Here is a 131,409-nt window from a genome sequence, read left to right as displayed (position 1 = left end):
AAAAATGGTGGTAGGATGAATGAGCTGCCTTTGAGTGGGTTGTGTTGTATGTGTGTGTGTCTGGCTTTGTTTTAATTGTTTCTGAGATTGCAGGCTTAAAGAGGAGACTGTATGGTACAGGAGGGAAATGAATACTTAAGATGGAGGTTGGTGCAGGCTGAAAATGGGAAAATGTACCTCTGAGCTTCAGGAGTAGAGTTGGGGAGGTAGCCCGATGATGCCTGCTAAGTAATGTCTGGAGAGAGGATTGCACAGGCGCCTGTTTCTGCAGCATGAGGAGAAATCCACACTATAATGGGAAGGGGGTCCCTCCATCGTCATTCAAAGTCTTATCTGCGGATTTGTGAAAATTGGGAGGTACCAAACTACAAATTATTAAACGTGGCATTCCTTGAGAAGGGGGTGGTTTGCTTTTTTGAAGACTGCAAATATGAATTCCTCAGCAGTGCTCCTAGGATAATCCAGGACTGCCAAGAGCTTCCCAACAGGCCTGGAGCAACCTTTGTGATCCACAACCCAGATTTTACGAATTGCTCCCTGCATAGCTTTGTTCAGGGATATTGTTCCTGTTCCATAGTTTTAATTTTTAATTGCTTAAAAACTGCTGTTAAAAAGATAAATGGTTTTGACCTGCCACTAAGGAACGCCTGATCACAAGGCCTTGCATTGGTCTCTGTAATAGTAATAAGTATTGTATGCCCTTGTGTGTAGTACAACCAGGATAGCCTATGATTGTCTGGCAGCCAGAAGCTCTAGCTCTTTTAGCATTTGGGCTCAGTACTTATGGAGAGCTCATTCTGTTAATGCTCAAAAGGGACCTTTTAAATGGTGGCATTTAAATTCCAGAATCTGCCTCTCAGATTTGACTGGCTATGTTGTATTATTTTTGGACAGTTTGTAACTCAATTTCTTTTGGGAGGCTGGGATGATAATTTCTTTCCCTCCCTTCTTTATTATTTACTCTAGGCCTGGCATTTGTGTGCATCTTTCTGTAGTTAGACTTGCCATCTAGGTTATGGGAGAAAGACAGTTATTACAGTCTAACTGGTCTTGATTAAATTCATGTAGCAGACCATCTGCCTTTGAGGAGAAAATGACCTTTAGCCTGTGTTTAAATGCATGCAGCCGTGCTTTGGCTTTGACAGAGCCCTGGCCCAATTCTAATCTCAAAGCTATGACAGCTACACGTTTTGGGGTTAGAGATGTGAAGGCCCGGAAAAATTTGGAAAAAAACTGGGTTTTATTCCTGAAGCTTTTTTTGTTTTTGTTTTTTTTCCGAAAAATTGGAAACATTGAAAAGAAAAGAAAAAATTGATTATGGAATATTTTTTTTAACATGATGAATAAAATATTTTGAGACAAGGTGTTCAAATATTTTCCAAATCATTTCTAAAAAATATGTATGGTATCAGATTATTCTAATTTCTGTGCACTGAGGACAAGCAAGTCCTAGGTCATGGCCATTCATCGAAACTTAGTCCTACAGTCCCTTCTATACATTCCCCCCCCCTTCAGTAATTTTTATGAGAATTATTTTTTTTTTATTTAATACTGTGGAAAGGAAATATGAATAATTGTTACTTCTGGATTTTTAACAATTGTTTTGTGGAGGGTTTTTTGTCTGTTCCATATAAACTAGTAAACAGTTCAGGAGATTGTTGCTCCATTTGTTACAATTGCAAATAATATTATTTAAAAAGTAAATTCTGTTTGTAATAATTGTTTGGATACACTATATTTTTAATATGCTAGTTGTGATAATTTCATGCCAAGTAAAATTGTTCATAGTCATATTTTATGTTCCTAAAGTAACAGAATGACTTCCAATCTGGAAAAGAAAAAAGAAGTGCTAATGTAGCATCTTTTTCAATTTTTCTGAAAATTTTTTCTGAAAATTTCAGTTTTTTTCCGGAAACTTTACATCTCTACTTGGGGTTCCTGGTTTCTAACTCAGTTTCTGCCAATGGATACATTTTGGCATTAATCTGTGCTTAAATCCCTCCTTCTGTAGGTGGCAAGATGCTTAGTTGGTTTGAGAAAGTGGTGCCACAGCCTCCTGTAATCCCTCCCGCACCAGTGGTTGAGAAAGATGCCAAACCTGAACCGAAACCAAAAGAATACAAATCTGGACGCAGCCGGAAAGTGAGTGAATGACTCAAAGCACCAGAATACTACTTCACAAGACTCCAGGTCAAGCACCTGGCCATAAATTGGAGTTGCTGCTGCTAATTGAGCAACTTACTTAGAACAAGTCTTTTCCCAGAGAGTTTGTAATTAAAATGTTTTAATGTAACTTAAAAATCAAAATCAAAGCAATAAAAAGCATAAATACAATACAATAAAATAACAATGCAATAAAAGAATTTATTCCAGATACAGTTTATTGTATTGTTCTTGTTGGTGGGTTTTATTTTTTTTTACTGTAGTTACAGTTTTTATTGCATTGTTTTTAATAATTGTAATCCAGCTTGAGTTCTCTGCAAGGAAAGGTGGCTATGTATGAAGTAAATATCATGTTTGTATGCATCCCTTTACCCCCTGATAGAATCTATGGAATTATCCTTTTATATCCTTGTGTAAGATTCTTGGCGGATGTTTCTCTCTGGGGGAGCAAAAATTTGTAGGGCTTTGCAGGATGAAGTAATCCCTAGTACCCATAACTGCCAGTGGCTGTGCAGGCCCAGAAGGTGATGTCAGGAACCTTTCCATGCCCCTGATAGGTGGGAGCAAGCCAAGTCCCTGAATCACAACTGGTGCAACCAGTCATTTTGGTGGCTTGGTCAGAGACCCAGCCTTGCAGGCTTCCTCTCACTGCTTGGGGCTACTTTGGCCAGGGAGGGTAGCATTGCTGGCTAAAGGGTTCTAAATCCTAGACTCTTCCACTCAGCTCTCTCGTGCAGTGAATTAAGCAAGAGATAACACTTGACAGAGAGTCACACAATCAGATGCAATGGTGAGGAAGTCTTCGCAATCATGCCTGCTTGATAGAGAAGCAGCCTCAGGCTATCATGGTGCATGACTGCAGAATAACATTTTAAGTTTATTCTTAATAAAACCATCCCTTCCCATTATATGGGTAGGGGAAACAGCTGTTGAAGAAGCTCCAGAGATGGTGCATGTGGAGAACAAATGTCGCTGTTACAGTGACGTGTTCTTGAATTCGGCTGAAGTTTCGGGAACTGAATTGCTGGGCATAGGCAGCAACGTAGGGAGGTGGTTGCAGGAAGTCCTTTGAAGACTATGGTCTTCTTGTTCTAGGTTGATGCCATTCCACTCAATGATTTTTCCTGTCATGTGTTTTGTTTTTCTCCCTTGTGAACTCTAGAAGCTAACGGAAAGAAAGTCTAGCCGCCGTTCGGCAGGAGGTAAGGTTTCAAAAGAAAGGATCTGAACAAGACACACACCGATGAATGCAAAGCACCTGTGTTAGGGTGCTTGGAAGTCAGGAGAGGCTCTGTCAGCTTCTCCTCATGCTGCCGTTTTCAACCAGAAGCTCCCCAAATGCCATTTGTAACTTGAGGGTTTTGCTGGGCCACTTGTGTTCCAATAGCCTTGCAGTGTTAAGAGTGCATAATCTTGGAGTTGCTGCAGATTGTTAGGTCCTCCCCTGCCACTGTCCCTTTATCTCCCCTCTGTGTGCTTGCTCCTCAGAACTGGCGGTTGGCAGCCATCAACTTGCACGTGCATGTGTGTTTATAAAAATGGAAATGTCAGTAGCAAGCAGTGATACAGCAGTGAGGAGCAGCAACACATGGGTGCTGAGATGGGGGTGGTGGTTAGTGCACAGTTTCATACTTCTTTGAGAAGCTGCAAGGAAACACAAGCAATTCCCAGAGGTGGTGGGATTTATTCCTCCTCTAGATCCTTCACATCTTCGCTTGGAGTTTCCTATCTCTGTGATGTTGAAGTATGATGGAGCCTCCCCCATCTGTCCTTCTCCAGAATGGTGGAAAACCTAATTACACATTACACTTTCCTCAGGTATGTCCCTAGGTTGAGTCAACAGATGCAGCCTGGGAGTGCTGTCCTTTCCAGACATTCACAAGCCTGGAATTGTGGTATGCAGGAAGAAGGGTCTGACCCCACTGTTTTGCTGACCTGACATGGCCCCAGGGAGCTGCTATTTGCCTCACTGGTGAAACTTAATGTGTAGTGATAGGTTGCATGTGATCTACAGGTGAATTTCCCCAGTGGAGCCAGTTCTCAGGGGTTGTTTTGGGTCAGGAAAATGGCATGAGTGAGCTAAGTCCACTCTCCCCGCACACTATGGTCCCATTCCAACCACAGTCTGGCATTTGCCTGAGAAGCACATAACTCCCTGATTGCATCTGCCAATCCATTCTGGAGATGTTTCTAGGAAAAATATAACTTACTGTTAGGTCTTTCACTCTCTTATTTAAGAAACTTGGGGATGAGGAAGCATTTTTCTCTTTGTTCTGGGAGTCCTGTTACATGGGATCCTCTTCTTACCTATTTCTACAAAATTTCTTTGAGCTGCTTAGCAGCTTGGTGCTCTGTTATCAGGGACACCCTGTTTGGCATGGGTGGAGACTCCTGTGCAGTTAGGACACCCTGTTTGGCATGGGTGGAGACTCCTGTGCAGTTAGGAACACTGGCTGCAGGGCTGATGCCCAGAGAAAGAGCCCCAGCTGTCCAATAAACTGAGCCACTTGGGAAGTAGAATCCTAAAATAAGAGGACGAAGATTTAATAGAAGATGATTATACTGGATTTATACCCTGCCCTTCACTTGGAGTCTCAGAGTGGCTTACAATCTCCTTTCCCTTCCTTTCCCCACAACAGATACCCTCTGAGGTAGGTGGGGCTGAAAGACCTCTTTCAATAATTGCCCTTGAGAGAACAGCTTTGAGAGAACTTTGGCTGACCCAAGGTCACCCAGCAGCTTCAATAATAGCAGAAGGCATCAACTCATGGGGAAGAGTTAAAACCTCTAGTATCTATAATATGTTTGTCAAGGGACAGAGCTTTTCAGTGACTGCTCATATTTATCAATAGTGACTGGTAATAAATTCTGTCCCATCGATGGCATTGCAGAGGGTGAAAATGGATCATCATGTGGAACATGTGGCCAATATTCTTTATGTATACTGTTTGTGTAACATGAAAAATGGTGTAAATGTTTTCGCTGATGGTATGTATTCTGCTCCTCATCAAACATGTACCCTTTCAGAGATATAAGGAATTTGAAAAATCAGATTCCCTGACTGAAATGGTAAAAATCTTAAAGAGAACTGCAAATATTTAAACTTTTATACTAGAGATGAGTGGTATTGCTTCAGGTGATGTAAAGGCCAGAAAGACCAGTTGTTCTTCAAAGAGGCTTCAAGGCATGAGACTTCATAGTGGACAGTGATACCTTCTCCCCACTCAGCATTCCTTGCTAAGGATTTAGGAATTCAGACAGCCATCCAACCATGTGGGGAAGCATTGGAAAGTGCCATCAAGTCACAGTTTGATGGGGTTTTCAAGGCAAGAGACATTCAGAGGTAGTTTGCCATTGCCTGTCCCTGCGTCACATCCCTGGTATTCCTTGCAGGTTTCCCATCCCAATACTAGCCAGGGCCAACCCTTTTTAACTTCCAAGATCTAATGAGATCAGGCTAGCCTGGGTGGGGAAGCAAAAAAAAACCCAACAACCTCAAAAAGAGTTCCACTACATATATTGTAGATCTGTTTGGTAAAGTGGCTGTCTGTATTGGCTCAGGGGAACAGGCAAGTGCTTTGTAGAACAGATATCATGTAAGACAAGCATTGCCTCTATTTGACCTCTGGAGGAACTGGTGGTAGGATCCAAAGAAGAGAGATGCTACAATCAGATATTACCACCTGTGTATGACTGTAGCCAAATGATTTGTTTTATCTCTGTTCAGGTACAGGAAAAAAGGAAAAAAAGGAAGCTACTGGAACTCCTGATCCAGCCCCAAAAACTCCTGATCCAGCCCCAACGACAGAAAGGTGTTGTCCCTTTATGTATATGTATTCTTTCTTTTTTTTTTTTTTTTTTTTTAATGTATATGTATTCTTTCCATCCAAGGTCCTTCTTTTCTTTTCCTCCATTACAAACACACTTTTTACTGCAGATTTAGTAAAATGCAGAGCAGTACTTGACTTCAGATTCTGTGCCTGCCTTACACACCATTCTTTTTCCTCCAGTGTACTTATTCTGCAGCTACAGTTAAACCCGCCCCCCGACACACACTGTTTTCTGAATCAGGGTAGAATAGCATTTGTGATGTGTGTGTCCAAAGTTTTCTTTAAAAATTACACACAGCTGCCCTATCGCAGCTCCATGGTAGCAATCAGCAAGCACCTTACATTTAAGTCCTCAAGTTTGGTGCATGCATTTTAGTGTCAGTTTGTTGAATGGAAAGGATCAGAAAGTGATGCAGGCAAAGGTGAAAAACTTGAAGTTGAAATTGACAAGTTTTCTTTTTCTTGCAACTGACAAGCAGCTGTGAAGTCCCGTTTTCTGTATTGTGGAGCACTAGGGGATTCTCTGCTGTCTTATCAGCCACTGTGAAAAATGGGAAAGAGTTACACGAACACATAATATGGGGAAATATGTTGAGTGTACAGAGTACATTGTAGAACCCACTGATACTGTCAATGAAAGCTCTGATTGTTGGCAACGTGTGTCTGAATATGTGGCATGTGTGCTTGTGTAAAGTTGGCTGCAACTCCACCATGCTTTTGCACAGGGCTGCAATTTGTATAAGGGAGGAGTCCTCTGGCAGAAATTTTGGAGAGCTCTTTCAGTCTTGTCCCACTAAATTGAAGCAGATAAAAAGAATGGGGTATTTTTGCAGATATCCTAGCACAACTGCATAGTAACAGTAATATCCTGCCCTTCCTTGCAAATTTAGGTGGTTTTCTCTTTGTGATACTCTAATTTGATCCTGCACACTGTTCCTGATCTTGGCTGTTTTTAAAAGCCTGTCCTTTGTGGGTTGCACTCTGTACTCCAAATTGATTGATCCCAAGTAATTCTTAAGTTTGGTAATTTGCAGAAGATCCATGTGGCTCAGCAGCCATTTTAACGTTAGGTTTCAAGAGATTGTCAAAATGAATCCCCCCTCCCCCCCAAAATTTTGTTCATTGAAGCATTAAAGGGAAAAATATTTTCAAAGCTTTAGGCTTCCCATCCCAGTGTCTCTCTCACTTTTCATTTCATGTCCATTTCATTCCATGCTGACAATCCCTCCCCTTTATTTTGTTTGTATGCAGCACTGAAATCCTTTTTTTTTTTTTGCACTGGGGACATTACCGTTTTCCTCTTCTCTGATCCTCCTTTCAAGTCAATACCACCAGGGAACTAAACCTCGTGCAGCTCCTTTTAAACTTTCTCCCCATTGTTTACTTTTTAAAAAATTTAGTAACCCAAGACTAGCAATAGTCTCATATCACTAGACCCATGCTGCTTGTAAAAAAAAAAAATTAAACGGGAAAATGTAGCTTGTATTTATTTATTTATTTATTTTATGATTTATATCCCGCCCTTCCCAGCAAGTGGCTCAGGGCAGCTGGAAGGGGAAGGGGAAGGGTGGTGGAAGATACAGAGTGAGTAGAATGACCTTGATATGGGTTGGGGACTGACCTTTAAGGGACAGCAAAAGAGCAGGGGAGAAATCTGTTTATTGTTTGAATTACCTTCAGCTTGGAAGCAAAACAAGGGGGAAATTGGCATAAAAGCACTCTCAGAAAATCTGGGGAAACAGCAACAAAAAAGCAAACTGAGCACTGAAGGGAGGAAAATCAATGCAGAATGACAATGAAAACCCAATGGACTTGTGCAGTGAAAGCAAGGGAAAACATCCATGCTTAATAGGCCTAAGGTTTTTGTCACTAATTTATCCATAGCTTGGTGTCCCAGCGGAAGCTGGTTCAGGTAGTTGGCTCCAGGTTGACTCAGCCTTTCATTCTTCCAAGGTCGGTAAAATGAGTACCCAGCTTGCTGGGGGGAAAGTAGATGACTGGGGAAGGCAATGGCAAACCACCCCATAAAAAGTCTGCCGTGAAAACGTCATGATGCGACGTCACCCCAGAGTTGAAAATGACTGGTGCTTGCACAGGGGACTACCTTTACTTTTTTTGATGTCATATATTACATGCAGCAATGTGGGTTTTCTAGGAAAATTTGAACACAAACATTTTCTGATTTAAATAAATAACTCAAATGTTTCAAAGATGGTAGCAAATTTGAATTATGTTAGCACAAGAAGACAAACATACCTTGTACAAGTCTGACCCACTGGGAATTTTCCATGCTTCATATCCTGCATTTAGCCCTTGTAAGCTGATTGACTTGCAGTACCGCAGCCCTGACAACTATAGATGAACAAACTATATTTATATATGTGGGGTAGGAAATTATCTGCCCCACATCACTGGTTTACATGTCAAGGCCAAGTGCTGCCCTCTGGGCATCTGCTATAGATTCTGGATTCAGTGCCTGAACCAAATTACCGCAGGAGCGAACAGGGAATGGAATAATGCATGCTTGTCAGTTAGATGCAAAAGAAGGGAGTAGGGGCTATTTTTAACCACTGGGAAGGCTACTTCAGGAATTGTGGGACCCATGTGAATGCGTTACATGGGACAAGGACCATAACTAGGTGGCGAACTGAGCAAAATCCAGCAAAACAACTGGTAGGATGCAACCTTCTGTGTGCCTTAATATCAAGTGGTTCAGAACTGCCACTGGCCATGTTACAGAATTTGAAACCGCTGTAGTGTGTTGCTCTGAAAAAGAAGAAAGTTCATGTGTGGCTGAAAGCTCTGTGGTATATTTCAGGATTTTCAGTTTTCCCATGTTTGCAGGGAGATCATTGTCACCTGTTGGTGATATACTTCTGAGTGTACAGAAAAGTAGGATCCTGTTCATGAAACTCGTCAGGAGAAGGGATTGTCCTAAACAAGCAACCTTATCTCCATGGATGTTAGAGCTGCAGGTTATATCTTCCAGCAGCTCAGATACAACTTGCTCCCCCAGGAAGCTGTAGTGGGGGAAATGTCTCTGCCACCAAGGCTCAGGGATTTTTCCCCTCTGTCTAGTTTCTCTCATTGGCAGAGTTTTATTTCTAGATTTACTGCTTCATACCCTTCCTCCTCCAACCGAGACTATCCAAAGGTTGCATTTTCTGTCATATAAGGCCAAACCAGGCAATATGTTGTTTTTTTTAATATGCCATTTTTTAATATGCCATTCTTCTGACCCAACTTGCTTTACCTGCAGTCAGACAGCCCCTGCAAGAAACTAATTTTTTAAAGTGCTCCATGGGTCCGATTTGGAACCAGAGTATGGTGGTGAGAGAGTAGCGACAGCTTTGGCTGCCTGCAGGGTGGGGGAAGGACTTCTTTTTCCCCCTCGGGGTAGAGGTCTGGGAGAAAGTCTGTTAGCCATCTGTGCTTCCTCTGACCCTTCTGCTTCTTTGCAGTTCTGGGCGAGGGGTTCTCACCTGGCTGTCTGAGGGCCTGGAGAAAGTTGTGCCACAGCCCTTACAGCAAGGCAACTTAGTCCATCAGGACTCGAAGAGCTCTGAAGCTGCTAACCAGGTGAAGGGGGTGGATTTTCAACTTGTTTTCACTGTTTAATTGTAGTAATTTAATGTTTTCTGGCCTTTTTCAAAAAGCAGTCAGTTAACAGCTGTATTAAAAAGCCAGTCTCATTCACTGTAATACCACCACTGAAAGAAATGATAGTATTTGGAAATGTTTGGTTAACAGAATTCTTTTAAGTGTCCGTAGCAATATGTGTGTATGTATTTTTTAAAAACAGCCGCTCTTTTGGTAATATATGCCAAAAGAGCATACAAAAGAGCACAGCTCTTCTGCCGAGCAGCTTTGTACTTGAGCCACAAGTGGAGTAATTGTTTCAGGCATAAATCCTTTTCTCCCGGTCCGTTTTCAGACAGAAGCCCAGAACAAGGAGAATGAAGGCAAACAGGGTAAAACATTTGTGCCTGTATGCTTCTTGTAGCATGTGCTCGTGTGTGTGTGTGTCTTGACGCTGTGCATCAACAGCAGAATAGCTAGAAATGGCCACAGTTGTAATCCCATTTTTCAAGATGTCCCAGAACATGTAATAAAGCCAGTCACTTAACCAACAGACCATGCAAGAAAAGGGATGGAAGAGGCAGTTCAGCAGAAGAAGGAACAGTCAGGGCTGCTTCTTCCTGGCAAGGGTTCTCTATGTTGCTTTCTCTAGTTGTTCATGTGAATTAGAGTTTTTGCTCCACTGTAGGACTTTTAGAAAGCTTTTTAAAAAATGGCAGTTGTATTGCCCTAACAACAGTTGCAAATAAAACAGCAAATATTGTAATGCCCTTGTATAAAGCTGTGGTATGGCCTCATTTGGAATATTGCATGAATTTCTGGTCTCTGTATCTCAAAAAAAGACATTGCAGAACTGGAAAAAGTACCAAGGAAGGCAGCCAAAGTGTTTACAGGGGCTGGACTGCCTTTCCTATGAGGAAAGGTTATAGAGCCTGGGACTTTTCAGTCCAGAAAAAAAGATGGCTAAGGCGAATAACAGAGGTTTATAACATGCTTGAAGTACAGAAAGTGCATAGAAGGAACATTTCACCCTTTCTGATAATACTGGGCAGAGCTTTTTTTGGTAGAAGAGGCTCAGCAGGAACTCATTTGCATATTAGGCCACACCCCCTGATGCCAAGCCAGCCAAAACTGTGTTCCTGTGCATTCCTGCTAAAAAAAAAGCCCTGATACTGGGACTTGGGAACATGAAACAAATATGTTTGAAGATAAGTTCAGGACAGAGAAAAAGAAATTAAGGTGTGGAATTCACTGCAAGTGGAAGTAGCAATGCCCATGAGCATAGGCAGTTTTAAAAGGGGATTAGATAGATTCATGGAGGACAGGTCCATTGATAACCCTAGTGAGTGAAAGGAGCCTCCATCTGCAGAGGCAGAAAACCTTTGAACAAGTGCTGTGAGGTGGCAGTAGCCAGGAATGGTCTTAGCCTCTATGCTCTGTTAGTTTGGCCTTTGACAACTTGTTAGCTGCAGTGTGAAACAGGATGGTGGATTAGATAGGCCATTGCTCTGATCCAGTAGGGCTGTTCTTATAGGAAGTTGTAGAGGAAGTGTTTTTAACCTCTGCCAGGCACTTTCTTGGTTTCAATACTCTGACTTGAGCCTGGTTGTAGCTATTCTGCCTTAAGGTCTGGCTTCTTGGGCACCATCCCCAAGGGAACCAGCACGGGCTTTTTGCCTGCCAAGGCAAATCCTTACCTTCCTCTGCTGGCAGGGTTGCCAGGACCTACCTCACTGCCAGCGGGGGTGGGGTGGGGATCCTGACCCCAGTCCTGGAGCCTTCAGAAGTGATGTCATTATGTCACTGACATCACACACAATGTTCTAGATTTTGTTTCCCCCCTAAAAACCATAGAGTAGTTTGCTCAAAACTGTTAGAAGCAAACATTGGTCCAAAAAACAATCCAGAACAGGAATCCATGTAACACCTTATATTAGGGCCAATCAAAATGACACAAAATGATGTTCAAGCTGATGCTCATAAGAACTCTGCATCTGGCTGAATGTTACAAAAATACATTTTAAAAGGCATTTTTAGCCTGCCTTGCTTAATTTCTTAAAACTTAATTTTTCTTTATTCCTGCACTTGTGACATGGGCGGGAGGTTAGAAATAAATACCTTCCTGCTCACAAATCATGCATATCTGCTTGGACTACAGTCTTTTTTTTAAAACCCAAAACTTAACAAAGCAGGATTGGACAAGAATAATGGCAACAGAGCCAGGACTATTTGCAACAAATCTCAGGGTGCTTAAAGTATCTTAGTGGCTAAAGGTTTAGTTTAGTTTATTCAGTTTATATCCTGCTCTCCCCATCGAAGTGGGCTCAGAGCAGCTTACAGATCATCTAAGATAACAAAAACAGTAAGACCAACAAAATAATTACTACAGTAACATTAAAAGTGCTAAGTACGTGATGACAAAGTACAGACAGCTTCTTCAGTTTGCCCTGAGATGTGGAAGAACCGGGTTAAGATCTCCAGTCTGCCATGGAAGCTGGGTCAGTCTCTCTCTGCCTTCCCTTCCTGAAGCTAAAATGGAAGAGAGAGGAGTGATGCTGGAAGTCACTTTTGGATCCCTCTTGGGGAGAAAATGGAGTGTAAATATGATAAAAATTGCCACCCAATCCCTTTGTCAGCCACATAGCTTCCCCCAAATACTCTAAAAAATAAATACCATAGTGAAAAGTCACTAAATGTAATTTTTACTTTCTAGTTAGGATTCCATCACACTTTTAGTAGAAGATTTATTCTTGAGATTCCAAAGATGCTATCTGTGGGACTGATAATAGAGCCTGATAATATCCCTGAGCACACACTATCTCCTTACCATTTAACTGAAATCAGTTTGCTACAATATTTGAAACTGCAGGCAGATAAATTTGGCCCTACGCTGTCCCTGTTTCCGATCATCCTCTATTCTCTGATATCCTTCAGCACCAGCAATGTAAGGATTGGGAATCATGTGATCTAAATAGGCTAATAGGATTTTTTTTTCATTGATGGTCAATTTACTGCCCTTAGGTGAGCAACTCTGCATGAGGATACGAAGTGTAAAAAGAAACAGGTTCTGGATATATTGGATTAGAGGCTTTATCTCCCGCGATGCTTGGCAAGAGGCTTGGTCTCCTATGGATTTTGAAAAACTAGTTCTTTCAAGCTCTTCTAAATTGAAATGTTTAATCCAGGTTATTTATTATGGGCTGGCTCCAACCAGCTTTTCTGCTGATGAAAAAGGCTATATTCAGACTATGCTAAGGGGGGGGGGGTAGTCATGGGACCATGTGGTCCAGGGGTTGTATTATGGAGAGGAATTTAGGCAAGATGGAATGAAAAAGCTGGCTGGATCTTGCCTTGTCCTGGTGTCTTGGTATCTTGTTCTTGTGACAACGCTGACAGTTTACCCTCTTTTTGGGGAACAGAGCATGCTTGCAGTATTCCATCTAACGCCCTGGCATGATTGTGTCGTAGTGTTTCAAAGCCATTTCTAGCAAAGAGAGCATGTGCCATAGAACTTCTACCCATGTGGCACGGCACCTGGCTTCACTCAAACCACATCACCCCTTAGAAGCCATTCTGCCCTGTGGCTGGGATGGTGGTGGTGGTAGGGGGAGGTTCATTCCTTTATACATGGAGGGACTTTGGGAAGGTGGCCAGATGCTGGGCTCACATTATCAAGGAATTAACTGTATTACAAACCAAAATCTGTTCTGTTCCCAAGAGCTAATGACAAGGACCTCACTTGGCTGCTTTTTCTGTTCCAGATGCAACTAAATCCAGTGAAGTGGAGGGAGGGCAGCCCAGCTCAGATATTACTGCTCTACAAGCAGTGTAAGTTGGACATTCAGTATTTTTGAAGATTGCTTTCACCTGGATCCTAAAAGCATGATAGAGAAAGGAATTTTGTTGATTTCCACCTAGGCCCAAACTATATAGTATGTGCAGCACTGTGAGGAGGAGGAGAGGATTCAGGCTTCCTCCTGTGCTGTTTTTACCTGTGGAAAGAGCTGGGGAGAGCTGTTTGCCTGTGGAGCCCAAGGAAGGTACAAACAGACCCCCCATGTGGCTGTTTGCACTGGTGAAAATTGTACAGGAGTGAAGCTCTCCTTTCCCTTTCAGTGCTCCATAGTCAAACAGAATAACAGAATGCTTTGAATGAGAGTTCCTTCCATCCTACAAGTTGGACTGGGCATCCGTGTCCTGATTTGTGGTGCACATATTGTACATTTTGGCCCATAGTGGGAGAGGCTACCAATGAACTACCAGCCCTGTGCCTGCATTTTGGGACACAATTTCTGCACAGTACTCTTTGCCTCCTGCACTGAATTACTCCCCTACCCTGACTGCAAAGCAGCCTTTAGGCAGAAGAAGAGAGATGCTAGTTATCTTCTCTTAGGATTTCTTTTTATATTTAAACATGGAGAAAATACAAAATAAAAGAAAAGTGTCATATCATGCTCCTACATTCCATGCTGCTCTTGAAGGAGTTGTTGTTGCTGCTGCTGCTGATGATGATAGTGCAGGGTGGCCAAACTGCGTCTCAGGAGTCACATGCAGCTCTTTCACACATATTGTGCAGCTCCCAGAGGTTGAGGAAGAACTTAATGCAGGCTTACTCCCAAGTAAGCATGCATAGCTTCAGGACTTCAGTCAGCCTCTGAGTGTGGACCCATAGGTAGGTGACTATTTCTGCTGTTCATAAAGTGGGGAAGGAGGAAATAGGCAGGCTTGCAAGCTCTTCTCCTCCACCACAAATGTTGCCCAGAGACCTAGAGTAGAGAAAGAGAACACAAGAGCTGAGAGAGCCACTGGAAGGAGGGATGGAATTAAAGAGGGCAGTGCAAGTTCCCCCTTAGTTTCATAGCTCTTGTAGGAGCTGTATTTACTAACCTCAAGGCAAACAGAGATGCATAATGATGCAAGCTGTGGTCAGTGATTTATATGGTACATGTGTGTTTCCTTCTCCCACTGATGCCAAAAAATAATACCCTAATCTTTCCTTGTGCTGGTTTTATGGGGACTGTTATTCCCAGCTTTTGTTTTTTAATAAGTCTCCTTCTAGTATGGTCGTGTTTTAAAGTGCATAATATGTATTTTATCTTTCTGTGCAAAGAGAGTATTAAGACTTTCAATAAAGACGTTTGTTCAAATCTTGCAGCTCTCAAACATCTGACATTAATTCTATGTGGCTCTTACATTGAGCAAGTTTGGCTACCTCTGTAATAGCGTTTCCCTATCTCTCTTTCTTTCAAGTGGTGCAAAATCAGTGTTCAGTCGGTTGCTGGCAGAGTTTGAAAGAATGATTCCTCAGCCAGAGACTGTGAAAAAATCTGAGGTAAGAGCAGAAAATCAACAAGTGTGTTTAGTTTCTGAGAACAAGAAAGTCAAAAACAGGAAAGGGATCCATTTATAGGGAAAGTAAAATCAGGACCAGCCAAGGTTCACAATATAGCCTTTTAGATTTGGTAAAATATTTCCTATGGTTGCTTTTTGTTTTAAATTATCCTCTACTGTATCTTAAGAACTAGAAACTAGAGGTGTGCAAGATGGAACTCCTGAGCCAAAAATACACATCAAAATAGCTGTTCATCAGTTTGGGTTCCAGAACAGTATAAGGAATCAAGGTTTTCTTAGGCTGATTCCGCACTCACCTTGGTCCGGGGCAGGCTTCCATTTCTGCATGGAGCAAGCTGGCGATTTCACACCAGTTGCTCCGCGCTGCCATTTTGCGTAGGGCAAACCTGTGATTTGCCACACCGCAGTGTAAAACCTGAAAAAACAGCTTCTGGATGCACAGCCTTGCCTCCTATGCCACTAGAGCTTTCTCCCATTCCATTGCTCAGACAGCACCGGGACTCTCTTGTTTCTTGTTAGTGGACCTTCTCCTCCAAGTTTATAGACACTTTTCTAACAGCCCAAGTGAAGTTCATTGCATATCTCCTGAATTCCCCCAGGCAGGTAGTTCAGTGCTTTGTACTTGATTCCCATTGATCTTTCTGCCACCTCTTTCTGAATCTGATAATTCCCACACTCAGATCTGATTCAGGGGTGTGCAGATACACCTAGTTTTGTTGTACTAACTTAATTTTGTGCTTTCCCAGAACTCAGCATAGTTCACATGACACTGTCTTATACTGAATCAGACCATTGGTCCTCATCAAGATCAGCAGTGTCTATTCAGACTAGCAGCAACTCTCCAGGGCCTCAGGTAGAGGTCTTTCACATCGCTGTATCCCTTTAACTGGAAATGTTGGTGATTGAATGTGGTACCTTCTGTTTGTCAAGCAGATGCTCTTCCACTGAGCCATGGCACTTCCCTGGGGGAGCAAGTTGGTTAAAAACAAAAGTGATGGCAGCTCATAGGACCCCATAACTTCCTTGTTAGAAAAAGCATTTAGAAACAGATGTGCACCAATACTGGGTTTGGGACTAGAGCCGCTGTTTGGTAGGTGAGGCTGAGAGGGTGGGGCTGCCTCAAGCGAGCTTCACCCAAGCGAGCTTCCATGAATGGGGATTTGAACCCGGGTCTCCCAGGCCTTGATACTCTAACCATTGCACTGCACTGCTCACAAGCTGTTAGGGAATGCGATTCCATGACTCCTAGGCAGCTGTGGTTTTGCTGCTGTGAGTCTCTTACACACACCCACCCACCCTCTGAATGCTAGGCTTTTTCTGTTCCTGGCCAAAGTACAGGAGAGTTAGGGATAATACTTAATATCCAGGATCTGATTTTGTTGTTGCTGTTCTCTCTGCATTTCTGCAACAAGGAAGGGACTCCAGGAAAGAGCACAGGGGATCAAGGTGAGTGACCAGGCTTGTGTGACTGAAGCAACTGGGGGCTGGCTTTTCCAGGATGGATGATAATGTCCAGCCATTCCAGACTCAGCTTAACATATGGGGCTTCCCAGGCATCACTGAACTGCCAGGTGCTGCTGCCTTTCAGAAAAGCACTCCTGTGGGTGGTGCGGGGACACAACTGTATTTTCTGACAGTAACACTGGATATAAGAGATCATATAGCAAACAGAATTGCAATATATTATTATACTCTACTTTTCCTGCAAGTAAAAAAAAGTGGAGATTCAAGAAGTTGCTGGTAAAAGCTGGAGGCCTTTCTGGATGTCCTCATGGCTACAGAGCAGGCCTCGTGGCTCTCCACATTAGATACCAGATCAAACTGACAGTGTACATGGCTGCAAAAATGCTGCATCACCCATCTTTGCTAGAGATAGAAAGCTCTTATGTGATTCATATACTGGGGAGGTTCTGATCACACTGGAAGGAGCACCTCCTCATCCACTCCACCCCCATTTTTCTAAACTCGTTAGCTGAAGCCATGCATCAGATTCCCTCGCCAGGCTGCAGTAGAGTCTTTGGACTGCTGGATGGCCCAACAGAGCCACTTATTTTTCACAGCCAGGTAGGGTTGCTTGGTCCCCCCAGCTGCTTCAGGGGATGGGGTATAGAGTTGTCACATCCAGCTTGGGGAACTCCTGGAGATTTGGGGGTGGAGGCTGGGGAGATCAGGAACCTTGGGGGGGGGGGGAAGAGTACAGTGCCTTAGAGCCCACCCTCCAAAGCCTCCATTTTCTCCGGGGGAACTGATCTCTGTAGTCTGTAGGTCAAATGTTATTCTAGGGGATCCCTAGGTCCCACCTGGAGGCTGGCACCAGAGTTTCTTGATTTTGTTGTTTGTTTTTCTTCTGATTTAGGGACCTGAATTGATAACTTTTGCATCATCTTCTGCTGCCTGTTACATGTTTTATATATAACTGCTTTATATTTGTAATGTTTCATATGTGCACCAAAACTGTTGGAGCGTACAGGGGTTATCCCAATCTGTTTTTGCTCTCCTTTCTGTGTCTCTGGTCTATTGGGTTTAGAAGCTCCGAAAGCTACTCCAGTTGGTGCAGAATGCAGCTGCATGGATGTTGACTGACTCCATTCCACCTGTCTCTGAAGATCCAAAAAAGGCCTATGAAAAAGGCGTCTTTAGTCAAAGGGGGGGGGGAGCTTGTGGGGGGGAATCACCTATAATCAAAAAGCAGGCAAATTCACACCGGTGATTTAAGCACCCTTCAGAGTTGGACTAATACAGCGCCATCTTAAGCAGAGTTGCACCCTTCTAAGCCCATTGACTTAAAAGCATGTAACTCTGTTTCGGATGGCACAGTTAGTGGAATAAGGTTCGCTATTGAGGAACCTGAGACATGTTCATGCACAAGAGGAAAGTCCTGAGAAGCAGTTAGAAGACACTTAAAATGGAGCCTTGCTTTTCTAACAGGCTGAAAGAAGGGTGGCTTGAAGCTCCTAAAATTAAGTGGCACACACTGATTAACAAAAGAAATCAATCACGCTTTAATACAAGCCAAAGGGCAGCTGGGCCGGTTGACCTTGAAAATATGGGATCAACCAGATTAGCAGACCAAATTTTAGAAATCCTGCCAAGATAGACTGTTCAGAACAATGATTTTTTGTGTGTGGTTGTAAGGCAATTCTAAAAATACCAAGTAAATACCTGTTTATAAACTAAATCCTGCCCCCTCCTTCCCTTTCCAGGTCCTAAAACGGAGACCCCGAAGGCAAGTTCCCCGGCCAAGCCTCCGGACGAGCACCGCGATTCTGTTGACAGCCGTTCTGGACTGAGTCTCTCCCTGTTTCCTCAAACACTTGGTGGTGATGGAGGCAGGTAACTCCATAGGCTTCTCAGTTGTGTTTTAACTTTTGTTTGCTGCTTAGGGGCACAAGCATAGGTTTCTGTTCAGAAAACTTGACAGTGAGAATACAGCCCTGAGCATTATGTGGAAAAATGTGATCCATGAATCTGAGCAAGAACAAAAAGCTGCTGGTGGTTCCTGCCACTTAAGAGGCAGACGAACATCGTGCACCAGGATTGGGCCCTCAGCTCCAGGGCTCACAGCTAAAATTATTGACAGCAGTAAATACAATACATGGGTGGCTGGATGGTTACAACAGAGCTGGCTGAAACAGAATCCATTGGAGACAGAGGTCCTCTGGCTGGGCCATGGGGGACTGGGACTGGGGCTTAGGTGCCCATTTTTTGACGGGACTCTGCTGGTGCCAACAGAAAAGGTTAAGAGCTTGGAGGTATTCCTGGATGCCTCTCTGACTAGGGAGGCCCAGGTCACCACTGTTGCCAGATCTGCTTTTTTCCATCTTAGGAGGCTCAGGCAGTCAGTCCCGTATGTCACCCGTTATCACCTGAACCTGGCCACAGTGACTCATGCGACAGTCACTTCCAGGCTAGATTACTGTAACTCTCTCTACATGGGGCTGCACAGATGTTGACTTAGTTGCCTGTACAGGCGCAGATCTGTCCTGTGCTCTTCAAACTGCACTTGCCGCCTATTGAGTACTGGATTCGTTTCAAGGTGCTGGTGCTTATCTTCAAAGCCCTATACGGCCAAGGGCCAGCATACATTTGGGATCGCCTCTCCCCATATGAGCCCCGTCATTCTCTACGAACTGCAACTCAACATCTTTTGGTGTTCCCTGGCCACAGAGACATCTGACTTGCCTCAACTAGGGCCAGGGTGGACTGAGCTCTCCTTGGAGATCAGGGCCCTGCATGATCTATTACAGTTCCACCGGGCCTGCAGAACAGAGCTCTTTCACCAGGCCTTTAGTCGAGGAGGCGATGGCTGTCTTCATTTGGCCTCCCCCCCTCCTGCTTCCTCTGTCTGGGGATTGGATTAACTACTGTGGCAGAGCCTTAAACTGGGAGCATGTTGTTAATGCCGTGTACTGAAATGGTCTTAGGTGTATTTTAAATTTGTTTTAACTGTTTTAAATTGGTGCAACCTGCCCTGAGCCATGTGGGAGGGTGGGATAGAAATCAAAATAAATAAATCCATCTTAAAATGGCAGCATCATCTTCAGGGCTGTCACAAGGGCCGTTTTCGCACTCACGTTTTACTGGCGCCACGACCATCCTGACGCCGGCGAATCTGCATGGATTTCGTACCAGAAGCTCCGGCGCTCCCAGAAGCGCCGGCTACTTCCGTCGCTAAGCCAGTGCAAACGGAAATCGCAAAGATGCAGGAAAACGTTTGCGCTGGCTTAGCGACGGAAAGCGCCGGCGCTTCTGGGAGCGCCGGCGCTTCTGTTGCGAAATCCATGCAGATTCGCCGGCGTCAGGAGGGTCGTGGCGCCAGTAAAACGTGAGTGCGAAAACACCCAAGGACTCTTATCTCATCCTTCTTTCAGCTTGACCTCCCCCAGCCAGGAAGAAACACTGCTGCCTGCAGATGCTGGTTTGGGAGTTCAAGGGCCTGGTCTTCCCCTCGGCCCCAAGGACAGTTCTGCCACCACCTGCAGCTGCCAGTCAGAGTGGGGACACTGCTTCTGCATCACCCCAGTAGCTTTAGATATGCATTTCCTTATTGTTCAGCATTTGGACATTGCTTACCTGCCATTTCCAGTGTCAAAATGTTGGGCAGTTCCTTCTTTGCCAGTGATTTAGTTTCCCCACTGACTCTAGCCCAGGCTAACCTGATCCTGTCAGATCTCAGAAGCTCAGCAGGGTCAGCCTGGGCTAGTGCTTGGAAGGGGGACCTCCAAGGAATACCAGGGTGCTGACGCAGGGGCAGGCAATGGCAAACCACCTCTGAAACATCTCTTCCCTTAAAAACAAGTCTAGCTCGCCACCTAGTGGTGCATAACGCTCAATGAGCTGGAACAGCGGGCTTCCGGACAATCTTAGGATCTCCTGGCTATTCTACACACAATGCAATACATTATTCATTATTGTTATTCTCTGTCTGAAGGCCAGTTGATACCTTGGAGCTCCATGCTGCTCCCATGGGGACTAAATTGTTGTTTTTTTGGCACTGGCAGAAAGAATCACCAGTCAGTGGGCTTTAAAAAAAATTGAAACATCACCAAAGGAACCAGAAGCCATCAAACGCAACTTCTTCACAGAAGGGACAGCAGTTCAAGGCTCAGATTTTGAGATTCTGCAATTGTCTCTGTCTTTTGTGGGTAGACTGTCAGTCAGGGGACACTCCTTGGCGGCACTTATCGCAAAGGATTGCTCAGGTTCTTGTCACACCTGCTGAAATGAAAGAGAAAACAGTTCTAATATGATTTTTCTTACCAGCGGCATGTTCAGGCGGTTGATGCAAGGACTGGAGAGAGCATTCCCTCAGCCAGCAAGCAAAGCTACACCAGAACAGGTAAGCAGTGCAGATCTGCGTGCAGCACTGATTATGACTCTAATATGTAACTACCCAGTGCTATGGGGCCAGCAGCTTCATGCTGATCTCTGCTTGAAGCCCCATTTGACCATCCCTTCCATCAGCGCCGCTACTGGCTTCTGCAAGGGCAGACCAGTCTGTCATGGCTAGAGCAGGGAAGCTGTTGTTTTCAAGGATCAGCTATAGGCTCTCGAGGCTGTTAGAGAAATCCTAGCAGGGAGCAAACAGGTATGTGTTTCCTTTCTCTCCCTCCTAGCCCTATTTTATGCTGTATTAGTCAGCCTCGGGTACCAGTCTGGCTTCACTTTGCTGCATAAGTTTTTTAGGTTTCAGAATGCCTCCTCTTGTTCTCCGATGTAGGGTAATCTTAGATTAAGAATCAGAAGGAAATCTTTCCATTGATAGGAGTGGTTGGAGGAAGCAAGGGGAGGGAGTGCCTTGTGAGAACCTTAAAGGCTCACAGATTTACTGTGTCGGAAGTTTTTTGTCAGCAAGTTGTAGTCCACCAAAGCTTCTGCCTCAGTATTTCAGTCAACCAGGCAATTCCCAATGTGGTGCCTGTAGGCAGCATGGCACCAGCTGCCACCCTTCTTGGTGCGCACCAAATGTTTTTAGAAACTGGGCATGGCCAGTTGGTGCTTTTGCCCAGCAGGGCTTCTGCTTGAGAACATACGTAGAGCCATGCTGGATGAAACCAAAGGTCCAGCATTCTGTTCACAGAGCGGCCAACCAGCTACCTCTATGAAGCTCACAAAGAGGACTGTTTGGCCTCCTGGAGAACTGATTGGCTTTGCAGATTAAAAGACATCTTGTTAAACAGAGCCTCTGCCTGAAATGTTGAAGGGTTACTATTACAGTTACGTATGTATAAACATGCACCCTGACATTTTGTGGCTGGCTCTACCTCCTGTGGCAGCCATTGTGTTGTTGTGCTCACCACCCTGCATCAGAATTCCAAAGGTGCCCATAGGCTCAAAAATATCAGGGAGCCCTGCTCTAGACTGCATATCAGGAAATAAAGGAGAAGGCTGTTATAGTAGACAAGAGGGTAGAGGAAAGGCAGTGTATATGCCTTGGGGACAGGTTAGGAAGGGCGCTAGGAGCATTCTCCAATGTAGTGGGGCTCAGTGGTAGAACACATTTGCTTTGCATGCAGAAGGTCCTGAGTTCAAAATCTGGCATTGCCAGTTTTTTTTTAAAAAGGATCATGTGGTAGGGGATTTAAAAAACCTCTGCCTGGTGGGCTGCTGATAGTCCGAGTAGACAAGACTGACCTCAGCAGACCAAGGCTCTGATTTCGTATAAGGCAGTTTTATGCCCATGAAGGAGTTTTGCATTCAGTTGACAGGGTGGCTGCAAAGTCACTGCAGAGGATGCAGTGGTACTGAATTGCCTGCCGTCTGGCAGAAGAAGCCCTTGATGCCTACAAGGTTCGACAGATTCTTTGGGAGCCCTTAGATGAAAAGAGAGAGGCAAAGTGTTGGTTTTAGTATCACCTGATTTTTTAATTTAATTTCCCCTACTTTTCAATAGACTGTGGAAGCTGGTGGCCCAAATCCGGGGCAAGAAAGTGCTGTGAAGGATACTGATTCTGGTAGGTCCAGATCTTTCTTTAGTGAGCAGAGCACGCACAGCTTTAATGCAGCGGCTGCTTGTATTGAATCTGAACTGACCATGTGGTTGCAAAGTTATACAGAGCCACTGTTTCAAGTTAAAACTAAACAATGTCTACTTTATTACAGAAATAAATGTCTGATAGTGTAGGGTAAGAGACAGAGAAAGATCCTATGCTATATACCTGGCAGAAGGGGATGGATGAAGAGAGAAGCATCCTGCAGCCCCATCTTGTGTGGGTGGGAAGAGGAAGAGACAGTGAGAGCAGGAAGTTGCTTTTTCCTAGGAGTGCTCATCTGCATCTCAAAGGGAGACTGTGACAATAGAGAGTAAACAGGAAGGGGTTTAGTGGGTGCCTGACTGCCCTGCCTACTCTGCGGTCACTTGCTTCTGGAGGTCTGAGGCACAGGGACATCACACCAGGTACTTCCAACAGAAAGTAAGTTGTGAGTTATTACTCATGATGCCCTTTCTTTAGCATACTTCCTTGGCATTTTCTTCATGGGAATGTGAGAAAATGGTCAGAACCTTTAGAGAGAGACTAGAAGGGGTCCTTTAAGTCTATCTTGAGTGTGAGCAGGCTAAAATAGTCAACATGTGGAGATACAGTTTGCATTTCCAGAGTGTCAAGTGGGAGAGAACCTGACAGAGGAGGAAGAGGAAGAAGATGAAGAGGAAGAGGAGGAAGAGGAAGAAGAAGAAGAGAAAGAAGAAGAAGAGAAAGAAGAAGAGGAAGAGGAAGAAGAGGGGAAAAAAGAAGATGATAAAGATGATGAAGAGGAGGAAGAAGAGGAAGAAGATGATGATATTGAGGATGATGATGAGGGTGGTGATGATGAGGATGACGATGAGGATGACAATGAGGATGATGAGAAGGAGGAGGATGAGGATGACGATGAGGATGAGAAGGAGGAGGAGGAGGAGGATGACGATGAGGAGGAGGAGGATGACGATGAGAAGGAGGAGGAGGAGGAGGAGGAGGATGATGATGAGAAGGAGGAGGAGGAGGAGGATGACGATGAGGAGGAGGAGGAGGGTGGTGGTGGTGGATTTATATCCCGCCCTTAACTCTGAATCTCAGAGCGGTTGCAATCTCCTTTATCTTCCTCCCCCACAACAAACACCCTGTGAGGTAGGTGGGGCTGAGAGAGCTCTCACAGAAGCTGACCTTTCAAGGACAACTCCTTTGAGAGCTATGGCTGACCCAAAGCCATTCCAGCAGCCGCAAGTGGAGGAGTAGGGACTATATGGCCGATAATAAACAGGTCGTTTGGGGCACATGGGAGGCGTCCTAAATTGGGCCAGCTCAGAAAGAAGCGTCCTAAACCGTCCGCCTGCTCGCCTGCAAGCCTTTCCCATACCATCCACAGGGCGACTTGGCATGATCGGATGACTGTTGGGCACCATCCCCTGTAGCTTAGTTTGGGCTTCTTTTTTCCCCATTCATTTTTTGGTTATGCGCATGTGCGCTCATGCACCTATGCGCATGAAATCCATATCTTTTTTTAAACAAAAAAAGGAGGAAGTGGCTTGAGGTGGCTTGGCAGGTTTACACCACCAAGGCGCCTTACTTGTGTGCTTTCACGTCCAGACGCTAGTGAGCCGACTGGCATGTGACTCAGAAATTTGCTACCACTTTGAAAATGGTAGCTTTTTGAGCCAGTCTGAGGATACTGGAGGATGGGTTGAGCATGGGATGGGGGCAGGTGGCAGATGTGCTCGTTTGGACGTTTTTTTCTAGTCGGTTTCTGAAGTGTGTCTGGGTTGCCTCAGACTGCCCATCTGTAAGGGAAAGCAGTCTAGAACTTGTGGGAAAACAGTCTAGAACAGTGTGAGACTGAAATTATCTGAGGGCCCAGTTTCCAAGGAAAATTGGGTAAAAAACTGTACTTTTTGAAGGAAGCTCATGTTTACATTCCTGAAGTTGAGGGAAGGCCAACATTCACCTCAAGAATACAAGCTTGGCTCTTAACTGTTCTTTGTACCAAAGGTTAAAATCTGAAATGTTATAACTTAATGTGCTGAGCAAAAGCTGTATGTTTGTCTGTAAAGCCTTGTTCCTTAACCATCTTATTTCTGCTACCCCTAGTAGTGAATAAAAGTTACTATTCCTTTAATCCTATTTCCTGATGTCCTGTATATAAGAACTGTGCTTAGGAGGCCATTTGGGTTCAGTTTGTCAGTAGAAGGCTGGGGTGGAGACCACTCTAATAGAATTGCACAGCACGCTACCTGTCTTCTTAAAAAGCACACACAACCACACCTCTCCAGGGGATCCCGTTCCATAAAATGTGACATGGTTCTTTTTTGATGCCAGGTGGGGTCACTTAGGTGCGGGTTACTCATACTGAGGGAGCACCCAGAAGGTAGCAAGCTGAACACTGTAGCTGGCACTGAAGGAGGCCTACAGTGAAAAGTAGTCCTGTTTTGCTTTGTTGTGATACTTTGTGTGTCCATCGTTTTGCTGATTTGGAATGCCCTTCCTTCTTCCTGCCCTAACAGTTTCCTCTCATTAACTTCCCTTCTCTGTTTGGTTTCAGGGAGCAAAGGGGCCTAAGTGCCTCTGAAACAAATGAAGACTCCAGAGATTCTTCTTGTACAAACCAAATGAAACCTACCTGAGCTGAGGGACACATGTTGGAATAGAAAGAAAAGAGTTGGTGCACTTCCCCCCCCCCCCCTTTTGCTCCTAATTTAAATAAATGCTGGCTTAATGTGCAATGCACACCCAAGGTGGAGGCAGTTTTATTGGTTAGCTGCATAACAAATGTGTGATTTCTGTGGCAAACAGGAGGGAGATGAGTGTGGCTTTAGTGTGCCCCCACTGCACCCCTGAGTGTTTTTTTTTTATTTATTTTGTGTTAAAAACACTTTTTCCTTGTGGTTCAAATATTCAGAGCCACTAACTAAATATAAATACAAAATAAAACCACATTGCAAGAAAAGAAAAGAAAGCAGGAGCGACAGGCCATTGCCTCTAAACTGTATTTTTGACAAATGTGACCCTGCCATAATTCAGTCCAGTGGTACTGCCAATTCCTGGGCCATGTGGACACTACAGAATGTTCATGTGTCAAAGCTTTAAGAAACCCTGGGAACTGAAAAGGAGAATTGCTGTTTTGCAGGAGTCACTCTCAGGAACCCTAGCTTCTTTGGGCAAAGTTATGACTAATGTGGTGGATCCAACCATCCTCCAGCTTAAATGTCTCCTTCACTATTGAAACAGCCCCTTCAACTGGAGGAAGTTTCTTTAGAATGGAGGAAGGCTTTGAACTTCAGCCAAAAGGGGAAGTGGCAGAAAAATATTTTAATAAGCTTTTCTCTGTGGAGTAGTAGGATAGCGGTAGAATCCACTCCACTATTCAATGGATACAAATTAGAGGCCAAATGTTAAAATCAATAAATATACAATGTAGATATTACAGATGATCAAAATACATGTATTTATTACAAATTAGATTAAAACCAACTATAGGGCCCAATATAGCCTGAATAAGAATAACACATCATGCAATATGCACAATTAGGACCTTATGCAACCCTAATTGTGTATATTGTGCAATTTGTTGTTCTTATTGAGGCTATATTTGGACCTGTAATTCTAAAACTAATTTGTAATAAATACATGTATTTTAATCATTTGTAATATTTATTGATTTAAATATTGGGCACCCTAATTTGTATCCATGTAACCTTTCAGGTTCTTAATTCGTTTATTTGGGTTAAGTTTTTGTTCCCCTTTTTCTTTCCCTCCGCTCCAATATTAACCATAAATAGATCATATATTTTATTGCTGGAACTTCTTGCTAACTAGGTGCTGTAGGAAAAGTATGTTAAATAGATGGTCCCTGCTATATAACTGACTAATTTGTTTATTTCCTTTTATTTATAGTCCACCTTTCTTGCTGAGACTCAAGACAGATTACCAAATTTTAAAATCAATGCGGTAGAAAGAGTATGATTTTCAATAAATAGTGTAATAAGACTAGATGACAAACTTAGAGAACAGTGGAATTAAAACAGTTTAAGACTTGGCCTTCTACAATCTATGTGGGCATATTCAGGAGGGAAACAGTATGTAAGGCAGCGGTCCCCAACCACCGGACCCCGGAACGATACCAGTCTGTGGCCCATCAGCAACCGGGCCGCCAGCTGAGCTGCACCCCCCCCCACAGTGCCCCACAGCCTCCCCCCCCCTCCCATGCTGCCTCCTCCTCCCTCTGTGTTTGTTATGTTAAGCCGGGAAAAGTGCCTTCCTGGCTCTTTAAATGCTCACCTCCCTCCCCTGTGGCAGCAGCTGATCTGTGGGAGAAACTGGCAGCAGCTGCGAGTGACCACTGAACAAGCTGTGCTGCCCTTGCCTCCAGAGGCAAAGGCAGCGCCGCTTGTTTAGCAGATCGGTCACTGCTGCTGCCGTGTGGGGGGGAGGGAGGCGAGCTTTGAAAGAGCCAGGAAAATGCTTCCCCTGACATAGCATAATAAACATGGAGGGAGGAGGAGGCAGGGTGGCTGCGTGGTGGTGGGGGGGGGCAAATTCAGTTCCCCCACCCTGCCGGTCCCTAGTGCCAAAAAGGTTGGGGACCACTGATATAAGGAACATGAGAGGGAGTCAAAAGGTTTTGGGTTTTGTTTTAAATTAAATGGATGGGGGAGATAAGGGGCAATAAATTGAAATTCTTTCTAGATCTGAAGTGCTGTTGGCTGTTAATGTGGCTACTCAGGGACTGAAGAGTCTGTTTTGGATAAAGTTGTTCTTCCCCTTAAAAGAACGGGCTTCCAGTTTGGGAGTAGTATTCAACCTGTAGGTAGAAGTTCAGGGTCTCCAATGTATAACCTTTCTCTAGCTACAGCTGCTTTCTAGCTGCAGTCCTTCCTTGAGAGACAGAATTTGGCCTTAGCCATCCACACTTTGCTCACACGCAGACTAGATTACAGTAATGCACTCCATATTGGGACAACCTTTGAAGATGGTTCTGGACAGGAAAAAGCCCAGCAGGAACTCATTTGCATATTAGGCCACACCCTCTGACATCACTGTTGATTCATGCAGGGAGTTTTTGTAGAAATGCTCAGCAGGGATTCATTTGCATATTAAGCCACACCCTCTGGCACCAAGCCAGATGGAACTGCGTTCCTGTGTATTCCTGCTCAAAAAAAGCCCTGGTTCTGAAGCTTTGAAGTATAGGGATAATAACATTGCTGGCTGACATTAAAATTATAGAGAACAGATCTCACCATCTTTAAGAGTGATACAAATCAAGGTGCTAGCTTTTACTTTTAAAGCCTTACACTGATTGGGACCAGTCTATCTTAAGACCAACCTGTTCCCATATGAGCCTGCTTGTTGTCAGAGAGCACTTTTGAAAGCTCTACATATGCCCCCCTCCCCCCCCAAAACCAGGGAGACTACAGGAGAAAGGATCATTTCTATTGTGTCATCTTGATTATGCAACACCGCACAACTAACTTCAGTTCTGGCCAAAATAAATCAGAACAAACCATATCCTCCAGGAGCATACTGAGCTGGATGACTACCACGGGCTCCATTATGTTTCCTAAAATAAGGAAGATGTCTGTTCAGTATTGTTTGGGTTCAAAGAGGGTTTCTTTCCTGGTCTTGCAGTTCAGCAGAATGGGGTCTGTTCCATAGCTGAAAGGGTTACAAAAACTGGATTGATCAAGTTGTTTTCAGTGAATGTACAAAGTGTTTTCTTCAAGAATAGCACGCCTGCTTCGGAATGCTCCCCCACCCCAATTTCCTTCTCCCAGACTTCCTCCTTAAATTCCTTTTGATGGCAAGAAGAGACTTCTTTCTGTGATAAGCATTTGTTAATATTTATTGATCAGCTGCTGATATTTTATGATCAGTTTGTTTTACTGATTGAGGGGCGGGCTTGGGAATTTGAACCTTCTGGGTGGTTATTCTGTGATTTCAGCATACAAAAATAGTATGCAAAATTAGAGTCCTATACAAACATGTAGGAATAAATATTTCTAGTCTTAAATAATATAGCCACAAGTCTTTTTTAGTATAATGGCTGCCACTAACACAGCTACCTCTGTGGAATCTGGTGAATAATAACCAACCCTTATTGTCTTACACATTCTAATAGTTCCGTATATTGCCACTAAGAAAACATAGTTCAATAAACTCTACCATCTCATAATGTTCAGTAACATTCTTTCTTCCTTCTTTGGTACTGGAGTTGGCTTATTTTCCTAATAATGTTCTGGCTGTGATCAATGTATTTCTCATGTTTCCCTGACTTTCCTGAAAACAGTCTTTGAAGCACCCCCAAGCCATAATTACTAAGGGAGTCAGCTAGTTATTTTTTGTAAAGTTAACTGTTTCAGCTTTTGACATTCCAGAGCTGATACTGTCCTCTTTTTTTTAATCTTAGGTAAATTCTGTTGCTATATCAGTGTTCCTTTTAAGCTGTGGAGTCTACTTCATGAGGTACTAGCATTAAAGTTGTGAGTGAACTTTGACTATCGTGTAAATTATTTTTTAAATAAAAGACCTGTAGGTTGGCCAACACAGTGGTCCCTTCCCGTATGAACAGTACCCACCTTTCCCTCCATTTGGGCTGAGCCACTGAGTGGCCTTGGAGTGTGGACAGCCGAGCTGTTTGTTTTGGATTAATTTTTTTTTTTGCTTTATCTGACATGACGGAATTTGACAGCTTTATGAATGGGGCTGATAGCTTCCTCTATGACTTGCTCTGTTCCCTCTCACTCTTCCTTTTCTGAGCAACCTTCATTCATTTCTCCATTCTGTAAGCCAAAATGCCCTCAAAACGAGGTTGGGGAATTGACAGGTGGGCACCTGACTTAAAAAGGATCTTTTAATCTATGTATACAGGATACACGTCCAGAAATTATTGCTTAAAATTACCAGGGACACTAATTAAGAAAAAACAATTAAAATTTATTATAGAAAAATATATACACACATACAAGGTAATAAACTCATAAAATATACATACAGTCCTAAGAAAAATAGAGAGAGATGCAGAGACAACACAAGAATGGACAAACGGTGATAATTACCGACCGCAGTCTTCAAGGAAGGCTCCAATGGTGACGAACGAGGACTAGGGGAGGGGACCCTCAACTGATCAGGAATCGGGGATGTATCTAGACAGCGGAACTGGGGTACTGCTAGATGCACACCTGTGAGGAGCTGGGTCACAGGTTATAAGGACTACCTTGAGCCCTTAGGGGATGGGAGGTACAGGGGCAGATGACAGTGGTCAGCTGGTACATGACCTCAGGAAAAGGGGAGGTCCTGCAATGACCATAAGGGCTGGACTTATGCAGTAGCAATAGCCAGTTAATTGGCGGTCCCTGATTGGATGCTCATAGCTAGCCAATGAGCAGACTTGGCCTTAGTTACCTGATTGGACTTCCAAGTAACAATGGGCAAAGGGGGAGGCTCCAGGATGACCATTAAGGGAAAGAATGGGAAAAATTGTTAAGGTGGGGAGTACTTACGGTAAGTCTATCAAACTTATCTAAAAAGGTGACAATAGATGGCCAAATTACTACCCAGGTAACACCCGGTCTACACAAAGAAACTTGGCTCTGGCTGAAGATGTTATTCCTCCTCTTCAATCTTCTATTGGCACTAGTCTTTATCTTGAGTTCTGTTGGACAAAGGCTTAGATGGACTGACAGGATCCACGCCTAAGATAAGCTTGATGGCTTTATGCATAGGTGACATCTGTTGAGTACGTGAGCCTCCTGCTTCGCTGTGATGGAGTCTGGCACTGCAGGAAGATAGCTGCTGGTGGTGTTAGCCTCCCAAGATGGATTCTATGGTTGAGGCTGGAAACCGCTTGCCTGGACAGTTCCTGGCAGCGCACCTTCCTTCCACTGCAAAGGCCAAGATGGGGATCGCACAGAGCAACTGGAAACTATCTGTTCTCCTGGTTAGCCTTCCTCCAGAGGCATGGAGTGCTGCTGCAATGTTGTGGCTGTTAGTACTCGTAAGTCTCTTCCAGTTTGGTAGACAAAACCCATGTTCTCCTGGCAGATGTGTGTGAGTTGATTCTCCAGGCACCCTGGCAACCAAGCGGTGACTACGATGTTCTGGAAATAGGGGTATTTTTCTCACAATTCAGATTCTGTGGGTCTTCAGACCCTTTTCTGGGCCATTTGCTTTACAAATTTAAGCCTCTTTGCTCATAAATCCCTTTGATTTCCGCTAGATATTTTCAAGTAAGTATGCATGGGATTTCAGCCTTTGAGTTCTTTGGAAAAATGAGTTTCACCACCTTTGACAACAACAACCTTTATTGGAATAACAGCACAATCAGCAAGGGAGAAAGCATATATCACCCAACATTTGAAACATTCCTCTCCTCTTAGAAGCACAGCACAGATATTTTGCCACAGTCTCAATAATCTCAGGGTTATGAGAGGACAATGGAAAAAGAGTATTACCACCATCAGATTGTCCCTCATAATTTTGAAGAAGAGGATCTAAGTAAATGGTATGAATATCACAGTAAAATGTACAATGCAGGAGAACATGCTCAGTACTTTCTATATCCTTTGAACCACAACCACAAAACCTGTTGGAATATGGAATTTTCTTAAACCTCCCATACAGCACAGCAGAAGGAAGGACACCAAAGCAAGCTAACACGAAGGCTCAACACCTTTGACATATTTCTCCCCCTGCTGAGAATGATGAGTTAGAAGATGCTTGTAGATAATGTGAAAACACCACACAGCAGCACTTTACTGCAAAACCTCAGCATGTTCCTTTTAAAGGCACAGCAAACACAGTTCAGTCAAGACTCGAAAGTGACCAATTTCCTTCAGGGCAAAAAAAGTATGGGGAAAACTAGGAACGAACGGGCGGGGGGGGGGGGGACAAGAAAAACTGGGTCAGCTTGGGGATGTTAATAAAGTCTGAACACAAGAAAAAAAGGTGACATGGGAAATGAAAATGGAACATGAGGGAAATCTGGAAAATGCCAATGTCACATCCACACTGAAGTAATACATTGGGAAGGCTGTGGGCAGTGCTTGGCTTCACCGTAACTGCTGGGAGTAGAGCGCCACTAGGAGCACGCCTCAAGGTGGGACAGCTGCCAGAGCACAGGGCTTCTGGCAGGGACCACTGCCAATGACCACGTACCTTCCCTGCAGCCCACCTGCCCTTTCCCCCCTTGCTTGCTTCCAAGTACTCTGCCATCCATCCTCCCACCGATACGTGCTGCCTAGCATTGTGAGGGAATGGGCATGTGAGTGGTGCAGGCATCTGTGAGTGCAGGTGGTAAGAAAGTTCAATGATGGGGTGGGGAAAGGATGCTCAAGCAAGTGGGTCTGTGGGTGGGAAGGGAGGCATGAGAAGGGGGCCTGGTGGTAGGCAGAGGAGAGGAGAGCACCCTGGCAACTCTCGGTCCAAGGCCCCTGTCATGACTTGGTCATTTTTTGGGGGGAGGGCAGACCAATCACTATCTTGCTCTTCCATTTATTATCACTGCCACCATCTTGGGTAAAATTCAGCCTCTCTTTCTCTTGTGGGTTACCCGAGATTACACCATGGACATTTTGCTGTAGCCTGCCCAGTAGCCAAAGTAGGTGGCTAACAACATTTATATCTACAAGGCATGAACTCAGGGTACTACAGGAACAAATCTGGATGCACTAAGCAAAATAAGCAAAAGGGAAGTTACTGATTAGGAACTTGCAACCCATGGTATTTGGTCTTTGTTGGTTGCATGATGCCCCCCATCCTGATGCCTTCTGCAGCCATCTTTAGCATCATTCCCATCTGTCATACTTCATGGCAAAACGTACAGGAGAGATGGCTCCCCTAATGAATGTCTAATGCACATACACACACAAACAAACATGCACCCAAACAAAGGAACAGCTCCCTGTTTCAGACTGTGCCCCACGTACTTCAGGGCCTTAGCCAATTTAGGGGCCAGGTCCCAAGGCCCATGAGAACATAGCAGCTCCACATCAAAGTCTAGCATGTTTCTCCCTGTCAGTTGGAAAAGATGCTCTCTACCTGAAGGAGAGCATCGTTCCCCTATCCTCCCAGTCACAGAGACACCACCATCCCCTGCTATCATCGTTAACTGTCACAGCATCTCCTGTCCCCTACCTCTCGTCCATTACACCCCCCAAAATCTGTAACTGGCCCTGCCAGAAAGTGATGGAGTGAAATGCCTGGGGCACCAAAATTCTCCAAAGCGGCCCTAATCCCTTCTCTCCTTGCTCTGTGCTACCAAAGACCTCACAACAAGACAAATGAGAATTAGATCAAACCTGACATAGGCATCCTACAGAAGAGCCTCACTCCCTGAAACAGTCTGCCTGTGAAACTTTCAAGAAATATGCATGCGGTGAGCAAAAATTGCAAGTGGTATTGTACCAAAATGTCCTAATCTACTAGTATATGCCATTTTTTAACAATTTTATGGTGGTGGTTAGCAACTTCTCCAGAAGAGAAAAGCAAAGAAAAATGGCCTGAAGTGGCATACAAGAGTACAAAGAAACAAAGCAAATTAAAGCTGGTAAAACAAACACAGCATCCAATACAATCAGTCAATCCGTAGCATTTGCCTGCGGGGCTGGCAGCATCAGCTGAACTGAAGCAATAAAGCTGCTGGGCTCCAGAAACTTTCAGGATTTTCTGCAGCAAAATAAATTGACTATTTTTAGCGGCTCTTCCCCCCCCCCCCCCAACATAGCAGATTCACGGGCTTGCCAATTAAGTGTGGTGCCTGGAAACCAGTAAGAGTCGCCTAGTGACCTTCTTAGCAACTGTGCAGCTTCCCCTAGCAACAGTAGCCCTTTGGTCCCTAAGCATTTCGCCATTCCTGGGGCACCCTCGCAATGGGAGCTCTCTGTGTAGGAAACACAATCCGATTAACAGGACCTAGGATTTGCAGCCATTTGAAAGGCACAGAAAAAGAACAAATTGACAGGCCTGGTCTCAAAGCGATTCCACATCATTTGAAAAGACACACGCACATCAAGAGAACATTTTGAAGATTCCCAGGAGCTGGTGGACAGCATGTAGCATGATCTGCTGTTCTTGTCCCCGAAGGAAATGTGCAGCACAGAGGTGAGTTGCGTTTGTTGAAGAGTGTTCTTTTTTTGATGTGGAATGTTTCTGGGGAGTTCTGGAGCCAAAATGGGGAGGAGGGGGGAGAAGTCTATTTACATATATGTCTAAAAATGCCAGAGTCTAGTTCATCCCATAATATTGTTTGATTTCACTTGTGAAAAACCTTGTGGGTGCAATAGAAGTTGGGCACTGATTTCGGTGCTGCATAGTCAAGTGAAAGGATGGGGGAAAGAATGGGTAAGGGAGAGCTTTATATGGAAAGGATCCCTGGGGGGTGGGGATGGTGTAGTGCATCTCTGCCTGCTTTGATCACAGAGACAGACCACCCCACTGCTGGACGCAAATCGGGGCAAGCTGGTAGTGCTCGAGCAGCAGAATCACCAGGTGCAATGCAATATTTTCTCCCATAGGAATGAATGGCAGCCATTCAATGACATGGGAGAAAGCAAAGGGCATGCCACTGAGACAGGCCAAGCTTCTCCCTGCTCCTGCTGAATCCAGGTATTGAAAGACTGTAGCCTGCACAATCACATTCTAAGTTCCATTGCTCGCGTTTAATTGCGGTAAGACATTTAGAAACTGGCTTTTAAAGAAGGGCAAGTAGTGATGTGTCCTGGTTAGTACCAAAGTAAAAAAACAAATCTTGATTTTTCTGTGGACTTACTGACTCCATTGCAGAACACTTCTTTTTACAGAAAGCTAATATGATGTACAAGACTGTCCCCCCCACAAGTTTTTAAATCCAGAGGCATGTTAGTCTGTGCTGTAAAATAGTGAATAGTCCAGTAGCAACTTTAAGGCTAACAACTTGTATTATAGCAAAAGCTTTCGAGAAACATAGCTCTCTTTGTCAGATGCATCTGACGAAGACGGCTGTGTTCTTTGAAAGCTTATCTCTCTCTCTCTCTCTCTCTCGGCTTGGCTTCGCGAACGAAGATTTAAGAAGGGTGCAATAGTCCACGTTTGCTGCAGGCTCGCTGGTGGCTGACAAGACCAATGCGGGACAGGCAGGTCCGGCCACAGCGGCTGCAGGGAAAAGTCTGATTTAGGGTTGGTCCTGTAGCAGTGCGATTCTTCCTCAATCTCCTTTTGTCCTCAAGACCAGCTATGCGTGCGTTCTCAAAAGAAGAAACAGCCTGGTGGATGGTGTGCCTCCACGCTTTGCGATCTGAGGCTATGTCAGACCACTGGTGATGGTTGATGTGACAGGTGCTAAGGGATTTCTTCAAGGAGTCCTTGTACCTCTTCCTTGGTGCCCCTCTATTTCGATGGCCGGTGGAGAGTTCGCCATACAGGGCAATCTTGGGAAGGCGGTGGTTTTCCATCCTAGAAATATGCCCTGCCCAGCGCAGCTGCGTCTTCAACAGCAGTGCCTCGATGCTGGTAACCTCTGCCCGCTTGAGGACTTCAGTGTTGGTCACAAAGTCACTCCAGTGGATGTTGAGGATGGTGCGAAGGCAGCGCTGATGAAAGCGCTCAAGGAGTCGCAGGTGATGACGGTATAAAACCCACGATTCGGAGCCATAGATGAGGGTTGTCATCACAACCGCTTTGTAAACATTGATCTTTGTGCCTTTTTTCAGATGCTTGTTGCTCCACACTCTTTTGTGCAGTCGGCCAAATGCACGGTTTGCCTTTGCCAGCCTGTTGTCAATCTCCTTGTCGATCTTGGCATCTGAGGAGATGATGCACCCCAGGTAGCTGAACTGCTGGACTGTCTTCAGAACTGATTCACCCACAGTGATGCAGGGAGGGTGATAATCTTCCTGGGGTGCAGGCTGGTGGAGAACTTCTGTCTTCTTCAGACTAACTTCTAGGCCGAATAGCTTGGCAGCCTCTGCAAAGCAGGACGTCATATGCTGCAGAGCTGATACCGAGTGGGAGACGAGTGCAGCATCATCAGCAAACAGTAGCTCTCGGATGAGTTTTTCCATTGTCTTGGAGTGTGCCTTTAGTCGCCTCAGGTTGAACAGGCTGCCATCGGTGCGATAGCGGATGTAGACACCATCGTCCTCATCTAGATCTACTGCGGCTCTTTGAAGCATCATGCTAAAGAAGATCGTAAAGAGAGTTGGCGCGAGAACGCAGCCTTGCTTTACACCTGTGCCTATTGGGAAGGGCTCCGAGAGGTCGTTGCAGTGTCTGACTTGGCCTCGCTGGTCTTCGTGTAGCTGGATGATCATGCTGAGGAACCTTGGGGGACATCCTAAACGTTCCAAGATTTGCCACAGGCCTTTCCTGCTAACGGTATCGAAAGCTTTGGTAAGGTCGACAAAAGTCACATACAGAGCCTTGTTCTGTTCCCTGCATTTCTCTTGGAGCTGCCTGAGAACAAATACCATGTCGGTGGTGCTCCTGTTAGCTCTGAAGCCGCACTGGCTCTCTGGGAGGAGTTCTTCTGCAATGGTGGGCACCAGTCTGTTCAGGAGTATTCTGGCAAGGATTTTGCCTGCGATGGAGAGCAGGGTTATCCCCCGGTAGTTGGAGCAGTCTGACTTTTCCCCTTTGTTCTTGTATAGGGTGATGATGATTGCATCGCGAAAGTCCTGTGGTAATTTGCCTTGTTCCCAGCAGGTGACAAGTACTTTGTGAAGTGAGCTATGTAGTACTGTGCCCCCATGCTTCCAGATCTCTGGTGGAATTCCATCAACTCCTGCTGCCTTGCCACTTTTCAGTTGCTTGATGGCTTTAACAGTCTCTTCTAGGGTGGGGATCTCATCCAACTCTGTTTTCACCGGTTGAAGTGGGGTGAGGTGGATTGCTGAATCTTGAACTACGCGGTTGGCACTGAAGAGAACCTGAAAATACTCCGACCACCGGTTCAGTATGGATGCCTTGTCTGTGAGGAGCACTTGGCCGTCTGCACTATGCAAGGGACTCTGAGCCTGATATGATGGACCATATACTGCCTTCAGGGCTTCGTAGAACCCTCTTAAATCACCAGTGTCTGCACACAGCTGGGTTCTCTCTGCAAGCTTGGTCCACCACTCGTTCTGAATGTCTCGAAGCTTGCGCTGGAGGTTGCTACATGCAGCGCGAAAGGTTGCTTTTTTCCCAGGACAGGAGGGCTGAGCAAGATGTGCTTGGTAGGCAGATCTCTTTTTTGCCAGTAATTCTTGGATCTCTTGATTGTTCTCATCAAACCAGTCCTTGTTCTTCCTTGTGGAGAACCCGAGGACTTCTTCAGAGATCTGCAGGACGGTAGTTTTTAGGTGTTCCCAGAGTGCTTCTGGAGAAGGGTCTGTGGGGCAACTGAGGTCCTCAATTCTTGACTGGAGTTTTGCCTGGAAGGCAGCTTTAACTTCGGCTGACTGAAGGCTGCCAACCTGAAACTTCCTCCGAGGGATACCTCCTCTCCTGGGTGTGGGTTTAAAGTGAAGACGGAGATTGCAGCGTACAAGACGATGATCCGTATGACATTCTGCGCTGGGCATTACTCGGGTGTGTAAGACATCTCGAAGGTCTCTCTGGCGCACCAGAATGTAGTCGATAAGGTGCCAATGCTTGGACCGTGGGTGCATCCAGGTTGTCTTCAGACTGTTCTTCTGCTGGAAGATAGTGTTGGTGATGGTGAGCTGGTGCTCCATGCAGAATTCTAGCAGGAGGCGCCCGTTGTCATTGCAGTTGCCAATGCCGTGTTTGCCAAGTACTCCTTTCCAGGCTTCCGAGTCTTTACCTACTCTGGCATTGAAGTCGCCAAGGATGATCACCTTGTCCTCTGTAGGGGTCTTCCGTACGAGGTTGCGTAGATCAGCATAGAACTTGTTCTTTTCTGCAGGATCTGCTTGAAGGGTTGGGGCATACACACTGAAGAGTGTTGCATGCTGCTTGTTTTGAAGTGGGAGGCGCATGGACATGATGCGATCTGAGTGACCTGTTGGAAGGTTTTCGAGTTTGGAGGCAATGGAGTTCCTGACCATGAAGCCAACGCCAGAAAGGCGGCTCTCAGCCTTTGACTTACCCGACCAGTAGAGGGTATAGCCAGCACCGTGTTCTTGAAGACTACCTTCCTCAGGGAAACGGACCTCACTGAGAGCTGCTATGTCGATATTCAACCTGAGAAGTTCGTGGGCAACTAGAGCAGAGCGTCGTTCAGGGCGACCACTGCCTACTGTGTCAAGCATGGTTCTGATGTTCCAACACGCAAGCTGTAGTCTTTGCACACTTTGTGAGGCAGGTGCATGCCTTTTCTTTGTTGTTATTTTTCGACCGCAAGTAAGGATGCCCGTTGACCGCGGCTAGCCAACTGGGGTGGGGGAGACGAGCTTTGTTTAGGCCACCTTTTCTAGGCCCCTCTCCGTGTGGAGCAAGCAGTGCTGTCCCTAGATAAGGCTGCTTGGTCGTTCAGGGTGCTGCCGAAAGATGCTTTCGTCTCCGGGTTAGCATCAGGCGACCAATATCCTGAACCGCCTACATGCAGGATCGGGACTGCGGCTTCCAGTGGCACCTTCCACCTGCCGTTTCGCCCCTTGCCTATCGCTGCAGGACTTGATGCGTTGTGGGTTGTGTGTGTGGATATGCCCTTCAGGCCTGCGCAGAGGAATTTTTTAGGTGAAGCGCAGTGTGCGCGGTACTGGCTCCACCCTTTCACCTGGGGGTCATCTGCCATGGCCCAGTAAGCCGGGACGCAGGCAGTGAAAGCTTATGCTACAATACAATTTGTTAGTCTTAAAGGTGCCATTGGACACTTTACTATTTTCCAGTTTTTAAAAATACATTTTATGCGGTGATGTTATACTGAACAATAATTTGATGCCACTTAGGCATCCAAGAGCCCCATGGCGCAGAGTGTTAAAGCTGCAGTACCGCAGTCCTAAGCTCTGCTCATGACTTGAGTTCGATCCCCAGCAGAAGCTGAGTTTTCAGATAGCCGGCTTGAGGTTGACTCAGCCTTCCATCCTTCCGAGGTCGGTAAAATGAGTACCCAGCTTGCTGGGGGGAAAGTGTAGATGACTGGGGAAGGCAATGGCAAACCACCCCCTAAAAAGTCTGCTATGAAAATGTTGTGAAAGCAACGTCACCCCAGAGTCAGAAACGACTGGTGCTTGCACAGGGGACCTTTCCTTTCCAGGCATCCAAGAGCAATTGAAAATGAATCATGATGAATGCCAAATTAGCTGACCTATAGGGGAAAAAAAGAGAGAAAAATCCCACCAGAAAATCTACAACTGGTTACAGAGATCAAGACAAAAATCTGTAAGGATGGTGTTGGTCCATCAACTGGGAGTTGCCCAGGTGCCAAAGGCTGGGGAATACCATGTGTGGTGAGTTGACTGGAATTGTCTTCAGCTTGATTATGCATTGTCAACACAGATCTGGAAAATTCCTGAGGGTAGAATTTGGGAAGGTGGAGCAGAAGGGATGTGATGTCACGCTAGGACTTCTGTTTTGCCTACAGATTGTGGTATGCCATACAAACCCAGAGAAATAGAAGTCACAGAACAACATTGCATCTGCCATTTCCTCATGGGGAAACATTTCTGCTGTTTGGACATCAGTGGTAATTTCAGAAGAATGCTGGCCCCACCTTGAGGTTGGTAATCCAATGTGTGTGCTGCTTTCCCAAAAGGCATTTGTAGTGGTGTATTTTCCCACAGAGAAACGACATTTCTGGAACTGAACCACTGCCCTCGCTCACAAGCAGTTTTGTTTGCTTTTGCAGCTTCTTCAGAGCACAGAGCATCTAGCAGCATGTCCAAGCAAAACCGAGATGTAGAGTTAGTTTGCCTGATGCAGGACAAAGCACTTGATCTTCAAAACTCCACCCTTCCCTATCAAGGCATAGCCGATCAGTTGCCCAATGTCCCCATGGCTCCATCCCGCATACCTGTCCTCATCTCCAGAAAACAGAAAGCTGGTGTGGTGAACCCCAGTTTTGTGAAGGAAGAAGCATCCCTTTCTCGCAATTCAGGTAATGTAGCAGCTGGCTTTTGTAGGGCTTTGTATTGTGTGCTGTTCTTTGCTTTTTTGACTTTTGTATCTTTTGGATGAGCCTCCAAAACACTCAGTATTCATAAAGAAATGGTTTCTCTGTGAAAACATCCAAATTGTAGCTTTCCATCTTTCTCAAAAAAGAAACCTCTCATTTCTGCTTCAGAAATTGTAAAAGAAGATAAATCCTGAAAGAATTCTGTTGTGCAGCTTCATGAGTGTGCACACATCTTGCAGGAGAAGGGCTGAAGGCTGGGAGGTGGGGGGGAGCCTTCCTTCATAAATGGCCCTCTTGAGACAGTCAAGATTTGGCTTTCCAGGTCTTCTTCATTTAACTATTCAGGGGTCAATTTACACTTCATATACTTGAAATTACCTTTCTGGACAAGTTACATTGTAAAACCATGTGTTACGAAAATAAAAACTGCACTGCAAAGGACATTTATTTGGAGAAAGCCACAGAAATGAATCAAATAAAGCTTTAAAAAGTCAAATCTAAAACTATAAGGAATGGAGGGTTTTGATTAAGAGGTGGCTAGATGATAGTAATTAATATTATTAATCAAAATAGTAAGAATGTCTTGACCTGGATAGTCCAGGCAAGCTGGATTTCACCAGATCTTGGAAGCCTAGGCAGGGTCGATTGCAGTTAGTACTTGGATGGGAGACATCTTTGAAATCCTGCCCTGAGACTGCTTTGGCGGGGAGGGCAAGATATAAATTAAATATTATTATTATTATTATTATTGAAATACCCAGCTAGTATTTCACTTCTCTGAATATCTTCCAGATCCTCACTAGGGGTCAGTCACCAGTGTTTGAAATAACTTCCAGATACACACAATATACCAAATACAAAAAATAAAAATAGTAAGAACCTTTACAATAAGTTATTCCTTTTAGTTCATTAAAATTTTAATTGTACAATATTTCCATTTTTTTCAGCACTTCATGATTGGAATGTGCACCAAATTATCTTATGTGCTTTATAAAAAAAAAAAAGGTAAAGGTAGTCAGTCCCCTGTGCATATACTAAAACAGAAAGAATGAGAAAAACATTTGCTCATTTGAAATATCTCATAATGGGTTTTGTTTAACTTTTGCAGCGACAAATAATTTTTACATTTGTACTTTTGATTAGAGCTGTGCCCAATAGCCTTAGTTTTTTTGATACGTTTCATAAAATACTGATTTAGGCACAAAAGGGTATCATGCATCGGCGATGAAAAGTTACAATTATGAAAGAAGATGTGTATAAATGTAAGACTAACATTTTAATGAAAAAATAACATAAATAGTATTATGTTTTATACATGGGCAGCCCAATCCAGAGAACCGCTCTGTAGCTGCGCTCGAGTGCAGAACTAGTGTAGGCGGACGCAGTCGGCTCTCAAAGGGGAAACATTATGCCACGCACCGAGGGGGAGATACTGTCAAAGCAACCGTGCAGTGAAAAACCCGTCACCAACGTGCCTGCCTGTCCCTCGCTCTAAGTCCGTATGGCAGGGAGCTCCCTGGCAGAACTTCCCGCCATGCGAAGCTGTCCCTAACAACTGAGTTGTGCAAGGCCAGAGCAGAAGTATTTCTAGGAGGGGGGGACCACGATTGGGTGCTGGGAAGGGGGCTCATCAGCCCGAGGTGCGAGGGGATTGGTGAGGCAATCACACCACTCCCTAAGGGGTTTGCGAGCTTCCACAGCGGCAGAGGTGACCTTTGTTTTTTGTTTCAATGAGTGCCTATGGGACATACTGCTGTTTTTGCAGACGTAACGTTGCGCCTCTCGGGGGGGCGTGTTATAGCCCAAACTACTCAGGGAGCCACCTAAGCTTGGCCGCGCCCCCAACTCCACCCCCTCCTGTGCCTGAGCACGCGCTCCACCTCACTTCTGCCCAAGCTCGGGCGCAGCCCTCAGGCACTGATGCTATCAGGCGGAGCGACACTCTGGCGGCCCCATCCGCACATAACTCCCCTCCACTGTGGTGGCGCCGGCTGTACGCGGGCGCAAATGCTTCTTGCTCCCACATAGCAGATCGCCTGCTCCCAAAAGACTTTCCGCCCCCCTCCTTAGGATTGTGCTCTAAAGTGTACTATAAAAGTTTTATGAAGGCAATGAGTGCACAAAAACAAAAGTACTTAGACTCTGATTTAATGCTTTAAATATAATGCCATTTTGGCCCCAGTATATTTGTGTGTGTGTGTGTTGGCATCCTTAAACTGCATACACCATAGGAGTACTCTTGGCTTGGAACCTCACAATACTTTGTGATCGACTCCAGTCTCATAGCAGCCATTTCGTAACTGGCCAGTTTGTACTCTCTTTAAAAATCACCAGTGTTTACTGGCTCAACAAATCAGAGGAACCTCTGACAGAGAGCCCATTGGTAGAAGGTGTTAGGTACCTTTTGTTTGTGGCCAAAGCCAATGCATTTGTTTGGATTTAACTTGTTTCTACTTTATAATTCCTTTCAGGGCTTTTTTTGTAGCAGGAACTCCTTTGCATATTAGGTCACACCCTCCTGATGTAGCCAATCTTCCTGGAGCTTACAGTAGGCCCTGTACTAAGAGCCCTGGAAGCTCTTGGAGGATAGAAATAGCAGCTCTCCAGCAGCCCTGGCCCCACTCAATGCACAGCAGCCAAGAAGGTCTGAGCGCCTGCTCCGGCTGCAACGCCACTGAGGATGTTCTCCGCAGCTGAGAACGAAACGTCTGGAAGGAAAACTTTCTCCAGTAGAACACGGCACTTGATCCCGAAAGACTCTACAAACCCTAATCTTGGAGGATTGTCTACATCAGGGGTGTGTGGCCTAATATGCAAATGAGTTCCTACTACAAAATAGCCCTGATTCCTTTAAATATTCTTTCTTCCCCAGGACTACAGGCAAGCAAGCATTCCACAGTGATTGGCAAGACCGTAAAGTTTAAAAATGGCTCTTCAGGGCTGCCCAGACTTATCCGAAGCACTCACCCCATCACCCAAAACAAATCCCCAAACAAATCCCAAACTCTCATGGTGCCAGCTACACCCACAGCCCTCAAGAGGTATGAGCTGTCTTTTTCATTCTTCTAAAAGTGAGGATGGGACCAGGATTAAGCAAGAACTGCTCACTTTTTTGGACTGGTGTTTTCAGCAGTGTTCAAAAAATCTCCAACCAACACCAGCCTGTTGCTAGAAATGTTTGCAAATTCATTTAAATTACTCTTATTTTGTACTTCCAAATGCTGTTTTTGGTTCTGAATGTGTCTGTTGGTGTTAGAAGCGGTTGTAATAGCATCTGTAAGATCAAGTACATGCAGGGTTTTTTTTTTTTTAGCAGAAACTAACAGGAACGCAGTTCCAGCTGGCTTGGTGTCAGGGAGTATGGCCTAATAGGCAAAGAAGTTCCTGCTGGGCTTTTGCTACAAAGAAGCCATGGGTACATGGGTCAGCAGATACAGTTCTTGGGCACTTGCTTAGAAGATTTTTTTTCTATACAATTGTTTAAAATATATTTGACATGTCACATGTTATTAGTTCTCCAAGTCTTTGCTTCCCCAACTGATATCTGCAACCAAACTACCTGGTTGCCTCTGGAGTCAAAGCACCTTTAAGACCAACAAAGTTTTATTCAAGGTATGAGCTTTTTGCCTTGCTACACAGAGAGAGAGAGAGAGAGTGGTTTTTGTTGGCTCATTATGCCAGGGCTTTTCTAAGTGCGACAGGGTTTGCTGAGTTAGTGTGAGCTAGCTCATAGATTTTTAGCTTCCGGCTCAACTATTTTTGTCTTAGCTCAGGAAAAATGGTCCCAGAGCAAACTAATTTATGCAGTAGCTCACAATTTTAATGCCAGCAGCTCACAAAGAAGAATTTTTGCTCATAAGACTCCACAGTTTAGAGGGAGTATTGGTTCTGACATGCATAATTGAACTCCAAAGGGAGTTCTGGCCATCACATTTAAAGGGACCGCACACCTTTTAAATGCCTTCCCTCCATTGGAAATAATGAAAGATGGGGGCACCTTCTTTGGGGGCTCATAGAATTGGAGCCCCTGGTCCAGTCTTTTTAAAACTTGTAATTATTTGGGCACTGGATGCTATGCTGAAAATTTGGTGCCTCTACCTCAAAAAGCCCCCCACCCAGAGCCCCAGATACCTACAGATTAATTATCCATTAAACTCTATGGGAATCGGTTTCCATAGGGAATAATGGAGTGTGCAGTAGGCATTTCCCTCCCCTCCCACTGTTTTCTGATGATCCTAAAGTGTGGGGGAGGGCCTCTAAACCGGGGGATCCCCTGCCCCCACCTGGGGATTGGCATCCTTAAATCAGTGAATTAGGCTGGGAGTGTGTGTCCAGACCAAGTTAATCCAGCACATTTCCTTTGTAGACTGGGGATTTTTAACGTAGGCTTCCCATATAAATAGGCTGATACTAACCATTATACATTGCTGTCTTTGTATTCTTGCACTGCCTCATAGGAGCTGCAATTATTCATCTAGGGAAGACTATCATTTTATAGATAAAAACACAGCCCTCAGTCTGTGGCATTGTGCCTTCCCATGTTCTTGACCAGTACATGAAGCAACTTATGTACAAAAACTCACAATGCCCAGCCATTTCATGCTTTCCTCTGGGTCTTAGGCTCAAAGCATTGACCATGTGATGTCAATAAATCAAAAGTAGGCTTGCAACTTACAGATACACACCTGAACAACACCTGAACAGCATACGCAAGATTGCTAAAGCACAAGACATTGTCTCTAGATTTTGATGCAATTATTCAGAGCAAAAGGTGTCACCTATTAGAGACTGTTAAATAAAATATTGCAAGAGTGCTAATCTTTTAAGCATGTTTTATTTAATTTAAAAATATGTCTGTGTTAGTCTGTGACCTTTATAAAGTTTATATCTTCACTACCTGGCATTACATTTTATTATACACATGGCCAAGCCCAATAAGGTCCCTTTTATTTCAGATTCAGCCCTTGTAACAAATTTGTTTGACACCCCTGCTTTAGAGCTTATGGAGAGCACTCTTAAGTGGTTCCTCTCAGAAGTAAGTCCATTGTATTCAATAATGTTTACTCCCAGAAAAATGCTGACTGTCATTATGTGCTCAATAGGGAAAAAAAATCTGAGCTTCCCAAAAATGGTATATTGATAAATTAAATAAGTAAATAAACTGTACCATTTCTGGAATTCTTTCCCCACTTCAGAAAGAAGCTTCACTCTCAGGAGGACAATGTAGAAGAGCTTCGAGTACCATCTCCATACCAGTCTCCAGTCAATGCAGAAGAATGTCAAGTATCATCTCCGTACCAATCTACAGTCAATGTAGATGAACTTGGAGTACCATCTCCATGCCAGTCTACAGTCAATGTGGATGAACTTCAAGTACCATCTCCACACCAGTCTCCAGTCAAAGCTTGGTCAGACCAGTCTAGCCCACAGGCAGAAGAGTGAGTCTGGGGACAAAGTTAGCTAATTTCATTTGCTGGTCACACATATTCCACAGGGTAGTGTGTGTTTGTGTGCAGAAGGATCATAAGATTTACCTTTGCAAGAGCTGGATCAAGGTCAACACTTCATGGTTCCCTTGGCCCGTCTCACCTAATTCAAGTCAGACATGGTGTACCCTCCAGGGAGCAGTCACTTCACTTGCCTTCCACATCTGGCTAAAGACTGCACCTAACCACCTCTTTTAAGTCCCACATGTGTATAGTCCCCAGCCGGGCTGGATCCACACTCTTCCTTATTGTGGTCCTCATATTTTAGAAGATGACTGACTGAGAATAATAATTAAAAAAATGATGATGGTAGATGGTACTGGATCAGGGATAGGCAAGCTTCTTGGCCTCAGTACCAGCCATTTCCCTGTGATGATGTTGGTGCACTGGTAAACCAAACTGGGGGAAGACAGTAGACACTCAAGAGCAAACCAGGTGCAAGCAACATCGACAGTGTCTTTGTGTGTGTGTGTGTTGATCTGATGATGGCGTGGACCCAAAAGATACATATGCTATTAACTATACAGGAGGTGATGGCAGCTACAAGCATAGACAGCTTCAAGAAGGGATTGGATAAACAAATGGAGGTTCATCAGTGGCTATTAGACACAAGGTAGAGAGGGAATTCTTTGTCTGGGGCAGTGATACTCTGTATTCTTGCAGCTGGGGAGGGCTTCTAGTGTCCTGGCCCCACTGGTGGACCTCCTGGTGCACCTGGTTTTCTGGCCACTGTGTGACACAGAGGTCGTTTTCGCACTCACCTTCCGCCGGCGCGACCCCCCTCTTCACCGCGCAGGATCTGCGCGGATTTCGCACTAAACGCTGTGGAGCAGCCAGAAAAGCCGGAAGCTCCCGGCGCAAAAGCCGCTCAAACTGAAACCGCCAAAAAGCAGTTTGGCGTTTGCGCAGCTTTTGCAACGGGAGCTTTCGGCTTTTCTGGCTGCTTCGCAGCGTTTAGTGCGAAATCCGTGCAGATCCTGCGCGGTGAAGAGGGGGGTCGCGCCGGCGGAAGGTGAGTGCGAAAACGACCAGAGTGTTGGACTGGATGGGCCACTGGCCTGATCCAACATGGTTTTTCTTATGTTTTTATACTAGTCACTGGACTTTTCCACATTCTTATTTTCCTTGCTTTCTTTTTTTCTGTTGCTTTGAGTTGTTGTTTTTCCTGTTCTGCATGCATTTTTCCCCTCTAGTGGTCAATTTGATATTAGATTGCTCCATGTCTGGCATATCTCCCTGCAGATTTAAGCTGCAGGTTTTTATGCCAGGCAAAAAATTATATAATATTGAACTGACCACTAGAGGGAGCAAAACATGTGAAGAACAGTACACTCCCCCCCCCAAAAAAAAACCCATGAGAGAAACACAGGTGAGGAAAATGGAAAGACAGAAAAGCCCATATCTCCATGCTGCTGGTGATGTAGGATAGTTAGCATTTATAGGGCATTTCCTGGTTGTGAAAGCAACGTCACCCCAGAGTCAGAAACGACTGGTGCTTGCACAGGGGACCTTTCCTTTCCTGGTAGAACACCAAGCCCTGTGTGTTGATCTAAACAGTCTGGCAGGCCATCATTTAGCAAATCAGGGCACTGTCTATTCCTGTTCTAGACTATTTTGACTGCAATGTGAAGAGTTCTGTCACTGACAAAACATTGATGTGTATTTGAGTCTGAGAAAAAATAGTTTATAAAATTATAACATCTTGAACACTTGTACTTTTGGATGTGTTATGGCAACATCCACTTATGCTTGGTAACTGTGTGCTCGTTGCACGATAGTAATAATTCACAGCTGTTTGGCTTGTTTTTAAATGGCTTGTTATAAAATGCTGTGTATCCGCCTCCCACTCCCAGCATGGTGTAGCAGTTAAGAGTAGAGAACTTGAATCCAGAGCCTGTTGGGTAACCATGGGCCAATCACAGTTCTCTCTGAACTCAGCTCCACCTACCTCACAAGGTGGCTATAGTGGGAAGGGGAAGGGAATGTGATTGTAAGCTGCTTTGAGACTCTTTAAGGTAGATAAAAGTGGGGTATACACAGGGCTTTTTTTGTAGAAAAAGCACAGCAGGAACTATTTGGAGCCCAGCAGGAACTCATTTGCATATTAGGCCACACCCCCTGACACGGCCATTGTTTCGCACAGGGCTTTTTGTGGAAAAAGCCCAGCAGGAACTCATTTGCATGTTAGGCCACGCCCCCTGATGACAAGCCAGCCGGAACTGCATTCCTGCGTTCCTGCTAAAAAAAAAAGCCCTGGGTATACATCCAGTCTCCTCTTCCTCCTCCTTTGCCTGCAGCAGTGCCCAAGGTCATCTGTGCCTGATGGAACAGTAAGTCTGGTTAACCAGAAGTTTTTCACTTGTAATCTCTCTGTAGTTTGCCAAAACGTAGTGGCTCAACAGCCAGCCAGAGCAGCGACGTGATCAATGATCGCCTGCAGGAACTGGTGAGGCTTTTTAAAGACCGAACAGAGAAAGTGAAAGAGAAACTGGTTGACCCAGATGCTTCCTCTGATGAAGAGACACCCGTGCCCTGTAAGTATCCTGGAAAAAGTTTACAGTTTGGCAGGATGGATGTTGAATCTGCACTGCTCAAAGACCAACCTAAAACTGTCTTGAAAGGTAGTCATGTCGAGACGTGGCAGAGCAAGATTTCCCTGCTAGCTTCCAGTTTGCAACAGCTTGCAGGGTGAGAATTTGTATGCTGATGGAGTTTATCTTGTTCTTGGAGAACCAGCATGTATTCAGTTAAGACATCTGGGACCTTCTGAACTCTGGTTGGTAAAAATATCAGTGGGGTGGGCATGAACCATCTGACAAACTGAAGTTCATTATGAATTTTGGCCAGTTCATGGTTCGCAAAGTGATGTTCGTGAACTGAAGAACTGCCATAAGCATAAACTTCCACAAATTGTGATGCAGTTCATGAAGAGCAGAACTCTTCATGAAAAACAGCTCAGCTCTTTGGGTTAAATGGCTCAGACCCATCTTAAACCTCTGTATCAGCTCCCCATAGCTTTTTGCAAGGAGCAGAAAGCAGGGGGTAAACTTTAAATGGCTCACGAACCAATATGAACTGGGTCACTTCGTGAACCATCCTCCATATTCATGTGGGTTCATGGTTCATTTTGTGGTCCTGTCATGATGAACTATGAACCAAACTGAACCACAAAATGCAGTCTGTGTGCATCCCTAAAAACCAGCAGGGTGGGCAGGATCTCTTAGGGACTATTTAGAGAATTTCTGTCCTTTCATGAAGTTCAAAGCAACAAAGTGGGACAAGAAAAGAGATTTTGGGATTCTTCTGAGTGGAGTTAGTCTTCAAAGGAGGTGGCTGAGAAAGGCAGAGATATGGACAGAACCTGGACAACAAACCTGGAAACATTAAGATCTGGGATGGAATTCTAGCAGGAGCTCCTTTGCATATTAGGCCACACACCTCTGATGTAGCCAATCTTCCAAGAGTTTTTTAAAAACTTAAAAGATGCTTGAAACATTAGCACTCATTGGTCTTAAAGGTGCTTTCTTTATATCTCTGCTATGGGATCCAGAGAACTGGGCAAAGGGAGCTCTGACTCTTTCCTTCCTTCACCAGGGGACCAGGAGTTTATGTTTATGTCTTTGCTACCTAATCTTAAATAGGTACATATACGGCCTGGTCCAACATGGCTCGGCCCAACAAGGTCTCATTTATGTCAGATCCGGCCCTCATAACAAATGAGTTCGACAACCCTGAACTAGAATATTAGCAGGATTGCTGCAATAAACATAGAAACATAAAGCTGGAAAGAACCTCAAGTCCTAGTCCAGCCTCCGGCACAATGTAGAAAATTCACAACTATTTCCGCCCACTTTCCCAGTCACCCCTGCTCTATGCCCAAAGCTGTAAGGGCCTTTCCTACTGGCTTGAAGGGTAAGTTTAGCATTAACTGGCTTCTAGAGTCTCCTTATTTGTTGACTCTGGACTTCTATATCCACCATGATGGGGCATGGATGGTTTCTGAAGAGCCTATCTGTTTTTATGTTAACATCTTGAATGCCCAGTAAGTAAAACATGCATTGTAGACTCCTCGCTTTTCTCTCTACTGATTGCATACGTGTGTACACACAAAGGCATTGCTTGCCTAGGGTGTCAGAAAAACGTGGGCTGGGCGGTGAAAAAGAAAGCAATACTAAGCAGAATTGCACTCCCTTGAAGTCAGGCTGCACTGCAAGAGTGCTTTCTGGCAAGCTTGATTTGCTTTGCTGCCTACGATCATTCTGAGAAGAAAGCAACCCATTTAAAGTTTCAGGCTGAATGGCTCCTTCAGGTCTGGAAATGTGAGCATCAAAAGATGCCTGCAAAACATGTCCTGACTTGTCTTGCAGGGGGATAGAATGACCCCATTACCGAAATTGCAATTCAGTTCAATTTGAGCTTTTCCATGTGACTAAAAGATAAGGGAAGCTATGACAAAGCACAAACTCAGGGCTTTTACCTGCTCCTACTATATAGCACAACAATTCCCGTTGCAAATGCTGGTTTCCCTTGGGGTCATTTCAAACCCCAATTCCAAAAGTGGCAATATCCCCCCAAGCCAAAAGTGTGAAACTTTTCCCACAACAAATACCTATAGATATAAATTATGGAGCAAAATTTTAATTTTCACTGTTTGTTCCACCTTCCTACAAAATGGAGATAATACTGGCATTTTTTCATGCTCCACTTCTTTGATTTGCCAACCGGGTCCTCTTTCTCGGTTTCTTCCTTCTTTTCTTCTGGAGTGCTAAAATCATTTTTCAATATTTGCTGGTCAACAGAATTCCAATTATGATTATGTGTAGAACTTTCACTTTCAAGCCAAGTCTGTTGGCGTCAGAGCCTCTTTCCCTTCTTGATCCCACTCAAACTTTAAAAGAAAGACGGGGGGAAGAAAGAGAGGGACTCCAAGGCACTGCAGTTCATTGGGGAGAAGGAATATCAGGAGTTTGGTGCCTGTAGAAAACTTTAAATGGGTAAACCATTTTTTCCCATGACTTTCAAGGTCAACCTCCCCCCCTTTTTTTGTATTGTTTGGTATTCTTTAATATGTGCATGTGAGAGTGAGTGTACCTGGAAGTCATGTGACCTCTGGTGACTGACCTGTACTGGGAGCCTGGGGGATATTCAGGGAGGTGGCTGAATCAAGCCTGAATCAAGCCTGCCCCTGCCCTCCCAACTGCTGGTATTCCAAGGAGGTCTTCCATCTAAGTACTTGCTGGAGTCAATTCTGCTGGGCTGCCTAGGCCAGGGCTTATGCTGTTTTTTTAATTGTGAGTTTTGGTCATTCTTGGAACAGAAGTGGCAAAATAAATATTATGTTGATTATTTCGGTCTGTCTTCACAGCACCTTCCAAACAAAAGCCTCCAGAAGAAAAGAAGGAAGAAACTGAGAAAGAGAACCCAGTTGGCAAATCAAAGAAGTGGCGCATGAAAAAGTGCCAGTTCCCCAGAAGTATTGATCCTCTCACCAGTGAGTAACTGGACAGTGGTTTCTTTTAAAAAACAAACAAACTAATGAGACTGCTATGAAAAAGAGAAATGAATTGCCAGGAATGGGCACTGTATTTGATACTAAGACTGTGACAACAATCCTGAACTGGTCTCCTCAGGATTCTAGTCTCTCCTGCGCTCTGGGTTGGTCACAGCTCATGTGTTTATGTTGTATTCAACATAAATCACATATCAGCTCTCAAAGAACATGACAGTCACATTATCCTGTGAGTTTTTTTGTCTAGATGTGAGGCCTAAATTGCCTGTGACTGCTTGAGTGATGGATATGTGTTTGCCTTCAATGCAAAACACGAAAGAGGCATTTGTTATGTACAGAGCTTTTTTGGAGCAGGAATTAGGGTTGCCAATCCCCAGGTGGGGGCAGGGGATCCCCGGTTTGGAGACCCTTCCCCCGCTTCAGGGTCGTCAGAAAGCAGGGGGAGGGGAGGGAAATGTCTGCTGGAAACTCTATTATTCCCTATGGAGATTTATTTCCATAGAAAATCATGGAGAATTGATCCGCGGGTATCTGGGGCTCTGGGGAGGCTGTTTTTTGGGGTAGGTGCACCAAATTTTCAGTATAGCATCTAGTGCCTCTCTCCAAAATACCCCCCAAGTTTCAAAAAGATTGGACCAGGGGGTCCAATTCTATGATCCCCAAAAGAAGGTGCCCCTATCCTTCATTATTTCCTATGGAAGGAAGGAATTGAAAAGATGTGCCGTCCCTTTAAATGTGATGGCCTGAACTCCCTTGGAGTTCATTTATGCTTGTCACACCTTTGCTCCTGGCTCCACCCCTATTGTCTCCTGGCTGTACCCCCAAAGTCTCCTGGCTCCACCCCCAAAGTCCCCAGATATTTCTTGAATTGGACTTGGCAACCCTAGCAGGAATGCAAAGGAACACAGTACTGGCTGCCTTGGTGTCAGGAGTGTGTGGCCTAATATGCAAATGAGTTCCTGCTGGGCTTTTTCTGCAAAAAAGGCCCTGGTTATGCAAATGATCATTCTGACTGGTATAGCTCTTACAGAAAACAGTCTGGAAATGGCCTATGCCTTTGAAAATGGCTCAGAATATGCAGACTCGTTGCAGGGACCATGTGTCTTCAGCTTTATATCAACTGCAGTGGGTGCCTTTAAGAGTGTTGACCCCACAGTGTTGTGTTAGAACATAAGAACATAAGAGAAGCCATGTTAGATCAGGCCAATGGCCCATCCAGTCCAACACTCTGTGTCACACAGTGGCCCAAAAAATTTATATACATATATATACACACACACACACATATATATGTGTTGTATCCCCTGGCTCAACCGTCAGTGTTTTCTTCTTTGCTTTTGCTGTTCGTTTGCATTTTATTTTGCTGTGCTTTCCCTGCTTCTTTTCCATGAATTGTAAACTTTCATCTGCCTCTACCACATAGATTCCTGACCCTTCAAGACACACCTGGCCCTGCTAGGCTGATAGATGCACCTGGAATTACCTGGCTTGACTATTGCAGTGCATTTTATGTGAGGCTGCTCATGAAAGCCAGTTTGGGAAATTCATTTTATGCACTGTGCAGCTGCTGGTCTTTTATCTGGTGCTAGGCAGCAGGCTTATGATGCCACCTTCTCTACTTACCCCTGCAGTGCTTCCAAACTTAATCCAAAGTGCTGATTTTCTTTTTCATCAAGCTTTTAACTGAACAGGATTTTATCTGGCTTTATTTAGGTCATAAGATCTTGTTTTGTCTTTCTTTTTGATTGCTGTGAATTGTTTAAATTAGGCTCCATTTATGCTGCAAGGATTCTCCATTTTGCATTCTTCAGTGTTGCAAAGAGGTTTGTGCATTGGCAATGGAGCCTCCACACGGGAATTTGCTGTCCACTTTCTTCTAGCCTCTATCATTCTTCTTGCATTTTTCTCACTGAGCCACCAGAGGGCATTTTGAGTCTTAAGGGGGAAAAAAACCCAGCAATTGCTATAATGCTCTTATACTGCTTTAGCAATTATTGATTTTTTAAAAGATCTCCCTAAAGCCCTCTGGTGGTGTGGTGGTGGAGAACAGGGCAACTGCAAGGAGCTGATGAAAGAAAAAAACATAATGCTGACTTTTCCCACCCAGACTGCTTGCTAAAGCACTTGGACTGCACTGTTCTGGAAGAGACTGGAGTGAAGCAAGTTTGAGGGACAGCATAGAGAAATTGGGAAAGGATAATTAGGGCAGAATATTGCAGAATAAAGTGGATTACATGTGGTAGGATGCCAAACAGGGCTTTAAGACTTCTTAAAGCAGGGGTGTCAAACATGTGGCCCGTGGGCCAGATCAAGCCCCTGAAGGGCTCCTATCAGGCCCACGAGCAACTTATGGCCGTCATCTGCTTCCTTCTCTCTCTGTGTCACTTCCTTCTCTGTTGCAACTTGCTTTTCTTTTAAGTTTTAAAAAAATAATTGTGTCTGTGTCCTTTATAAAGTTTATATCTTCACTACTTGTCACTACATTTTATAACACATATGACCTGGCCCAACAAGGTCTCATTTATGTCATATCCTGTCCTCATAATGAATGAGTTTGACACCCTTGCCGTAAAGGCTCCTGGAACACAAAAAAACCCAGCCACAAAATCCAGCAAATCTATTACAAAATTCAGTGTTCTAGTTATAGAGGTTCTGTATATACAACTTTTGGTTTTGGAATTTTTTCTTTGGTACCACATGGCAACCTACAATCTTTGTCTACCTTGCTGAGTCTGCACTGGGCTTTTCTTTCCCTTCTCCCAGATTTGATATATATCTTGTGGCTTTTCGTTGTGGTTCTGGCATGGAATTGGAACTGCTGGCTGATTCCAGTCCGCTGGGCTTTCCCGTACCAAACACCTGGCAATGTCTACTACTGGATGGCTGTGGACTACTTCTGCGACTTCATCTACCTTTTGGACATCACCGTCTTTCAAGTCCGCCTACAGTTTGTTGAAAGAGGAGACATCATAGTAAGTGGTGCCCAAGAGGGCACGCAAGTCCGGTTGTGATAACTAGAGCAAAATCCAAGCAACACTTTTTATTAGGAGCAACCCAATTTGTACAAAATGGTGTGCAAGCTTTTGAGCTCACCAGATCTCTTCTTCAAGCTGGATGTCACAGAATTTTTTTAAAAGATGGGCCTAGGAAGCAGATATTTAGAGGTCAAAATTAAAATCAAAATTCAAAATTAAGTCTTTAAAGGCTTACTGCTCTAAAAATCGGCAGTAAGGTGTGTGTGCGTAATGGGCTACTATTGGGCTAGCCTGGGCTATACATTAAATTAAAGCCAAATGAGAGGTATTACCTTGTGCATCAGCCTTCCTATGACCTTGAGGGTTTCGTAGCACTTGTGAACTGTCTTTCCAGGCAGATGGTATTCAAAGCTGATTTGAAGGAAAACCCCTAGTGAGGCAGGGCAAAGTGAACAGTTACTCAACAATGTCAGACAGAAGCTCAGGGAAAAAACCTGTGACATTTTGGGAGATGAGGTGAAATGAAATGTCTGTGTGGAAATAGCCAAAGAAGGAATTTCACTTGTTGCTTCTTTCCTGATATTACGAAGTGAAATCACGTTCCCATAAGATTTTCTTTCAAGTAACACTGTTCTCTCCTCCTCCTTCCTCAACTAGACTGATAAAAAGGCCATGAGAAAGAATTACTTAAAGTCTCAGCGTTTCAAGGTTGGTCAAATTTTGCTTGGTTTTGTAACTGTCTAACATAGAAATTAAAAGTTGTATGATTTTGTTTAAGCAGTGCCCTCATCATTATTATTTGTATTTAAGTCTTGCATAAAAATTAAAAGTTGCATGATTTCATTTAAGTGGTGCCCTCACTGATATTATTATTTGTATTTAAGTCTTTCACTTATATTATTATTTACATTTAAGTCTTGCATAAAAATTAAAAGAGCCAGTTTGGTGTAGTAGTTAAGTATGCAGACTCTTATCTGGGATAACTGGGTTTGATTCCCCACTCTTCCACTTGCACCTTCTAGCAGGGGCCTTGGGTCAGCCATAGCTCTGGCAGAGGTTGTCCTTGAAAGGGCAGCTGCTGTGTGAGCCCTCTCAGCCCCACCCACCTCATAGGGTGTCTGTTGTGGGAGGAGAAGATATAGGAGATTGTAAGCCACTCTGAGTCTCTGATTCAGAGTGAAGGGCGGGGTATAAATCTGCAGTCTTCTTCTTCTATGATTTCTGTTAAGCAATGTCCTCACTGATATTATAAGTATTTAAGTCTTGGGTTTTGCTTCTGTGGTAAGTAGTTAGATAGGTAGGTAGTGAAATAAGAAGAGTCTAGCTGGAGCCAACCAAAAGTCCATTTAGTCTGGCAACCAGTTTCCTACCTAGATACCCCAAATGAAAACCCATAAGTATAGCAGCAAGATGATAGTTTTCCTTCAGAGTTATCCCAAGCACCTGATATTCAGTGGATGTTTCTTCTGCAAGTGGAGGAACCCTTTAGGTATCATGGCCAACACCCACTGATCCATTTCCTTGCTGTTGAACCTCCTTTCTCTCACATTTGTTTACTTGCTCCTCTCAAAGCTCTTCATAATTCTCTTTGGCCTTCAAAATCCTTTTAAAAACCTTGGCATCTTCTGCAAATTTGGTTGCTTTACTGTTCTTCAGTTTTGGGATCATTTATGAACAAATAACACATGTTCGCATACACAACCTACTGCTTGCTTCCTGCCATTGTAAGACCTGTCCGTTTGCTTCTCTCCTGTTCTTCCTGAACCAAAAATCCTGGTGTTTAATCAGTTATTAATTCACAAAAGGACCTGTCCTCTTGTCCTCTGCAGTCCACTGCAGTCAACATCCTGGCTGAGGCAGCCTCACATAGAATGCATTGCAGTAATCTAATCTGGATGTAACCAGGGCATGCACCACAGTGGCCAGCTTTTTTTCATCCAGGAAAGGCTGCAGCTGGTAAAAGGCAGTCTTGGCCACAGCTTTCACCTGCTTATCCGGCAGTAAGCCTGGTTCCAAAAGCAGCCCCAGACTACAGACCTGTTTCTTCAAGGGGAGTGCAACCTAATCCAGAATTAATGATATCTCAAATCCTGGGTCAGATCTTCCACACACCTCCAGTCTTGTCAGGATTAAGCTAAAGTTTATTAGCCCAAATCCACTCCAAAACTGCCTTCAGGTACTGGTTCGGGGTTTCTACAGCCTCCCTGGGATCATCTGGAAGTGAGACAATGCTGAGTGTTGTCTCTATATTGGTGACTCAACACAGCCCAAATCTCTGTATGACCTCACCCACTGGTTTCATATAGATGTAAAAGAACACAAGGGACAATATGGAACTTTGTGGGACCCCATAGGGCAAAGGCCAAGGGGCTGTATAGCAGTCCCCTAGCATCACCTACTGAAACCCAGGGGTCGTTTTGTAGAAAAATAGGTGATGGAGCTCATCCAGGGATTGTTATGCAGCTGCACCTACTATTCAATGGACAAGGTGGGAAGGAGGCGGTGGAACTCTCAGAAAGGTTCAGGAACTGTGCTCCTGTGAGCTCCCACTGAATCTGAGGCCTGCTGAAACCTACCCTCCAGACTGGAACCACTGCAGAACAGTGCCTCTCAGTCCTAGTCCAGATAGGTGGTCAAGAAGGATACCATGGCTGATGGTATCAAAATCCTCTGAGAGGTCCAAGAGAATCAACACAGTTGCACCCCCTCTGTCCAGCACCTGGTACAAGTTCTTCTGAGTTTTCTGCTCCTCCTTCCTTCATGGGTTCGTGTAAGTTCCTGGCCCCTGCTGACTTTGTTCTCTACTGAATTGCTTTTGATTTATTCTTGATTATTAAAAGCTCATTTAACTGTGCAGTTCAGTGATTCCGGTGAGTTTCTAATGGATTTTGTTGCTTGTTGCTATTTTTAAATTGTTTTTGACTTTTATGTGGAAGTTGTATCAAGATCTTTGTGCTGAGTGCATGGCATCATGTTTTAAATATGTTAAAGGTTTAATATCACCAGAGATTACAAATGCAATAAAATATACGGTGGAGGAAAATATACATGCATTTTTTGCATTAGCTGAGAACTTACTGTTCCATAAATATAGTAAACTTCATCCCTGTCACTACACGTCTCTCTGAATTATTATTAGCTGTTCTCTTTTAAATAGTTGCATATTTTTTGTTTATTGTTAGTTGCTCTTTTCTAAAATATATTGGCTTTGTACTGTTTGCTTTTAATCCATTCTGGAATTGGCAGCTGGTCAGGTTGTTTCCAGCGTGAAGCCACTTGGAGCAAATTTGCTGTGAAATCCACAGAGAAGCAGAGTGGATGGAGCTCCCTCTAGAGTTCAGAGTTCCGCCTTGAGCAGAATGGCACTTCCCTGGGTTTTTGAGATCTCTCAAGACATCACTGCCATTCTCTGTGGAGTTAGTTTGCCTCTCCAGACGAATGACTGCCTGAGGAGACCCCTACTCCACTTAAAGGCGTGAGCTATTTCTGAAGCCTTTCTCTGGCTTCAGATAATGCAGCCAGGGTTTTTTTCTGTAGCAGGAACTCCTTTGCATATTAGGCCACACACCCCTGATGTAGCCAATCCTCCTGGAGCTTATAGTAGGCCCTGTACTAAGAGCCCTGTAAACTCTTGGAGGATTGGATACATCAGGGTGTGTGTGGCCTAGGCTTGCCAATTCCCAGGTCCCAGCAGGGGTTCTTCTGCTTTCCCAGGCTCCTTCCCGCCCCCAGACAGCTGGCCGGCGGGGGGGAAGCCCCGGCCCCAAAGCCACCATGTGACTTTCCACCTCCAGAGGCTTCAGGCTCCAATTGGAAAGGGTTCCTTTTGGGATGGTGTGTCTGTGTTACTTTGAAGAAGCTGGCAGTAACTCGTGAGTAGAGATGCCAATCCCTCGCTTCAGAGTCGCCAGAAACAGGGGGGAGAGGGAAGGAAATGTCTGCTGGGCACTTCATTATTCCCTATGTGAAGATCGATTCTCATAGGGTATAATGAGGAATTGATCTGGAGGTATCGGGGGCTCTGGGGGGGGGCTGTTTGTTGAGGTAGAGGCACCATATTTTCCATATAGCACCCCCAAAATACCCCCCAAGTTTCAAAATGATTGGACCAGAGGGTCCAGTTCTATGAGCCCCAAAAGAAGGTGCCCATATCCTTCATGATTTCGTATGGAAGGAAGGCATTTAAAAAGGTGTGCTGTCCCTTTAAATGTGATGGCCAGAACTTCCTTGGAGTTCAGTTATACTTGTCACACCCTTGCCCCTGACTCCACCCCCAATGTCTCCTGGCTCCACCCCCAAAGTCTCCTGGCTCCACCCCCAGAGTCCCCAGATATTTCTTGAATTGGACTTGGCAACCCTAGTGCAGCCTAATATGCAAAGGAGTTCCTGCTACCAAAAAAAGCCCTGCAGCTACCTCAGAAAGGGAGTTTCAGAAGGTAGCCATGTTGGTCTGTGGTAGAAGAGTTAGATCTGAGTCCAGTAATCACCTTAGAGACAAACCAGTGTTTCAGGGTATAAGCCACTGAGAGTCAGAAAGGGAGAACTCTGCATTAATTTAGGAATGAATCTACATAAGGTGCTGCAAGAAGCAACCTTTCTAAAAATGTAAGAAACAGTAAACAAAGTGCTGTGGAACAGGGTGAAAAATGTTAGTTTGCAATTTGAATGTAAGAAGCCAAAATCTGCCTTCTGATTTTCTTCCTGTTAGGTGGAATTAGCATTATTTTTGGTTTCTAAGGAGCTGTGTTTAATTGCTGTTTGTAATGTTGAGTAGAGGTTATGATTTGGGCCCTATGCTCTCCCTGCTGACCAACCCATCCAATTGGTAGCAATAGAAGGGACTTGACATGGACACCTGAGAGACCGTAACACAATGAGCGGAATCACAAACTAGAATAATTGTCAGCTGCAGGATAGGACTGTTGTGGTGGCAAATTTACAAGGACCATTTGCAACTATGTTCATGGGCACTGGGGCGGGGGATCTGTTGTATCTTTGCAGATGGATCTCATCTGCCTTCTGCCACTGGATTTCCTTTACTTCAAAGTCGGTGTAAACTCTCTCTTGCGTCTACCTCGCTGCTTAAAGGTGAGTCATGATGATCTGCATGGAATCAAGTCCCAGAAGCATTTCCATAGCACTTTGAAATTGGCTATCAAATAGTGTTACCAACTCTGACTTGGGAAATTCATGGAGATCTGGGGGTGATACCTGAGGAGGGAAGAGATCGGTGGAGGGTGAGATCTCAGCAGGGATGTGAGGTCATTCTGTGACTTCCATTTCTTCTAGATCTATAGCATACCATAGAGTCCATCCTCCAAAGCAGCCATTTCCTCCAGGGGGAACTGATATCTATAGCCTGGAGACCAGTTGTAATTCCAGGAGAACACCAAGCCCACCTGGAGGTTGGCAATCCCATCAAACCAGGAGAAGGTAGACCTTATTGGCACTCCTCTGGTAGAACTGTGATGCTACTAGAGGAAGCCATCTTGACATAAGTGATCAAGAAAGTGTGCTGGTGATGAAGAGTTTCCTGTGCTGATGACTTCTGAAGGCTTCTCTTCTAGTCTGATCCTCTCGTCTGTTCTCTCTTGCAGTATATGGCTTTTTTTGAGTTCAACAACCGGCTTGAAGCTATTCTGAGCAAGGCCTATGTTTACAGGTGAGCCCTGCTGCTTTGGCTGTTGCTAACCCTGGTTCTTGGTCACAGTATTTATGGGATGGGGCAGCAAGCCATATTTGTCCCTTGTGAGCTAGGGACTCTAGTCCCTTCAGCAGTGGTATACCTTTTTAATGCCCAAAGACAGCCCTCCAATCTTAACTCCTCAACCACAATAATACATCATTTAATTTGAACATGGACACTGGAACCAGAGCTTGCAATAAATTCAGCTTCTCTGCCCCATATACCCAGACAACACAATCTCTCTCTCTCTCTCTCTCGGCTTGACTTCGCGAACGAAGATTTAAGAAGGGTGCAGTAGTCCACGTCTGCTGCAGGCTCACTGGTCTAAAAACATCAACTGCACAATCTTAGGCTCATTCCATTCATTTGCTCATCTTCTAACATTGTATATGCCATTAAATGCCAACGTCAGTTCTCTACACAGGACAAACAGGTCAACCCCTACACCAAAGGATAAATGGACAAACATCTGACTTCAAAAATCACAAAACTGGGAAATCTGTAGGAGAACATTTCAGCCTCCCAGGACACTCAATGGGGGACCTCAAAGTAGTTGTTTTATTGCAAAGAAATGTTAGGAAAAGAGAAGAATGGGAGACTGCTGAATTACAAGTTATTACAACACTCAAGACAATGCAGCACCTAGGGCTTAACAGAGATATTGGGTTTTTATCTCACATGCTAAAACACTGAGTACTCACATCTGTTTATACCCAGAATTAAACTTTGTTAGTCTTCAAAGTGCCCCTGGATTCCAACTTTATTCTGTTGCTTCAGTCCAACATGTCTACCCACCTGAATTTATTCCTTAGGTGGGGGTGGGGGGGCTCAACATGGATGAGTTTCCTGAGTTCACTTGTCAATGGGGATTTTATTGACTGGACTACCTTTTATTTCCTTTTGGGTATTGTTTTAACTGCAAACTGCTTTGAGCATGTTCTGGAGAGGTGGCACACACGATTTCTAAATAACAAAGGGGAATTGTGAGAGGGAGCGAAAGTGGAGTGCGTGCCTCTCTCAGATGTTCATGGGCATCTTTTTAAATACCTATCCTACCAAGCAACAGTGTTTGCGCATCCACATCCATCAGAAATTTCTGGCCTCTGTTTCTACTGGTCACAAGTAGGAACATTCATATTAACAGCGTCATTTTAGAATAATTGGTGTGCTTTGCATAATAGTCTTTCTTCACCTTCTTTGCAGAGTCATCCGAATCACGGCCTACTTGCTCTTCAGCTTGCATGTAAACTCTTGCCTGTACTATTGGGCATCATCCGTCAACGGACTGGGATCTACCATATGGGCCTATGATGGGAAAGGAAACAGGTACTCTGCACAACTTCTGCTTTCTATGTCTGGTGTTGGGGGTCAGAGTTGGGACAGATAAATCCTTGGTTGCACCATTCATACCTAGGCCTGTTTGTGTTCTTAAAGTTACCTCCGCTGTTACTACTGGGCTGTCAAGACCTTAATAACAATTGGAGGACTGCCGGACCCCTACACCCTCTTTGAGATCATCTTTCAGCTCCTCAATTATTTCACAGGGGTCTTTGTTTTCTCGGTCATGATTGGTCAGGTAAGAAGACAAGCTACGCCTTCCCTCTTCTCCCCACCGTGCTGCTGTTGTTTTTTCTTCCTGTGTTAAACTGTATTTTCTCAGGTCAGACTTATTTTATATAAAAGTAAAACCATTTGAACAAGTTTCCACATTTGAAGACATCTATATGATGGAAAATTTCCCTAACTGAAGCTGTAAAGAACATTCTCTGGCCAAACCATGGGAATGACTGCTGTGCTTGTAACAGCATTAACATGTCAGCTGTGCTCTGAACAGCCGTTGTCACAAGTTCTTCTTTCTTAGCAACTGGGATATCCCTCAGCTCCCTGCTCAAAGGTCCTCTCCATCACAGCTCCATTTCAATAGAACCGGGGGGGGGGGGGGTTGTAGCAGGAACTCCTCTGCATATTAGGCCACATACCCCTGATGCAGCCAGTCCTCCAAGAGCTTACAGAAAGCCCTGTATTAAGAGCCCTGTAAGCTCTCGGAGGATTGGCTACATCAGGGGTTTGTAGCCTAATATTCAAAGGGAGATCTTACTACAAAGAAAGCTCTGAGTAGAATGATGGATTGATTGCCAGTATCTCTGAGGTTGTCATCTTCACTGTCAAGTTTTTGGAAAAGCCAGTAAGGGCAGGTTTATTTGGGGGGTGGGGAGGGATATTTTATGTTAATTGGGCAAGCCAGCTGTCTGAATGTAGTTTCAGTTGTTGCTGAATTGGATATAAACTGCTGTGAGCTTCTAGGAAAAGTCAAGATCGTTTTTAAGTAAATAGATTTTGTCTGTCTGTTTGTGCACATTCTTTTTTATTGTAAACTGTCAGTTGGGGAGGGAAACGTGGTGCCATGCTCTCATTCTGACCACAGGAATGGCCATCTTTCAGATGTGCTTCAACTTCTCAACTTCTCTTCTCTCCAACAGCATGTACAATATCTCCCCATCTCCTCCAGTTAAAAACTCTCTGTATCAGGTGCATACTTCGGGTGTTTTTACATTCAGATTAGTTTTCTTCAGTACCGAAGGATTGACCCTGGCTGTGGGTGGCTGAGAGTGGACTGAACTTAAAGGCTGTCAGTCAGGAGAGAAATTGCTGATGCCAAAACATTCATTGACCAAGTGAGCGAAAGGAGATGATAATATATTTTGCTGCAGATTCAGGTGGGCAGCTGCGTTGGTCTGAAGCAGTCGAACAAAGTAGGATTCCAGTAGTACCTTGAGGACCAATGAAGTTTTATTCAGAATGTAAGTCTTAAAGGTGCTACTGGACTCCTACTTTGATCTTTTGCTGCAGTGCATGCTGTATGTGGTGTGTCATGGCATGTTTATCTATTTGAACACAAGAAGGTGTGTTATAGTGAGTCAGAGCATTGGGCAGTTGGTGTCAAGATCTGCTCTGAGCAGCAGCAGCAGCAGCAGCTTCTTGGGGTCTCTGCTAGAGGTGTTCCACACCACCTGGTACCTGTTCTGTTTACAGGGCATGCCAGGGATTGAAGCTGGAACTTTCACCATGCCAAGCAAATGCTCTACTGATGAGCAATGGTCCAGCTGGTTTAATCCCTGTTAACTAGCTCACAAGAGTAGGTTATGCTAAACAAAAGGATCCCCTGAGTTTGTTCTCTTTCGTCTTGATCACAGATGCGAGATGTCGTGGGTGCTGCCACTGCTGGACAAACGTACTATCGGAACTGTATGGATAACACAGTGAAGTACATGACTCTCTACAAAATCCCCCGCTCTGTGCAGAACAGGGTCAAAACGTGGTATGAGTACACTTGGCACTCTCAAGGCATGCTGGGTAAGACAGACCTGATGTTTTGATTATCTTCCACTGGTGCACTTTGGACTTTTGGATAGTTTTTGGCTGTGTGCGTTGCACAATTGCAGCCTTGCCCTATTGTCTAAATATGTTTATGCATCAGCTGTGTTCTTCAGATGAAAACCTGTTGGCTGTTCCATCTCTGAGTGTGTCCCATTTTGCTGTAGCCTCCTTTAGGGACCTTCTGTTGCAGATCATGTACTGTGGAATGAACTTCTGGTGGAGGACCATCATGACCTACGGCTGTTGTCCTTTGGGCAGGCGCTTAAAATGTTTCTCCTTCAGAGGGCATTTTTGTGATGGTTTATTTGTATTTGAATTTTGTATTTGAATTTTGGGCTGGCAGTTCTGTTTTTGAACTAATGGGTTTTACATGGTGTATGTTTTTATCTGCATCAGTAGCTTTGAAATCTTAGGAACGGTGATATGTTCATTTAGAAAATTTATATGCCACCTATCCAGAGAGACCTTACCAAAGTCTATCCAGAGAATCTGCTATAGGCAGCTCACAAAAGAAAACACAACAACAAATAACCAGAACAGCATAAAAAGCATTAAAATTAACAAAATCATTAAATATCCTAACCATATGTTTTTTAAAAATAAATATGTCTTAAAACAAGAATTGAGGGGGCATTTGGAATTCCTGGGAGAGCATCGAGTGCACTGCAGTGGGGAGTCCCAGACCGCCTCTGGGATACTTCCAGCCTTATGAATGGCTAGAACAGATGGGGAGGGTCCTCAGCCTCCAGGTGGGACCTAGAGATCTCCCAGTATTAAAATTGATCTCTTGACTCCCAACAGCTGGTCTGGAGGGTGGACTCTATGGCATTGTATCCGGATGACGTCTCTCCCCTCCCCAAACCCTGTCCTCCACAGGCTCCACCCCCCAAATCTCCAGGTATTTCCAGAACTGGCAACCATAGAGGGTGCCTTGCTGCACTGAGAAGACATGAAAGATGATTTTATTTCACAGGAGAAACTGTCCCTGCAGATTTGGCTACCTTTTTAATCTGCGCATTGTTTCTAACTTGTTAATGGACTATTATGTTGTTTTAGGTCCTTGCAGCTTGCTTGTTGTTAGACTCCTTGACTCTAAGGAGATAAGTGGGATGCAAATATATTAATGGAATAAAATATCCTTTGCTGCCAAGGCAGACTCTGGATAGGTACATTTTCATACACATATTTTCACCATGGATTCCTCTCTGCTGCAAAATTATTCCTCAAGGGCATTCTACACCTACGACCCCCAGTTCGTCAATTGCAACCTACGTGGAGTTTATCCCTGGTTCTGAGTCAACTAATGAAACCTCCCTTTGAACCAATGACATCTACCCCACTGCATCTTTTATCATGGAAGACAGCGCTGTTGGTGGCACTTACATCTGGCAAAAGAGCTAGCGATGTTTGTGCTTTCCGGACAGACCCACCTTACACTGTATTCCACCATGACAGAGTAGTTCTACGTCCTGATCCAAACTTCCTCTCAAAGGTCGTTTCACCTTACCATCTGGGAAAACCATTCGCCATGCACTACGCCTTAGACGTCCGTGCTCGGCGAGATGTGTTCTTCGGACAAGCTGTACTTCGCTCTATCTTTGATTGAAGCCTATCTTTGATTGAAGCCTATTTTGGTGTCTATATACATACTTAATCCATGTTCCTTTTCAGAACCAGCACCTGCCTCCGTGCACTTCAGCTTACCAGTCACCCATGTATGGGACTGCACAGAGACCATGATGAAGATGAACAGGTTGCTTACCTGTAACTGATGATCCTTGAGTTGTCATCTGTGCAGTCACACACGCCCGCCCAGCCTTCCCCGCTGCTGGTTTATGCTATGCTTACCTTTTAAGATTCCTCTATACAACGGCTAGAAGAAACTGGGTGGGTGGAGCGCCTCCCCCTCACTCCAGGCATGCGCAGTGGATGCCTGCTCCCCAGAGCGAGAGGGAATGCGCGCCAAAATAAATGCCTAGGCTAGCTTTAAATTCTCCAAGGTCGGGCTCATTCCAGCTGGAAAACCCATGTGTGTGACTGCACAGATAACCACTCGAAGATCATCAGTTACAGGTAAGCAACCTGTTTTTCTGCAGTTTGCAAGGATGTGACTTAAGTTCCTCCTCAACATCTGATGATGATAAAATGTGTCTGTTACAAGTGCGGAATTTGTCACCTCAGTCTGCACCCGTTTTTTTTCATGGCAGATGAATCTTTTGTTCAATGTTTCATTCTACAGATGAAGCAGAGCTGCTAAGGCAATTACCGGAAATGATGCGGCTGGATATCGCTGTCGATGTGAACTATGACATAGTGAGCAAAGTGCCACTCTTTCAGGTACCCTGCCTGTTCCTTCAGACCTTAAATTACATAAATCCTTGCAACAGTTGCATAAGCCAAATAATTCCTCCTTTATTTTGTTTTAGGGTTGTGACCGGCAAATGATTTTTGACATGCTAAAGAGGCTCAGATCTGTTGTTTACTTGCCAAATGACTATGTATGCAAGAAGGTAATAAACTCCATAATGTTCAAGGAATGAAATGTGATGTGGATTCATATTTCACACAAATGTTGAGACAGGACCCCCACCCCCATTTTAAATTTTCTTATGGGACTTGAAAAGGTGCAAAAAGGTCTGTGGCAGATTGGCAAGGTTTGGGGTTTTTTTTACAATCCAGATGTTTATGCTCATCAAACTCAGCAACAGGGAGTAAAAAAAAAAAGAAAACATGGATGTCATTTCCTTTGCCTTCACTGACATAATCCCATTGGGCTAATATGATTGGCTGTGTCAATTCATGACATCATCACATACTGCATTTGATCTCTAATGGTTGGAGCCCTTTCAGTTACAAAAAAGCCCTTTCAGTTACAAAAAAGCCCTTTCAGTTACAAAAATTGGTGGCAAAGTAGGAAAAGTGACTTATTTGATAAGAGTCACATCTCACTTTGTGTCTACTAAATTACTTTTTAACGATAACAAGTAGGGAACCCTTGAGATTATTGAAGGTGGAGAATCCCATCCCTCCCCTGCTGGACCAACCACTTGCCAGGCAGGCAGCTCACTGCTCCCCCTTTCCCTCATGCATAGAGGGACTTCTGGGAGGATTTTGCTGCCCTGCCTGTGTGCCTGGCAAAAGGGTGTGGTGGAGGCTCCACCTCCTACTTGCCCACCCACCCATCTCCAGTACTGCTACCTCAGCAGGAGTTGAAGGGAAGGCGGAGGCTCCTCTTCCTCCTTTCTCAGCTGCCTGCACACCTCCAGTGAGGCTGTCCAGGTGTCAATCCGTCTGCCCACCAGCCAGTTCAGTGTAGTGGTTAAGTGCATGGACTCTAATCTGGGAGAACTGGGCTTGATTCCCCACTCCTCCACATGCAACTGCTGGAGTGACCTTGGGTCAGTCATAACTTTCTCAGAGCTGTTCTCGAAAGAGCTGTTCTTGAAAGACCTGTCTCAGCCCCACCTACCTCACAGGGTATCTGTTGTGGGGAAGGGAAGGAGATTGTAAGCCACTCTGAGGCTCCAAGAGCGGAGTATAAATCCACTCTCCTCCTCCTCTTCTTCTTGCTGTTGGTGTGGGAGGAGCAGTAGCTCCTGCTTTTCTGCAGCCACGCACAGCACCACCACCTGGTCAGTGGCAGGTGGCAGCTACCCATCTGCCAGCCAATCTCCAGAGGACAGGCAGGGGAGGGCTGCCTCAGGGCACACGGGTATCACCTGGCTCCTCCCCCCTTCCTACAGCTGGTAAGCTGACATAGTGTGCACTTGCACAGGTGTGTTCCTCTGTTTGGGAGGTTGGTAACCCACCCTCTTTTTGGTGATTTTTCTGCAAGCCTGGGGGATTCCCCCAAGTTTACTGAGAAAAAAAAATCTCTTCTCCCTACTTAGTCCCAATCCATGGATTTAAGTATCTGCAGATGGGGCCACATTGACTATTAAATATATTAGGAGTCAAGTTGCACCTTTAAGACCAACAAAGTTTTTTTTCAGAATGTAATCTTTCATATGCTCTAAGCACGCTTCATCAGATGAGGAATCACGTACAGGGATTCCTCGTCTGATGAAGCGTTGCTTAGAGCACATGAAAGCTTACATTCTGAATAAAACTTTCTTGGTCTTAAAAGTGAGACTTGATTCCTACTTTGTTCTACTCCTTCAGACCAACACGGCTGCCCACTTGGATCTATTAAATATGTTGATATGATTAAATTCACTGGGGCAGATTTATTAATATGATTTTTGTACTTGTTTGATGTTAAAAAAATTTATCCGTGAAAAAACTTCATCAACTTCCAAGGATACAGTGGTGGAAAGTGCTGTCATGTCACAGCTGACTTCTGATGACCCCATAGGGTTTTCAAGGCAAGAGACATTCAGAGGCGGTTGGCCATTGCCTACCTCTGCGTCATGCCCCTGGTATTCCTTGATGGTCTTCCGTCCAAATACTAGCCAGAACTGACTCGGCATAAGTTTTGAGATCTGATGAGATCAGGCTAGCCTGGCCTACCTGGATCAGGGCAGAGATACTATGGCTGGACTTCTTTCTCCCACTGCCAATTCACATCCAGACTGAGGTTACTTACTGTAAACATTTTGAATCATTTTCCTGTAGTGTCTATGATCATAGAGAATCCAGCTGTTGCCCTCTTGACATGGAATGTTAGCTGCACATATTGTGGTATATCAGGAGCATTGTAGATAGTGGGCACTTGGTACACATGGTTGAAAGGGTAAAACCAAGAATACCTTCATGTCACTAGCTGCAGGAATGGCAAAGGACAGAATTAAAGTCCAGGAAGAACTACAAAGGATATCAGTGTGCTTAGGGTAGGTCATCTAGTCCTTGCTCAGAGTATCCTGAGAACCTTACACTGCTAGGTACTGGGAATAAATATCAGTGCAACCTGAGGACGCTGTTTGGAATTTATATAAGAACATAAGAGAAGCCATGCTGTTTGAAGCCAGGGGCTCATCCAGTCCAATACCATCAGGAGGTCCACCAGCTGGGCCAGAACTCCAGAAGCTCTCCCACTGTTGCCCCCCAAGCACCAAGAATACAGAGTATCATTGCCCCAGACTTAGCATTCCATCTATATCTTGTAGCTAATAGCCACTGATGGACCTCTACTCCATATATGCATGTCTGCTGCACACATGCAAGTTATAATTGTTAAAAAGAAAAAGTAAACCAAATCAGCCTCCTAGCTGGAAAAGTTTTTTGTCTCCCTCTGATCTGAGGAAGGTAAATAACATCACATTGAAAATCAGCTTGCAGGGCAGAATGACCCACCAGGCTGCGCTAGTCGCAACGTGTTTGGGCAGAATATAAAACTATAGTAGTTGTTTTGGTAAATATATAAATAGCAAGCGTAATAATAACACAATATTTATTTTAGTCATGATATACTTTTGCTGTGGCCCTCAGCTTTGTGCCCCCAAGGCAAAGTTACCTCACTTGCTTTACCTTCTTACAGCACTGCGTTTTGGTTTCAGGGAGAAATTGGCCGAGAGATGTACATCATTCAAGCCGGGCAAGTCCAGGTACTGGGAGGACCTGATGGGAAGACAATCCTTGTGACCTTGAAAGCTGGATCGGTATTTGGAGAGATAAGGTCAGATACACAGAGACAAACTGTCTGTCCTGGCCGTCTTCAGACTGAAGAAGGCTTTACTGCTAATGCTGAGATCCATCGTGGTCCCCTCCTCCATAGGACCTTCGCAACAACTCTGTGGGGATAGTTTAGGCCAAAGAGCCACATAGAATAAATGCCAGATGTCTGAGAGCCTCAAGACATGAATGTCAGATGTTTAAAAGAAGGAAGGAAGGAAGGAAAATAGATGGGGGAGGGAAGGAGAGGTGGAAAGAAAGCAACTTTAACTTCAAATGCATTCTCCAAGCTGTCGGCTGGCTTGGCTTGGAGAAGTGATTTAAAGAGAGAAATGCCTTCTCCAAGCTGGCCAATGGGGTGGTGGGGACTTCGAGAGCCACACAGTATATGTAAAAGAGCCACATGTGGCTCCCAAACTGCAGTTTGGCTACCCCTGGTTTAGAGCACTAGCAGAGGTAGAAATTCAGGACCCAGACAGTAGGTGATATGAAAGACCTTGTCTTGTCTCTGAAGAGCCGCTTGCAGTCTGAGTAGCCAGTTTTGACCTTGATGGACCAATAAGAACATAAGAGAAGCCATGTTGGATCAGGCCAATGGCCCATCCAGTCCAACACTGTCACACAGTGGCCAAAAAACGCGCTATCTATCTATCTATCTATCTATCTATCTATCTATCTATCTATCTATCTATCTATCTATCTATCTATCTATCTATCTATTGGCCTGATCCAACATGGCTTCTCTTATGTTCTTATTGGCCCATCAAGGTCAAAACTGGCTACTCAGCAAGTGGCTCTTCAGAGACAAGACAAGGTCTTTCATATCACCTACTGTCTGAGCCTTTCCACTGGAAAAGCTGGGGATCAAACATGGAACTTTCTGCATGCAAAGCAGAAGCTCTGTCACTGAGCCACAGCCCCTCACTAACACCATGTGGGTCTGTAAGTTGTGTTGGAGCATTCTGACTGGAGTCACATCACACATCATCTAGTTTGGTCATTTTCAAGGATACCAAGAGTGATCTACTATGCCCCTCACATACGACCAAACATCATGCAAAAGCAAACTATCTATCTATCTATCTATCTATCTATCTATCTATCTATCTATCTATCTATCTATCTATCTATCTATCTATCTATCTATCTATCTATCTATCTATCTATCTATCTACATACTGTGGCTAATAGCCACTGATGGACCTCTGCTCCATATTTTTATCTAACCCCCTCTTGAAGCTGGCTATGCTTGTAGCCGCCGCCATCTCCTGTGGCAGTGAATTCCACATGTTAATCACCCTTTGGGTGAAGAAGTACTTCCTTTTATCCGTCTGAGACATCTGAGAGCCCATGCATAATCTTGTAAACCTCTATCATGCCACCCCGCAGTCAATGTTTCTCCAAGCTAAAGAGCCCAAAGCGCTTTATCCTTTCTTCATAGGGAAAGTGTTCCAACCCTTTAATCATTCTAGTTGCCCTTTTCTGGACTTTTTCCAATGCTATAATATCCTTTTTATAGCATTGGAAAAAGTCCAGAAAAGGGACCAATGGTCTAATTCAGTATAAGGCACTTATATGTGTCCAGGAACTTACTGATACTTATTTTTAAAATTTATGTCCTGCTTTTCTCCCCAACTGGGGACTCAAAGCAACTTTTCACATCATTCTCTCCTTCTCCACTTAATCCTCACAACAACAACCCTGTGAAGTAGGTTAGGCTGAGATTTTATAAAAGGTCCAAGATTACCTGACAGTAGGGGTGGGCATGAACCTAAAAATTCTGGCTCTGTTCGGGGTTCAGGGTGGCCCCCAAACCAAGCAAAAAATTCCCCAAACTGAACCAGCCAGTTTAGATCCCCCTTTCTCCTGACTATGGCTGGGAGAAAGGGCAGGGGAGTAGCTCAGGAAGGATTAAATGGCTGGCAGCCATTTAAACCTAACAGCGGGGCCTGTGTGCCTGTCAGCTGTTAGGCTGAAATGACTGCAAGCCATTTCACTACTCCATTTAGCTTCCCTTCACTTGGCAGGGAGGGGGAGTGAAATGGCCCCACACTGCTCGGCTGTTAGGTTTAAATGGCCCAAACAGCTGAACCAAACTGGACAAAAGTCCAGTAAATGTTCCAGGAAAGTGCCTTCCCCGAACACTGGTTTGAGGACTCCAAACCAGGCTAAGTTCTTGCTGAAGACCGTTGATCGGTTGTTTGGATGATACCAAAAAAACAAAAATCTTCTAGAGTAAGTCATCAGTTGTTCAAAATCTACTTCAGTAGCCTCAGAGAAGGAGAGAGCTTGCCCTCAGAAGTGTGCGGAGAAGGATGCAATAGCCCAGCGATAGAGGGGTTGGCTGGAAAAGAGAAGGATGATTATACCTGAAGCCCTTTCTCAGTCTCTTTCCTAACCAAGAAGTCCTTAGATGACATCTCAAGACTTGTCTGGGTTGAAACTGCTTCTGATTAACACCAGCTCCACCAGTGGAGGAACACCAATCAGCTCCTGCTGGGCTTTTTCTACAAAAAAAGCCCTGACATCAACTACCCGTAGTTCATATTGAATGAAAGAGCCAACTATGGATGCATTCACATATCATTGGATGCCATGTTATTGTTGTGCCATACCAATCCTTTGCAACTAGATTGGCCTCTATCCACAGGATAATCCAGTTGCATAGAATTGCTGTAGTGCGCTATTCGGTGATGCTTGGATGTGGTCCCAATATGTTGTCTTCCTAATGACTTAAAGAATATTGTTGGACACTGAGATTTGCTTGTTGCCAACTGGTGGCTTCTGACTATGTTGGAAACATTCTCACACCCTTGAGCCTGTGAAATATATTTTGCATCCTCAAGTAAAAAGGTTTTTTTTTGTTTTTTATTAGCTTATTGGCCTTAGGGGGCGGAAATCGCCGCACAGCCAACGTTGTTGCTCATGGATTTACGAATCTTTTCATCTTGGATAAGAAAGATCTGAACGAAATTTTGGTGCACTACCCAGAGTCTCAGAAGCTGCTGAGGAAAAAGGCCAGGTGAGGATGCCAAGAAGCTGTGTGTTTGTTTGTTGTAGTGGATCTAGATGACAGGACAATTGCCCCTGGGTTAGGGCCCCCAAGCCTCCAGTCTGGTTGGAGGTTCCCCCGCCTGGGAGGTTCCCGACATCACCCAACATTGTCGGCATGATGACATCGCCTGGAAGTGACGTCATCACGCTGGCACACGGTGGCCTCTCTAGGCATTTCCAGGAAAACTCTATGGTTTTCCCAGATGCTCTAGCCATTAGGGAGGGGAAACTCTATGGTGCAATAGATATGATAGAGTTGCCCCCTCCCAAATGGCTAGAGTGTCCAGGAAAACCATAGAGTTTTCTCAGAAATGCCTAGAATGGCCATGAGTGCTGTTGCTGGTGCAATGACATCACTTGCGGGTGACGTTATTGTGTTGTGCGCACGCTTTGTGCGCACACAAAAGTTCCCCACTGAGAGCGGAGGGGACTTGGCAACCCTACCATATTGGGAAATATTGTTTTGCCAATGTTCAGACCACAAGTTCAAGTTGTTGGTAAATGTGGTTCTCTCTATGGATCCTGGTGCCTGTATTGCTTTTTATTTATTTGGACGTTTATATGCTGGGGGTATTTTGCCCTCAAGTCAAGCTTATTGCAGCCCCTAGTGGGGCTTGAAGGCAAGGGGTGTTCAGAGGCGGCTTGCCATCGCCTGCCTCTGTGTCACACCCCTTGTATTCCTTGGAGATCTCCCATCCAAATACTAGTCTGGGCTTGCCTGTGCTATCCAGATCACGGTGTTTCCCTCTCCATTGGGGGCCCAAGGCAACTCATAAAATTTCTCCATTTTATCCTCGCAACAACTCTGTGGAGCAGGTGAGGCTGAAAGTGTGTGACTGGCCCGAGGTCACCCAATAAGCTTCCAAGCCAATGTCAGGGTTTGAACCTGGGCCCCCCAGGTGCAACTTCAGCACTCTAATCCTTAAACCAGGCTTGATCTCCTGATAAGTCTGCTGGCAGCAGAGTTAGACTGATTCTAAAATGGTGCAAGGCTACTTACTCCCCCCCAGAACATTTCCTTATTTCTTAAAATTCCTCCCTCACCCACAGAGTCTACATTTCCCCTCTAGCTCCAATCTCCTGCCTTTCCAAATCTTTAGAAGGAGTAAAGGGCCCCCTCCCCTGGCAAAGCTTCCACTTCCCTTTTCGCCTTTTGCAATTATCCAGTCTGGGAAGCAAACTGAGAGCTAGAACCACCGCAGCGATATGAGAGTCCTCAGGGCACTTGAATGCTTGTGGGCACAATTGGTTTTCCTTTCTGTTCTAGGAGAATGCTGAAGAACAACAGTAAACCCAAAGAAGAAAAAGGGATGCCAAAAGATGTGTTGATCATTCCTCCAAGAGCCGGGACACCGAAGCTCTTTCAAGCAGCCCTTGTAGCAGCAGGGAGGATGGGGGGCAAGGGACGGTTAGCTCACATCCGATGGAAACTTAGAGAACTGAAGGCACTGCAGGTACACCCAAAAGGATGCTGCTGCTGCCCCCTGCCTAGTTTCACTGAGCCCATGGTCACTTTGGGGCTTTTGGGAATGGAGCGTGGGCACCACTACAAAATGGCTTCCAGCCGGACATGGCTAGGGCTGTCAAGTCTCCTGCTACTCCTTCCCAGCAGCCCCAGTTGCTTGCTGCCCCACAGTAGACCAGGGAAGGGGGAGGGGGTCACAGGTGTGGCTTCAGTGCAGTGTCATCTCTTCTGGCATAAATCCAGGACTGCTGTCGTTGCTTCAGCGCAATACAATGATGTCATTTCTGGGTTCCCGCTGGGCATGACATCGCAGCATTGGAGTGAGGCCTATTTACATGCCCTCCCTAAACCTCCCACCAATTGCCTGCTTTGGGCTTCCTGCCCCAACAGAGGCCAATCACAGAGTGGCTGCCATAGGGTGCCAGAGCCAATCCCAAAATGTTGAGAGGTTGCTAGCCAGGCACCTTTTCACAGTGGAGACCGTTGTTTCCAATGTGCCCTCCCTGTGGATGCAAAGGTGAGGCCTCTTGGATTCTTCTGAAGTAGCTCCTGATACAGAAGAAAGCCAGAATTTAATTAATTGCTTTGGGGAAGAAACAAATGGGGGGGTAGAAAACCTATTAGCAGGCAATACAATGCTTGTGGGTACCACGTTGTGGATCATTGACCTGCAGGAGGGGTTTAACAATATTGGGGTTGCCAGGTCCGACTCAAGAAATATCTGGTGACTTTTGGGGCGGAGCCAGGAGCAAGGGTGTGACAAGCATGGTTGATGGGAATTCGATGGGAATTCTGGCAATCACATTTAAAGGGACTGCACATCTTTTAAATGCCTTCCCTCCATTTGGAAATAATGAAGGATAGGGGCACCTTCTTTTGGGGCTCATAGAATTGGACCCCCTGGTCTAAACTTTTTGAAACTTGGGGGGGGGGGAGGGTGTTGAGGAGAGGCATTGGATGCTATGCTGAAAATTTGGTGCCACTACCTAAAAAAACAGGCCCCTGAGCCCCAGACACCTACAGACCAATTCTCCATTATATCCTATGGGAATCAGTCATTGTGGGTTTCATGGAGTACCCAGCAGACATTTCCGTTTCCTTCCCCTGCTTTCTGCTAACCCTCCATATCCGGGGATCCCCTGCCTCCAACTGGGGATTGGCAACTCTAATACAATATGTTCTAAATGAGCAGTTGGGGAACATGTGTAGTTTTGAACTATCCCTCTGCTCAAAAGGAATAGTCTCCCAACATTACCAATGAAGGGGACTTCCTTACACCCCTTGTGTGTCTTCTGTAGCTTCCCCCAAAGTAGAGTTGTCAAGTTGCAACTCTGGATTGCAAAATTCCTGGAGATTTTGGGGTGAAGCCCGGGGAGGGTGGGGTGGGAAATAATGCAGGGGAGGGAGCTCAGTGGGAAATAATGCAGCCGAGTTCACCCTTCAAAGCCACCATTTTCTTCAGAGGAACTGATCTCCATCACCTGGAAAACACTTGTAATTCTGAGAGAGCGCCAGGCCTTATCTGGCGGTTATATAGAAAACAACCAAAAGTTAGAGTGACCAAAATTACTAAAATATATATTGGCAATAAATATCCTGAAGGTAAACATGCAATAATTACAAAGAATTCACACTTTTGTATGCAATGTACAGTAAGGTATCCACTTGAGAGGGTTCTCAAGGAATCCCAATATAAATACAATAAAGTATCAATTCACAATCGCATGAAGGAGTCCTGATGGCACTTCTGCTTCGATTACTCTTCCAGCATGGGATACTTCAAGAAATTACCATATTTTTCGGTCCATTAGATGCTCTGGACCATTAGATGCAGGTGCCTGGCTGGGAGACAAGCGGCGAGATCGCTCCCTCCGCTCCCACCGCAAACCCAGCACTTTGCAGGGAGCGATCTCGCCGCTTGTCTCCCAGCCAGGCACGCAGGCGCGGGGGAAGCACGCCGCCCCCTCCACAGCCAGTGCTTGCGAGGCGCTGGGTTTGCGGAGGGGGCGGGTGCTTCCTCCATGCCTGTCTGCCTGGCTTCAGCTGATGCTTACAGCAAGCGCCAGGATCGCTCCCTCCGCCCTCCGATCCCAGTGCTTGCTTTAAGCATCAGCTTAAGCCAGGCAGACAGGCACGGAGAAAGCACCCACCCCCTCCGCAAACCCAGCACTTCGCGAGCGCCGGCTGTGGAGGGGGTGGTGTGCTTTCTCCGTGCCTGTCTGCCTGGCTTCAGCTCTGATGCTTAAAGCAAGCGCTGGGATTGGAGGGCGGAGGGAGCGATCCTGGCGCTTGCTGTAAGCGTCAGAGCTGGAGCCAGGCAGGCAGGCGCGGGGGAAGCGCCAGGATCAGAAGTGGAGGCAGCGGATCGCCCCCCCCCTTCGCTCCATAAGATGCACACACTCCCCCCCCCACTTTTTTTTGGGGGGGGGAGTGTGTCTTATGGTGCGAAAAATACGGTATACAAGCAAGACAATCCAAAATCCAACTTTTAAAGTTTCTTCAGCGTTCCAAAACTGCCCAAAAGCTTTCAAACAAATTCACTGTATACAATACAACAAATTCACTGTATACAATAATCAGGGACACGAAGTCTTCAAAACAATTTTACAAACCAGCTTATGCTCAAAATGGCTTGAAGCCTTTCAAATGATGATGATCAGTTCTTTCTTTCCCTCAAGCTGAGCTTGTTCAGTGCTAGGGTTGCAGTCCAGAAGTAAGAGTGTGGGAAGCCATCTCTGAGCTCTGGAGAGAGTTCCACAACTCAGAGATTTCAGGGGAAAGGCTTCTGGAGCAGTGTTTCCACTGAGTTAGTGTGAGCTAGCTCACAATTTTTCAGCTTCCAGCTCACACATTTTTGTCTTAGCTCAGGGAAAATGGCCCCATTAGAGCAAACTAATTTATGTTGTAGCTCACAACTTTAATGCCAGTTGCTCATGAAGTAGAATTTTTGCTCACAAGACTCCACAGTTTAGAGGAAGTATTGTTCTGGAGCTATGCCAACTGAGCTGCCCCCTCCCTTCCCCACCCTGGCACCTGTTTTCAGGCTCCTGTCAGTGCCAACACACTGCCTTTCTCCTCTAGGCTGCCAGTTCTTCTCCTATTGTCCCAAAATCGCCAGCCAGTCATGCTTCACCAGCCGGTTCAAGGAAATCAGATGACCTCAGAAGTGAGAAGACTGCCGTGAAGTCCCCCGTGCCCTCTGTTGTAATCCGTGTGACTCCGGCACCCAAGGATGATGAACAGATTCTCTCTGTAGAAAATGAAGAGAAAGAAGAAAATGCCTAGAATAAACTATCCTATAGCTGAGAACTCCAGGTCTTGTAGAATGCTGCTGTCATGAACTGCAAGCCAGAAACCAAACAGAAATACGTAGAGGTTTTCCTGGACTGCAACAGGTTTGGATTGTAATTGGAAATATTATTCCAGTTGTATAATTGTAGATGTACAGAAAATCTATAACTCTTCAGAACACAAATCACAGTTATTTATGTAATAGGAAAAAAAAAACATCCCGGTTCTCTCTCTCTCTGCTTCCAAGTCGCAACTGACTTATGGCAACCCTTTAGAGGTTTCAAGGCAAGAGACACTCAGAGGTGCTTAGTCATTGGCTGCTTCTGCGTAGCAACCCTGGAATTCCTTGGCAGTTTCTTATCCAAATGCTAACCAAGGCCAGCCCTGCTTAGCTTCTGAGATCTGACACGATCAGGCTATCCTGGGCTATCCAGGTCAGGCCTTTTGTTCTAGCCGCACACAACCACTGGTGGAGATGTGACGTGCCTCCATCTCCCTCCAAAGATGCCTACAGGCAGTTGGTTGAGTGTGGTGAATGGCCTAGCCACACCTGCATGAGCAGTATGAGTGGAAGCTTGCTGGGTACAAATTCATTGGTTTAATTCAAGGAAACCGGACAATCTTAGACAGCAATCCGAAGCAGGTCTACTCAGATGTAAGCCCCATTTTATTCAGTTGGACTTATTTCCAGGAAAGGGTTCTTAGTATCGCAGTCATAGATTTATGTAAATTGAGCAGGATGACTTAAGTGTTTTGAGGCATTCTGTGAACTGTAAGAAAGTTTTATTCCCTCTGATACAAATACCTGCCTTTTAGTTAATGCCGGCATCACTGTAGTAGCAGAGCGACCAGATACCTTTTACAAGTCAGAGTTGATCAGCTGGGAGGCCGCCCATGAGAGCAGAAGCAAGCTGGAGTCTTGAGGCACCTTAAAAACTAGGGGCCAAACCAGGGCTTTTTAAATAGCAGGAACTCCTTTGCACATTAGGCCACACACCCCTAATGCAGCCAATCCTCCAAGAGCTTACAGGGCTCTTAATACAGGGCCCACTGTAAACTCAAGGGCGATTGGCTACATCAGGGTGGATGTGGCCTAATATGCAAAGGAGTTCCTGCTACAAAAAAAGCCCTGAGCCAAATGACATATTACATTATACAGAAGCTCCCCATGGAGACTTGCAGCTGTAGTACAACTGTGAGTCTCAGGTGGCAACTCTGTGTAAAAGTGCCCCAGGGTCCTGGTTTGGATTGGAACACCCCATAGAGAAAGCAGAGAGAACTTTGCTTTCTTGAGGAACTATACTTCCCAGGTATGCAGAGAAAATACTAATTTGTAAATTAAACAAGACCAAAATACCAAACTGGGGAGTATAGAGTATGCTCTTTGTTCTCTGGGCAGGCCAGAACGTGGAGAATAGTTAAGGACAACCCTGATAGTAACATCTTGGCTATGGAATATCCTCCCTTGGGAGGAGCCTCAGCCAATAGAAGGAAGAGAGGCTTGGCTCAATAGCTCTGCTGTGTGATTAAGAGAGCCTGGCAAAGCAAATTCCTCCTCCCTTCCTCCGCAAGGGAAGAGCCTCAGCCAATGGAGAAAATAGAGGTTTTGCTCTGTAGCTCCTGTGAGATTGAGCAAGCCTGGGAAAGCAAGCTGTGATGCAGAAAGAAGCAAGAGAGAGGGAGAAGGAAGCAGATGACAGCCAGTTGCTTGGGGGCCTGATAGAAACCCTTGGGTGGCCTGATTTGGCCCCCCTGGTCGCATGTTTGATACTCCTGGTTAACCTGTGAGAATTAAGTAGGGGAAGCAGAACCATATGAGCCACCCTAAGCTTCCACTATTAGAGGGGCCCTTATTGGTCTTTGCTAGACTTCTGACTGTGGGCTTGCTCTATTCTTAACTGCTGGGATGTGGTAATCTGCTAAATACTTGCTGGTTGTCGCTGCAGTTATAGATACAGTATTTATATTTCTAGAGTATTTTAAAGTGTTATCAAATAATTGTAACCCATTTCAAGGATCCATTTGCCAATGGAAAGTTGGGACAAAATGGTTCAAATAAAACAAAACAAAACTGTCAGTCAATGTTTATTATGTCCCACAAGCCATACAGGAACAGAGCAAACAACGTTAATTAATTACCCTGATATCGTATCTCAGCAGATATCATTCCTTCTATTTTATGAGGCAGTGAAAAGGGTTAGAGGTTATCAAAGAAAATTATACACAGGACATTATCTTAGCCCATATTTCATAGCAGGGGACAAAACTTGGCTACTTAAGAATATAAGAACATAAGAAGAGCTCTGCTGGATCAGACCAATGGTCTGTCTAGTTCAGCATCCTGTCTCACACAGTGGCCACCCAGTTCCTCTGGAGGACCAATAACAGAACAGAGAGGCTGAGGCCTTCCCTTGATGTTGCCTCCTGGCTCTGGGATCAGAGACCGATTCTCCGCTAGCCTTACCTCGCTCTCACTCTCCTCTTCTCTGCGGGGCTTGCGTCAGATTTCGCACAAGTTGGCCCAGGGCTGCACTCGCTTTTGGCAGCAAACAGAAACTGGTTTTTAGAGGATCTTGCTTGCTGCGCAAAAGAGGTAGAGCGAGTTGCAGCCCCGGGGCAGATAGTGTGAAATCCACAGAAGCCCAGTGGAGAGGAGGAGAGTGAGAGTGGGATAAGGCTAGTGGGGAATCAATCTTCGTACTTCCATGCAGGGCCGGTGCTAGGCTTTCTGGCACCCTAGGTGAATCACCCACTAGTGCCCCCCCATTATTAAAAAATATATAGGGAAAATGAAGAGCGCCAAACTTGACACTTTTCACATTTTTAATTTACTGATTTTTAATTTTTTTTTAAAATGTGATGTTATTAAAAAATTGTGAGAGTAAGTGCTTGCTGGCCATGACAGGAAGGAGGGTGGTGGGATAGGATGAGATGGGAGGCCAAGTCACACATCGGCGACAGGGGGGTGGCTTGGCTTTGTTGAGGGCAGCTTGGTGATGGGAGAGGACAGGGTGACAGTGGTCAGAGTCATGTGTCAGAGAGGGGGTGCCCAGTGGTGCCCCATAGGCCAGGTGGCGCCCTAGGCGACTGCCTACTTTGCCTACTCCCACGCACTGGCCCTGCTTCCATGCATCTTTCTCATTCCCTTTTAAATTTGTTTATCCTCCTGGCCATCACTACATCCTCCAGCAGCAAATTCCACATTTTATTCACTGTCTGTGTCGAGTAGTCTTTCCTTTTGCCCATCCGAACCTGCTGTGCTTCAGCTTCATTGGATACGCTTGAGTTCTAGTATTTTGGGAGAGGGAGAGAAATTTGTCTTTGTCAACTCTCTCCACCCCATGTCTAATTTTCTAAACCTTCATAATGTTCCCCATGAGTCATCTCTTTTCTAATCTGAGAAGTCCCAGACTCTTCAGCCTCTCCGCATAGGGAAAGTGCTCCAAACCCCTCATCGTATTGGTTGCCCTCCTACTTGTACAGTGATTCTTTGGTCGATCCCGGCCTATAAAATGTTAAGACTCCTCGGCTCAGAGAACAGTTTTTATCTGCCAAAATTGGTTCCAGTAAATCCATGCAGGCTTGACTATAATAAAACAATGTTCTGGTTATTCTTTTTCCCAGCCCCTCTGAAACATCCTTACAGGGAAGAGTTCTTGTTTATTCCTCCCCACCCACAATTCTTCATGGGCCCTTCAACTTGTCTTTCCTAATTTAATTCTGCTTCCAGAACACGACGTTACATTGCTGTAATGAGTTTATGCTGGTGGAGTGCTGCTGTTAGGAGAGTGGTCAACAGGATACTTCCAGCAGAAGGGACTAAATGTGGGTGCAAGGAAAACGGCAGGATCAAATTTTGCCCTTTGCCTCCAAACTCCTGGTGCCTCCAACTTTTCTCTTGATGCCCTAGGCTACAATTCTGTTTTTCTACATTCACAGAATGTGATTATTAGGGATGAGCAAATTCACCCAGCATCAACTGTGTTCCATCCTTAGGTCCTCTTTGGTTAATTAAGAATGTTCATTACTTAGGCAGACTTCACTCAAACTGGAAGGGTGTGGCTGGGAGAGTGAGTCTGGATTTTTGACACCATTTAAAGTTATGTTTCACTTGGGCAAAAAAGATAGCAAAAGTTACTGCCCAGCAAACGGAACATACTAGTGGTTAGGGATGCCAGCCTCCAGGAGGAACCTGGGGATCCCCCAGGATTACACTTCATCTCCAGACTACAGAGATTGGTTTCCTTGAAGAAAATGAAGCTTGGGAGGGTGGACTCTAGGGCACTGTGTCCCACTGAGGTCCCTGTCCTCCCCAGTCTTTATACCCAACTCTTCAGAAGTTTCTCAACATGAAGTTTTCAACTCCACCCTGCAGTCCCCTGCCAGCAGCTGGGGGGATCTGGCAACCCTGGTTGATGATGATGATGATCCTGCAGAAACTCAGCTATTTTTTCCCTAACACGTGTCAAGGTTATAGTCCTCGTGAGGTCTTTTGGTATATATAAGAAAAAACTGTCTAGATTTTTAAATGAAACATTGAATACTTAGGTACAACACTGCTTAATTGTTACAAGTTAATTTACGCATCCGTGGCTGTGATGACATAATTTTGTTCAAGATTTTGCTCTTCCAGGTATTTTGTACCACCCAGGCCTTGTATTTCCTTTTCTGAATTTTTGTTTGTTTTAAAAAGAAACCTATATTTTTAACTGCATTATTTCTAAGGATTAAAACGTCAATATATCACTTTTTTTTTTTTTTAGCAAGGGACGTATATCCTCAGGAAGTCTGTGCCGATATCGGAATTGCTCTTACTAGGATCAAGGCCCAGGCTTCTAGGGCAAATTGAGAGAAACCAGGCAGGTTGACTACCTTTCCCCCCATCCCTTTATTAAACGTGGCAGGGCTGACAAAAGGATGCCAAGGGAGCGGCCTTTGGCATCATATTTTGCAAGACATTTTTGACTTGACTTGCTGACAGCAGATCTTGGGCTTATTGTTCTTTGGGCTTTCCTAACACATGAAGCATCACTATGAAGGAAGACAGAGAACTGCATAAGTCCATCGAAGGGTCTTTGTCTGTTTGGACATATAAACGAGTGATTTCATGCCCTGCCTTAGTGCATTTGAAAGCGGTGTCACCTGTTCTTTGAGATCCTTTGCCTGGAAATGGCAGCAACTGAACTTACACAACCTCTTGAATGCAGAGCAGGTGTTCTTCCACTGAGCCACACTCTGTGTGTGTTCCAAAAAGAATTACCCCATGGCCCCTATTTTAGGAAATAAGCACACACTGATACTTCTGATCATTCACAGTATACAAATGCTGAATATTAATAGATACCTGTGGTGACTTTGGTCAGCCACTGTCTGGCATTGGGCCACTCAGCATGCACGGCTGGCCCTGCTGCTAGACAAACTAGGCGATTGTCTAGGGCGTCCACATGTGACTTGGTGACGTTATCAGTGCAGGGGGTGGGGAACCAGAAGCTAGCCTTGCCTAGGGTGCCAGACAGTCTAGGGCCGGCCCTGTCAGCATGCACAGGCAAGGAGGCACCAAAACTACCTGAAAAACCAGTTTTCAGTTCTGCACAAGCCCTACTGAAAGTGTGATGTTTTGGGAGATGAAAGTTGCTTCCCACTACACATATAGGTGCTGCCACACGTTCAAAAGAAACCAAGAAGAGCAGCCCTGTGGCTCATCACCGGTCGGTGCTTCACATATGAATGCATCGCATGGAGTGCAGTTCATACATAAAGCTATGCAGCACACTCTCTCTCCCAGCAGCTGTAGTGCTGGAAACCATCTTCTTGGTGTACCAGCAGGACATGCAGAAGAAGATCCTGGAGTACTCATGAACACGTGGAACTGCCTTATATGGAGTCAGGCCATTGGTCCATCAAGGTCAGTATCGTCTGCTTAGACTGGCAGCTGCTCTACAGGGTCTCAGGCAGAAATTTTTCACATCACTGACAACGTGATCCTTTTAGCTACAGATGCCAGAGACTGAAAACGGGACCTTTTGCATGCAAAGCAGATGCTCTGCCAGTGAACCACAGCCTTTCCCCACTCATTAGGTGGTAGTGGTGGACGCAGCTGGTAAAGTCTCTCAGGTGTGTCTGGTGGTGTTGAGCAGCATTTATGGACCATCTCACCTGTGCATCTATGGAGAAGATGCTAAGAGTTCAAGGCAAGAAACACTATTGTCAATTCATCCACAGGTACATGCTGTCAAAATGAAATGATTCATTTATTGAAATCTCCACATCTTTCCAAAAGCTTAATGCAGTGCAAAACTATTGAGAGCAGTTCATGAAATATGATCAGCTGTCAAAGCGGCCGAGGAGTCTTCCGGGTGTCTTTGCTTTTTCCATCAGTGCTGCAGAAGGGAGGGGAGGTGGAGTCCCACCCAGGAGGTGCTGATGACCAGGGATGGGAGGGGAAGTCCCTGCAGGACCAAGGTGAGTGGCCCCTCTGACTCAGCAGTGTCAGCAAGAGCATCGATTCACCCCTTGTTTTATTTACTTCTGCAAATTTTATTATATGCAATAACAAATGCAACCCCCCCCCATGTATTACTAACAAGAAATTAACACAAATCAATGGTTATACATCCATCCACCCCCTCATAACTTTATTGAACCTTAGCATCAGGGCTCTTTTTCTAGCAGGAGCTCCTCTGCATATTAGGCCACGCCCCCCTGATGTAGCCAATCCTCCAAGAGTTTAGAGGGTCCTTAGTACAGGGCCTACTGTAAGCTCTAGGAGGCTAGGCTACATCAGGGGTGTGGGGCCTAATATGCAGAGGAGTTCCTGCTAGAAAAAGAGCCTTGCTTAGCATAATCCTTACTGCACTAAATATTTATACTTGTGCGAACCCTTCATTTCTGGCAGCCCATTGGGGTAGTGTGACCCAGGGGTGATTTCCTTGGATGATCCTGACTTCCAAAGTAGCCCATAAACCCACTCACAAGAAGGTTGACTGCAATGGATTGACAGGGGAGAGGAGTACAAAACCTTCTAATGCTGACACCACCCAGCAAGAGCAACAAACTAAGAAACATTTCTTTCCTCCTTTGGATAGTGTCTGGCTAATACATTACCTCTTTATTGCATTTATATCCAAGAAGCTCAGTGAGGGTGTACATAGTTTCCCCCTTCTCTGTTTTTCCCTCACAACAACCTTGTAAGGTAGGTCTGGTGGAAAGGGTGCATCACTGGCCCAAGGTTGCCTACTGAGCTTCTATGGCAGGGTGGGGAATGGAGGCTTCGCCCAGATCCTAGCAATCAACACCACTCTAACCACTGCGCTGCACTGTCTCTCTTAGGAAATTTGGATCTCTGGTCTTGATACCATTTTTGCTAATGGTGGCTTTTTTCCTTGGCTCCCTTTCCCTCTGTGTCATGGAGACACTGGCCAGCCTGGTTGTTCTAAACACTCCATAACTGTTCTGTGGGGACACAAGAACTGCGGTGTGGGTCCAAGCAGAGTGCCCCCTGCAGCACCATTGTGCATGCAAAGAAAATGATAACATTCTAGTTAAATGTGACAAGCCCTCTTCCCTCTGTTTATGCCAAGGGTGTGATAGCATCCGAAGCAGATATTTGTGCATGCAAAGAAAATGATAACATTCTAGTTAAATGTGACAAGTTATTCAACAAGAATTAGAATATTGTTGTCAGTGGAAGGGGCAGGCAATAACTACTGAACAGATGTGTAAGTCATGAGGACTTGGAAAACCTTGCATTTTGGCTACACAGCAATGCTGCACCCTTCTGGAGCCTAGCAGCTGGGCCCTTGCAAATGCCAAGGGAAGTTTATCCTGGCTCCTCACACAGGCAGTGTGATCTTTGCTCTGAAATGCTGTGTCCAGCAGGGGGCACTCTGGTGCCAGAAGTGACATCCTTGGAATGCTATCCAAAATATGCACTGCTGATTGCTAAAAGCTGTCCAACATTGATTTTAAGATGCCTGAATTTGAAGACTTTTTTTCATAAATGCACAGCTATGCCTACCAGTTATTTCCTGAAGCATAATCCACTGACTATACAGAAGCTGGAAAGTGGATGGAGAGACAGTAAAAGAAGCAACAGAACAAAGTTTGAGTCCAGTGGCACTTTTAAGACCAACCAAGTTTAATTCTAGGTATAAGCTTTTGTGTACATACACACTTCTTATACTCAGTTTATACCCAGAATTAAACTTTGTTGGTCTTAAAGGTGCCACTGGACTCAAACTTTGTTCTAAGGAATCTACAGTCATATAAATAAGTAATGGGGCCATTCTAGGACATCAATGTTGTGCCCCCTTTTCTTTTGTTCTCCTTTTATATATGTGGATTTTATGCCTGCCTTGAATCAAGTCCAGGGAATAAACAGAATTGCTAGCAGCCAGGCCCCCGCCACCAGACAGGGATGAACAAAACACTACATGCCTTTGAAAATATGTGTTTTTGTTTCACTGAAAAATATCAGTTTTGAGACACACATTTGAGACACTTATCGGCAAAATCTGCATAATTTTTGCAAGCGTCACATTTTCAAAATGGATATTTTGACATGCAAGTGTGTCCAAGTAGAAGTGCACATTAATTGTGCCAATCAGCTTGAAATGCTTATCAATAATCCCATTCAAAAGTGCGAAGTGCCTTGCTGTGGTGCACAATCCCATACTATTGTCTCAAAGACCGTAAGAACATAAGAGAAGCCATATTAGATCAGGCCAATGGCCCATCCAGTCCAACACTCTGTGTCACACAGTGGCAAAATTTATATATATATATATATGTGTGTGTGTGTGTGTGTGTGTGTGTGTGTGTGTATACACACACACTTACACACACTGTGGCTACTAGCCACTGATGGACCTCTGCTCCATATTTTTATCTAAACCCCTCTTGAAGGTGGCTATGCTTGTGGCCGCCACCACCTCCTGTGGCAGTGAATTCCACATGTTAATCACCCTTTGGGTGAAGAAGTACTTCCTTTTATCCGTTTTAACCTGTCTGCTCAGCAAGCTCTCATCTGTTCTCAGGGTCAGAAGGGCAGTATCTTTGTGCAACAAATCGTGCTTCTCTTTCTCCTCTCCCCCTGATCTGCGACAACTGTCCAACCTTGCTCTGCTGAATTTCTTATTTGACTCACATCAGGAGTAGTATCAGGAATCTTCTCTATTAGAGGTTTAGGGAGGGCTATTACTGGACTATGAGGTCCTGAGGTAAACCTTGGGAAACAACTCTGAAACTCCTGTCTTTCCTCATATTAGATATTAGAATTAATAATGGACAGTGGGTATCAGTACTTACTTAGGTGGCAGCATTCTAGCCAAGTTTCCACCAAGAAGTTCAGGTTGATGGGTTTTATGAGCTATCCTATTCTATTCTTAAAATAGCCATGTTTAATAGGCGAGGCTGAGAGGGAAGCAAGCTGACCCAAGTTCAGCCAGGGAGCTGAGTGAGGGGACGAATCCAAGCTGAACTCCCACAGTTTATTGACATAATACTAGTCCACTGAGCTGCTAGTAGCTACCAAAATATTTCCCCCCAGTGGCTGGGTATACAGCAGCGCATTTTATTTATATATATTTCTTTATAGAGTGGGTGGGATCCAGCTAAACTTTTCACTCACTTTCTTCCTCACTATCACCTCAATCCCTGTGGTTTATTGTTCATGGAGGACCCATAATCCCCAGCTCGTAGCCTTTCTTTGGGTAGCAAGCCGACCCATCCTTTTCCAGCCACAAGGCCCTTGAAGCAATTTGCAGCAAAATACCATACACTTTCTAAAAGCAAAATACAAAAGCCAGTATAGTCCAATACCTCAGCAGCAGGTTGGTTTTAAAAGTCATCGAAACATTCAGAAGATTTTGCAGAACAGGAGCCAAGAAGAGTCTGAGCACATTTCCCATAGTCACAATGAAATGTGAAGGGTGCTAGTAGCTACTCATAGGGTACCCATGTAGTAAGAAGACCTAGAAAAGAACCACCAAAGTACAAATGGGAAAAAATGAGGGGGGGATTAGGTCCTAGAGTAATGATAGGCTTGCCAACCTGCAGGTAGTGGCTAGAGATCTCCTGGGATTACAACATAAGAGCATAAGAACATAAGAGAAGCCATGTTGGATCAGGCCAACGGCCCATCCAGTCCAACACTCTGTGTCACACAGTGGCAAAAATTTTTATATATACACACACACTGTGGCTAATAGCCACTGATGGACCTGTGCTCCATATTTTTATCTAAACCCCTCTTGAAGGTGGCTATACTTGTGGCCGCCACCACCTCCTGTGGCAGTGAATTCCACATGTTAATCACCCTTTGGTGAAGAAGTACTTCCTTTTATCCGTTTTAACCTGTCTGCTCAGCAATTTCATCGAATGCCCACGAGTTCTTGTATTGTGAGAAAGGGAGAAAAGTACTTCTTTCTCTACTTTCTCCATTCCATGCATTATCTTGTAAACCTCTATCATGTCACCCCGCAGTCGACGTTTCTCCAAGCTAAAGAGTCCCAAGCGTTTCAACCTTTCTTCATAGGGAAAGTGCTCCAGCCCTTTAATCATTCTAGTTGCCCTTTTCTGCACTTTCTCCAATGCTATAATATCCTTTTTGAGGTGCGGCGACCAGAACTGCACACTATTCCCTCTAAACTGTGGAGTCTTGTGAGCAAAAATTCTATTTTGTGGGTTACTGGCATGAAAGTTGTGAGCTACTGCATAAATTAGTTTGCTCTGGGGCCATTTTTCCTGAGATAGGACAAAAATGTGAGTCGGAGGCTAAAAACTGTGAACTAGCTCACACTAACTCAGCTTAGAGGGAACACTGATCACAACTGAGCTCCAGGTGACAAAAATCAGTTCATCTGGAGAAAGGTGGACTCTGTGGCATTATACCCCATTCAAGTACCTCCCCTCCCTAAACCCAGCCCTGCTCAGGCTCCACCCCCAAAATCTTCAGATATTTTCCAACCTGGACTCTGTGGCATTATACCCCATTCAAGTACCTCCCCTCCCTAAACCCAGCCCTGCTCAGGCTCCACCCCCAAAATCTTCAGATATTTTCCAACCTGGACTCTGTGGCATAATACCCCATTCAAGTACCTCCCCTCCCTAAACCCAGCCCTGCTCAGGCTCCACCCCCAAAATCTTCAGATATTTTCCAACCTGGACTCTGTGGCATTATACCCCATTCAAGTACCTCCCCTCCCTAAACCCAGCCCTGCTCAGGCTCCACCCCCAAAATCTTCAGATATTTTCCAACCTGGAGCTGGCAATCCAAAATGAGGAAGATCTTTCAAATAAGGGGGGGGGGGGGGGATAATGGTACACTTCTTTCTGGGATGGTTGTCCTCTTCCGCCGAATGTGCATATTTGGAAGCGATGCACAAGGAAAGATGAGAGAGGTAGGGGACACCTGCCTAGCCAGGTGGATTAAGCCAGATCAACCCTGGCAATCAATAGGGTGACAGATGTCACAGCTAGATGGATAGATCGACCGATGAAGAAATATAAGTAGGTAGCAGCAGCAGGTTAGTCTTTGGAGCAAGCAGAGCAATTTAAATAGGAGTTACATTTCAAGTGACCTGTCTTGGAAGGGGCATTTGAACTCTGTTATAAGAACAGCCACAAGTACTGGGAACGCTTTTTCAAGATTTTATTATTCCTTTGGTGGACAATACATTTCTGCAGCGGTTAAAGCATTTAATGCTAAAGTCTCTGGGCAGTACTTTTATGCTGTTGGGGTTTGGATTAGTGTGGTAACAGATAATATTGACGGACTGTTACTAAGGGGTTTTCACAACATTCTGGAAACTCTGAGATGTTTGATAGCTTTGAGGGCCAAGTTTGTGGAGATGTCTTTTGAAGCAAAGGCTCGGTGGAGAACATTTAATCAGAAATGAAGATGTTGAAATCAAATCTAGAATCAGGTCTTCTTGGTTTAGTTATACTGGATCATCATACAAGTGACTGGGTAAAGTGCTTGGGATTTAAATTATTACATCTGGGCATTACTAATGACATGATAGAAACTATGAGTAGTTGTGAATTGAGTCAGTCAACTGAAAAGACGTTTGAGGGATCTTGATTATAAGACTGCGGGCACAGAGTATGTTCATCCTTTTCAAGATGGTGTTCTTCCCCCGATAAAAATGCTGAATTACCTGTTTTAATGATCTCTTCCAAAGTATAGAAGGACATTTATGTTTACGCATTTGAACACCTTGCCATCGGCAGTGTTGTTAGGAAGATTTAATGGTATTCTATTCTTTAATTGTGGATGTGGTATTAACTGAATTGACTTTATAGATTATATTCTCTTTGATTGCCCTGAATTTTCAGATTTGAGAGCTGAACTGATTTTCACTTGGCTTAAACAGGACTCTGTCCCTTTAGAAGGGAAGTCTTTTTGGTTACTGAGAGATGAAGATGAACAAGTCACTTTATATGTGGCTAAATTTTTGGCAACTGTAGTAGAATCACATTCTAATTCTGGTAGCGGATCTTAGGCTTCCCTATTAGTGTCACTGTTAATGACTTTTGTTGTGTAAACTAATTAAGAAGAATAAGGGAGGCCTGCCTCAGGTAGAGGAAGGAATGGTATATCCTGGTTTGGGCTTTCCTTCCTTTTTTTGCAAATGTCTAAAGACCTTTTAAGGCAGGCTTCAATGGGATATTTTGAGAAATATTGTTCAGCATTGCTTCAAAACAACGCCAATATTGTTCTTGTTTGGATCCTTGCGGACGAAAGCATCGAAGAGTACAACCAAATCCCAGAATCTCTGCTGCCTTTCTCTTTCATTTTTTTGTCACTAAGTCTCCATGGCCTGGCCAATTCTGCTTCCTTGGTGAACAATGCTCAGGGTTTTAGGTCCACTTGCCAGAAGCCCGCTGAAGCTGACGTCAGTCCTTCAAGCGATCATGCATAGAAAATAAAAAGCTGGCCCAGTAACTTCCTCGTCATCTCCCAGGAATTAGAGCTAGCTTTCATGTGAACTTCAGCTGGTTGCTAATGTTATCTGGATGGAATGTTGGGGATGTTACATATTTAGCTCTTTATGACACTTAGAGCAAACCCGTGACTCTGGGCTAAAGCAAATAATGTGATTTAGAATGGACCATTTCCAGAAAGAGCAAGAAACCTTTGAAAGAAAGTTGTCACATTTAAAGCCCTGGTGATTACACTTATTTTTTTTTTTTAACTGGAATGCTGATCATACGGAAGATCTGCCACTGTGCATTCACTTGTGGAACAGCAGCCTATTATTGCTAATTTCCTTTTCTAGGGCTTTTTTTTTTGTAGAAAAAGCCCAGCAGGAACTCATTTGTATATTAAGCCACAACCCCTGACACCAAGCCATCCAGAACTGCATTCCTGTGCATTCCTGCTCAAAAAAGCCCTGCCCTTTTCATTTAAAAGTAACATATATATAAAAAAAGATTATAGTATTAGGTAGGGGTAGATGGACATCACCTGATGGGCAACACAGAAATCAGATTGATTATATACTCTGCAGTCAAAGATGGAGAAGCTCCTTACAGTCAGCAAAAACAAGACCTGGAGCTGACTGCAGCTCATATCATTGCAAAATTCAGGCTTAAACTGAAGAAAACTGGGTAAGCCATTAGGCCATTCAGGTCTGACTTTAATCACATCCCTTATGAATATACAGTGGAGGTGAAGAATAGATTTAAGGGACTAGAGTTGATAGACAGAGTGCCTGAAGAACTCTGGAGGGAGGTTCATGACATTGTACAGAAGGCAGCAACCAGCACCATCCCAAAGAAAAAGAAATGCAAGAAAGCAAAGTGGCTGCCTGATGAGGCTTTACAAATAGCCGAGGAAAGAAGGAAAGCGAAAGGCAAAGGTGAAAAGGAAAGATTCACCCAACTGAATGCAGATTTCCAGAGAACAGCAAGGAGAGATAAGGAGGCCTTCCTGAAGGAACAATGCGAAGCAATAGAGGAAAATAATAGAATGGGAAGGACAAGAGATCTCTTCAAGAACATTTGAGAAATCAAGGGAACGTTTTGTGCAAAGATGGCCATGATAAAGGAAAAAACGGTAGGGACCTAACAGAAGCAGAAGAGATCAGAAAGAGGTGGCAAGAATACACAGAATTATACAAGAAGGATCTCAATGTCCTTGACAGCCATGACAGTGAAATTGCTGACCTTGAGCCAGACATTCTGGAGTGTGAAGTCAAATGGACCTTAGAAAGTATTACTAACAACAAAGTGAGCGGAGATGACGGTATCCCAATTGAGCTATTCAAAGTCCTAAAAGATGATGCTGTTAAAGTGATGCACACATTATGTCAACAAATCTGGAAAATGCAACAGTGGCCACGGGATTGGAAAAGATCAGTTTATATTCCAATCCCAAAGAAGGGTAATGCCAAGGAATGTTCAAACTATCGAACCATTGCACTCATTTCACATGCCAGCAAGGTCGTGTTAAAGATCCTACAAGCTAGGCTTCAGCAGTATGTTGATCGGGAACTACCAGAAGTTCAAGCTGGGTTTCGGAGAGGTAGAGGAACTAGAGACCAAATTGCCAGTATTTGCTGGATTATGGAGAAAGCACAGGAATATCAGAAAAAACATCTATTTCTGTTTCATTGACTACGCTAAAGCCTTTGGTTGTGTGGATCACAACAAACTGTGGCAAGTCCTTAAAGAGATGGGAGTACCAGACCACCTCACATGTCTCCTGAGAAACCTGTACAAGGGTCAAGAAGCAATTGTCAGAACGGGATATGGAACAATTGTTTGGTTTAGAATAGGAAAAGGAGTTCAACAAGGTGGAACCAGCTACCAGAAGAGGTACGGGCCTTGCGGGATCTTAACCAGTTCCGCCGGGCCTGTAAGACCGTCCTCTTCCAGCTAGCTTTTTAATGTGGAAATTATACCATCACTATGCAAGGTATGTTATATCTGTAGCACCAATTAATCTGTGGTTTAAAATTTTGTTTTATTGATCTCTTAATTGCTTAACTGAGTAATAACTGTAAATTGGGATATTTTATCTGTTTTATTATTTTATTATTGTAATGTTGTATTTATACTATGTGAGCCACCCTGAGCCTGGTTCGGTGGGGAGGGCAGGATATAAATTAAAAATTATTATTATTATTATTATTATTATGTATATTGTCACCCTACTTATTTAATTTATATGTAGAGTACATCATGCGGAATGCTGGCCTGGATGAAGCACAAGCCAGAATTAAGATTGCTGGGAAAAACATCAACAACCTCAGACATGCAGATGACACCACTCTAATGGCAGAAAGTGAGGAGGACCTAAAGAACCTCTTGTTGAGGGTGAAAGAGGAGAGCATAAAAGCAGGCTTGAAACTCAACATAAAAAAAACTAAGATCATGGCATCTGGCCCCATCACACCTTGGCAAATAGAAGGGGAAGATATGGAAGTAGTGACAGACTTCACATTTCTGGGATCCAAGATCACTGCAGATGGCTCCTTGGGAGGACAGCTATGACGAACCTGGGCAGTATAATAAAACGTTGAGACATCACCCTGCCAACAAAAGTCTGTATAGTCAAAGCGATGGTATTCTTATTAGTAATGTATGGCTGAGAGCTGGACCATAAGGAACGCCGAGCACAGAAGAATAGATGCTGGAGAAGAATCTTGAGTTCCTTGGACTGCAAGAAGATCAAATCAGTCAGTGCTAAGGGAAATCAACCCAGACTGTTCCCTGGAAAGTCAGATGCTAAAGCTGAAGCTCAAATACTTTGGCCACCAAGTGAGAAGGGAGAGCTCACTGGAGAAATTCCTGGTTCTGGGAAAAAAAGAAGGCAAAAGAAGAAGGGAACGGCAAAAGACGAGATGGCTGGACAGCATTACTGATGTAACAAACACGAATTTGAGCAGACTTTGGAGGATGGTGGAAGACTGGAGAGCCTGGCATGACTTTGTCCATGGGGTCACAAAGAGTTGGACTCGACTGTGCGACTGAACAACAACAAAGGGTAGATTGGCCATTATGACAACTGAGGACAGTCATAGAGGGCCAATGACCTGGCAGCTGCTTCTCTTCAGCCTCACCATAGGGCCAAATGACACTTGTCCCTGTATGAGTTTTACATGGTGGCTGCCCAAGCTCTGTTGAGTCTCAGGTGTGGCCACGACCACCTAACTTGCTAGTTCTGGGAGGGGGGAGTGAGGAGAGGGGACTGTTTCCTGGTCTAGTTTGACTTTCTAGTTTGCCCTCATATTAAGATAATAAGAAGAGCCGCCCTGCACTTATTGTGCCCTGCTATGGGTTGCCAGCTTCCAGGTGGGCTTGGAGAACTTCCAGAATTAGAACTGATCTCCAGGCAAAAGAGATCAGTTCCCCTGGAGAAAATGGCTACTTTGGATGGTGGACTCTATGGCATTATACCCCATGGAGGTCCTGTTCCTCTTCAAACCCCTCCTTCCCCAAGTTCTACCCTCAGAATCCCCAGGCATTTCCCAACCTAGAACTGGCAATCCTTTTCACAGGTTTGCCAGGTTCCCCCTAGCCACTGGAGGGGGATGGGGGTAGGGTTGCCAGATACAGGTTGAGAAACTCCTGGAGATTTAGGGATGGAGTCTGGGGAGGACAGGGACCTCAGTAGGGTACAATGCCATAGACTCCACCCTCCGAAGCATCCATTTTCTCCAGGGGAACTGATCTCTATAGTCTGAAGATAAGCTGCAATTTTGGGGGATCCCTAGGTCCCACCTGGAGGCTGGCATCCCTACCTTTAGCATATAGGATCAAAATGGCTGTCACTTTTGGTAGCTTTATTGACTTTTCTTAGAGTACCCAAATACTGTCTTCTGGCTGTTTGGTGCTGTTTCCCTTCCTTAAGCGTGCCAGATGAACTCAGCATATACCGTCTCTCTTAGATGGAGAGAGATCAGAGATCAGAAGTGGGTGACTGAGCATGAAGCATGTTTTGTATATTATGGGATGGGATTATGTCATGGGGTTGTTCAGCCACCACTGTGTCTTCTGGAACTTTAAGGGGGGGATGCATAAAGCCAGTAATCTACCATATAATTTGTGGGTGGTGGCCAGTTTGCTAGCAATGTCATGGACTTATATCTATGCATCACTTTCTTCTGTAACCCTTGCTGTGATGTGGCCTCTATTGCTGTGAATTCACAGGACTGTGACTTTGTGATGCCAGCATTCCTTCTGGTGTGGCACCTGACAGCACAAAAGGGCAATAGGATTACTTTGTCTAAAGCATGTATGTATGAATGAATGAATATCCTTTTTGACCACATTGCTTTGCAATGGCTAAAGAATTTCTTGCTGCCTTTTCTGGTATGTAATTTTACTGCCTTTTCTTTTTCATGCAGCAAATATATGGGGATTTCTCCCCTGCTCCTTTTCACTACTGAAAAATGAATAACTGTCAGATTTAATGATAGGATAACCTTTAGCATTTCCTTCGGAAGCTGCTGCCACCTCTTTGATTTGCATAAGCATTTTCTGCACATAATAACGGCATGCAAGCTCTCTGATCTTGTTATTCATTAGAAAATTAATGATACCTCTTCACTATGAAAAGTAGACTGTCACCACAAAGAGGAGGTTGAAACCAGCTAGTTTTACCATGTGGTGGCCATTTTCAATTTAGGAGCCTGGGAAAAAAAAGGGTATTCTTTTAAGCAAATGAAAGAGTGGCTGGCATCAAACAGATATTTTCCTTGCTGCCAGGAAACAAGATTCTTTCTAATGCAGGAAGGTGGGATTTGAGCAGTGTGAATAGGAAGAAAAGGGAACAGGCCAGTCGAACTTAAGCAGCCGTGCCCCGTTCATGAAGGGGTGTCGCTGCTTGTATCTTCAGTGCCAGAGGTCCATTTGTGTCTTTTTGCTGAAATTGTAAAGCCTCTTCTCCATTCCTGTCTAATAATAAATAATAGCCTGGGGTCTTTTATTTTTTTTAAAATGGCAAATTATGGTTGATGAAGGAGTGATTAAATTCCATTGACTCTTGCTGAAAGAGCTCTGACTGGTTAGTTAGTGGTTAATCTCTCGACTCTGTCATAAAATTCACTAGGACCAGTGACTAACCGATCTCACATGGTTGTGAGGACAAAATGTAGACTACTGCAAGCTCTTGAAAGAAAAGCAGACTGATGGATTAATGGATGAACAGATAGGTAGGAACAGGGCCTTTTGGGGTAGAAAAAGCTCTGCAGGAACTCATTTGCATATTAGGCCACACACACCCCTGACATCACCATTGTTTTGTGCAGGGCTTTTTTGTAGAAAAAGCCCAGCAAGAACTCATCTGCATATTAGATCACACCCCCTGACACCAAGCCAGCCAGGACTGCGTTGCTGCTCAAAAAAAAGCCCTGGGTGGGAAGAACTGATAAGTACACTAACTATTCTCTCAGAGATCAGGTGACAGTCCCAGGGGCAGGCCTTGAATTCAGCAGGAGCTCAAAGGAGCACAGCCCCTGAACCTTTCTGACAGTTCCCCCTCCTCCTCCCCACCTTGTCCATGGAATAGTAGGTGCAGCTGCATAACAATCCCTGGATGAGCTCCACCACCTATTTTTCTACAAAACGACCTCTACCCAGGGGTCCTCTTGACATAGGGTTTCAGGCAACAACAGCTCATCTCTCTTCGCTAGGGTGTTCTCTACACATCCAGATCATCATGCACAGCACACATTCACCTTCTCCAGCTGTCACTCACAAAGCTTTGCCTTCAATTGTTTAAATGAAGGATAAAGTATTTTTTCTGGGGAAAAAGTGCAATTTCAGTGGCTACTGGCAATTTCAGTGGCTACTGGTTTGTCTGGATCTGTAGCCATTCACATGTGCTCACACCATAAGGCACTTTAGTTTTCCACCACCCCCATCTAATTACTCACCTATCCATGATCCAAGGTCAGGGAATGGAATTCACTAAAAGGAGACACAAGGCAGAAGAATAAAAATCTACCAGGCATCTAGTGTTCTCATGTGCCTACTGGGAGCAGAGCAGGAGATCTCCTGCTGCCAGTGGGCCCTGCCCATTAGGACTCCACACCCTGGCAGGGGAAAGACTTTAAAAAAAAATTGTTGCCGGGTGATGTCATGATTTCACTTCTGGGAAAACCCAAAAGTGATGTCAGTCTTCTCTCAGAATTGCAGAAAACTCTGTATGGTTTACCATACAGTTTTTGGTGATTCCTAGAGATGCATGAAAAGCCCTATGGTGCAGAGTGGAAAAGCTGCAGTACTGCAGTCCAAGCTCTGCTCATGACCTGAGTTCAATCCCAGAGGAAGCTGGGTTCAGGTAGCTGGCAAAAGGTTGACTCAGCCTTCCATCTTTCCGAGGTCAATAAAATGAGTACCCAACTTGCTGGGGGGGAAGTGTAGATGACTGGGGAAGTCAATGGCAAACCTCCCTGTAAAAAAGTCTGCTGTGAAAACATCGGGATGCGTTGTTGCCCCAGAGTCGGAAATGTCTGGTGCTTGCACAGGGGACTACCTTTACCTTTAGAGAGGCATGATATCACATCCGAGTTTTCTTAGACGTGATGTCATGCCACTGGGGACAAGCAACTACCCACATCTCCACCACCCTGTCGTCTGCTGGTTGCCAGGATGGGCTTGAACTAGCAACCCTCCACATTCCTGAAATGGCCATAGACAAAATGTTTTGATACAAGAACATGCTTACCACAAAAGAACAAAGTAGGAATCCAGTATCACCTTTAAGGCCAACTAAGTTTTATTCAGAATGTATTCAGAATGTAAGCTTTTGTAAGCTTACCGCAAAGTTCTCAGCATTCCTACTTTTATTCAAAAGATTCTTGTTTTGTGATTGTGACACACTGTGCTACACTGAATTTTAGTAGATTTGATACTGAAGGCTCTTCTTGAGTAAGAACTTCATCCTTGATGAACATCAGGTCCCTTTCCTCCTTAAGCCTATAACACAGAATTGCATAACAAGATTACATACACATTCCATGAGAAACATTCTTTAAAAACAGCAGCAGTGGCTGAAGAGATAAAATATTAACCAACCTTCCTTCCTTCCTTCCTTCCTTCCTTCCTTCCTTCCTTCCTTCCTTCCTTCCTTCCTTCCTTCCTTCCTTCCTTCCTTCCTTCCTTCCTAGCAGTATTTGTCCAGCTTAATTGACATGGCAATTAAAAAGAAAACAACATAGTTGTGCTTCAGTGTTAAAGCTGCAACATATTTATCATACTTGAAATATATGGCAAATCACTGATGCTTGGACTATTATATGAATCTTCAATCTGATGATCACATTATTATGACAAATATCATTTTTGTGCTTTCATTACTGCAGCCAGAAGAAGAAGATGATGATATTGGATTTATACCCCACCCTTCACTCTGAATCTCAGAGTGGCTTACAATCACCTTTACCTTCCTCCCCCACAACAGACACCCTGTGAGGTAGGCTGGTCAGAGCTCTCACAGAAGCTGCCTTTTCAAGGACAGTTCTGCGGGAGCTATGGCTGACCCAAGGCTACTCCAGCAGCTGCAAGTGGTGGAGTATGGAATCAAACCCCGTTCTCCCAGATAAGAGTTTGCGCACTTAATCACTACACCAAATTTTATTCATGGTACTCGATTTCAGCTTTCATGTGGATTGTGTTTGCATCTCCCTACCACCAAAAAAGGAATGAATCTCTCAAACTATGCCCTGGAAATGCCACTGTGTGTTGTTAAGTGAGATAACTTAATTGCTAAGTAATGCACAGTGATTGGTTGAGCTACTGAAAGACATTCACTGATCAATGATTGATACCTACTAGCAACGGTATACTGTACACATTTGGGTGGGGCCTGGAAGCAGAGTTATAAATTTAACCTGATATTCAAATATGCTGTTGATCCTGTTGTAATTGTACAAAACTATTTCTATCCAACTTTGTTTTGCTTTGTACAAAGTCCACTTTTTAATTTTAACTCCCCTCTCTCCTCAGAAGGCAAAAATGAAGATGTGATGGTAGAAAGTGACATCCAGTCACAACTGACTTATGACCACCCTAGGGATTTCAAGGCAAGACATTTAGAGATGGTTTGCCCTTGCCTGCCTCTGCATGGCAACCCTGGACTTCCTTAGTGGTCTCCCACTCAAATACTAACCAGGGCCAACCCAACTTAGCTTCCAGCATTTGACAAAATCAGGTCAGAGCCAAAATTAAGATACATGTGCTAAAGTAGCATAGCACAGGGTACAGAAGTTTTCCATTCTTTTTCTGTCTCTCATGTATTGGGTATATTTGCAGCTTTCCTTGTAGAAAACTAAGACATTTATGTTTTTAACTTCCATCAGTATGCCAGATAGCACAATTTACATGCTTAACTGAATTATACATGATGCATATTATGTTGTTAAAGCAGTGCCGGATTAAACCCCGTGGAGGCCCCTAGGCAGTTAAAATCCTGGGGGTCCCTTGCAAATTATCTCAGCGTCTGAGTGGCCCCCACTGCAACTTGCAGGCACCTTCTCAAAAGCCCCTTTGACGAAGCTGTGGGAAAGAAGTGGTAAGAGGCAAACTTGGTGATGAGGATAGCAGCCACACTAGGCAAGTAGGGCAAAGAGCACCTCAGTTGCTAGCTGGATGTGCAGGCTGGGAGGGCTGCAAGCAGGGGGGAAACGGGAGGGAGCTAGCCTGGGGCCTCTAAAGGCATGGGGGCCCGTAGGCCAGCGCCTACTTTGCCTAATTGTTAATCTAGCCCTGTGTTAAAGAGGTAAATTTAGGTATGCAAGTAAGTATTGCATATATGTCAGTTTCTTTCCAATTTTTTTTTTCTGGGAAAAAGTCCTTTCCTGTTGGCTTTGAAATTTTTATAAATTTTATGTCTTTAGTTACTGATAGTGGTTTGTCTGTGAGCAGTTTAGGAGGACTATTGGGATCGCCCCATCACAGGGAAGGCAGTCAGTCAGCTTGCCTACTCATCCCCTGTGGTTGGGATACAGAAAGTGCAGCCAGCCGAGAAAGAGAAGTCACGCTAATCACTGCAGCAAGAGCCTCACAAGAGACTAATAAGAAGCCATGTGTAATAATAGTCCTGAAAAAGCCCTGTGATGCAGAGTGGTAAAGCTGCAGTACTGCAGTCCAAGCTCTCTGCTCGCGACCTGAGTTCAATCCCGGCAGAAGCTGGGTTCAGGTAGCCGACTCAAGATTGACTCAGCCTTCCATCCTTCTGAGGTTGGTAAAATGAGTACCCAGTGTTTGTGGGGGGGGGGGGGGGGAGGGAAGTGTAGATGACTGGCAAAGCAAAGGCAATGGCGAACCACTCCATTAAAAAGTCTGCCATGAAAACATAGTGATGTGACGTCACCTCAGAGTCAGAAATGACAGGTGCTTGCACAGGGAACTAGCTTTACCTTTTTTAATAATAGTCCTGCAAGTCTTTTGCAATGGTGCAGACAGGTAAACTTACAGGTCATTTTTTCCACATGGATTGCAGTGAAGAGGTGCATTAGAATTTCAGATAGGATCAAATGGAGTTGGGATGATCCGCTCTCTCACTAGGATGCTATCGCAGAGATTAATTCACAATAGAGATGTGTGGAAACCCCTTTGCAATATCTCACTAGTCTTACAAAAACCCCTTTTGGTATCCCTCAGTTTTCCTTAGAGGTGCCAACTGACAAGGGACTGCCAAATTCCATTTGTACTTTTGCTTTTGGCAAAAAGGAAGGCTATCTAGGGATATGCTGATCCTCCCTGAGAAATTTCAGCAGTTCTTAAAAGACCTGAGCTTCCTATGGCGTCCCCATTCATTTTGCCTTGGGGTTTGTTTGTTTGTTTGTTTGTTTGTTTGTTTGTTTTGCTTCAAATGTTGCTTTGGGTAAAATTTTTGTAGTCAGTTTAATTCTAAGTGAGACCAGGAAGCCTGAGCTCTTGAACCAGATTGTTTGCAGGAACATGCGCCTAGTAACTTTGGGACTCAATGATCATGAGCATCCGTTAGCGTTCAAGCTGCTGCTCTCTCTCCCTTTTGGATCATTATCTTCTCTCATTCACTTCTCCTCCTCCTTATCTTTGCATGTGATGCAGAACTTCAGATTCTCTTCCCAGGCTGCCCTTGGGATGTTGGAGGACTTTTGAACTCAAACTGGAGTGATTCTTGGTGGGTGTTAATTTCCCCTGCCTTTCATTTCATTTTATCAGCGCAACCTTTGATCTGTCCACAGCTTTCATCTAAAGTGAGACATTTGCAAAGGGAAGGAAATACTGCAAAAGGAGAAAAAAAATCATCTGCATAAAAAAAAAATTAGTGAAAACCTTGTCTCAAAGTGGCTGTTAACCAAATATGCCATAATAGCTGAACTGGCGAAGTTTTTTTTTTTTTTTTTTCAGTTTAGAGGAAAGGAAGTGCCTTTTGTGGGAATTTAAGTGCTACAGTTTTATGATTCAGAACAAGAGGCAACAGCTGGAGAGGGCTAGTCGGCTCCAGATGAGCTCAAAAGAGGCTTCCTGTACCAATTGCAATGGCAAAGGACGAATTAGAAATGTAATAATTGATTAAAAACAGGCAGCTCAAAAGGAAGAAGGAATTACCCAGAGAGATTAGGAGCTCTGCAGTAAAACAATGGCATGGGGGAAGGCCAAGAGGATCCTCTTCGAGCCTGAGATATATATTGGTGGTGCGTGCCGTTTGTGAATTGTAGAACACATGGAAGCCATAGAGGGTCCATAACAAAAGAAGCCTCCCCTCAGTGTTTTCGATTCAGCTTTTTCAGACCCAGTAATGCTGTTTTAGAGCCCCGTGGCGCAGAGTGGTAAAGCTGCAGTACTGCAGTCAGAGCCCTCTGCTCATGACCTGAGTTTGATCCCAGTGGAAGCTGGTTCAGGTAGCCGGCTCCAAGTCGACTCAGCCTTCCATCCTTCCAAGGTCAGTAAAATTAGTACCCAGCTTGCTGGGGGGAAAGTGTAGATGACTGGGGAAGGCAATGGCAAACCACCCCGTAAAAAGTCTGCCGTGAAAACGTTGTGAAAGCAATGTCACCCCAGAGTCGAAAACGACTGGTGCTTGCGCAGGGGACTACCTTTACCTTTAATGCTGTTTTAACCCAACATGGGACTCATGGGGGCATACTCTTGCACTGCAGGGCTGGTTTTCAGGGCACCAAAGGGACTCTGCTTGCTGTCAGTAGGCTTAGGGGGTGATGGGCACTGCCTCCTGGGCAACACCACAGTGGCTTGGCTAGGACCCGGCTGGCAGTAGCATGGGACCAGGTGGGGATGGGTGTATGTTGCTTGGGGCAACAAAATTCCTTGAACTGGTCCTGCCTCACTGATGAACAAGACAGGCCTGATGTACAGATTGTACCAGGTGTTCTCGGAACACGTGCCTGGAAAAAAACAGCTGGCGTATACATTCCTTAACCAGTGGGTATCTCTGGTCTAAATCTGGAGTCTTCAGATATCCTGGTGAGATGGAAACAGACAGAATAAAATGAACATTCAGCAGAACGGGAACTATACATACGGGACATCAGGGCTAGAGTTGTTACATAGCTGAACTGGGAAGGAGCTAGAGTTGCCAGCCTCCAGGTGGGGCCTGGAGATCTCCCATTTTTACAACTGATCTCCAGCTAGCAGAGATCAGCTCCCCTGGAGAAAATGGCTGATCTGAAAGGTAGACTCTATGGCATTGTACCATCCTGAGGCTCCCTCCACTCCCCAAACCTCTCCCTCTCCTGGATCCACCCCAAAGTCTCCAGGTATTTTCTAACACCGACCTGGCAACCCTAGAAGGAGATTTTAGGTAGTAGTTGATGTTAAATACATGTAGATTAAAGTGAATACAATTATCTTTTCCTTTCCAAAAAGGAAACCAGCTATTCTCTTTTGTTTTTCTTGGGTATGACAAAGAAAATACAAAATAAGCGTTTGTTTATTCAGTTTGTGCCCCATCTTTCTCTCCAGGGGAGACCCAAAGCAGTTGATGTCATTCTCCTCTCCAGGGCTTTTTTGGTCGAAAAAGCCCAGCAGGAACTCCTTTGCATATTAGGCCACACCCCCTGACACTAAGCCAGCTGGAACTGATTAGGCCACACCCCTGACACCAAGCCAGCCGGGACTGCGTTCCTGTGCTTTCCTGCTCAAAAGAGAAAAAAAAGCCCCGCTCCTCTCCTTTGTTTTGTCCTCACAACAGCCCTGTCAAGTAGCTTCGGCTGAGAGGGTGTGACTGGCCCAAGGTCACCCTGTGAGCTTCCAGGGCAGAGTGGAGATTGGAACCCGGGTCTCCCAGATCCTAGTCTGACACTCTAACCACTACACAACACTGTAACGAGTTTCTGTTTTCTCTTTTAATTTCCTAAATATTGTGCAAAAATATTGCTGATTAATTTAAACCTTACATAAGAACATAAGAGAAGCCATGTTGGATCAGGCCAATGGCCCATCCAGTCCAACACTCTGTGTCACACAGTGGCCAACCTCCACCCCACCCAGGTGCCCTCAGGAGGTCCATCAGGAGGCTAGAACACTAGAAGTCCTCCCACTGTTCCCCCTCCCAAGCACCAACCTTGTGCATCTTAATGGTGCTATAGCAGTTACAACTGAGAAAGAAACAAAAAGGTCCATCACCTAATATGGATATTAGGGTTCCTCCTCCTCACATTTTGACACTAACTGAAAACAATAAGGCCTGTGTTTTATCCTTTCCTGTAAATGCTGGCAAAGGAATCTTTCCTTCCCTGTTTCTGAAGGATCTGTCCATTATACTTCTGTCTGTCTTTCTCCAAAGAGCTCATTGTCATGATGACATGGAGAGTTTCTCTCTCCCTATTTTATCTTCAGAACAATCCTGTGAGGTAAATTAGGCTGACGAAAATGGGAGTGAGTGAGTGCTGTCCCAAGATCTGCCAGTAAACTTTCAGGCAGAGTGTGGACTTGAACTCAGGTCTCCCTTGACTGACACACTTGCCTCTACGCCACGCTTGTTCTTACTAAAGAGCTCTGGTTGCCACCAGAATTTGCTCACAGTTGATTTGGACATCAGATTAGGACCACAACCTAAGTATGGTGGGGGAAATTTCAGAATGTCTCCATCTTCTCAAGACAGCATCTCTTTGCTGGGCATCATTTTGGAGATAGATGTGGTCTCTAGAAGATCTCCTAGATGGGTGCTCATCCAAAAGGGATGCAGGAAAGCTAGAGAAAAGCTTGAATTGCCAACTCAATTGCAAGCTTCTGCTTTGAAAATTCACATTTCGCTACATCAAAGTTTCCCCAGCCTTTTAAAGCCTGCCACCAACACTCCCTCTAAGCTGAGGAAAAACTCTACTTAATGTGAGCTACTGGCATTAAAGTTGTGAGTGAGCGATTTGGCTACTGCATAAATTAGTTTGCTCTGGGGCCACCCTTCCTGGACTAAGATTAAGAGACAAATGTGTGAATTGGAGGCTAAAACCTGTGAGTTAGCTCGCACTAATCCAGTTTAGAGGGAACACTGGTGGGCACCTTTGGTACAATGACTCAGCATGATAGGTGCAGCCACAAAATGACAATCAAGCTTTCACTCAGTCACACAGTGAAGCTCCTTGTGCAGCTGTGGCAGCTGCTGCCAAAGCAACATTTTTAAAAATGCATGGCCAATCAGAAGCTTTTCTGGGCAAAAGCCTGATCTAGGGTTGCCAGGTCCAATTCAAGAAATATCTGGGGACTTTGGAAGAGGAGCCAGGAGACTTTGGGGGGTAGAGTGTAAGAAAAATCCCCCTACTTTTCATACACATGGACATCGTGATCACCAGTATGGTTGCCAGGGTGCCTGGAGTTTTGACTCGCACACATCTGCTCTTAGAAGTGGACTTTGCCCACGGTTTCTAAGGCTTATGTGGATACTATAAGCCTCAGCTTTGCAGCAGCATTCTACATCTCTGGATGGGTGTTAGCCAGAACTACAGATGAGCTTCTAGCTGCTGCTTGTGTGCCCAGTCTTGGCGGCTGCAGTGGAAGAAGCCACACCACCATGAACTCTACAGGCAAACAGTTTCCAGCCTGTTTCCATGAACCAAAGGCTAACACCACCAGAATCCATCTTGTTTTCCTGACTCCATATCCAACAGCTGCTTCAACTTCTGCATAAGGCAATCAAGCTTATCTTTGGCGTGGATCCTGCCAGACCGCCTAAGCCTTTGTCTAACAGAACTCAAGACAAAGACTGGTGCCAAGAAGAAGACTGAACAAGAGGAAGACCATCTTCAGCCAGAGCCAAGTTCCTTTGTGTAAACCGGGTGTTACCTTAGGTAGCAATTTGGCCATCTATTGTCACCTTTTTAGACAAGTTTGGTAAACTCAAGCACACCTCCACCCAGTAATTTCCCCCATTCTTTTCCCCATTTTGGAGCCTCACCCTGGTCCATTGCAACCTGAAAGTCCAACCAAGTACCCCTGGACCAAGCTTGTTCATTGGTCAGTCATGGGCTCCCAATTAGGTGCCACCAATTAACTTGCTATTGGCTACTGCAGAAGTCCAGCCCTTATGTTCACTGCAGAGCCTCCCCTTTTCTGAGGTCATATACCAGCTGACCACCTGTCATCCACCCCTGTGCCTCCCATCCCCTAAGGCAGGGGTCCTCAAACTACGGCCCGCGGGCCAGATGCGGCCCACTGAGGACATTTATGCGGCCCACCGGGTTATGGCAAAATCAGACCGGAAGTGACATTCGACCTAAACTCGCGTTAGCAATGCACACTTCCGGCACTGGGCTGAGGCGGCGGAGACAGAGTGTGAGGTGATACCGAGGTGAGGTGAGTTCCCAGGCTGGGGTGTGTGGTGTGGGGAAGGGAGAGAGATGCAGAAGACGGAGAACTGACGGCCCGCGGCCTTGTTCAGTAACGGCAGTCCGGCCCTCCAACAGTCTGAGGGACAGTGAACTGGCCCCCTATTTAAAAAGTTTGAGGACCCCTGCCCTAAGGGCTCAAGGTAGGCTATATAACCTGTAACACAGCTCCCCACATGTGTGCATCTAGCAGTACCCCAGTTCCGCTGCCTAGATCCATCCCCGATTCCTGATCAGTTTTGGGTCCATGTTCCCCATTTTCTATCGTCGCCATTGGAGCCTTCTTGAAGACTACGACTGGTAATTATCACCCTGTTTGTCTACCCATGTGTTGTCTCTATCTCTCTCTATTTTTCTTAGGACTGTATGTATGATTTTATGAGTATTTTATCTTGTATGGAAGCCTATATTTTTCTGGAATAAATTTTAATTGTTTTACTTAATTAGAGTCCCTAATATTTTTAAGCATTAATTTCTGGTCGTGGAATCCTGTATACACGGGTAAAAGATCCTGATTAAGCCAGGTGCCCACCTGACAATTCTCCAACCTCAAGAGACATTGGAAGTGGAGCCAGAAGCAAGGTTGTGATACGCATGATTGAAATCCAAAGGGAGTTCTTACCATCACATTTAAAGGGACCACACACCTTTTAAATGCCTTCCCTCCATTGGAAAGAATTAAAGATAGGGGCACCTTCTTTTGGGGCTCATAGAATTGGACCCCATGATCCAATCTTTTTTGAAACTTAGAGGGTGTTTTGAGTAGAGGCATCAGATGCTATGTTGAAAATTTGATGCCTCTACCTCAAAAAACAACCCCCAGAGGCCTAGATACCTGTGGTTCAATTATCCATTATACCCTATAGGAATTGGTCTCCATAGGGAATAATGGTGTGCCCAGCAGACATTTCCGTCCCCTCCATTTTCTGATGACCTTGAAGCAGGAGGAGGACTTCCAAACCAGGGGATCCCCTGGGGATTGGCAACCCTAGCTTGAGCTGACCCTTCCCACTTTCTAAAATCACTTGTTTGGTGCCAGAAAAGGTGCTGGCGGCGGTCACTGCGTTGAGGACCCCTGTGCTACATGTAGAGACTAGGCCTTGCCAACTGAATGTAAGGACTGCCATCAAATGCATGGTGTTTGGAGTAGGGTTGCCAATCCCCAAGTGGGGGCAGGGGATCCCCCGGTTTGGAAACCCTCCCCCCGCTTCAGGGTCGTCAGAAAGCAGGGGGAGGGGAGGGAAATGTCTGCTGGGAACTCTATTATTCCCTATGGAGATTTATTCCCATAGAAAATAATGGAGAATTGATCCGCGGGTATCTGGGGCTCTGGGGGGGGGGCTGTGTTTTGAGGTAGAGGCACCAAATTTTCAGTACTTCATCTAATGCCTCTCCCCAAAATATCCCCCAAGTTTCAAAACGATTGGACCAGGGGGTCCAATTCTATGAGCCCCCAAAGAAGGTGCCCCTATCCTTCATTATTTCCTATGGAAGGAAGCCATTGAAAAGGTCTCTTTAAATGTGATGACCAGAACTCCCTTTGGAGTTCAATTATGCTCGTCACAGCCTTGTTCTTGGCTCCACCCCAAAGTCTCCTGGCTCCACCCCCAAAGTCCCCAGATATTTCTTAAATTGGACTTGGCAACCCTAGTTTGGAGGCAGGGAGAAGATATAATCTGTGCTGACTCATTCAGCCATGTGAGGGATTGCTTGACTTTTTCAATTAGTACTGGTCAGACATGCATGGACGAGTCCCAAGTATGCAGCATTCATGTGCAGAAAAATCAAGTGGGGCAGGCACATATATGCAAGGGCCAAATCTGAGCATTTGGATATGCTCACATTCTATTCCCAAATGCCTTTTCAATGCAGGGCATTCACACAATCATTTTGTGATGCCCAAGTGTCTGCATACCAGGCTTCCCAAAGCTTTTGGCACAACAGCCTTCCTCCTTCCGGTCCCATTCGTTTCCTCCTTATTGTTTTCGTCTGTTCAGATGATGACACACCAGACAGAGATGTGCTCTGTTGATATACAATATAAAGACGATTGCAGCTGTTCCCGGAAAAGAATGTGAGAAGGCATCTGCCCCCTGCTGCCCCCCCTTCCCATGCTTGGCACCACAGAGATCTGGCAGGTGATCACTTGCCTTCTTTCTTGTTGTGCCACCACTCTGCACTTGCAATAGATACTCAGGGGTAATTGATGCTTCCCCTATGGGTGTATGCATTTGCAGTCTGCAGCTTGCTGCAGAAGTTATGTGTGTGAGAGAGACAGAACAAGAAAAAAAATGAGAGAATATGGAAGACAGAAAGTGGGAGGATGTGAGCTCATTCATAAAGCATCCAAGCTCTGGGGTGCCCTGTTCATTTAATCCGGGCGTCCAACATGCCCGCCCCCTTCTTCCGAGAGGGCGGAAAGAAAGCGAACTGCTGTCCAATTGGCTTTTAAGCCGTGAGATAATACAGTTCAGAGCTGGGCTCAGACAGGAAAGGAAATGAACTTGGCTAGACGGCAACTTATATAGAGGAGGGAGGAAAAAAGAGGAGAACTGAGACTGGGTTTCGTTTTGCAAAGTCCATTATGTTATTTCATATAAATATATTTGGCAATGTTTGGCTGAGCGGACAGAGCAGCCACCAATGAATACAACAAAGAGTGATTCCTTTCTCACAGGCACATGTGGATGAGAGTCCAGGGAGGGCAGGTTTAAGAGCAATACTCCCTCTAAACTGTGGAGTCTTGTGAGCAAAAATTCTGCTTTGTGAGCTACTGGCACTAAAGTTGTGTGAGCTACAGCATATTGCTTTGGGGCCATTTTTCCTGAGCTATGACAAAAATGTGTGAGCCAGAGGCTAAAAAACTGTGAGCTAGCTCACACTAACTTAGTTTAGGGGGAATACTGGTTAAGTCAGCTAATTTAATAGCTGGGAGGGGAGGGTTTATTATAAATAGGGATATGTGAACTTCTTGGAGTGGGGAAGGAAACACAACCTACTGCACCCAGGCAATCCAAGTGGCTGTGCTAAGGAAATCTGGATTCTCTGGCCTGTAAAAATTAGGCAAATGTATTCTGGTTTTCTTTGGCAGGAAGAGCTGAGAGGGGCACTCTTGCTCGCTTCTAACAACTGGAGATTGTGCTCAGTTGCCCCTGAGGGTTTGGGGATTTCAGCCAGCAATTCCCACACATTTTCAAATCTATCTTTGCAGCCTCTAAGTGTCAGATGTTTGAAAACTGCAAGACAGGAAGGAAGGAAGAATGGAAAGAAAGCAAATAAATGGGGGGAGGGAGATATAAAAAGAAAGCAACTTTAAATTTCTCCTCCAAGCTGCAGGCTGGCTTGGCTTGGAGAAGTGTTTTAAAGAGAGAAATGCCTTCTCAAAGTTGGCAATGGGGTGGGGTGGGGTTCCTGAGCCACAGTTTGGCCACCCCTGCTCTGGAGCATTTGCAGATTTTTCTTGGTCCTCTAGTGTAGCCAGTGTGTGATTTTCCCCAACAATTCCTTTCCTTTTGTGCAAGTCCCTCTTTCTCTTGCTCTCTGATTGATTTCAGTGAGCTTATTTATCATCAACATTATTATGCGATCAAAAAGGCCCCGTGGCACAGAGTGTTAAAGCTGCAGTACTGCAGTCCTCAGCTCAACTCACAACCTGAGTTCGATCCCCGGTGGAAGCTGGGTTTTCAGGTAGCCGGCTTGAGGCTGACTCAGCCTTCCATCCTTCCGAGGTCAATAAAATGAGTACCCAGCTTGCTGGGGGCAAAGTGTACATGACTGGGGAAGGCAATGGCAAACCACCCCGTAAAAAAAGTCTGCCGTGAAAACATTGCGAAAGCAACGTCACTCCAGAGTCAGAAACGACTGGTCCTTGCGCAGGGGAACTTTCCTTTTCCTTTTATGCCATCTCACTGAGAGGCAGGGTGGATTACATAGTGTAAATTAATGCAATCAATAGGCCAACTCATCCAATAAGCAGTGCAATTGGAGTAGGATAATCTGCAGTACTGTAGTCCACAGTTCACCAGGAGAAAACAGCCACTTCCACTGAAGTCCTTCCCCTTCCCAAATGCCACCCTCCACGGGTTCCAACTCTAGGACCTCCAGGCATTTTCCAACCCGGAGCTGCCAACCCTATTATCAGTGATGCTATGTTGTAGAGTTTCAGTTATGCAAGCAGGCTCTTTGGCACAGAATTTTGACCTCGTTTGGCTCTTTTAACTGAAAAGGGCACAAGACCAGTGGTCTTGCGCGCAGTTTGCAGGGCATCTAAACAGTGAGTTTGTTTTTGTGCTAATCAGTGGAATGCACAGGTTTGGCACTTTCCCCACCAGGCCCTATGCTGATGAGTCAGGCTGGCATTGGTGCTGTACTGGCATAAAGTTACCCCAGCCAGCATTGCAGTAATGTCAAGCCCGTGTTGGGTTCCTGAGGCTGGCATCTCTTCAAGGCTTCTAACTTATCGAGTTAGAACTCGATAGATTTCCAGCAAGCATAACTGGAACATAGGAACATACTGTTCATTTCTACCAATTCTGAACAGGCATTTTCACAGTCGGGATTAAATTTAATGAGCAGTCCTCCACATCCAGCGTCCAATACTTAGTGCCTCTGTTTTTGTTCTATCTTGAGGGCATAATGTGCACCAATATTTTTTTAAAAAGGGGTATCATTCCAGTAAAAAGAAAGCACCGATATTAGGGCAGTGCCAGAGTAGGAGTTTGCATTCCGATTGAAACAAGTCAAAAATCTAAGCCGAATAGACACCATGTGTTAAAACAGCAAATTTTCTTTTTCCAATTTGTTGTATTATTAGAGAACTGCAGAGCTGTGAGCAGCATGCGAAAAAATGTTCTGTCCCTGGATAAAAGCTATCAAGTGCACGCACACTTCCTTCACACTGAAAAGGTGCATTAACAGACTTTTATTTTTTGCATTGCCTTGCAATTAGAGAGAGGAAGGATGATATGATTTCTGTGTTTTGAGACTTTCCATTTCCCCTGTAATCCGGGCTTTTTTAAAAATCAGGAATGCACAGGAACGCAGCTTGGTGTCAGGGGGTGTGACCTAATATGCAAATTAGTTCCTGCTGGGCTTTTTCTACCCAAAAAGCCCTGCCTAGATCTTGGACCACTCAGATGTTTCCTTGAATGGGCACCGATGAACAGTACATGTTTACTTTCATGAGCATTCAGGCCCGTTCCACATATGTACTTTCCCTTGATTACAGAATTGTATTACATTTTAATCTTTCATTCTACAACACATTTTCTCTGTGTCAGGTCAATGTCAAAATTTTCTCTCTCGTTTTTTGCATCTTTCCCCTCCAGTACACTTATAGGGCAATTTTATTTTCCTCTCCTCCGCTTTTAAAGTTTTATTTGTTTTAAAAAGCTGTGAGGGTACAGAAAAGAAAAAGGAAAAAAATGGGCTATACAGTGTAATTATATTTGATGATGACACTCATGTTCATAATGTATAGGACACAGAATAATTTCACTTTCATCCCATTCGTTATAATTTCAAGGTATTATCTATAAATACCACCCTTTTTCGATTGGCCTTCACCAACTAAGGGGAAACTGCTAATGAAACTTGTATAATAGCACCAGTATATTAATTTTATTAATTTTATTGATTTTAGAGTTTAGTAGAATTTTAATTAATGTGTTAGTTAGTTCTGTTTAAATACCTTGTAAAACTAATGTATTGATTATGTTGTTAGCCGCCCTGAGCCTGCTTCGGCGGGGAGGGCGGGATATAAATAAAATTGATATAATATATATGATATATGATACAATAATTCTTATTTCAGTTGAGGTACTATTTGTATTCATCATTTAAGTTACAAACTTCAAAACTAATTTATTTTTGCTACACTGGTTCATCATTACTATGTATTCAACATAACATTTTTGCCGCTTCTAAATATTCATTAGAACATTTAACAGATAAGTAGTATATCATGGTGTAAAAGAAAGTGTATTATATATCTCATATAAACCCAATTATATTTGAGATATTATATTTGGAGCAGATTTTAACTCTACTTCTATTTCATTATCATACATTTGTATATGATATTTTCTCACTTTAAGTTTGTCTCCTGTTAGCAAAAGACACATCCTACACACTCCATCTTTCCTCAGATTTCATAACAGACTTGTGTCTCGAATAGGTTAATTTTGCTGTAACTTCATATTCAGCAGGTTTATCTTCCCAGTCTTCTAAGGTGGAGAGATATCTAATTTCCATTTTGCTGCATAACTAGTTCTAGCCACTGTCACCTTGTATTTGAATAGCTCTTCTAACATTTTTGGTAAGTTGTTAAAGAGAACACCTAATAGCATGTTTAGGGCGATCATTTTCAAGCCGATTGCAAGTCAACTTGATTCCATGTGCAAAATGTTTGAATTGTTATTTTTTTGCAGCAGTGATCTATGTCCCCTTTGAACATTCTCCTGTATATCCACACCACCACTTATCTTTTTCCACCCCCCTTATCCTGTACCCTGACATAACATGCAATATATATTTATATATTTGGTTATAATGGAGGTTAGAGATAGTGCTTTAATGATAGCTATTATTTTTAGATGATCATATGTGCAACAGTGCACTAATGTGTTATCTTAAAGGCAACCATTCACCTCTCAACAATTTTTACTATTCTGAGTTTGATTTGTTTTTATTATTTTCCTGTAAACTCTGGTGTATTAGGAGTATCTCTGGCGTATTAGTAATCAATCTCAATATAGCGCTGGTGCACAGTACTGCTAATGTGCCTACACAAGTGTTTATTTATTTATATATTAGGGGTGGCCAAACTAGCTTAACGGAAGAGCCACATAGAATAAAAGTCAGATATTTGAGAGCCACAAGACATGAACAACAGATGCTTGAGTGCTACAAGGAAGGAAGGAAGGAAGGAAGGAAGGAAGGAAGGAAGGAAGGAAGGAAGGAAGGAAGGAAGGAAATAGTTGGGGAGGAGAGGTGGAAAGAAAGCAACTTTAACTTTAAATGCATTTTTCAAGCCACTGATAAATGCCTTCCCCAAGCCAGCTGATGGGGAAGTGGGGGCTTCGAGAGCCACACAATACATGTGAAAGAACCACATGTGGCTCCTGAGACACAGTTTGGCTACCCCTGGATTAGATAAATTGCTCAGTCCCTGAGTACTCAGGGCTCTGAGTGATGGACAACAATGGTAAAAATATCATATTTAAACATTTAGGGTTGCCGGGTCCAATTCAAAAAGTATCTGAGGACTTTGGGGGTGGAGCCAGGAGACTTTGGGGGTGGAGTCAGAAGCAAGGTTGTGACAAGCACAATTTTTTAAAAATTATTTTTATATCTCGCCCTCCCCCGCCAAAGGCAGGCTCAGGGAGGCTAACAGGACATGGTATGCACCATGATTACGATAAAATACAATCAATACTATAAAACAATTAGAATAGTTACATTAAAATAGTTCATAAATTAAGTTAAAGTTAAATAGACAGTTAAACCATTATAAATTATAAATTTCGGTGCTACAGTTCAGACTATGTGTAGGATGGCTAGATGTCATTTCCCGGGTTTCATCTTAAAGCGAGCTGAAAGAGGACAGTTTTGCAAGCCCTGCGAAACTGATTTAGGTCTCGCAGGGCTCGCACCTCCTCTGGTAGTTGATTCCACCATTGGGGAGCCATTGTTGAGAAGGCTTGCTCCCTCGTTGTTTTCAATCTAGCCTCCCTTGGTCCAGGGACTTTTAAAAGATTTTGAGAACTAGATCTCAGTGCTCTCTGAGGAACATATGGGGAGAGGCGGTCCCTAAGGTAGGCAGGTCCTCAGCCATATAGGGCTTTAAAGGTAATAACCAGCACCTTATAGCGAACTCGGTACACAATCGGCAGCCAGTGCAGCTCCCGCAGCCTAGGCTGCACATGTTCCCAAAGTGAGTTCTGGCCATCACATTTAAAGGGACTGCAAACCTTTTAAATGCCTTTCCTCTGTTGGAAATAATGAAGGATAGCGGCACCTTCTTTTGAGGCTCATGGTATTGGACCTCCTGACCCAATCTTTTTGAAACTTGGAGGATGTTTTGAGGAGAGGTACTGGATGCTATACTGAAAACTTTGTGCCTCTACCTCAAAAACAGCCCCTCCTGAGCCCCAGATGCATGTGGATCAATTCTCCATTATACCCTTTAGGAATCAGTCTCCATAGGGAATAATGGAGTGTCCAGCAGACTTCCCACCACTCTGCTTTCTGATGATCCTTAAGCGGGGGGAGGGCCTCCAAACTGGGAGATCCCCTGCCCCCACCTGGGGATTGGCAACCCTAAAAACATTCCAACAGTTAAATAAACTCCTTCATTCATTCAATTTGTATCTCACCCTCCCACAAGCAGGCTCAGGGCAAGTTCCATCATAAAACCCCACAATATTAAAATCAGAATCAACAAGTTAAAATACATCTAAAATAATCAGAACATTAACAACTACCCAGTGCCTCAACAGATAAACAGCCAATTGGGTCCCAGGTGGTCATTCAGATCTGAGCTCACAGGAAGGGAGGTTTAATAGTTGCCTCAACTAAAGGCCTGGCAGAACAGCTCCATCTTACAGGCCCTGCAGAACTGCAGTAGGTCCTGCAGGGCCCTGATCTCTAACTGAAGCTCATTTCATCAGGTAGGGGCCAGGGCCGAAAAGGCCCTAGCCTAATTGAGACAAGCCGAATATCCCTCCGGCCGGGGACCATCAGGAGATGTTGCTTCATAGACCATAGAGTCCTGTGGGGAGAGGCATTCTCGAAGCTATGCTGGTGTCTGGCCATATAGGGCTTTAAACGTAAGTACCAACATCTTGAAACAGATCCTGTACTCAATATTACATAATAAATTAATCAAACTATAGTAAATTAACATTCCACTGAAATCTTTATATTCCACTTAATTACACCAATTGAGCAACTCTTAAAAAAAAAAACTTTGCCAAACTATATTCAATTGAGTTAAATCCTTCCTTCTTTTCAAGAATGACAATTTGATTACCAAAAAAGCTTTCTTTACATTTCATCATCCATTCTTCCATTGGTGGAATACCATGTGGCTTCCAATACCTTGCTAAGGTAATTCTAGCTGCTGTTATCACATGAAAAATATTTTAAAATCCTTTCAGAAACACGCTTTCTTGCTAAGAATGCCATTGTTGTTTTATATGGTACGAAGAGACAAAAGGTATAGGCAATAATACGGAATCAATAAAGCAAATCTGCTAAATTGTTTGATGGTGGGAAGGTCTATATTAAAACTACTAGCAAAAAACCCAAAAAGTATTCTCAAGGAGAAGACACGCACACAAGGAATTTTATTGTCTGCAGTGCTGGCAACATTCACACCGTCCCAAAGACCTTGTTCATTTATCAGCGTTGCTTAAAAACCTTTTGTTCACAAGCTTGCTTGTGTGTGAACGGAGAAAATAATTCCGCTGTATCTGGTATCAGCTTGCAGCTGTTCAGTGACAGAAAACCTCAAAGGCTGTGGGATGGGAACATGGGAAAATCCAGCCCAACTCAGGAGGAGGAAGACACAGCAAGCAACAGCTGGGCAGCAGGAAAAGTGTGTTTCTGAAATGTAAAGGGGGGGGGGGGACAAATAGCTACAGTTACAGTGAGTTTCAGAAAAATTGTCCCTCGGACTCCCCCCCCCCTCCAGATTATAATTTGGCTGAAAAACAAGATTGCCTCCTCTGTGTCCTTGAGTAAAGTGGAGGGATCAGAGGCTTGGGAGAGGGGAATGCATGGTAAAAATGCAGCCAGTGATTAAATGTTAAGATATATTTGGGAATCCTTGTACCCGTTCTTTGAAGTCGGCAAGATGAACATACCAGTGTTTTCAGACAATGTTCCAGAGAACCTTGAGGCCCCTCAGGAAGTTTTCAGGGGTTCCTCTATCGGAAGTGGAAGAAAAGGTTCCAAGAAAGACTTCAAGCTGCCCACCACTACCAACATTCTTCTGCACTTCTCTCTTCCATGTTTTGCTCTCAACTCATAAAGCCCTAGGGTTGGATACAGGAAGCTTTTTCACTCAGTCTTGCCCTTCTGCCCTATTTTACCACAGCCCTCATTCCACATGGCTCTGCCCCCCCCCCCCCCCCAAGGTCCCATATTACCCAACACTATCCTTTTTTGGAAATCAAAAGGGACCTTTTGTTACCAGTCGAAAAACTGGTTAGACCTAACCTCTTGTTATCTCCTATAAACTGAGTGAGCCTGTTAGATCAGACCAGTGGTTCATCTAGTTCAGCATACTGTTTCATACAGCAGCTGGAACAATTGCCCTAGTGGGCCAACAAAAAGGGCACAGAGGCTGAGGCCTTCCTGTTAGCAACCACACCTGTCCTGCAGATGGGTAGTTTGGCATCCAGCGAGAAAAGAAGCCCAAACATCTATCATTTAATATCATTCCAAATACCATGAGGACAACATACTGCCCAGCCAAGAGATTACCCCAACGGGGATGCCAGTCAGTAGACCAGCCTGGGAAAACTATTTGGAAGCAAACCAAAAGGCTGATTTGTAAGCAGCCGTCTCCCAATCTAATATAATGCATAATTTATAACAATGGGTTTCTCAGGAAAACAGCATCTCAGCTTTCATCCCCAATCCTGCTCCTCCCCCCACCCCTCAGCACATTTATCCTTCTTAGCATATTCATAACACCTGCTTCAGAGGTCATCAAACACCATATCCTATTCCCAGGAGATTCTGTTGAATTCTGGCAGAGCCATCAAGCTTTATCCATGTCTTTGGGAAAATTCCGATAAACCCATCAAGCTATTATATTTGGGGCAAACCTATCATAGTGCCTCAGGGAACATTCTTCCTATAAATACAAGCACTAGGTTCCATTTTGTGTGTGTGTTCATGACGTCAACATCTCACCCACACTTGTACGTTGGACAACCCCCCTTAACAAAATGCCTGGTCGTTCCTCTCCTTTGCAGACCTGAATCTCACCCCTGAAACTCCCTTGCTTTCCCCCCCACTTATCCTTGTTTTTCTCTTGGCTAGTTTGTGTGTTTCAAGTGTACCTTCTATGTATGTTTTGCTCTTTTATTATTTTTCAATAAAACAACTTCCAGTTGTTCAATAAAACAACTTCCTGACTGGTTTATTCTGAGAGTCCTTTAAGGGAATAATCCTGATATACATAGATGGAGAGTCCCAGTTACTCCCTCCCAATCAAACAGGACTTCCAATACCCTCTGTTGAATTGGTATCTGGGAGACCAAGGTTCGAATCCCCACTTGTGCCATGGAAGCTTACTGGGCTACCTTGGGCCATTCAGTCTAGCCTACCTCACAGTGTTGTTGTGAAGATAAAATGGAGGAGAGGAGAATGTTGTAAATAGGATACACATGAATGTAATAAACACATAAATGATAAATAAATTCCTCTGGGGTTGGGACCAGTGTTCCCTCTAAGCTGCAACGTCTTGTGAGCAAAAATTCTTACATTGTGAGCTACCAGCATTAATGTCATGAGTTACTGCATAGATTATTGTGCTCTGGGTTCATCACTCCTAAGCTAAGGCAAAAATGTGCGAGCTGGTGGCTAAAAATCTTTGAGCTAGCTCATGCTTAGAAGGAACACTGGTTGGGACAGAAAAGATGGTTTAAAAAAATCAGTGTGGAATTCGCTACTCAGCACTGTAGAGAGATGAGCTTGCAATGGCCATTTTTGACTACATGGGGATTTGGCTACCTGAGGTAAAGGTTGAAGAATTTAGCAAGTCTGGATGGGATGCTATGCAGTACAGGAGAAGAGGCAGGAGTGGAGGATAAGAGCCGGTACCAACAGTGTAGACAAGTTCAGTCTTGTAGTCCTGGAAAAAAAATGTAGGTTATTGGCTTCTGTTTATTTATTTATTAGGTTTTGGGGGGTTACTGCTTTTAATTGGCCTCCCTTTTGGAATTCCGCACTTCCATTGCTTTTGGATGTACACTTCAGTGCAGCAAATGGAGTTCTGACTCATGAAAGCTTTGTGACACAACAAACTTCTGTTCTGAGCCTGTCGTCAAAGAGCATTTCACTTCCTCAGGATGTAGCGATGGTTAAAGTTTTGCTGGCCATCAGCCTGGTCCATCAACTAGCCAAGATGGCCAACTGGAACTCTTTGAACATCAGGGCTTTGGGGGCAACCACTGTGCCCCCCTGCTTGTAGCCCTTCCAGCGGTAGCTGTTTAGCCAGTGAGTGAAACAGGATGTGGGATAGGCACACTTACACAGAATTCTGTTTCATTTCCTTCTGAGTAATCACATTTAAGGCCATGGTGTAGGAACGAAATGTACTTTTCAAGCAATGCACCTCTATCCTTTTCTCTTTGATGAGCTTGCTGTCTCTCAGCAGTTAAGTGACTAAAATAGTAACTTTGAGTGGAAAGTTTTGCCTTGTGTTTTCTGAAGTTTGCGGGTTTCTTCCCCTCAGTGCCCCTGTCATCTCACCATAGTTTCTTTCTGACCTATCTGCCACTGTTTCATTTCCAGTGGCTGCAACCACTCCCCTCCCTGGCTCACTTGCTGGAAATACCACTGAAAGCATGGGGGCTGAGAATAAACAAACCCAGGATTGGACTGTTTGGAATTTTTTTTTAAGCATCACACTTTTAAAAAAACTAGAAAACTACCCATCATCACACCAGGCAGACAGGATGGGTCTGTTGGTGAGTGTTGGGCCATCCATATGGGGCTACCAGCTCTGGGTTGGGAAATACCTGGAGATTCGGAGGGGGGGCAGAGTCAGGGAGCAAGGTTGAGGTGAGGAGGGATACCTCGAAAGGGTATGCCATACAGTCTACCCTCCAAGGCCACCATTTTGTCCAAGGGAACTGATCTCAGTCGTCTGGAGATAAATTAAAATATTGGGAGATCTCCAGGTGCCACCTGGAGGTGGCAACCTGACTTCCACACAAGTTTCGCACTCTTGGCAAGTGGTACAGATGTCTTGAGTCATAGCTGTTGAAACATTTTTCTTTGTGCTACAGGATTGTTTGTCTTGCTGGGTGGGGGTGATTGCTAAGTCCACCGAAACTTACCTGTTTGTCTTTTAATTGCTCTTTGGGACGTATGTATTGTTTTTAAAGTTTTTTTTTTAAGTGTTGTTGGCTGTTTTGACGCCTTCTGCATAAAAAAATGTCATAAATACATACTCCATTATCTCGTTTTGCAGTTTAGATTATGCCCCACATTCAAGGACACATTCCAGGGGTACTGCCTTTCACAAGTTTGGTAAAAACCCATTGTGTATTTTTAAACTTCAAAGATATCAGCGTTTTGTGGCACAGAGTGGTAAAGCTGCAGTACTGCAATCCAAGCTCTCTGCTCATGACATGAGTTCAATCCCGGTAGAAGCTGGGTTCAGGTAGCCAGCTCAAGGTTGACTCAGCCTTCCATCCTTCTGAGGTCGGTAAAATGAGTACCCAGCTTGATGGGGGGAAAGTGTAGATGACTGGGGAAGGCAATGGCAAACTACCCCGTAAAAAGTCTGCCCCAAAAAACATTGTGATGTGATGTCACCCCCGAGTCGGAAACGACCGGTGTTTGCACAGGGGACTACCTTTAACTTTTTAAACTGTACAACACACTGAAGTTTTAGCTTAGAAATTGGAGAATACCATACCGGCCAGTATAATGCTAGTCTGACTGAACTATTCAGAGCTTGGCTGGTCTGCTAAGGCTGCCAATTTGGGCTGGGAAATTCCTGAGGATTTGGGGGTGGAGCCTGAGGAGGGCAGAGTTTGGGGAGGAAGAGGAGCTCAACAGAGATATTTACTAAAGTCCACCCTCCAAAGCATCCATTTTTTCCAGAGGAACTGAGCCATGTAGACTGGAGGTCTGCTGTGATTCCAGGAAATCAGAAGCCACACCTGGAGATTGGCAACCCTACCTGACAGATATAATGACCAGAGGAAACACCTTTTAAGATGCCAGTGGAGGAGGGAATGAGGATTTTTAAAATAGCATCTGCACATCTGTATGAGAAACAGGGAGCAATAATATGTCTGTATGAGAGAGAGAGAGAGAGGGAGAGAGAGAGAGAGAGATTCTACATCAGCGGTCCCCAATCATTTTAGCAAGGACCAGTTATGTGGAAGACAATTTTTCCATGGATGGGGAGGGATGGTTTCCAGATGACACAATTGTGCACTTTATTTTGGTGTGTGGACTCATAACTGGAAGAACTGGGTTTGATTCCCCACTCCTCCACTTGCAGCTGCTGGAATGGCCTTGGGTCAGCCATAGCTCTGGCAGAGTTGTCCTTGAAAGGGCAGCTTCTGCGGAGAGCTCTCAGCCCCACCCACCTCACAGGGTATCTGTTGTGGGGGAGGAAGATAAAAGAGATTGTGAGCTACTCTGAGATTCCGAGTGGAGGGCAAGATATAAATCCAAAGTCATATTACTACATTGTAATATATAATGAAATAATTATACAACTCACGGCCTGGTTGCTAACAGGTCTCGGACTGGTACCGGTCCACGGCCTGTGGGTTAGGGACCCCTGTTCTACATCCATCAAGACATTTCTGTCTCCCTTACTTGGGAAATGGATATCCCTCCCATCCACCCCCATACGTAGATGTGTATTATTGTACTATTCTTTTAAAGAAAGAAATTCCAGCATGATGAATTGTTTGTTTTAAGAGAAAATGTAAGAGATCCTTACAACACATCCATACTTTCTCCCAAGCAGGCTGGCAGTTGACATTAAAGAGCCCTTATATATAGATAAAGCTGCTTTTATACTGAATCAGACCCTTGTGGTTCCTCAAGGTCAGTATTTTTCTACTCGGACTAACAGCTCTGCACAGTCTTAGGGCGGAGGTCGTCTCATCACGTGCTACCTGGTCCCATCCACTAGAGATGGTGGGGATTGAACCTGGAACCTTTCACATGCCAAGCAGATGCTCTACCACTGAGTCAGAGCAAGAGAGGAAAAGCCCAGCAGGAACTCATTTGCATATTAGGACACACCCCTTGATGCCACCATTGTTTTGCACAGGTCTTTGCCCAGCAAAAACTCATTTGCATACTAGGCCGCACCCTCTGACACCAAGCCAGCCAGAACTGCGTTCCTGTGCATTTCTGCTCAAAACAGCCCTGGCCTCAGCCCATTCCTCAGTGATTCTTCACTCCCCCCCCAGACCTCCCCCCCACACACCACAGGGTGGAAGTGATTGCTATTCCACCTTTAACAAGATCTATGGGTTTGAAATCTCAACCCTTACATTGGATAAGGGACCTCTTGCAAAGCTTATCTGCAGGTTTCAGAGCACCACTCCTGCCAAGCACCTTTAACCAAAAGCACGACCAGCAACCTAACTTTTCTTCCAACATCATGAGAACAAGATTGATTCTGCTATGCTGGAAATTTTTTGTAAAAAAAAGTCCGGGGCTTGCCCGTGGGAACTGTGAATGTGTGGGTGTGGGAGGGTGCTCCTATTTGCAGTTAGTAAATCCCCCAAATTGCAAGAAGTCGTGCTGAATTTCTCATCAACGCAAAAGGATACACGTCTGCGTCACACCTAAAGCAACCTAGCCTCTTGAACTCAAATTAACGCGCAACCAGGTGGCCACTGCCCCCTAGTGCCCGGACTGCAATATTTCCCCAGCGGGTACAGAAAAGGGATAGGAAGTACTGGGCTGCGCAGGGAAAGAGAAGGGGACTTTCTTTGCTGCTTGTATTGAACAGAAATTAAGACGGAGGGGTTAACTTACAATTTCTACTTGTTTTTTTGGTAGAACAAAGTTAGAGTCCAGTGGCATTTTTAAGCCCAACAAAGTTTTATTCTCATTAGTCTTCAAGGTACCACTTTAACTTTGTTCTGTTGCTTCAGACCAATGCGGCTGCCTCCCTTTTTTTTAGCGTAGGGGCTAGCAGCTGCAGATAAGATCGAAAGCGCAGCTCCTCTTGCTGGGGAGACGCGGGGGGGGGGGGATGCAAGGGTAGAACGACGGGGCCCCGCTTCGCCCTTGGTAGACTATCTGCCCGGTAACAACGAACGCGCAGTAGCAAACCTCCTCGATCTATTGGCTATGCAAATCGACGAAGGGACAGGAACACCCCCCCCCCCCGCTTTTAAAGTCTCCCCCTCCCGCCTCGCAACTTTCGCAGAGGGAGGGAGGACTCCGGAAAAGCCAAGCAAGACCCCTCCTGCGTTGAGGCCGCCGCCCTTCTTCGCTCCGCTGCAGGAAGCGAAGCGCGCTTATATGGGAACGTGCTCTTGCAATTCCGGGGGCTTTACTTCCGAGTAAATCTGCAGAGGGGCGCCCCCTCCCTTCCCACGCTCAGACTTCAGCCCGATCTCTGCCCTTACTGATTTGGAACTGGCAAGGAATTGCAGACGGCGCTTTTGAACGGAGCGCAGCCAGTGTGGGGGGAAGGTTTTGCTCCCCCCCCGAGCCAGAGGAAATAAACAGCTCCCCCCTCCAATGAATGTTTCGGGGCGGGCTAGTTGTTCAGGGAGCCTTGCTCCCCAGTAAACCCGAAAGCAGCTCTCCCTTCACATTAAGCAAGTCCTCCGCTTCCTCCCGTTGAGACCAGCGGCGGGGGGAGGGTGATTAACAGTGCACGCCGGGCTCGTCTACTCAGAAGTAAGTCCCACTAGGTTCAGAGGGACTTTCTTCCGGGTAAGCGTGCCTTTAAGGCTGCGATCGTTTACTAGCGAGTAATCCCCATTGCATTTAGTGGGGATTTGCTTATGACTCTGAGCACACGTGCCTAGGCATGGGGGTCTTTGGTGGTTTTAGTGCTGCTGCTGCTGCTATTTTATTATTATTATTCGAGAAGCCATAAGAAGAGCCTCCGGGCGCCGCTTCACATTTGGGAGGCTTGAAAACTTGCAAGGGGGTTAATGAAAAATGGCAAGGCGAGTTGTGCAGATGTGCGTCCTGCGTGCAAAGTTATCTTTGCTGGGGGGGGGGGGGCAGCGGAAATGGCGCTTCCCCTGCTCAGTAATTCCTAGAAAGTGCGACCCAGAAGCCCGGCGGACACCGCCGCCTGTCAATCAGGCGCACCCTCGAGGGAAAGGCGGGGCTGCAGGCGCGGCTGGCTTTCTCTTCTGTACTAGGGCCGCCTCCCTTTGGGGGTGCGGGCAGGGAAACTTCGTAGGAGGAGGGTGGCGGCTCTGGGCACTGTCCTCGCTTCCTTTGGGGGTGGAGGGGAGAGAGGGGCTGGCGGTTTGGAGGTTGTTTTATTCGTACTGCTGCTGTTTTGTTGGGGCACCCACCGATGCCTGGGCATGTGGCCAGATGCCTGGGTGTTGCTGCCCAGGGGCTTGGCTTGAACCAGCCTAACCCTGGCCCTGGCCCAGGTAGTTGGTTAGAACAAGCCGCCCTTTCAACTAAAAGTTCCCAAAGGTGATTCAGGAAGCAACAAAAGACAACAAGGCCTATAAAAGGCCAGCAAGAGGCAATAAAGTAGAAATCAACAAGAGATGTCAATACAAGATTGATAAAAGGCACACTTTCAATTAATTGTTCCATTCTGCTGCCTCACCATTTCTGGTGAGTCTAGTTCAAAGTCTCTCTAGAAAAGGCTTAATCCAGAAGGTCTTTAGGGAATCAGATGTTCTCAGTTCCTGTGGATGGGAGTTCCAAACTTTTTTTGAGGGGGGGGGAACATCTGAAAAAGCCCATGAGACAATGTTAGTCATTCATCCCCAGAGCTGCTAATGGCTGGTCACCGGCTGAACCTTTGCGGTGCATTATCTCCCCCCCCCCCCTGTGTTGCCCCCAAGCAGTCATTTGGGCAGCTTGGCTAGAGAACTGCCCTGGAGATGTTCTTCCAAGTCAAATATGATTGCAGCTTTTCTCTGTGAAAAAGAGACAGAATCTTGTACAGTGTTGTCTACTCTGGCCAACTATACAGTGATCTCCTGAGTAGGGACGCCAGGAACTGAACCTGCTCCTTCCCTATGGCATGCTTGTTCCCAGAACTGCGTCTTTATAGTTTCTATATTTATTTACTGCAAGTCACATGGCAGGCAAGGAGCCAGAGTTACAAGTTCACTTTCTCCTCCACTCAGATCTTTTTATCACAACCCCAACTGTAGCATTGTATAATTTTTTTTTTTAAGTAAACACATGGAACCACATACGGGTAGTTTTGCTTTCACTTTAATTGGGGTTACATGCACTGTTCCCTCTAAGCTGATAGATCCAGGTGGGCAGCTGTGTTGGTCTGAGGCAACAGAACATAACTTTAAGCTGAGTTAGTGTGAGGCTCACAGGTTTTTAGCCTCCAGTTTACTCATTTTTGTCTTAGCTCAGGAAAAATGGCCCCAGAGCAAACTAATTTATGCAGTAGCTCACAACTTTAATACCAGTAGTTCACAAAGTAAGAGTTTTTGCTCACAAGACTCCGTGTCTTAGAGGAAATATTGGTCACATGACATTTTCACTGGATTTTGCTTGTAGTTCAGAAGCCCCTTTGTGGGAGAGTATGCATGGCTGCTTAAAGATATGGCTGGGGAGTGGGGGAAGAGGCAAGAAGAAAAATTCAGGCAAACCTTCTGAATATCACTGCTGAATAATGATTATAAGTTGTGAACAAAATGAATCAAGCCTGAAAGCCTGAAGATTACATTGGAATAATTTATTCAGAAATATCAGTGTGGTTAAGGGATAATGTTAGAACGGTTTTGAACATTTTGGAATACCTGGAGAAATATAGTGAAAAACAAGCAGCACTAATCTTTTGTGAGGCAGAGAAAACATTCAACAATCTGAACTGGAATTTCTTGATTAAGATTTTAAAAGATTAAATTTTGGAGAAAACTTTATGAAAAGGGTGAAGTCAATTTATACTTTGCAGAGAGCATGTGTAAATGTGAGATACAAAAAGGAACAAGATAAGGCTGTCCTTTATCACCTCTTTTAATCATTTTGGCACTTTTTAATATTCACCCCAGAGTCAAAAACGACTGGTGCTTGCACAGGGGACTACCTTTACCTTTTTAAATATTAGGCAAGATTAGAGAGTATGAGGTATCAAGATTTTAAAAACTTATAAGAGCTTTGCAGATGACTTGGTATTAACTTTGGAAGATCCTTAGAAAGGAATATAAGTATTAATGTCTCAACTGAAAGAATTTGGCTCACTTAGCAGGGTTTAGAATAAACATAAAGATGTTAATTAAAAATATGAAAACATGAGAGCGAACAGAATTGATGAATAGAACTGATTTTAAGGTTGAAAAGAAAGTGGAATATCTGGGAATTATGTTGACAAATTAATTGTATATTATTTCAAAATAAGTTAAAACTAGGAATGAATTTTTAAAAAAAGACTTTTTAAGATGTCATTGCTGGGAAGAATGTGATCAAAATGAATGTTTTACCAAGGTTGTTATTTTTGTTTCAAACTATACTGGTGGTAATAGCAGATATACCATTTAAACAGTAACAAAAAGATATATCTAAGCTTGTTTGACAAGGAAAAAAACACACATTAAATATAAGATTTTGCAAGATGCTAAAGAAAAAGGAGGGTTCGGTTTATCTGATGTTGAAGTTACATTTTGCTGATGAAAGAATGGTTACTGTTGAGAGAAGACTTTAGGAACTGAAGGGACGTGATCTGAGATATGAGTGGCATGGCTATCTTTGGTATGAAAAATTTAAGGTCAGTGTAGAGTTTAAAAAACATTATACTAGACATGTGATATTGAGGATATGGAATAAATATAAATCTAGGTAATGTTCAGGATATGGAATAAATATGAATCTAGGTCATGTCCAAAAATGGCGGGTTTCCATTTTACTAAAAATGCAAGAAGTCAGTGGAAATGATCCTCAGATATGCACAGAATTGCAGACGAATTCTCTTGACACTTGACTGAATCCCACTGAGATCAGTCTCATCCACTTGGAAGTAAGTTTTACAGAGTTCTGTGGGAACTGGGGATAATTAAGTTAATGCTGTTGTCCACCTAAATAACCCAACTGTCACATCTTATTGCCAGAGATGCTGTTCACTTGAACAAAAAAAAACTGTATAGGACATGGGGTGGAGAGTTCTGAGTTCTTCAGTCAGGGATGGAAAGACCCGCACAGTGCTGTTTTGAGGGATACAAAGGGAAGAAGAAGGGTAACAAATGTTCTTCACCTCAAAATCTGGCAGTTTGGGAAGCAAAACAAGATGGCCACGCAGGTGGCTGGATTTGGTCCACAGCCTTCCAGTTACTGACTCCCAACTTTGGACGACTCAAACCAAAAGTGTGTTAACACTGTTCCTAATTCAAATTGATAATTCCTAGTTTGCTGTGATATGAAAAAAATGCCGGCAGTCTCATTCAGTGTGCTCAGAAACTGTGTGCTGCTGAACGTCTCATATGCATGATGCATGCTTCTACATATGGGCACTCAAAAGGAAAAAATCCACAGGTTCAGTGGGGCTAAGCAGGTGAAGAACTGGAGTTCTTAGCAAGACAAGTTGCTAAGAAAGCGTGCACTGGATTGAGTGGAAAGTGTTGTCTTGGAAGCCAGTCTTATTGAATGAAGCCTGAGCCTGCTTCGGCGGGGAGGGTGGGATATAAATCCAATGAAATAAAGAATTATTGGGACCTACTCCTGGATAATGGTGGAAAGGACTCCAGCATTACTGGGCAGTGCCCCACTGGTCACAGATGGTACTTGTGTGTGTGTAAGTGCCATCAAGTCACTTCTGACTTATGGTGATCCTATGATCAAGAGGGGTTTAGATAAAAATATGGAGCACAGGTCCATCAGTGGCTATTAGCCACAGTGTATGGAGCACAGGTCCATCAGTGGCTATTAGCCACAGTGTATGGAGCACAGGTCCATCAGTGGCTATTAGCCACAGTGTATGTGTGTATATAACATTTTTTGCCACTGTGTGACACAGAGTGTTGGACTTGATGGGCCGTTGGCCTGATCCAACATGGCTTCTCTTATGTTCTTATGTTCTTATGAATTAATGACTTCCAAAACATCCTTTCATTAACAGCCTTGCTCAGCTCTTGCAAACTGAGGGGCATGGATGGCTTCCTTGATGGAGTCAGTCCATCTCATGTTGGGTCTTCCTCTTTTCCTGCTGCCTTCAACTTGCCCTAGCATTATTGTCTTTTTTCAGCGACTCTTCTCATAATGTGACTGAAGAATGATAGCATCGGTTTAGTCATTTTGGCATCTAGGGTTGATTTGCTTCAGGCTTGATTTGCTCTAGAACCCACTGATTTGTCTTTTTTGGAGGTCCACGGTATCCATAATACTCTCCTCCAACACCCCATTTCAAATCAGTTTTGTTCCTGTGTCGGCTTTCTTCAATGGCCAACTTCCACACCCATACGTAGTAATAGGGAATACTTTGGTATGAATTATCTTGATCTTGGTTGCCAGTGACACATTAATTCTGAGTAAAAGTGGGCTACACCCATTTGAGATGGGTTATCATTGCAGTTTGTGGCAAGACATGTTAAGTAGCATTTTCTTAGAATTTTTTTGGGGGGAGGGTACATTTTATGATGTAAGCCCCTTTGACTCTTAGTGTGTGAGAAAAGTGGGGTAAAATACTGAAAATGTTAAAATAAACAAGCAAAGGGGGGGGTCTATATAAAGGCCCCTACAGTTGTGCTCTTTTGCTCCCCCCATGTGATTTTAATATTCATCCATCTCTGTATGGGGATGGCTCCAGAGCTGAACGTGGCTTGGTACAGAACCAAATCTGACACTTTAAAAAGCTGAAAATTTTAACGCATATCAGAGGGTTGCTAGAATGACCCGAAAGGTTGGCAAAGACTTTGATGGGATGATGGCTTCTTAGAGATCGACCATTGGATACTTACTGTGAGGGGTCCTCCTCTGAGGTCAAGAGGCCATCTTGTGGATGATTCCCAACCCACTTGTAGGGAGCAGGACTAACTTCAAACTTCCTCTTCCTGTTGGGACTCACCCCAAGTCATTTCGGTATTCCTAATAGCAGTAGAACCATAACTGAAACAAGTTATAAGAACATGAAAACCTTCAACATGAAAAAACAGGAAGGGAAGAATAACAATAGTTCCAACTGGACAAAGAATAAGATACACAGAGAAAAGGTAAGAATCCTTCTGTGCTTGTTTGTTAGCTTGTTTGATTTTTTTTTGTTTGTACAGCGCATTTTGGAGAAAACGATGATGACTGGGCAGGATCAAGATGGCCTCTTGACCTCAGAGGAGAAGGACGCGTCATGGTAAGTATCCAATGGTCGTTCTCCCTCTTATATGTCCCATATCTTGTGGGACATATAAGAGCAGTGTCCCTAGATTGTGGGAGGGTGTCTATCATCATCTTCCTCCAAAATGTGTTGAAGCACCTTACGACCAGAAGCTGCATCCGCTGAATCATACACGTTGATTTTGTAATGCCTAATGAACATGGAAATTGACGACCACGCAGCCGCTTTACAGACTTCTTCCACTGAAGCTCTGTGCATGAAAGCCGCATTGGTGGCCGCATTGCACACTGAATGTGTCATCAGGCCAGAAGGAACCAGAATCTTTTGAACTTTGTAAGCTTCTGTGATGCATTGTTTGAGAACCTTGCTGATAGCTGCATTTGATATTTTTTTACCCATATGAGGGGGGGAAAGGTTGATGAACAAGGAGTCTGTTCTACGAATGCTCTGTGTCCTCTGACTATAGCGTTTCAAGGCCCGTCGTACATCTAGGGTGTGCCAGATTCTCTCCTTAGGATGAACGGGCTTCGGACAAAACGAGGGCAGATTGATTTGAGATCTGTGGAAGGCCGTGTTGACCTTAGGGCAAAAAGTTGGATTGGTCCTCAAGACAACTTTCTCTTTGTGAAAGATACAAAATTGCTTCTGTACTGACAAGGCCCCCAATTCCGAAACTCATCTCGCCGAAGTTACTGTGACTAGAAAAACTGTTTTCATGTGAAGGAAGGCCATGGAGATAGACTGGATGGGTTAAAACGGATGTTTGGTCAGGGCCGTGAGAACAGTGTTCAGCCTCCATGTTGGGAAATGATAGATCTAAGAGAGAAGCGATAGGGCTGCTCCTCTGATAAAACGGGAAATGTGAGGATGAGATGACAAACTGGAATGGCGAGCTCGTGAAAGGACCGAAGAAAGGGCTGCCACCTGGCGCCTTAGTGTCGCTGCCTTAAGGTCTGAATCGAGACTATCCTGGAGGAACTGTAAAATGGACAATCTCTAGACAAAGAGGATCCACTTGCTTTCTCCTACACCAGCGGATGAAGGCTTTCCAGGTTGTGTTGTAAATTCTCACTTGCCTCTCCTTGAGGCAAGAATGGTATTGACTACCTGAGGAGAGTACCCTGACCGAAGCAATTTCGACCTTTCAATTGCCACGTGGTCAAGTTGAGGCACTCTGGACGCAGATGGAATAACGGACCCTGTTGCAAGAGATCCGCTGAAACGGGTAGAATCATGGGCTGTTGCGTTGACATCTCCTGCAGTTCTGCGAACCATGGGCAACGAGGCCAGTGTGGCGCTACTACAATCACCTCTCCTTCCAGGTCTCGGATTTTCCTGAGTAGGCGAGGTAGGAGTTCAGTCGGCAGAAAGGCAAAGAGATGGCCATGGCCAGGGCATCTGTATCCGCTCAATGGTAAAATAGAGTGAAGAAGTGGGGAAGTTTGTGATTGTACGGAAAAGCGAATAGATAAACTAGGGGTAGACCGAAGCGATCCACTATCAGCTGAAAAACCCTGTCGTTGATCGACCATTCGCCCTGCCAAATTTGTTGACGACTGAGCCAGTCAACTTCGATATTGAGGACTCCCCTGACATGCTCCGCCTGGATGGACTGAAGGTCAATTTGAGCCCATGACAGAAGCTAACAAGCTTTTCTGTGTAGGTTGTTTGACCTGGAACCTCCTTGGCGATTGATGTAGGCCTTGGCTGAAATGTTGTCTGTTCTGACTAAAACATGGCAATTCCTGACCTGACGTTGAAAGTGACACAAGGCCTGACCTACAGCTCTCAACTCCAACAAGTTGATGGATAACTTGGACTCCTTCATGGTCCAGAGACCATGGACAAACTGGTTCTGACATGTGGCCCCCCAGCCCGTAAGACTGGCATCTGTGAAAATTTGGATTCGATCTTTGATCCAGAAGTGTTTCCCTTTGGTAAGATTTTTCAACCTTGTCCACCAACGCAGGCTGGTCTTTATTTTCAGAGCCACCCGTATTTGGAAATCTGAAGCTGGTAAGGAAGTAGAAAGCGGTCGAGCATGAAACCTGGCCCAATATATCACATCTAATGTTGCTATCATCGACCCCTGTAAATAAGCGAGAGACATCAAGGACGACTGATGACTCCTGATTACCAAGGATGCAGCTTTCTTGATCTTTTGCGCCATGTCAATCGAGAGGAACAGACGTTGCAACCTGGTATCTATAACCACCTCCAGATGTTGTCGCTTGTAGGTTGGTACCAAGGAGCTCTTCTGGACGTTGACCACGAACCCAAATTCTTGCATATGTCGAATAGTTTGTTCCGTGACCTGAATGGATTTCTCTTGAGGGAGCCCTGAGAAGAATATCGTCCATTTAAGGATGGATCAGGATGCCCTGCTCCCGAAGGGGAACAATAACATTGATCAGGACCTTGGTGAAGATGCGAGGAGCAGAAGCCAGGTCAAATGGAAGGGCTCTGTACTGGTAGTGGCGGTCGTCATAGTGGAATCAAAGAAACTTCCGATGTCCTAGAAAGATTGGAATGTGGAGGTAAACCTCCGTTAAGTCTATTGATGTTAATAACTCCTGGGGCTGAAGTGCCTCTGCTATGGAGCGTAATGTTTCAATACGAAAAGCCTTGTTAACTCACAAACTTGTTGAGAAATTTTGTCCAGAATTGCTCTCCAGTCTCCTGATCGCTTTGGCACAGTGAAGAAGACTGAATAAACACCTTGACCGTATTCTGATGGGGGAACTGGCTCAATGGCTGCTATGTCTAGTAAATGCTGAAAGGCTTGTAAAGTTCTGAGGCATTTTTCTGTGGACTTGTGATCAGGTGATGGAATGAAATGAGATGGTGGTATAGTCTGGAAGTCGTTCTTATATCTGTCGGTGACAATTTCCTTGCACTAGGCGTCTGCTGTTGAGGATTCCCATTGGAGTCGAAAGTGAAGCAGACGTGCCCCAATGGGAAGAACGGTGTAGTCATGGTTTGGAGCCCATCTGGTCTCTCTCCAATCTATTGGGTTGCTTAGCTCCAGCTCTGTTGAATTTGGAGAAACCGGGGCGACGAAAGAACTGCCTGGAGTTGTTCCATGATGGACTTTTGGAATCCTGTCGAAAACGCGGAAGGGTATGCTGTGAACGAAAAGAAGACGTAGAAGGCTGATATGAAGATTGTTGGTCTTGATGCCATATAAACTTGGGCATCGCCTTCTTCTTATCCTGGTCTCCACTAAGATCTTATCCAGAGCTGGACCAAAAAATCTCCCCCCATGGAAGGGATATGACATCACAATATTCTTAGAGGAGGTGTCTGCTGACCAAGCTCTTAGCCAAATAAAATCTCTAGTCGCTGCTGACGAAGAAATAGCTCTGGAAGCAAACCCCATAGTATCTATCGTAGAGTCAGCCAGAAAAGAAATGGCCCTTAAGATGCGATTTGCACCTTCCATGGAATGATGATCCTCCTGGGGTAGCCTCCCATCAGCTTGCGGATCCATACTATAGCTGCTCTGGCCACCAAGGATCCCGCTGCCGAAGCTGAGTGCCATTGTTGCAGCTTCGTGAGTTCTGTGAAGGGAGAATTCCGCTTTTTTATCAATATTGTCCTTCAGGGCCCCATGGCCATCCTCAGAGACTAGGCCGTAGCTTTGCAGTGCTGTTATCGGTGCATCCACCAGGGGGACCTGCAAATATCTGGAAAAACCTCTATATCTGGGTCCTCGTCCGAGGAAAATTCACCCTCTTTCCTGTCGCTGGGTGTCCATCTCTAAGGGAGGACCCTTCTTCGATCCTATCCCTTCCCTGGGCCGACATGCGCTTCTGGGCTGCCTTGGTTGGCCATGGGCGTTTTTGTGGCCTGGACCCTCTGTGAGAGGAAGGGGATCTAGAGGAGGACCTATTGGATCTGGTCCTCTTTCTATGGAAGGAGCCCATCTCATCCCTCATATCACATAGCATAGCGAGGAATTCTTGAGGGAGAAGCATAGGAATGAGATCTCCTGGCTGGGGATTTTCAAACTGGCCTTCTCACAAGTAAAGCGGCTTGTTCCTTCCCCCTTCCTTGAGTTGTTGCTACTTAAGGGGGCCCCCCGTGGTGCTCATTCCCGGGTTGCCACGCTCACCGCCTCTGCTGGATGAGAAGGAAGACTCTGCTGGGCCCAAAGCCGTCAGCCTCGTCTCAGTGACGGAGCGGCCGTTTTTGGTGCACTCTCTTTGCACGCCACGAAATGGCGGCTCTGACTGGGAGTCCTGCACAAGCCTCTGCTGTGTCTTGCTGGGCTCCCTTTGAGTTCGCTGGTCTGGAGGTGAGGTTCTGACCCTCCCCCTCCAATAGGAATCCATCGTCCTCTTCTCTTTGGGGCATGTTTTCTAGCTGCTTTAATCCTCTTCCGTGAGGAAAAAAGAGTGCCAAAAATGGTGGCCAGGGAGCCAAAGCCTGCACCCGACTGAAGGAAAGGAATGAAGAGGAGAGGAAGACAGGTACCAGAAGGCTAGTTAAGGAAAAAGCAGTAAACAGGGATAATTGAATAGAGATTAGGATTTGTAAACTACTGAGGTAATAGGCACAGCCTATAACTAGGTGCTCTTCCTACTGAGGCAGGAAAAGAACTGACTTGGGGTGAGTCTCAGCAGGAAGAGGAAGTTTAAAGTTAGTCCTGCCTCCCTACAAGTGGGTTGGGAATCACCCACAAGATGGCCTCTGCCTCAGAGGGAGAAAGGGGAAGGGCTGTGGCTCAAAGGTAGAGCCTTCTGCTTGCCATGCACAAGGTCTCACGTGCAATCCCTGACATCTCCAATTAAAAGGATCAGGCAGTAGGTGATGTGAAAGACCTACCTGAGACTCTGGGGAGCCTCTGTCAGTCAGAGAAGACAATACTGACCTTGATGTACCAGTAGTCTGGTTTAGCATTAGGCAGCTTCGTGCGCTCATGTGTACTTTCCAGAAAGGGAAATGAGAGCGGTGAACAGTTGCCAGTAAGCCAAGTACAAACCATATACAGGTTTATTTCAGTGCACGGAAACAAGCGTGCAGGGTGCACCTCTGTGAATTTTGCTCTTCTTGGGAGACCTGCTTCCACACACCCTAAATAATCCACTTTCAATGCACTTTGCAACTGGATTTTACTTTGTGAACCGGCAAAATTCAGTTGGGAAGTACACTGAAAGTAGATTGAAAGTGCATTATTTAGCACATGCAAAAGTGCCCCTCATGTGTGCAACTCCTTAATAAAAGGCTCACACAACCACTGTTTGGGCTGTGGATACTGTATGGTTTATTTACGACCAGGGCAATGATGCGTAAGGTGAAGTGGTATATGCCCAGTTATGCATACTGGGCTTTCTTATACTGGCTCTTGCTGATTGCTGGCTCTGGATTTTGTCTTACAGAGCAATCCCCTGCATTGCAGAGTGATTCTAAGCGCCAATGGACAGTCCATTTAGGGCGACCCCAGTAAGATTTTTAAGGCAAGAGAGCAACAGAGTTGGCTTGCCATTTACTGCCATCGTGTAGCAGGCCTGGCCTTCCCATTCAAAAACTAAC

The 131,409-nt window shown here is 44.8% G+C and overlaps 1 protein-coding gene across 2 annotated transcripts; it reads left to right on the top strand.

The window, feature by feature from the left end:
- The first annotated feature begins 33,436 nt into the window (after positions 1-33,436).
- Positions 33,437-75,968, top strand: CNGB1 (cyclic nucleotide gated channel subunit beta 1). Of its 2 annotated transcripts, XM_060254366.1 has the most exons (20): positions 33,437-33,490; positions 39,156-39,404; positions 42,295-42,463; positions 44,618-44,691; positions 44,782-44,860; positions 47,285-47,442; positions 50,274-50,399; positions 53,181-53,389; positions 54,050-54,100; positions 58,394-58,480; positions 58,990-59,054; positions 60,282-60,404; positions 60,513-60,654; positions 62,273-62,432; positions 64,696-64,793; positions 64,883-64,966; positions 67,952-68,070; positions 70,942-71,088; positions 72,388-72,574; positions 75,667-75,968. In XM_060254366.1, the coding sequence occupies exons 2-20, from the start codon at positions 39,185-39,187 to the stop codon at positions 75,868-75,870; spliced, it is 2,502 nt and encodes an 833-aa protein (XP_060110349.1). In that variant the 5' UTR covers positions 33,437-33,490; positions 39,156-39,184; the 3' UTR covers positions 75,871-75,968. The 2 variants fall into 2 exon arrangements, with proteins under 2 accessions (XP_060110349.1, XP_060110348.1); XM_060254365.1 differs by having other exon boundaries at positions 44,618-44,860.
- The last annotated feature ends 55,441 nt before the right edge of the window (positions 75,969-131,409 follow it).

The sequence above is a fragment of the Heteronotia binoei genome, chromosome 14 (genome assembly GCF_032191835.1).
Source record: "Heteronotia binoei isolate CCM8104 ecotype False Entrance Well chromosome 14, APGP_CSIRO_Hbin_v1, whole genome shotgun sequence".
Classification (NCBI taxonomy): domain Eukaryota; kingdom Metazoa; phylum Chordata; class Lepidosauria; order Squamata; family Gekkonidae; genus Heteronotia; species Heteronotia binoei.
Note: the sequence above shows the minus strand (reverse complement) of the source record. Positions and strands in the feature narration are given on the sequence as shown.

Bases quoted from the DNA above. Each gene is read 5' to 3' on its own strand.
- CNGB1 (XM_060254365.1), top strand. From the start codon at position 39,185: ATGTCCAAGCAAAACCGAGATGTAGAGTTAGTTTGCCTGATGCAGGAC. The intron at 44,861-47,284 runs GTGAGTCTGGGG...ATCTCTCTGTAG, and splicing joins TCTAGCCCACAGGCAGAAGA to TTTGCCAAAACGTAGTGGCT. The intron at 60,655-62,272 runs GTAAGAAGACAA...TCTTGATCACAG, and splicing joins TCTCGGTCATGATTGGTCAG to ATGCGAGATGTCGTGGGTGC.